Source organism: Phacochoerus africanus, chromosome 1 (genome assembly GCF_016906955.1).
Source record: "Phacochoerus africanus isolate WHEZ1 chromosome 1, ROS_Pafr_v1, whole genome shotgun sequence".
Taxonomy (NCBI): domain Eukaryota; kingdom Metazoa; phylum Chordata; class Mammalia; order Artiodactyla; family Suidae; genus Phacochoerus; species Phacochoerus africanus.
In genome coordinates, this window is record NC_062544.1 from 215,021,283 (window position 1) to 215,157,296 (window position 136,014).

General features: G+C 41.2%; 1 protein-coding gene across 1 annotated transcript; it reads left to right on the plus strand.

Annotated features, from left to right (window-relative positions):
* The first annotated feature begins 28,262 nt into the window (after positions 1–28,262).
* OSBPL11 (oxysterol binding protein like 11) lies at positions 28,263–121,107 on the plus strand. Its single transcript, XM_047790372.1, has 13 exons — positions 28,263–29,202; positions 47,322–47,390; positions 54,476–54,651; positions 55,527–55,606; positions 58,157–58,333; positions 66,685–66,886; positions 72,273–72,418; positions 79,323–79,463; positions 86,972–87,467; positions 89,212–89,398; positions 102,479–102,661; positions 116,317–116,470; positions 119,407–121,107. The coding sequence occupies exons 1-13, from the start codon at positions 29,006–29,008 to the stop codon at positions 119,470–119,472; spliced, it is 2,274 nt and encodes a 757-aa protein (XP_047646328.1). The 5' UTR covers positions 28,263–29,005; the 3' UTR covers positions 119,473–121,107.
* The last annotated feature ends 14,907 nt before the right edge of the window (positions 121,108–136,014 follow it).

Consider the following 136,014-nt stretch of genomic DNA (forward strand, 5'->3'; position numbering starts at 1 on the left):
GACACCCACTCATGCTCCTTGGCATACCATGATGCCCCATGCAAGACCTGAAACATAGCGAGAAAGTTCATTCCTCTGGGGGGACCCACAAAATGGAGGCTGCTCAGTGGCCGAGGCCATTAGTCTCAACCAAGTCAGCAGTGCTTATGGGAAAAGCCTCACTGTCAAGGGAGTCTTACACTGATCTCAATCTTCCAGCTCAGCTTTAGCTGGTTTAGTAAAAAAAAAAACGGAGCCTCCTCACCAGTCATGCCATGTTTCACCTTGCCACGGCTATGTTCTATAAAACTCACTCTTGGGAGTTCCTGCTGTGGCACAGTGGTTTACAAATTCCACTGTAGCAGTTTGGGTCACTGCTGAGGCCCGGGTTCGATCCCCAGCACAGCACATTGGGTTAAAGGATCTGGCATTGCTGCAGCTGTGACACAGGTTTCAGCTGTGGCTCAGATTCAACCCCCACCCTAGGAATTTCCATGTGCCACAAGTGTAGCAAAAATCAAAACAAAACAAAACAAAAAAACTCACTCTTGCCCAAAATCCCTGGGAGGAGACCTGCAGTGCCTTTCAGGCCCTGTACTTCCATAGTCCGTGGCTTGCTTTCCCTTGAATAGAGGACACCAAACTAAATCGTTTTAGTTTTGTCATTTAACTATAGGAATGAATGTTCTGTAATGTTTCAGGTCAGGGGACAGGAAAGGAGGAAGGATCTTGGAGTGGTGGAAACTTACAAAAGAAGAAAATCCTGGCTACAGATTATTCTGGGTAATGGTGCTGACTTTGCTGAGGTGATGTTCAGAGGGAGTCACCCCTCTGCTTAGGTGTAATGTTGAGCCTTAAATGGTGGCCTTTTGGGGGCTGCCCTTCAGGGCAGAAAGTGTGAGCTTCTGTTCTGGACATGGTATCATGCTCACAGGGCCTCCATCAGCAGGAAATATCCATGGGCTGACCCCTGTCTGCATGGCTGGCCTCCGTGATTCCAAAATCTGACTTGAACCAGATGTACGTTCCTTTCCACAGATGCACTTTATTTACTTATTTATTTATTTCATCTTTTTAGGGCCACACCTGTGGCATATGGAAGTTCCTAGGCTAGGGATTGAATTGGAGCTGCAGCTCCTGGCCTACACCACAGCCATAGCAATGCCAGACCCTTAACCCACTGAACAAGGCCAGGGATCGAACCTGCATCCTTATGGATACTAGTTGGGTCCATTACCCCTGAGCCACAGTGGGAACTCCTTATTTATTCATTTTTTTATTTTGATAGGCAAAAATAGATTTATCAAGATAGGACACTTGTGAGAGATGCAAGTGGGCAGGCACAGAGGCTCTGCCTGTAGATGCACTTTAAAGTGAACCGGAGAGTTGCTGTTGTGGCTCAGTGGAAACAAACCTGACTAGTATCTTTGAGGATGCAGATGGGATCCCTGGCCTTGCTCAGTGGGTTAAGGATCCAGCATTGCCATGAGCTGTAGTATAGGTCGGATACACGGCTTGGATCTGGCATTGCTGTGGCTGTGGCTGTGGCTGGCAGCTACAGCTCTGATTCGACCCCTAGCCTGGGAACCTCCATATGCCATGGGTGTGGCCCTAAAAAGCAAAAAAAAAAAAAAAAAAAAAGACCATCTGGTCTCCTGGCAGGTACTTGGGCTTTTTAGGTTACTTGTCAATGATTGCTATTGAATCTCTCCTACCCACCAGCTCTTCCCGAACCCAGAGTTTCACTTTACTGCCAAGTTTTTTGTTTTTTGAATAGTCAGGGCAATGATTTCTGCAAAGAGGGACTCCTTGCAAAGACAGAAAGGAAACGGGGATGACTGATTCTTACAATGTTAAAGACGGTTCCGGAACAAATAAAAATGAAAGGATTGTTGCACAGTTGGTACAACCAGATAATTGCCATCGGATCTAGACTTCCACAGGAAACAGCTGCACTAAGGGAACATCCTAGGTCCTGCCCAGCTGTTCCCGGGGTGGGCCAGAGCAGAGCTGAGGCCTCATAGCTAAGTACCAATTGCATAAGCCTTTTAGCCCAGCAAACTCTCAAAACCAGAGTTGTTCATCCCTTCTGAGCAGGATAGAAAAGGGGGATTAGAAGGTCTGCTGGAAATAATATAATCCACCCATGTCATTTTAGATTTTTTTTTTTTCAATCTGTTCAATTTACAAATGAGGAATTTGAGGCTCCAAAAGGGGAAGTGTCTGGTTCCAGATCACACATTTGCATTAGTGGCAGAGGGGAAATGAGAACTCTAGTCTTCTGACTTCTAATTCAGTGTTCTTTGGAAGTGCTGGGTGAAGCAAAATCAAACCTTGTTGTTTATCACCAGGCTTTGGAGCCTTTAATATGCTAATAATATTTTCAGACTTTCCCAAACTCTTTGGACCGGATTACTGTTTGAATACAGTGTCCATTTACATTCTCCAAAAGAGGAGATGCTAACACCTTAGGAAATGCTACCCCATGCCTTGCCATTGTTGTTAAGTGCTGCACCAAATAATCATTTATACTTAATCCCTACAATGCACATGACGGCAGCACTGATGCTGAAACCCAGGATAATCAGCCAACGGCAAACATCATCTGTGATTCTAAAGATCAGCCCTGAGCAGAAGTGTGCGTAGTGGGGGAGGGGGAACGTGGGCAGGACCAGGGCTAATGGTCAGTGCTTCTGTGCTGCGCAGTCTTTCCAGCATATTGGATTGAGGGCTGGTCAGCTTCCATTCAACGTGCCTTGGTTGGGCTTCTGAGTCCTAGTGCCCTCAAGGAGATCACGATCTAGGAGGGGAGCCAGCACATAAAGGAGTAAGAGCTGTGGTATTGTGATGACAGGGACATGTGCAAGGCAAAGCTAAAGGTACTGAGGAGGGAGACGAGAAAAGTTAGTCCTGGAGAAGGGGGCAGGCGGTGGCTAGAACAACTTCCCAGAGGAGTCTGTTCCACTGGGTATTAAAGGCCAAGTGGGAACTCACCGTATGGCTGAATGGGGAGAGGAAGAGAAAACAGCATGTACACAGGCAGAAAGGGGAAAAGCAACCTGGGTTTGGGCAGTGCAGATAGTTGAGTATTGCTGGTGAAAGGAGGAGCATCCCAGGGTATCTGGCAGGGAGCTGAGTATGAAGAGCCTTCTGCTCTATGCTGAGGTGTGCGGACTTCCTCTATGAATAACTAGGCGTTACCCAGTCTCTCCATAAACACTGACCATTCTGTGACTACGCAGAGTCATCAATGATTGGGTCAGACTTAGATTCCAGACTGCCATGTCAACAGTTGGTTTGTGAGAGTGTAGGGCTTCAAAGACAGAACTTCTACCACATGCAAATTTTTTTTTTTTTTTTGGTCTTTTTAGGGCCACACCCAGAGCATATGGAAGTTCCCGGGGTCAAATCAGAGCTAGAGCCACAGCCACCGGCCTATGCCACAGCCATAGCAATGCCAGATCTGAGCCACATCTGTGAACTGCTCAGCCACTCCTGGCAACGCCGGATCCTTAACACACTGAGTGAGGTCAGGGTTTGAACCCACATCCTCATGGATACTAGTTGGGTTCTTAACCCAATGAAAACTCCCAATTTCTTTCTTTTCTTTCCCTCTTTCTTTTCTTTTCTTTTTTTTTTTTTTCTGGCCGTACCCACTACATGCAGAAGTTCCCAGGCCAGGGACTGAGCCTGAACCACAGCAGCGACCCAGGCTGCTGCAGTGACAATGCCAGATCCTTAAGCTGCTGCACCACATTTGAACCTTTCAATTTACAGATGGAAGCTACCAGAAACAAACTCACAGGCATAGGGAACAGACTTGTGGTTGCCCAGGGGAAGGAGGAGGGAGTGGGATGGACTGGGTGTTTGGGATTAATACATGCAAACTACTAACATTTAGAATGGATAAGCAATGAGGTCCTACTGTATAGCACAGGGAACTATATCCAGTCTCTTGGGGTAGGCCAGGATGGAAGATAATATAAGAAAGAGAATGTATATATATGTATGTATATATGTGACTGAGTCACTTTGGTGTACAGCAGAAATTGGCACAACATTGTAAATCAACTATAATTTTGAAAAATTTATTTATTTATTTTATTTATTTTTTTGTCTTTTTGCCTTTTCTGGGGCCGCTTCTGCGGCATATGGACGTTCCCACGCTAGGGGTCGAATCGGAGCTGTAGCCGCCAGCCTACACCAGAGCCACAGTAACTCGGGATCCGAGCCGCGTCTGCAACCTACACCACAGCTCACGGCAACACCAGACCCTTAACCCACTGAGAAAGGCCAGGGATCAAACCTGCAACCTCATGGTTCCTAGTCAGATTCGTTAACCACTGTGCCACGACGGGAACTCCTAATTTTAAAAAATTTAAAAGTTAAAAAAAGAAAATAACAGGAGTTCCCATCGTGGCTCAGTGGTTAACAAACCCGTCTAGTGACCAAGAAGTTGCGGGTTCAATCTCTGGTCTTGCTCAGCGGGTTAAGGATCCGGCATTGCCGTTGAGATGTAGCAGACGTGGCTGGGATCCTGTGTTGCTGGGACTGTGGTGTAGACCAGCGGCTACAGCTCGGATTGGACCCCTAGCCTGGGAACCTCCATACGCCATGAGTGTGGCCCTAGAAAAGACAAAAAAAAAAGAAAAAGAAAGAAAGAAAATAACAAAATAGGAGTTCCTGTTGAGGCGCAGCAGAAACAAATCTGACTAGGAACCATGAGGTTGCGGGTTAGATCCCTGGCCTTTCTCAGTGGGTTAAGGATCTGATGTTGCCGTGAGCTGTGGTGTAGGTCGCAGATGCAGCTCAGATCCTGCATTGCTGTGGCTGTGGTGTAAGCTGGCAGCTGCAGCTCCGATTCAACCCCTAGCCTGGGAACCTCCATATGCCAGGGGTGCAGCCCTAAAAAAAAGCAAAAATAAATAAATAAATAAATAAAATAAAGTTATATATGTGTGTGTGTATATATATGTGTGTGTGTATATATATATATATATATATGGAAGCTAGCTACAGCTTAGAGAAGCTACACTTTTCAAGATGAAAGAAAAGTCAAATCTATCCTTATAACTCTTTTTATAGGTTTTTTTTGTCTTTTTGACATTTCTTGGGCCGGTCCCGCGGCATATGGCGATTTCCAGGCTAGGGGTCTAATCGGAGCTGTAGCCGCTGGCCTACGCCAGGGCCACAGCAACTAGGGATCCAAGCTGCGTCTGCAACCCACACCACAGCTCACGGCAACGCCGGATCCTCAACCCTCTGAGCAAGGCCAGAGATCAACCCCACAACCTCATGGTTCCTAGACAGATACATTAACCACTGAGCCACGACTCGAACTCCTCCCTGATTTTTTTTAAAGCAGTGTAAGGGCCAAAGAAAATATATCTGCAAATGAATTTAACCTATTGCTACCATTTTGTGATTCCTGTTCTAGGCAGTTTTTCTTCTTTATCATATATATATTTTTATATATGTATAAATAAAAGTATGTCTATTTATTGCTTAGGTATATAGGCTCTTCCCTTGGGCTTGCTTAAAATGCAGAATTCTAATGTTCCCATTGTGTCTCAATGGGTTAAGAATCTGACTAGTATCTTTGAGGATGCTGATTTAATCCCTGGCCCCACTCAGTGGTTTAAGGATCCACCATTGCTCTGAGCTGCAGGGTAAGTCACATATAAGGCTCAGATCCGGTGTTGCTGTGGCTGTGGCGTAGGCCAGCAGCTGTAGCTCCGATTTGACCCCTAGTCCTGGAACTTCCGTATGCCACAGGTGTAGCCATAAGAAGGAAAAAAAAAAAAAAAAAGAATTCTTGAAAGTTCCCTTGTGGTACAAGAGGTTAAGTATCTTGCATTGCCACAGCTGTGGCAAAGGTTGTAGCTGTGGCATGGGTTCAATCCCAGGCGGAAGAACTTCCACATGCCTTGGGTGTAGCAAAAACAAAAGCAAAGCAAAACCGAAAAAAACCCAGTATTTTTGGCTGCATCCCAAGGTACTTGGAATCAATAGGCCTGGGTTGGGACCCTTTAATCTCCACTTAACAGAAATACCTCCATTGCAGGTAGTCCACAGACCACACTTTGGGAAACCCATCCATCCTTAGAAACCCATCAATCCTTTTTCCTTCCAACCTTTAAAATAATATCCATTTGCCTTTGTAATTGGGAATGGAGGAAAAGTAAGTAATCATAGCAGAGAGGAAGAGGGTAGGTGATATAAACTGGCTATTGTTTCATTGTAATGACTGAAGTAAAATAAAATCAACATATCATATAGGTATCTTTTTTTATGCTTAAATTTTCCCTTGAAATAGGGTGGAAGCTATAGAAGGTCTTCACATCTGGACATATGAGCCTTTCCAAGTCTCATTTAGGACTAGAAGTTTGTCTTTTTTTTTTTTTAACGGCCACATATGGAGGGACATTCTTGGGCTAGGGGTCAAATCAGAGCTGCAGCTGAGGCCACAGCCACAGCCACAGTAACACCAGATCTGAGCTGCATCTGTGACCCATACTGTAGCTTGCAGCAATGGTAGTTTGCCATTTTTAGGCAAACCAAAGGAAGCTCCCCAAACCCAGAGCATAGCGGAAGCAAGTCTCTGGACAGCTCGATTCAATCTAATTCAATGCATATTTATTGTCTACTTTGAGCCAAGGGTTAGGGAGACAGATATCAATAAGATACGCGCCTGCCCTGAAGGATCTTCCAGGCAGGGTGCATTCCTAAGTGACGTCCAGGTCCATCAGTGCATGTGCTGAGTTGGGGGTGACATGTATGCCACCTCCCCTCGTGGGCCCAATGGCTGCATTGCCATTCAGCCGTGATGCAATCTCAGAATTGTTCTCCACATAGCACATGATTGACCAGCTGCCCAGGAGGAGAATCTATCCCTGCAGTTGGTAAATATAGGCTTTGGAAACAGACTACTCTAAATCCAAACCCCAGCTCCAGCATATGCTAAATGTGGGGTTTTAGGAAAACCCTTTACCACTCCTCAAGCTTCAGTTTCCTGCTCTGTAGAATGGGACAGGCTTCGAAACAACACTATTGCTGCCCCCATTTTAAAGATGAGAAAATTGAGGCATGGGTAGGGTAAATAATTTATCTAAGATCAAAAATAGAGAGAAGGAGAGCCAGAATGCAAAGCCAGAGGTCTAGTTCAGAGTCCTTCTGGTAACTGCTGGACTACTCTCCTTTTAGGCTGGTCAAATGCTCTCTAGGCTCCAAGAAGCATAAAACTGTCAGATTCAGATGAAATATCTAATAGAGGGTTCATGAGGGGACATATTCCCTTGGCTGAGATGTTAGCTGTGGTTTGAGACAGTTTCTTTTGCTTTCAAGCAAGAAAGGCCGTGGTGGACAGAACTGTTGGATTTGCGAATGTAAAGGCTCACGTCAGTCTTTAAACTATTTGGCAGCGTCTGACTCTTGAAACCAACTCATCCGATAACAGAAATATGAGTCAGGGATCACTTGACATGGTAATTCAAGCCCATCTGACTGAAAAATGTGCCTCAGGGGAACACTGTTAAAGTGTCCATTTCCAAAGAGAATTCCACGGTGATCAAGGCACAGGCTTAAAAGTAAAAAAGGAAATGAGGCAAACCTTAACTCAGGACTCAGCCATGTTAAGTTAAACCTCTTAGGAACAGGGCCTGGCACCAACACACTGTTTTGTAAATAAATGAAATACCAACAAGCGGCACGAAGGAATACTCAGTCAGAAGTACCCACGCTTGGATGTGATTGATCTTTTTGTTCACATCCTTCCCCTGCTGGCCTCAGAAAAAAATCCTTTCATTTCCCAAACTCAGTTTCCTTGCCTTTTAAATGAAATTATAACAATACCTCAAGGGAGGTGTCAGAACCAAATGAGACCAGTGAAAATATAAGGATGATAAATATGTCATTTGTAAATCCTAAAGCACTAGACAAATGGCATTATTATTACTATTATTGAAGGACTCGAAAGAGGTCTTAAGGCAGAGAATCACATTTCTGGTGCTGGCACCTGAGACGATCTGCCTTTCTCCCCAGCCCCCTCCCTGGCACAGCCCTACCCCTAGCTGCTGTCCCAGCCAAGTAGGGAGTAGGGGAGAGCTGTGTCCCTGGCACTCGGGGTTGGAACACTGAGTGCCCACTCTCCCTCTTTTGCAGAATCAAGTCCATACAAGTTGTTGGCAGCAGCTGCAACAAGCGCACCAGGTCAGCAACATTCACGATTAGATAGACTTCTGTGGACTGCCCTGAGAATCTGGTGACCCAGGGAGCCTCATTCCTGTGGGCGCTGACCTTGTGAGTTTTAAATGACTGGCTTTGTCACTACACTTTGGAATGCATAACCTATTCCAGACATGGGGACTACTTGTGCAGAACCAGATCAAAATACGGTGTGTACTTCAGAAAAGAGTACTTAATCCATGGGAGTTCCCTGTCATGGCTCAGTGGTAACAAACCTGACTAGTATCCATGAGGATGCAGGTTTGATCCCTGGCCTCACTGGGTGGGTTAAGGATCCCGAATTACTGTGCGCTATGGTGTAAGTCACAGACACGGCTTGGATCCTGCATTGCTGTGGCTGTGGCGTAGGCTGGCAGCTGTAGCTCTAATTCAACCCCTAGCCTGGGAACTCCTATATGCCAGGGGCGCATGCCTGAAAAGACCAAAAAAAGAGACAAAAATGAAAGGTAAGGAGTGGCTCAGTGGTTAACAAATCCGACTAGGAACCACGAGGTTGCGGGTTCGATCCCTGGCCCTGCTCAGTGGGTTAAGGATCTGGCATTGCCGTGAGCTGTGGTGTGGGTCGCAGGCGCAGCTCGGATCCCGCGTTGCTGTGGCTGTGGTGTAGGCCGGCGGCTATGGCTCTGATTGGACCCCAGCCTGGGAACCTCCATATGCCATGGGAACGGCCCTAGAAAAGGCAAAAAGACCAAAAAAAAAAGTAATAAGGAGGAAGTTTTATATGGCAAGTGAGTTCCAGAGGGAAGCAGAAACTCACAGGGTGATAGGAGGTCTTTTTGTAAATACAACTTTTAAGCAACTTTCCAATATGCCATCAGTAACAGAGTTCAGATGATTTCTGTCTAGAAATATTTGGACAGATTTCTTTCCCTGAAATAATGTGAGAAGGTAACTCACATCAGGTGTTATTTCATTTACACTCCCTAAAATTCCAGCAGGTAGTTATTAATAACCCACTTTTTCTTTCTTAAGTGACTTCCGTATGAGATTTTAAAAATTTATTTAATAATGAATAACCCACTTTTAATAGGTTAGAGAACTGATTCCTAGGGATGGTTGTGATTCCAAGGTCACGCAGCTATAACATGGTAGAACTCTGGCTAATGAATTGTCTGGGAGTTCCCATTATGGCTCAGTGGTTAACGAACCCAACTAGTATCCATGAGGATGTGGGTTCCATTCCTGGCCTTGCTCATGGGGTTAAGGATCTGGCCTTGCCTTGAGCTGTGCTGTAGGTTGCAGACATAATGTGGATCCTACATTGCTGTGACTGTGGCTGTGGCCGGCAGCTATAGCTCCAATTTGACCACTATCCTGGGAACGAACTTCCATATGCCATGGGTGTGGCCCTAAAATGACCAAAAGTAAAAGACAAAAAAAAAAGAAGTGTCTGCGTTAGTCCATGGGGTTTCAACCACACCATGTTGTCTCCACCATGTAGGCCTAGACAGAGCTATACTACTGAACTTCCAAAATCTAGACAGGAAGAGAACAGTCTGGAAAGTAAAACAAAATTTGTTTCTCCATGAGGTTGAGGGCTCAATCCCCGGCCTTGCTCAGTAGGTTAAGGATCTGGCGTTGCTGTGGTGTAGGTTGCAGACTCGGCTCAGATCCAGCGTTGCTGTATCTGTGGCATTGGCCGGCAGCTACAGTTCCAATTCAACCCCTGGCCTGGGAACCTCCATATGCCAAGGGTGCACCCTAAAAAGACAACAACAAAAAAATTGGTTCTCATACATATAGTAGGGAGTTCAGTTCATCTTGGAATGATGCCTTTTAGCTTTCAGACCACTAGTGGGTATTTTACATGGGAGATGCTGGTCTATCTAGTTCACTTGTTCATAGAAGAATCATTCATTTATTCAACATGCATTCATTGTACCATGCATTTTTCTAGGCAATAGGGATAGAAAAACTAGAAATAGTGCTATGCTCCATAACTTAATGTATATTATATATATATCCTTTTCTATATGTCGGTTATTATAGAAAAAAGGGATCTACCTGCTCTGTGGGTCTCACTTCCCTGTGAAGCTGTAACAGGGGCCCAATTGTTAAGTGCACTGCAGGTGCTATATTAGAAGCAGGGAAGCTTCAAGGGATCAGTGCTTTGGTCAGTGTCAGCAGTTATTCCTAAGGCAAATTCACACACATATGCAGATAAGGCATCTTGAGAAATTCATTTTAGTCATGTTTGGAATACTTTCAGATTTCAAAAATTGTTTTGGTAACAAGTTTATATAATAAAGACCCCTCTACCTGTGCCATCCTGGGGCAAAACCAAATGAGAAGAGTGGGATAGATTGAATTTGGGCTCAAATCTTAAGATGATTTTGATCCCCCAAAGACATGAGATATGCCAGCCAAAGACCACAAATGTGTTCCAAGTGTCACAGAAGATTTTGTGGAGCTAAGGACAATAAGTGGGCTTTCTTTCTTTCTTTTCTTTTTTTATTTTCTGATTGCCCCATGGCATATGGAATTCGTGGACTAGGGATCAGTTCTGAGCCACAGTTGTGAGCTATGCTGCAGTGTGGCAATACTGATCCTTTAACCCACTGTGCCAGGCTGAGGATTGAACCTGCATCCTGGCACTGCAGAGGTGCCACCAATCCCATTGCGCCACAGTAGGAACTCCCATAAATGGGCTTTTTTATCCATCCTTAGGAGGATTTGAGGCTGAGACTGAACATTTTACAAAAGACCTCTCTTTCCCAGCCCAATATTTTTATATATGTGAACATAATTTAAATGACTGAAGATGGCCTAAAATACCAGCAACTAATAGATATAAGCATTAAAAGAATCATATACTTGTTCATTCATTAATTTATTTGTTCATTCAATATTTAGCATCCAACAGGGCCTGTGCTTCAATGGGGAATACGAAATGAACACACCTCCCAGCTCCCAAGAACACACACTCCAGAGGTGCAGACAAAGTGTGAACACAGGCACTGCATGCAGAGCTGCTAGGAGCCCATAGTGGCTTTTGGAACAGGTGGGTTTATTTTATTTTATTTATTTATGTATTTATGTATGTACATATGTATGTATGTATGTATGTATTTTACTTTTTAGGGCCCCACTTGCAGCATATGGAAGTTCCAGGCTAGGGGTTGAATCAGAACTCTAGCCGCTGGCCTATACCACAGCCACAGCAATGCCAGATCTGAGCTGTGTCTGCAACCTGCACCACAGCTCACAGCAATGCCGGATCCTTAACCCACTGAGTGAGCCCAGGGATTGAACCTACAACCTCATGGACACTAGTCAGATTCATTTCTGCTGAGCCGCAAGGGGAACTCCAAGCACATGTGGGTTTAACTTTGAGGGTACAGAGGTACAGTATGTTAGAATTTGATTTTGGAGAAGAAGAAGGAAGGTACTAAAAGCAGAGGGCGAGTAAGAGCAAAGCCGTGTAAGCAAAGCTGTGTAGCTATGAAAGTAACTGATGGGTTCAGAGGATAGAGACAAGTCCTGTGTGGTTGGAAAGCAGACCATGGGCACAGGAGCTGAGGCTGCAGAGAGCAGGGACAGATCTTAGGACTCCCACACACACTGAGGAGCTCGATGTGTGATGAGCAGACAATGGGGAACAAACCATAAGAAAGCTTTAAGTCCAGAAGTGCCACAGTCATAGTTGCTTTTCACTAGGTCACTGAGAAAACAGTGAGAATAATAATAAAGGGCAAAAACAGAGATGGGGTTCTACTTAGAAGGCTACACAGCAACGACTTGACAAAGTATGAAAGCATTTCATTCTCAACGATTTAAATAATACCAAAGCTATTCCAGGTACAACACATTACCTTATTAATGGGTATTTAGGTTGCTTTTAATTTCTTACCATAAACTGAGCATGCTTGTACAGTTGTTTAATGAATTGCTTATGAAAAAACGACTTCTTTTTTTATTTTTATTTTGTTATTTTTGGCTGTGCCCAAGGCATGCAAAAGTTCCTGGGCCAGGCATCGAACCCTCGCCACAAAAGTGACCCAAGCTGCTGCAAGTAACAATGCAGATATTTAACCTGCTGTGCCACAAGGGAACTACTTCTTTTTTTTTTTTTTGTCTTTTGTCTTTTAGGGATGCACTCGTGGCATATGGAGGTTCCCAAGCTAGAGGTCTAATCAGTAGCCACCAGCCTATGCCAGAGCCACAGCAACACCAGATCCAAGCCGCGTCTGTGACCTATACCACAGCTCAAAGCAACACCAGGAGTTCCTGTAGTGGCACAGTGGTTAACGAATCTGACTAGGAACCATGAGGTTGCGGGTTCGATCCCTGGCCTTGCTCAGTGGGTTAAGGATCCGGCGTTGCCGTGAGCTGTGGTGTAGGTTGCAGACTCGGCTTAGATGCCACATTGCTGTGGCTCTGCCGTAGGCCAGCGGCTACAGCTCCGATTCGACCCCTAGTCCGGGAACCTCCAAATGCAAAAAAAAAAAAGAAAGAAAAAAGTTTTCAGAGTTCCCGTCATGGCACGGTGGAAATGAATCCGACTAGGAATCATGAGTTGCGTGTTCTATCCCTGGCCTCTTTCAGTGGGTTAAGGATCCAGCGTAGTGGTGAGCTGTGGTGTAGGCCAGTGGCTACAGCTCTGATTCGACCCCTAGCCTGGGAACCTCCATATGCTAGGGGTGTGGACCTGAAAAGACAAAAAAAAAAAAAATGTTTGCGTCCCCCTCAAGTTCATGTGTTTAAATCCTAACCTCCAATGTGATGATATTAGGAGGTGGGGGCCTTTGGGAGGTGATTAGGTTTTGAGGATGGAACCTTCATGAATGAGATTAGTGTCCTTATAAAAGGGATCCCAGAGAGCTCTCTTGCCCTTTCCACCACATGAGGTCACAGCAAGAAAGAAACTGCCATCTATGAACCAGGAAGAGAGCTCTCATCAGACACTGAATCTGCCAGTGCTGCTGCCTTGAACTTCCAGCCTCAAAAACAGAGAGAAATGTTCGTTGTTTCAACCCCTCAGTCTATGGCATTTTTGTTATAGCAGCCCAGACAGAGAAGTCAGTTCCTTTTTTTTTTTTTTAAGGGCCGCACCTGCAATATATGGAAATTCCCAGGCTAGAAGTTGAATCAGAGCTTCAGCTGCTGGCCTACACCACAGCCACAGCAACACCAGATCTGAGCCGCATCTATGACTTATACTGCCCCTCAAGGCAACACTGCATCCTCAACCCACTGAGCAAGGCCAGGGATTGAACCCACATCCTCATGGATACTAGTCCACTAGGTTGTTAACCTGCTGAGCTGTAACAGGAACTCCAGAAGTCAGTTCTCATGGATGTGTTTGGGAAGGGAAGGTGAATGGGATACGGTTTTTTATTTATTTATTTATTTATTTATTTATTTATTTATTTATTTGTCTTTTTGCCTTTTCTAGAGCCGCTACCTCAGCATATGGAGGTTCTCAGGCTAGGGGTCTAATCGGAGCTGTAGCCGCCGTCCTACACCACAGCCACAGCAATGCCAGAACCGAGACGTGTCTGCGACCTACACCACAGCTCACAGCAGCGCCGGATCCTTTAACCCACTGAGCAAGGCCAGGGACCAAACCCGCAACCTCATGGTTCCTAGTCGGATTCATTAACCACTGCGCTACGACGGGAACTCCAGGTTTTTTTAATTAAAAAAAAAAAGATTTATTGTTCCTGTGAGGCTCAGACTTGAAGCTAGTGACAAAAGGGAGAAATTGGTCTGAATGGTAGAAATTTTCAGAGCAATGCCACACATGAAGCTGATGGAGCAGGTGGCATCCAGGAGGTGGTGTTCCACTGGGTCCTAGAGGGTCATTTCAGGCTTAAAACAAGTACCCTCCTCTTTTCCCTCTCTATGACAATTCTTCCTAGTGGCTTGTTAACACTTGAAACAATTGAAACCCTTCCAAGATCTGGGTCAGATTTATTTGAGGTCACACCTACCTCAGGCTCTGTACCAACTCCATCTCTGACAGATCAGTGTTAATTCTTCACTGAAAGCTCTGCAGGAATGATGAATTCCCTGCATCTTCCTTATAGGCACAGGTCGGGGTTGCCCATACTTTCATAGTTAAACCTCAGCTCGTGGTCTTTGTTCATATTTTAGAGACAAGTTTGAAGAGAGGAGGTCTGTGGTGATATTAGAGTCAGGGCACCACAGGAGGATAGAACTCAAGACAGGCATAGAAACTTCTGAGCACTTGTCTAGACTAGAACTCTCTGAAGCTTTGAAGTATGTGCAGATTTAGTAATGGTTAGTACTCTTAACTAGTCACATAGTTATTGTTTGTTTGTTTTGCTTTTTTTTTTTTTTAGAACCACCCCTGAGGCATATGAAGGTTCCTGGGGTAGGGTGGAATCAGAGCCACAGCTACAGGCCTATGCCACAGCTGCAGCCACAGCCACGTGGGATCCAAGTCACGTCTGCGACCTACACCATAGCTCACGGCAACACCAGGTCCTTAACCCACTGAGCAAGGCCAGGGATTGAACCCAAAATCTCTTGGTTCCTAGTTGGATTCATTTCCGCTGCACCACAATGGGATCTCCCATTCTTAGGTTATACACAAGTGATGTGAAAGCATGACACAGGCACAGATTGGAGAGATAAGGCTGGAACCTCCTTGACCTGCAACCAAGAAGCACTTAAGTATGAAATCTTTCTCATCATGGCAGCTTGAAATAAATGCCTTCCTTCTTGGCCATCGTTGCTAAAAGACTTGGCTATAAGGACGATAATAACCATGTGGCCCAGATCTCTTGCCAGATCTTCCTTGAAGCCAGTCCATGTCAACTATAACAGCCTTTCTAGGAAGGAGATTCCACAGGGGCTGAGGAAAAGTGTTTCCAATGACTAACAGCCCATGAAGAAAATATCATTTCCTCCAACTTGCAGAAAAGAAAAATCACAGGAAAGGACATGGCACGCTCAAAGCAGATTTGGCTAAAGAGGTTTTGGTCTACCTGCAGCTCTTTTCTTAAGTTTGGATCACAGACTGGTCCCTCTAAGGCCCTTTCTTCTTGTACCCCCTTTTCTCTCTACTGATGGAAAAGAGAAGAGCCCAGTCCTTGACTGTGTTTAATTGTGTGTTCTTATGTCTCCACAGATTAGGAGATTTGAGATAGCAAAGACCACTCTGTCTCAGCTCAGCCACTAACTCACTGGGTGATTCTTTAAAATTAAGGCTGCTAGGAGTTCCCATCGTGGCTCAGCGGTTAACAAATCCGACTAGGAACCATGAGGTTTCGTGTTTGATCCCTGGCCTTTCTCAGAGGATTAAGGATCCAGCGTTGCTGCGAGCTGTAGTGTAGGTCACAGATGTGGCTTGGATCTGGCGTTGCTGTGGCTATGGCGTAGGCCTGCGGCTACAGATCCAATTGGACCCCTACCCTGGGAACTTCCATATGCCGCGAGAGTGGCCCTAGAAAAAGGCAAAAAGACCAAAATAAATAAATAAATAAATAAAATTAAGGCTGCTAGACATGGATAAGGAAATGCTGTAGCCACAGGATTTCAGCCAAATCTCTTATAACCGCCTTTAAATTAGCTGGAGAAATGCAGGTTGGGTGAGAACACCGCAGTTCTGACTAAATGGATCCATGTGAATCCAGAGGTCAGACTCTACTCAGGTGCTGTCCTGGTCAACTTTTTGCCCATGACTTGAATGAGTACAGGTGACAATCTGATGCATCTGAAGCAGACATGAAGCCAGACAGGTGACCCATGGGTCAAATGTGGTCACAAAGACATTTTGTTTTGGTTCCTATATTAAACAGTTTTTTGAAATAGCAAACATTTAAAACTTGAGGGGCTTCACGTTAAAGCTGTTATCTGCCTTCTCTTAGAAAATCATTAGATTTGTCTTCACTGGGCCTTCCTGGCAACAGTCTGCTGAAATGAAGTAGTGGTCCTCTCCTTGTTATTTATTTATTTTTGCTTTTTAGGGCTGCATCTGCAGCATATGAAAGTTCCCAGGCTAGGGGTTAAATCAGAGCTGTAGCTGCGGGCCTATACCATAGCCACAGCCACAGCCACAGCAGATCTAAGCCTTGTCTGTGACCTACACCACAGCTCATGGCAACACCAGAACCTTAACCCACTGAGTGAGGCCAGGGATTGAACCCACATCCTCATGGTTACTAGTCAGATTCATTACCGCTGAGCCACAGCAGGAACTCCACAAGTGTGATGTTTTCTTTGCCTTTTGTTCAACTAGCAGAGTCCATATCATGTTTGTCTCTTTGGATTTGGTTAAAAGGTGAGCATGAAACTGCATGCTGCTGTGAGGAAGGATCATAGAAGCCTGAAGAGTTCAGGTTTAGGGAGGGCGGAAAGCAGAAGATTAGAGGACTAGTTGTCCTTGGCTTCTGGAAGCCTGACCAGACACTAAATGATTAACAGTTTGGCCTGCCAACAGTACTGCTTTCACAAAGGGGAACTTAAATTACCAAGAACAACAAGAAAATTGTTGCTACAAACTCTCCAGGATTGAAAGCACATTGAATGAGACATCTACATGCCTGAGGACACTGTCTCTCTGCTACGCTTCTCTGAGATGATTGATACTATTGGGCTGTGGTCTGTGTGAAGTGCCTTCATCTGCTCTGTTCTGAGAACAGATGAGAAATTGGTTTGAGATCTGATCAGTTAAATTCTGAAACATATGAAATGGTTCAGAGGAGCTAAAATAGGAGTTCCCTGGTGGCACATTGGGTTAAAGATCCAATGTTGTCACTGCTGTGGTTCAGGTTTGACCCCTGGCCTAGGGACTTTTTCATGCTGTGGGCACAGCCAAAAAAAGAAGAGCTAAAATAGGTTTTGTTGCACGTGAAGGTGGCATGGACAAATATAATTGCCAGAAAAAGTACAACTTTATGATGAAGCCACAATTGCTTTGAAAGACAGAAAAAAGGAGCAGAACGGGAGTTCCCGTCGTGGCACAGTGGTTAACGAATCTGACTAGGAACCACGAGGTTGTGGGTTCGATCCCTGGCCTTGCTCAGTGGATTAAGGATCTGGCATTGCCGTGAGCTCTGGTGTAGCTCGCATGCGGCTCAGATTCCGCGTTGCTGTGGCTGTGGTGTAGGCTGGCGGCAACAGCTCCAATTCCTTAGCCTGGGAACCTCCATATGCCAAGGGAGCGGCCCTAGAAAAGACAAAAAAAAAAAAAAGAAAGAAAAAAAAAAAGGAGCAGAATGTCCCTTCATGCTGTTGAATAACTTTTCACAAGGTTGTATGGTTGCCCAATACCACTTGAAAATCTGTAGTGGTGATGGGGGAGGGGAAAGGAACAACCAGGAGAGAATTCACATGACTCTCTCTGGTCAAAGGAGAGTCAGGAAATTGAGAAATGCAAACAGGTGGTAAATATCCATCACTTTGCTCTCTCACAGTCATTTGGGGAAGAAGACTTCCTTGCTGGAAATTTCTGTTTGTATCTTCCAGCTTGCAAGATCTGGCAGAGGAGTCAGATGTTGTAATCAGCAGTGAATGGGAACAGAAGTCTTTCTAAGAACCTAATTCAGGGCAAGGGTATACTTAAGTCCAGGTAGAAGTTAAGTCTAGAAAAAATAGCATTCTTTTTAACCTAAATCTCATCATGTAATTAATTCCTTTGCTTGGAATCATTCAATGGCTCCTCTTGTGTTTAGGTAAAAGTCCAAATTCCTTGGCCTGGCACCTAATCCTTCACATCCTCCCTAGACGCATCTCCTGTTATATTTTTTTTTGATATCTGGCCATCCTGGCCTTCTTTAAGTTCCTCTTACATCTCTTCTCATCTTTGAATATGTTCTTCCCTCTACTGAGAATATTGTCTCCGCCTTCAACTAATTCTTCCATTTACAAGCTTAAATATCATTGTTCTCAAGAAGGTCTTCTCTGGAGCTCCCGCTGTGGCTCAGTGGAATTGGCGGCATTTTGGGGGAGTGCTGGGACACAGGTTTGGTCCCCTGCCTGGCACAGTGAGTTAAGGATCCTGTATTGCTGCAGCTCTGGGTTAGGTGGCAACTTCAGTTTGGATCTGATTCCTGCCTGGGAGCTCCATGTGCCATGAGGCAGCCAAAAAAAAAAAAAAAGAAAAGAAAAGAAAAAGAAAAAGAAGAACTTCTCTGATTGCTACTCTGGGGGTGGGATGGAACAACCATCCACCTATTCTCCTCAGGCTCCATACTACACGTATCTTGACATTTCTAACACTCATTTTAAATTTCTTGTTTAAGATCTGCCATCCGGGCTCTATACACAGGCTTCAGGGGCAGAAGCTATGCCTTGTTTATGGTTGTTCACCTTTGCAACTAGCAGAGTACATGGTACTAACTTCACATGCAATATGTTTGTTCAATTAATGACTACAGTAAAGGATTTCAGACAAGAAACAAGAAACAATATCTATTGGCTTTAAAAATATGAGACTGGGGAGTTCCCGTCATGGCTCAGTGGTTAACGAATCCAACTAGGAACCATGAGGTCGCGGGTTCGATCCCTGGCCTTACTTGTGGGTTAAGGATCCGGCGTTGCCGTGAGCTGTGGTGTAGGTCGCAGACGCGGCTCGGATCCCGAGTTGCTGTGGCTCTGGCGTAGGCCGGTGGCTGCAGCTCTGATTCGACCCCTAGCCTGGGAACCTCCATATGCCGTGAGAGCGGCCCAAGAAATGGCAAAAAGACAAAAAAAAAAAAAAAAAAGCTGGATCCTTAACCACTGATTGAGGCCAAGGATTGAATCTGCGTCCTCATGGATGCTAGTCAGATTTGTTTCCGCTGAGCTATGACAAGAACTCCAGAAAGTTACTTCCTATATCACTCATCACTTGACCTTGCCTCTGTTCCCTGCCCTAATGGATTTAGCCATCTTGCAGGTTCCTAAGCAGCTTCTTTTAATTGAAACAGTCTACTCTACTAGTTTGATATTTAGAAAAATGAAAGTATTTACCAGCAGAGCATTGGTGGCTGATGTGAGGGAAGATTAGAGGATAGGATCCTCAGGCCCTGTGTGAGTGACAGTATCACAAATGCCATCGTCACAATTAGCACTGGGGCTACTGGCCCTGAAGAGGAAAGGGTGGAGAGAGCAAGCTCCTTGCCGAGCCAGCCTAGAGAGGAACATCCGACTGGAGGCTTGGAGTCCTGCCCTGATGGATCTGGGGAGACAGGGCAGGGCGGACTTTGGTGTTTTGTCCTCCGACAGGACCCGTTGTCATTTTTTTTTTTAATGGCTACACCTATGGCATATGGAAGTTCTGAGCTTCAGCTGTGACCTATGCCACAGCTGTAGCAATCTTGGACTCTTTAACCCACGGCGCGGGCCAGGGATCAAACCTGTACCTCCGCTGTAACCCAAGCGTCTGCAGTCCTAACCCCATGTGCTATAGCAGGAACTCCAACCCATCCCTTCTTCATTCCACTGGCATTTACAGAGACCTGCTCAGCACCAGACTAATTGTTAGGTGCTCAGGATCTAGTCATCTGCCCTCGAGGTGCTCACAGCCTGGGGTGATCATGGGAATTGAGGAATTCTGATATAAAATAGATTATTTGTTCTTGCTTATCAAAGGTTTACATTAAAGACTTCATGCAAATGCAGACATAGCCCCACAGAGACCTTAAGAGTAGAATCTATAACAGTTGTTCAGATGAAAAGACCAAAAAAAAAAAGACTGAAAAGAAAAATAAAGGCAAAAAAGAGGACCCAAGGCAAAACCGTCAAATAGGCAATCCATTATCCACTTAGTCGACCCAGGCCCAGTTCCCTGTTGCCCTGGAACTGTGATCAATGGCTGATAACCTAGCTCCCTTCCTTTTACAAGTTTTCTACTGCTTCACCTTCCAGATTTCTCTGCTCACAGATGGAAGAGATTGAACTAGGTCCATTTGTACCAGGGTTAGACCAGTGAGGGGATCCTTATGTTAGGGGGTAAGTATACAAAATGAAACACAAAGCTGCAGGACTAGAATAGCTGGAGAAACCCTTAGATTGCAACAACATAACTTGTTTCTTCCCTGTTTCTTACTTCCTCATGGACCTGTGCTAAAAATAGAAACTACCCCTTTCCCTGTATAACTAGCTGCTCCCTAAGCTGCTGGGAGCTCTCTGCTCATTGCTGCTGGCCGCTCCCTTTTAGACCCCTAGCCTGGGAACCTCCATATGCCACAGGTCCAGCCCTAAAAAAAAAAAAGCAAAAAACAAACAAAAATTTGTGGATACTATTCCCGGGAGATGTTCTATGTAAAAGGAGTTTATGATCAAATAATTTGGGGGAATATGGCACCTTCTATCTCCCTTGTGAAGATATATGATGCACATTAGCATATTATATCCTCCAAGAAATTCTGCAATAAAGTGACCAGTGTAATTTAAAAAATAATAAATCAGTGTTTTTCAAATGTTTCTAATCACAGCAAGATAAAGTTTCAAATAAAGTAACACCTATTAATATACTGCAATATTGTTTTGTTCTTTTGCTTTTTCTCACTGCAGCATATGGAAGTTCTCGGGTTAGGGGTTGAATTTGAGCTGCAGCTGCTGCCTACACCACAGCAACACAGGACCTGAGCCGCATCTGTGACCTACACTACAGGTCATGGCAACACAGATCCTTAACCCACTAGCGAGCTCAGGGATCGAATCCACATCTTCGTGAATACTAGTCAGGTTCATAACCTGCTGAGTCACAATGGGAACTCCCAATATCTTGCAATATTGTGTGGAACATATGTTGAAAAATACTACCCTACGATTGTTTTTTATGTGTGTGAGTGTGTGATGGTATGCAATATTTTCAAAAGAAACAATGGCATATATCCTGTCAAGTAAATCAGTGTTCTCTGATCAACTGACTCGTTGGATGGCAGCAATAAATTCACACAGCGAGCTCCAGAATTCACAGCCATGTGATCTCATGATAAAGCATTAGTTGGCTGTACTTTCTCACCTTTCTCAGGATATTCACCCCTTGATGATGGAAAGGCCATATGATTCCTGCTGACTGCATTTTTATGCGCTTCTGTGAGGGAAACTCTACCTACACACTAGCCAGATGAGTCTAAAAACAGGCTGAACACATCACATTGAAGGAACATGTGTTCTCATTTCCTAACACTGTGAAGAGCTACTTTTACTGTCTGCTCTGTCTTTAAGCAAAATACTTTCAGGTTCAAAAGGGATTCAGGGGAGAGGTGCTGGGAGATTCAAAGAAGGGGGGGATTCATTTGATCAAACTTGAGCACAGCAGCTACTCCATTCTCTCTTCCCCAACTTTCCTTCCTCCTCTCAAACAAAAGCTCTGAGTGTATCTGTTTCCTTTACTCCCACAACAAGCCTTGAACTTGGCAGGGAGTGTTTCCAGTGAAATGCTCCCTGGTGTAGAGCCCTTCAGCTGAATCACCCACTTGGACTTAGAAATTGCTGAAGGTTTTCAGTCTAAGCTGGAGGAGGGAGGACAGGGGCTCCTGGGTAATTGAAACTCTGTTTCACCACTGTAGAAGTAACACCTATTATGAATGTGAACATTTTGTCTCAGAATTTCTCTTTTTTTCTTTTCTTTCCTTCCTTTCTTCTTCCTTTTTTTCTTTTTCTGGCAGCCCCATGGCGTATTGAGTTCCTGGGCCAGGGATCAGATCTTAGCCACTGTTGCCACCCAAGCCACAGCTGCAGCAACGCCAGATCCTTAACACACTGTGCTGGGCTGGGACTGAACCATTGCCCCATTGCGCCCAAGATGCCACCAAGTTATGCCACAGCGGGAACTCCTTCCTTCCTTCATTTTTTTTTTTTTTTGGTCTTTTTTGCTATTTCTTGGGCCGCTCCCTTGGCATATGGAGGTTTCCAGGCTAGGAGGTCAAATCAGAGCTGCAGCTGATAGCCTAGGCCACAGCCACAGCAATACCAGATCCAAGCCGCATCTGTGACCTACATCACAGCTCACAGCAATGCAGGATCCTTAACCCACTGAGCGAGGGCAAAGGGCAGCGACTGAACCCGCATCCTCATGGATACTAGTCAGGTTCGTTATCCTGAGTCACAGTGGGAACTACAAGATATTAGTTCTTATTTGGGACATAATTTTTTTTTTTGTCTTTTTGCTATTTCTTTGGGCCACTCCCGCGGCATATGGAGGTCCCCAGGCTAGGGGTCAAATCGGAGCTGTAGCCACAGGCCTACGCCAGAGCCACAGCAACGCGGGATCCGAGCCGCGTCTGCAACCTACACCACAGCTCACGGCAATGCCGGATCGTTAACCCACTGAGCAAGGGCAGGGACCGAACCCGCAACCTCATGGTTCCTAGTCGGATTCGTTAACCACTGCGCCACTACGGGAACTCCCTTTTTCTTTTTTTTTAATAGAAATTCCAGGTCCTTGCTTTATTCTCACAGTTGCTCTCATGGGATTAGTACTGCTCTTCACCCCAGTCCCATCCCAGTTTCTCTGAAGCCTGTTTCCTCTTCATTCCAGTGACCACAGCTGCAGGCTCACGGAGAAAGCAGGCCTCCTTGTGTTTCAAGGAAATAAATTACCCTTCCCTCTTCCTCACATCAGGGTTAGAAAGAAAATGTGGCCAGCATTGGTTCAGTCCTTACCAGATGCTGGGCACTGTGCTAAGCACTCTGTATATATATTATTTTGTCCTATTTCCATTTTACAGATGAGGAAACTCAGGCTCACCAAGGTAAATAAGTTGTCTGAGATGATATGCCCTAAGTGACAATGCCAAGATTTGAAGGCTGGTGCCATAGTTCATGTTCTCGATCACCATAGTGCATTCATTCATTCAACAAATGTACCAGGCAACGTTTGAGAACTGGGAAGACACAGGCAGGGAAAAAAAGGAATTGACTCGATCCTCATGCAGCTTACATTGTAGTGAGCAGACAGAAAATGCACAACAAAGTATATGTCAACTCCTATGAAGAAAACTAAAGTCAGGTAAAGGGGTGGAGAATAAGAGCGAGGGGCTGCTACTCTGTACAGAGTAAGTGGTCAGGGAAGGCCTCTTGGAGGAGGTGACCTTGAAGCAGGGATCACCTTGTATATCTGTGTCTTCATTCAAATACCCACAAGCTATTCCAGGTGATGTTCTTAGGACTCTACAATTATGTACCCTACTAGGTGTCTTTTGTTCAGGATACTTCTGGCAAATTCCATCTCATCTGGGAGACAAAGCTGGCAGTCTCCCATAGAAATGTGTTGGATGTATTCAGAAATATGCTGTTTGGTGTGTTCTCAGACCTGTCCAGGGGCAAAGTGCCCTCAACAAACACAATCATCCCTTTTACCTGGCACTTAAACCCTATTCTTCTTATAACAATGGCTAATAGCAGCTAAGCACTTACCATGACATGTGTCAGACTTTACATGTGTCATTTCACTTAATGTTGAGAAGCACAAAAGGGAGATTGTCTTAGCTTCAACTGCCATAACAAAATACATAGACTGGATGGTTTAAAAAACAGACATTCATTTTCTCGCGGTTCTAAAGGCTAGTAGTCCAAGTTCAAACTGACTCTCTTATGGTCAGTTTCTGGTGAGAACTCTATTCCTGACTTGTAGATGGCCTCCTTCTCCCTTTGTCCTCACATGGCAGAGAGAGAAAGAGGATGGGGAAGGAACATGCTGGGGTCTATTCTTACTGGGTACTAATCATGGGGGTTCAAGGCTCATATCCTCATTGAAACCTAATTATCTAAGTCCCTTTTCTAAATATCATCACATTGGGCATTAGATGAATTTTCATGAGACATAATTCAATCCATAGCAGAGATGTTATTACTCTCACTTTCAGTCAAGGGAAGAAGTACAAAGCATTTAGGTAACTTGCCCAAGATCATGCTTGCAATTAGGATTCAGTTACTGTCAGCCTGACACATAAGCCCATGTTCTCCACCCTATGCTGTGCAGCTTCTTTCCATGTGGAAGGATGCACTGGTCCATTATACACCTGGAATGCTGGAAAATACACCTTAAATTCTTCACAGAGATGGATATATCCTTCTTTGAAGGCATTCTGAAAAATTGCATTTCTTTATCTTGTCCCAATCTTATGCCCTCTTTGCTCCTCAGACATTGAATGAAACAGGTCTTACTGTACAAGTTTTTCTTAAAAAAAAAAAAAACTATACATTCTCCTGGCTCTGATTCCATGAGTGTCATGTGATCTTCTGGTAACAATTTAGCATATCCTGTTGAGTGTCTTGCACAGAAAGAGCCAACAGCAAACTTGAGTACTCTGCCCCACATTTTTCATTATTAAATAACACCTTTCCAGTTGCTACCTCTCAGTCTGTTGTGCATTTGCTTAGCAAGCACTTGTTCACAAGTCTCATCACCACTGGGAGCAATGACAAAATAGTTGCCATGTCTCTAAAGATCAAGCCTTTTCCAACTCCATGTTGTCCTCTGTTTTGGGGTTGGCATGTTCCTCCTTCACTTACCATTGCCCCACTGAAGGCATAGACTCACCAGGCTTCTTTTCCTTGAGGTCTGACTGATCATGAATGTGGGTGGCTTTCTTCTACATCTAGCAGCCCTAGTTCAGTCTGTAGAGTATGAGACTTTTACAGCTGGCTGAACTCACGGGTTATTTAGAGATTTTTATCTTTGTCAGTATTGGACTATAAAAGAATAACTCTGGGAGTTCCCGTCATGGCTCAGTTGTTAACGAATCCGACTAGGAACCATGAGGTTGCGGGTTCTATCCCCGGCCTCGCTCAGTGGGTTAAGGACCCGGCGTTGCCGTGAGCTGTGGTGTAGGTCGCAGATGCAGCTTGGATCCTGAGTTGCTGTGGCTGTGGTGTAGGCTGGCAGCTACAGTTCCAATTAGACCCCTAGCCTAGGAACCTCCATATGCTGCCGATGCAGCCCTAGAAAAGACAAAAAATAAATAAATAAATAAAAATAAAAAGGGATAACTCTAAACCCTATAGCTATTACCTTCATATCATTTTTTTTCCCTTGGATAGAAGTGTTTGGAATTTTTTTGACAAATAATGAAAGATCTTTGGGAGGGTTCTGAGTTTCAAAGAGGTGCGTTCAGATTATGATCTGTGATGTGTAGAACTGACTGCAAGTGGAAAGGCCTTTGAGAATATTACTGATTGTTGCAGATCCAATCTATTTGCAGCACTGTAGCCACTCCCACCCCCATACAGTTTATTTAGATCAATTTACTTCTCTCTACCCACACTGTCATCACCCTAGTCTAAGCCATTGTCACTTCTTACTTCATGTTCTATAATAGTCTCCTGACTAGTCTCTCTGCTTCCTCTTTTTTCTCCCACTGAAATCAATTCTTTCTGTGGCAGCTAGAGACTTTTTTTTTTGCTTTTTAGGGCCGCACCCATGGCATACAGAGGCTCCCAGGCTAGGGGTCGAATCAGAGTTACAGCCGCCGGCCTACACCACAGCCACAGCAACGCCAGATCTGAGCCCCATCTGCGACCTACACCACAGCTCACAGCAACACTGGATCCTTAACCCACTGAGCAAGGCTAGGGATCGAACCCTCAACCTCACGGTTCCTATTTGGATTCGTTTCTGCTGTGCCATGATGGGAACTCCTAGAGGCTTTTTTAAAAACTACTTTTATTTTTATAAAATTCACTTACCATGAATTCATCCATTTGAAGCATACAGTTAAGTAGGTCTTAGTATATTTACAAGATTGTACAACTATCACCACCAAAATAATTTTGTTTTATTTAAATTTTTTTTTTTGGCTGTGCCCATGGCATGTTCCTGGGCCAGGGATCAAACCCGTGCCATAGCAGTGCCTTGAGCTGCTACAGTGACAACACGGGGTTCTTAACCTTGATGAGCCATAGAGGAACTCCATCACTAATCTAACTTTAAAACATTTTCATGACCCCTCAAAAAACCTCATAGCCATTAGCAGTCACTTTCCATGCCTCCTTCCTCCCAGCACCTGGCAACCACTAATCTGCTTTCCACCTCTATAGGTTTGCCTATCTTGGACATTTTTTATAAACGGAATCATACAATATGTGGCTTTTGGTGTCTTGATTCTTGTGCTTAGCATAATGCTTTTGAAATCTATCTTTGTTGTAGCATATATTAGCACTTCATTCCTTCTATGGCCAAATAATATTCCATTGTATGGATATACCACCTTTCAGATTTCTACCTGCGGTATATGAAGGTTTCAATTTCTCCACATCCCAATAACCAATGCTGGTTAGTCTCTATCCTTTTTCTTTATTTTTTTTTGGCTCGCCCACAGCATGCTGAAGTTCCTGGGCCAGTGATTGAACCTGCACCGCAGTTGGGACAATGCCAGATCCTTAACCTGCTGCACCACAAGAGAATTTCCTCTTGTCCCCACATAAGTAAAGCTAGCTTTTCCCTTAGCTTCCTCGCCTTTCTTTAATCTCTCACTTTAAATATCATCTCCTCGGAGTTCCCGTCGTGGCTCAGTGGTTAACAAATCCAACTAGGAACCATGAGGTTGCAGGTTCGATCCCTGGCTTTGCTCAGTGGGTTAAGGATATGGCCTTGCCATGAGCTGTGGTGTAGGTCGCAGAGGCAGCTGGGATCTGGCGTTGCTGTGGCTGTGGCAAAGGCCGGCGGCTATAGCTCTGTTTAGACCCTTAGCCCGGGAACCTCCATATGCCGAGGGAGTGGCCCTAGAAAGACAAATAAATAAATAAATATCATCTCCTCATAGATAACTTTCCTCAACTGTTTTTTTTGTTTGTTTGTTTGTTTGCTTTTAAGGGCCACACCCACAGCATACGAAGGTTCCCAGGCTAGGGGTCGAATCAGAGCTTACAGCTGCCAGCCTACACCACAGTCACAGCAATTCAGGATGTGAGCCCATCTTGGACCTACACCACAGCTCAAGGCAAGGAAGGATCCTGAGGCGAGGGATGGAACCCTCAACCTCATGGTTCCTAATTGAATTCATTTCCACTGCGCCATGTCAGGTAACTCCTCTCAACTGTTTTCTCTAAGGTAAGTTCTCTACTCCATCTCGCTTATTTTCTTTTTCTTTTTTTACTCAGTGAATTTTATTACATTTATAGGCATACAACGATCGTCACAACCAAATTTTATAGCATTTCCATGTCTAACTTTTTTTTTTTTTGGTCTTTTTGCCATTTCTTGGGCGCTCCCGCGGCATATGGAGGTTCCCAGGCCAGAGGTCTAATCGGAGCTGTAGCCGCTGGCCTACACCACAGCCGCAGCAACTCGGGAGCCGAGCCGCGTCTGCGACCCACACCACAGCTCACGGCAACACCAGATCCTTAACCCACTGAGAGAGGCCAGGGATGGAACTGCATCCTCACTGAAATTATGTCGTATTCTTAACCCACTGAGCCGCAACAGGAACTCCCAACAGTTGCTTTTTTATTTATAACACTGATTTGCCTTATGCCAATATCACAGGTTGTTTTTTTTTTGTAAAATTATTAAAATTAAGAGATGGTTTTTGTTTTTGTAATTTTATTTATTTATTTAATCTTTTTAGGGCCACACCTGCAGCACATGGCAGTTTCCAGTCTAGGGGTTGAATTGGAGCTGCAGCTGCTGGCCTACACCACAGCCACACTGGATCTGAGCTGCCTCTGCAACCTACACCACAGCTCACAGCAACACCAGGTCCCCAACCAACTGATGGAAGCCAGGGATCAAACCCACGTCCTCGTGGATACCACCTGGGTTTGTTACCGCTGCGCCAGGAGGGGAACTCCCTGTTTTTGCAATTTCTTATAGAAATGACATTTTTCTAAGTTTTCTCCCTAAAATGGCTGGAATGGGCCCTGGAACAGAAGGCCTGCACCGGGTTAGGAAGACCGGAAGCCACCGTCCACTAGGGCGCTAAGTCCTTTACTTCTCCCTCTTCGTCAGTCCCCCTGCCTCCGCCCTCTGCCACCCTCCCCGCCCTTCCTTTGGAGTCCGCCGCCCAGGCCCCGCTATCCCCGAGGCTCCGCCCCCTTCAGGGCTGCGCGCCCTGCTCCAAGATGGCGCCCAGGGCTTCCGCTCTGAGGGAAGTGAGCTCATGGTACTCCGGAAGGGAAGGCGGGGAGAGAGCAGGCGGGTGGGTGACCTACCGTGGGACTGTGGGTGGGGCGGCGGCCGCCGTTGTGGCTCTCACATTTGGGTTGGGGAGAGGGTGAGGGACTAGTCCGCCCCTGAGAACCGAGTCGAGGGCCCGGGGCCGAGCGTGCTGGAGGAAGTCGCCCCGAGCGGCTCGCCTTTGCCGGAGGCGGGGTGGCCCTGGGAGCCGGCGTCCCGCCCCCGGCGGCCTCCCTCCCCAACCCTCCTCCCCGGCTGCGCGCGGGCTGCTCCCGCTCAGTCTTGGGGGCTGCGGCGGGAACCGCCGAGAGGGGTGGACGGGGCCCTTCCCGCTGAGGACCGGCTGGAGAAGAAGAGGGAGCGCGGCGGTTCAAGTCTGTCAGCCCAGAGGTCAGGCCGCGAGTCCCGGTCCGTGGCCCGTCCTCCTCCCAGCCCTCTTGGCTGGAGTCCGCGACCTCCCCACGCTCCTTCTGCTTCTCCTTTGAGCATGCCACCAAGTCCTCGGGCAGGGTGATTTTCTTTTCTTCCTTGTTTTTGCCCGAAAGGAGACATCTATTTAAAGGACATCTATTCTCATCGCTACTCCTCTCCTCTTAAAAGTTTTCCTTCACGAGGAATGCTTGTATTCGTTCCCTGGATTATTTGATGGTTCCTACTCCAGCCACCGTCTCATTTAGCAATTGGGATCACCTTCAGATCAAATCTTAAATCTCACCACTTACAAAACTACCATACAGAGTTGTTCTCTCCGCCCGAGAAGGGCAAATGGACTTTGAAGTTAAGATGCAGGGAGGTGAGCCAGTGTCAACAATGAAAGTCTCAGAGAGCGAAGGAAGGCTGGAGGGCCTGGCCACCGCGGTGACCCCCAACAAGAACAGCAGCAACAGCAGCTGTGGAGGTGGAATCAGCAGCAGCAGCAGCGGCAGCAGCAGAGGTGGCAGTGCCAAAGGCTGGCAGTACAGGTATGGCCCTTTCTCCAAGGTGAGGGTGGGGGTGTGCTGGACCCCGAGTTCCTGCAGTTGTTGAAGGGTAAGGCTTATCCACTGACTTCCGCAGGTAACAGATACATCTCGTTTGGATCTGGGGTCTCATCTTTCATTAGCAAGATTTAATTCATTTGTCCATTCAACAGGTATCTATTGAAGGCCCTTTGGAAAACACAGAAATGTTTCTCTGGACTTTCTCTACAGCTTTAGAGTTAATTTTGACTCTGATTTGATGCTGTACTCCTCTTTTTTCCTATATTGTAATTTGATTTGGTTTGTTGTTGTTGTTTGCTTTTTAGGGCTGCACTCGCGGCAAATGAAGGCTCCCAGGCTAGGGGTCTAATCGGAGCTGTAGCCACTGGCCTATGCTAGAGCCACAGGAACGAGGGAAGTGAGCCGCGTCTGCAACCTACACCAGAGCTCAAGGCAATGCTGGATCCTTAACCCACTGAGCAAGGCCAGGGATCGAACCAGCAACCTCATGGTTCCTAGTCGGATTCGTTAACCACTGAGCCACAACTGGAACTCCTAGAATTTTTTTTTAATTGAGAAATATATGAGGTATTAGGTTCAGGTGTACAACATAATGATTTGATATTTTGTATGTATTGTGAAATGGTCACCTTAATACGTCTAGTTACCATTATCACCACACATAGTTAAAATTTTGGGGGGATGAAAACTTTTAAGATCTAATCTCTTATCAAGGTTCAAATAATAATAATGCTGTATAATAACAGTATTATCAGCTATAGTTGCCATACTGTACGTTTCCAGGACTTGTTTATTTTATACCTGGAAGTTTGTACTTTTTGATCACTTTCACTCATTTCAGTCATCCTTCCCTATGGCTACCCCCATGTAATTCTCTGTATTAATGAGTTTTGTTTTGTTTTTTAGATTCCACATATAAGTGAGATCATACAGTATTTTTTTTCATTTTATGAAGTTTTATTAAAGTATAGTTGATTTACGATGCTGTGATAATTTCTGCTGTACAAAAAAATTATTCAGTTATACATATACACACATCCATTCTTTTTCAAGATCATGCAGTATTTGTCTTTTCTCTGTCTGACTGATGTCACTTAGCATAATGCCCTCAGGGTCTCTCCATGTGTTGCAAATGGCAAAATTTCCTCATTTTTTATGGCTGAATAATATTCCATTTTTTATGTATACCACATACCACATTTTCTTTATCCATTCATCATTGTCCATTTGATGGACACTTAGGTTCCATGTTTTGGCTATTGTAAATAATATTGCAGTGAACATCATAAATAATATTTCAGTGAATGTTTGAGTTATTGTTTTCCTTTTCTTCAGAAAGTAATCAGAAGTAGAATTGCTGGATTATTCAGACTCTTAAGAATGAATGAAATTGAATATGCCATGGTATTGGAAGTACAGGAATAAATTAAATTTTGGTTAACTGACTGCCTGTGTGCTGTTTTGTAGTTGTGAAATTTGAAAGGGATTAAAGTCAAGATTCTGTGAAGGCTGTATACATTTATCATGAATAATATCCATATATGTGAAATATGCTTGACGTATTAACATATAGAAACAAAGTGTAGAAGAATATAACTTTTTATTGGTAAATTATTATAGGTAATTGATTAAAATATATTTAGTTACTATGAAACACCTGCTCACTTTTGCAATACATGATGTGTTTTTGTGGTTTAAGTCTAACTATATAAAATTGTCAGTAATTTGGCAGGGTTATTTTAATGTGACTTAAGGAAACAAGATAAAGTAATATTTCATGTAGTCAGAGATCAGTCTTCTGACATCTTTAGTTCTTTGAATTAAGGAATTAACCCAGTCTCTATTGAATTGAAAAGTGAAACAGTTTTCTTAATACTGGGGAGAGTTGTCATAAAGCCATACCCTTTACTCCTGTACTTTGATTCAGGACCATATTATCCCTTATTAAGAGTATTGCTTAATGGTTATGTAATTTTCAAACTAGAATCTGTTGGGAGCATAAATAAAAAAGGTATCAGGGAAGTGTAACAGGAAATGGCAACTGACAACATAGGACAATCAAATATGTGAAAAATTAACATGCAGACTCAGCCACATTACTTCCTCGAATAGTAATCATAGTTGCAATAACCTTAAGTCATCCAGGAAAGCAGTCTGTTTTGGAGAATAGTGGTGAACAGTTTCAAGGAAAATAGCTCAAATTTAAAAAAAAAGAAAGATGCTTAAGGATCTGGAAAATGCAGTTATATGGAACTCTTCCCCAAAGATGCAGATGTATAATGCATTATTTTTTTAAATTACTCAATGAGTTTTATTACATTTATGGGTGTACAGCAATCATCACAACCAAATTTTACAGCATTTCCATCCCAAACCCTCAGTGCATCCCCCAACCCCCCAACCTGTCTCATTTGGAAACCATAAGTTTTTCAAAGTCTGTGCGTCAGTATGTATAATGCATTATTGCATTTACATACTAACACATATTTTTACTTAAATGAGGCGTCTTCAAGGCTAATCATTCATCCCACCTCTTGGTCAAATTTATTCCTTTGTCCTCTAGGACATTGATCAAATAATTTTTTTCCATTGTCCTGTGTTGCCCCCCCTTTCCTGGCTTCTTCCTCTGAGGCCCATAGTTTCTATAAACTTTAAAATTAACAGGGAGTTCCTGTTGTGGCTCAGTGGTTAATGAATCTGACTGGCATCCATGAGGACACAGGTTCGATCCTTGGCCTTAGTGGATTAAGGATCCTGCATTGCCGTAAGCTGTGGTGTAGGTCGCAGACGCAGCTTGGATCTGGCATTGCTGTAGCATAGGCCGGTAGCTGTAGCTGCGATTCGACCCCTAGCCTGGGAACCTCCATATGCTGTGAATGCAGCCCTGAAAAAGCAAACAAACAAACAAACAAACAAGAGTTCACATTGTGGCTCAGTGGGTTAAGAACCCAACTCGTATCCATGAGGATGCAGTTTCCATCCCTGTGCAGGCTGAGGCGTAGGTCACAGATGCAGCTTGGATCTGGTGTTGCTATGGCTCTGATTTGACCCCTAGCCTGGGAACTTCAGGATGCCACAGATGTGGCCCTAAAAAGAGGGGGAAAAAAAAACAAACAAAACCAACAACAACAACAATAAAAACCAACCTAAATCCATTTTTTTTTTTTTTTTTTTTAAGGGCTTGCACCTGCGGCATATGGCAGTTCCCAGGCTAGGAACTAAATTGGAGCTGCATCTGCTGGCCTTCATGGCAGTCACAGCAACGCCAGAATCTGAACAGAGTCTGCAACATACACCACAGCTCATGGCAATGCCAGACTCTAATCCTACTGAGTGGGGCCAGGGATTGAACCCGCATCCTCGTGGATACTGGTCTGGTTTGTTACTGCTGAGCCACAGCAAGAACTCCCCAAATCTTTTCTTCTTAATAGTAGTTTACACTCAACTGCCTCCTTTTCCTTAACCCTCATTTATTGCCCAACCCGTGAGAGTTGGCTCTGTCCTTACCAAGGTTATGAGTAAAAAGTGGTGAATGTTTTTAGATTATTATTCCAATTGATAATGTGTATGTGTATCTGTTTTTATTCTTTTCTTGGGTTTTCTGATACTACTTTCCCTTGGTTTCTCCTTTTTCCTCTAACAGTTGTCGAATTGCTCCTTTCTCATTTCTTTGGTTGGCCCTTTTCCTTTACAGGCTGGAGGGATACATCATCATCTTCACTTAAGCTCATATTTCTGTTTATTATCTCATTTTCTTCCTTGGCCTCATCAGCTCTCTCTGAAACTTGAGGAAAAAAAATGGAGATTTTAGGTTATGTCTTAGGGAATGGTTGAAATTTAGGAAAGACCTTGTGGTTCAAACCCTGGGCTTACAGGCTTAGAAAATTAATTAGCATAATGCTTTTATGGTTCATAAATATCATTTATGTTGTTACTTTATTGCTTTCTGTAGCTGAATAATACTTCATTTATGAATATACCAGATTTTGATTATTCATCAGTTGATGGACATCTGGCTGGTTTCCATTTGTGGCTGTTAGGAATAGTGCTGCTTTCGACATGTGTATTCAATTTTTGTGTGGACATATGTTTTCATTTCTCTTGGATATACTCCTGGGTCATATAGTAACTCAATTTAACTTTTTGAGAAACTGTTACTCTGTTTTCCAAATAAGCTGCACTGTTTTACCTTCTTATCAGCAGTGTATTAGGGTTTTAATCTCTTCACATCCTCATCAACACTTGTTATTATCTGCCTTTTTGGTTTTAGCCATCCTAGTATGAAATGGTATCTTGTTGTTTTGATGCTAGTCAGATTCGTTTTCACTGAGCCATGACGGGAACTCTTGTTTATCTATTTTATATATAGTACTGTATATCTGTTCATTCCAAATTCCTAATTTATCTTTCCCCTCCCCCTTTCCCCTTTGATAACCATAAGTTTGTGTTCTGTGTCTGTGAGGCTGTTCTGTTTCATAAATAAGTTCATTTGATTTTTTTTTTTTTTGCCTCACCTGTGGCGTGGGGAAATTCCTGGGCCAGGGGTTGAACCCACACCACAGAAGCAACCTAAGCCTCTTCAGTAACAATACCAGATCACGCTGAGCTACACGTGAACTTCTTGTATCATTTTTTTTGGATTCCATGTATATGTGATATCATATGATATTTGTCTTTCTCTTTCTGACTTACTTTACTTAATATGATAAGTAAACAGCATTATTTCATTCTTTTTATGGCTGAGTAATAATATTCCATTGTGTATATATATCACTTCTTCTTTATACATTCCTCAGTCAGTGGACACTTAGGTTGCTTCCATGTCTTGGCTTTTGTAAATAGTGCTGTTGTGAACACTAGTGTGCATGTATCTTTTCAAATTGGATTTTGTCTTATCTGGATATATGCTTGTCCAGGAGTGGTGTTGCTGGATCATATGACAACTCTATTTTTAGTTTTTTAAGGAACCACCAGACTGTTCTCCAGAGTGGCTGCACCAATTTACATTCCCATCAGCAATGTAGAAGGGTTCCTTTTTCTCCATACCCTTTCCAACATTTATTATAGACTTTTCTTTTTTTTTCTTTTTTTTACTGCCACACCTGCGGCATATGGAAGTTCCCAGGCTAGGGGCCAAATCGGAGCTGCAGCTGCCAGCCTACATCACAGCCATGTCAATGCTGGAAGCTTAACCCACTGAGCAGGGCCGTGGATCCAACACAAGCCTTCAGGGATATTAGTCGGGTTTCTTGCTGCCGAGCCATAATGGGAATTCCCTACTCATAGGCTTTTTGATGATATCCTTTGGCCACTTTTATTTTTATAAAAATGTGTATATATACATGCACACATAGACATATGTTTTTTTTAGGGTCACACTCACAGACTATGTAGGTTCCCAGGCTAGGAGTCGAATCAGACTCTGACTGCTGGCCTACATCACAGCCACAGCAACAGCAATGCCAGATCAGAGCTGTGTCTGAGACCTACACCACAGCTCAGGCCAATGCTGGATTCTTAAACCACTGACTGGGGCCAGGGGATAGAACATGCGTCCTCATGGATACTTGTTGGGTTTGTTACCACTGAGCCACAACGGGAACTCCCTCCTTTGGCCATTTTTAAATTGGGTTATTTGTGTTTTTTATTATTGAGTTGTAAGGGTTCTTTATGTATTCTATTTTTTTAAAAATAGCAATTTGTATTTTTTCCATTATAGCTGGTTTACAGTGTTCTATCAATTTTCTACTGTACAGCAACGTGACCCAGTCACACATAAGTGTATACATTCTTTTTTCTCACATTATCATGCTCCATCATAAGTGACTAGACATAGTTCCCAGTGCTATACAGCAGGATCTCATTGCTTATGCATTCCAGAGGCAATAGTTTGCATCTATTAACAGCAAATTCCCAGTCCATCCCACTCCCTTCCCTTCCCCCTGTATTCTAGATAAAATTACCTTATCAGATAGATGATTTTCAAGTATTTTCTCCCATTCTGTAGGTGGTTGTTTGACTTTCTTGATAATATTATTTGTAACACAAAAGCTTTTAATTTTCAGGAAACCCAATCTATTTCTTCTTCTTTTTTTCTTTGGCTGCTCTGTGGCATATCGATGTCCTGGGCCAGGGATCAAATCCAAGCTGCAATTATGACCTATGTCGTAGGTATGGCAACGCCAGATCCTTTAACCTGCTGTGCCCCCCGGGGATCAAACCTTTGTCCTGGCTCAGCAGAGACACTGACAATCCTATTGCACCATAGTGGGAACTCCTATTTTTTTTTCTTCTTTTGCTTGTAGTTGGTGTTACATGTAAGAAATCATTGTTAGGGAGTTCCCGTTGTGGCACAGTGGTTAATGAATCCGACTAGGAACCATGAGGTTGCGGGTTCGGTCCCTGGCCTTGCTCAGTCAATTAGGGTTCCGGCGTTGCCAGTGAGCTGTGGTTGTGTCACAGATGCGGCTCGGATCCTGCGTTGCTGTGACTGTGGCGTAGGCCGGTGGCTACTACTCCGATTCAGCCCCTAGCCTGGGAACCTCCATATGCTGCGGGAGCGGCCCAAGAAAAGGCAAAAAGACAAAAAGACAAAAAAAAAAGAAAAGAAAAGAAACCATTGTTAGGTCCAGGGTCATAAAGATTTCGACATATGGGAGTTCCTGTTGTGGCTCAGTGGGTTAAGAACCTGACTAGTATCCATGAGGATGTGGGTTTAATCCCTGGCCTTGCTCAGTGGGTTAGGGACCTGTCATTGCTGTGAGCTGCGGTGTGGGTTGCAAATACAACTCCGATCTGGCCTTACTGTGTCTGTGGCACAGGCTGCCAGCTGCAGCTCTGATTCAACCCCAGCTGGGAACTTCCGTATGCCGCAGGTGCAGCCCTACAAAGGAAAAAAAAAGATTTGGCCATGTTTTTGTCTAAGAGTTTTATATTTTATTACCTTTACATTTTAGGTCTTGATCCATTTTGAGTTCACTCTTTGATTAATTGTATTTTTCTTATGTGAGATATCTGCTTATATGTTTTTATTTTTGTATTAATATTTTTCTTAATATTTTTGTTAATATACCTGCTTTCTATTTTAAAATACTCCAGGATAATTTTTTTTTAATGGCCCAACCGTGGCAAATGAAAGTTCCGAGGCCAAGGATTTAATCTGAGCAGCTGCTACAGCAGTGCTGGATCCTTTAACCTACTACACCTGATTGGGGATTGCACCTATGCCTCCACAGCAACCGGAGCCACTGTAGTTGGATTCTTAACCCATTGTCCCACAGCAGGAACTCCTTAATATTATTTATTTATTTATTTATTAGTTTAATTTTTTTTTTTTTTTTTTTTTGCTCCTTAACCCATTGAGTGAGGCCAGGGATCAAAGTCACATCCTTAATATTTTTAAAATCAATAATACTTTAAAATATTTTGGTGACTTTTTTTTTAATAGGCAAAAGATAAATATACAGTGACATGTTTACCTAACATACTTGTTCTGGCCACCACCCAGTTTCCCTCCCTGGAGGCATTATCTTTTACTGATTTCTTCTGTATAGTTTCAAAGACTTTACGTTAGTTTTTTTTTTTTTGCGGGTGGGATGGGGATTGCTGTACCCACAGCATTCAGAAGTTCCAGGCCAGGGATCAAACCTCTGCCACAGCAGTGAACAGAGTGGCAGCAGTGACAATGCAAGATCCTTACCCTGCTGAGGCACCAGGGTACTCCCAAATTTGGTAGTTTTATATTTAATTATTTAATCTATCTGGAATTTATTTAGAAATATATCAGATAGTGTGTTTTCTGTTATTGTGTGACAAGTTACTCCCAAATTTAGTGTATTAAAATAGCAATGTTTGTTATCTCAGAGACTGGGTCAGGAATATCTGTGTGGCACAGCTGGGTCCTCTGGGTCTTTCACAAGACCACACTCAGCATTAGGCTTAACTGAGAAGGATCCTCTTCCTGGCTCATTCATGTGGCTCTTGACACAATTCAGTACTTTTGACCTGTTGGACACAGACCTCAGTTCTTCATGAACTGACTCCTGGTGGCCTCCTTTGGTTCCTGGCTGCATTGGCCTCTCCGCAGAATATCATGCTACTTGGCAACTTGTTTCTTCAGAGTGAGGAAGTGAGAAGAGAGTGCTAGGACGAAGGAAGTCACAATATTTCATAATCTAGGTGTGGAAGTGAAGTTGCAGCACTTTTCACTATTCATTAGAAGACAGTGATGATGTTCAGTCCACACAAAGGCGTGAATATCAGCAGGTGGGGATCATTGGGAGCCTTGCAAGAAGTTCTTGTCAAAAATGTTAATATGAATGGACTCAGGATTGTCATCTACTATTGAAAATGATTTGATTAGTAGACAGTTGGAAGTTGTCTCTCAAGATGAGAGTTGAGGGCTGAATTTGATTGTTGGGGAAAAAGGAGGTCAGTTGCAATGACCTAGACATGAGATAATACAGGGAAGATGTTAATAGGCTGTGGAAAAGAAGGAAGTCACTAGAGGAAGATTGACAGACCTTGGTGGTTGGTTGGGTAATTGGGTAAAAAGCAGGTTGTAATGAGGGAAGGAAGTGAAAATTGGCTTCAGTCATCTAGATAAGAAATTTTGAAAAGTCAGGAGTTCCCATTGTGGCACAGCGGAAATAAATCCAACTAGGACCCATGAGGTTGCGGATTCAATCCCTGGCCTCGCTCAGTGGGTTAAGCATCCGGCGTTGCCACGAGCTGTGGTGTAGGTCACAGACGCAGTTCGGATCTGGCATTGCTGTGACTGTGGCGTAGGCTGGCAGCTACAGCTCCAATTGGATGCCTGGCCTGGGAACCTCCCTATGCTGCAGGTGTGGCCCTAAAAAAGCAAAAAAAAAAAAAAAAGTAAATAAAAGAAACTTTAAGAAGTCTACAGGAGAAACTGATTTTGGGAGTCAATGCATTTGTGTTTAGGTATGTTGAACTTAAGTTGCCAAAATGTTTAAATGGCTTTAGATACATGGAGCATTAGAAATGTAGATAATTGCCTTTGTAGTATTCACAATGTTTTCTCATTTAATACTCTTGGAGGAAGGTAAGGCATCATCATCCCCATTTACAGTTGAAGAAAACAGAAATCAGAATGAGTTGGCCAAGGTTCTAGAGCTAGTATGTGGAAGAACTTTTTATTCCTAGGTAGTTACTTGCATAAAGATACTAAAAGTAAGAGTTCCCATTGTGGCCCAGTGGGTTAAGAACCCGACTAGTGTCCATGAGGATGCAGGTTCCATCCTTGGACCTGCTCAGTGGATTAAGGATCCGGCATTGCCATGTGCTGCGGTATAGATTGTAGATGTGGCTGGGATCTAGCATTGCTGTGGCTGTGGCATAGGTCAGCAGCTGCAGCTCCAATTTGACTCCTAGCCGGGGAACTTCCACATGCCACAGGTGCAGCCTCCCCACAAAAGATATTAAAAATAGATGAGCTCTAAAAAAATTAATGATTATTGATAAATAATTAGTTTAGGGCATGGTAGTTTCATCATTTACTAGTGTCCTAACTTGTGCAGCAGATATTTTTGAGCCCTTACTCAAATGTGTGAAGCCCTCTGTTAGTTAATTCCAAGTTAATGTGTGCTCTCAGAACAATGAAAGCAGGGACCCCAAGGCTTATTTTAGGGAGGTCATGAAAAAGAATCAGAAATGGGAAGAGCCTCAATTACATTTGCAAAATGTATCATGACAAACTTTTTTTAATACCAAAGCTGAGAAGTGAATTTACTAAGGTAGTCTTAAGTTTTCTTCTTTCCGGAGTAATTTATACTCATGATTTATACTCAGCATTTAAAATTACATTGATTTTTTTTTTTTTTGGCTCTGCCTGTGGCATGTGGAAGTTCCCAGGCCAGGGATCAAATTTGCGCCACAGTAGTGAGCCAGGCTGCTGCAGTGACAATGCCAGATAGTTAACTTGCTGTGCCAGAAGGGAACTCCGAAAATAGATTTCTTAATTCTAGATCCTTCCTTTCTCATAGTAAATGTTCAAAGTTTATAAAATGTGTGTTCCCATTGCTTTTATTTCCTTCATGTCAGCTTTTAGAAAAACTGACAAATCTGCAAATCTGCCACTTGTTTATTAAAATGGACAGAAGAAAATTACCCAGAGGAGGACTGAAAAGCAAATTGGGGCATATGATGGGCCTGCTTTTTCTTTCTTTGGGCTCTGTGCTAGTTAACTGCTGTTAACAAACAGGCAGATCTCTTTTCCTCGTTAACAATAGTATGCATTTCAGTAAAAGGGTAGAAGTCTGCATATGTATACTATGGAAATAATTTTTGTGGTCAGACCTGTCTTCCATTCTAAATACTCTATTACAAGGAAAAGTATCTATTTGCACATGGAGAAGGGATACCTGCCTAAATATAGTGTTTGCTGTCTTTGAGATTTTACTACTTCTTGTGAGGTTGATTTGAAGAAAAAGTCATAAATGTTTGCCTTTTTTCTCTGTATGGGTTAAAGGAAAGTTGAATGTATAATTCCAGATTTATTTTCTATATCTGAAATCTCTATAGATTCTAGAAAAGACAAGAGAAAGGCAACTTATAGGCGTAAAACTGAACACTGTAATAAAATATTGTTCCATAATTTATTGAGAACTATACCTAGCCTTGAACAAGATTTGGTTTATTATGATACACTGTGATTTCTTATATTTTTACTGTACAAGTTTAAATAAATATAGTCCATTTGAGTTCATATTTAATGAATTTTGTTGCAGTTATACTGTATCAAAACTATACAAACAGGAGTTCCTGTCGTGGCGCAGTGGTTAACGAATCCAACTAGGAACCATGAGGTTGCGGGTTCGGTCCCTGCCCTTGCTCAGTGGGTTAATGATCCGGCGTTGCCGTGAGCTGTGGTGTAGGTTGCAGACGCGGCTCGGATCCCGCGTTGCTGTGGCTCTGGGGTAGGCCGGTGGCTACAGCTCCGATTCAACCCCTAGCCTGGGAACCTCCATATGCTGCAGGAGCGGCCCAAGAAAAAGCAACAACAACAACAACAACAAAAAGACAAAAAGACAAAAAAAAAACTATACAAACAACATAATGTTAGAATATACAAATTAGTCTTTTAGTCCTTTCTGAATGAGTTATATACTTTAGGTCTCAGAGGTAATTGTCCATCAGATAGATTTGTGGGTAATTATGCCTTTTGTTTTTGCTTTTGAAAATAGTGTAGATAATAGGTGTAATGGTTAGTACTCTGGACCCTGAAAATAGTGGAGAGTATTCTTGATGTAAATTATACTACTTTGAGAGAGGGAACATCTTTCCTAGCTAAGAATCTTCCCCTGTACTGATTTTGTTTAATAAAATGATTTGCATCCAGACTTGTCAGGTTTAATTTAAATCTAAGTTGCCTCATTAAATAGTTACATTCATGTTTTGGTATTATCATCTAGGTTTGAGGACAGTTATAGAGCAACGTGGTTTGCTGGTGCAAGAAAGGATTTTCTTTTTGGTTAATTAATAAATATAATAATGTGAGAAAAAAGAATGTATACACGTATGTGTGACTGGGTCATCTCACTGTGTAGTAGAAAATTGACAGAACACTGTAAATCAGCTATAATGGAAAAAATAAAAATCATTATTAAAAAAAAATAGGAGTTCCCGTTATGGCTCAGTGGTTAACGAATCTGACTAGGAACCATGAGATTGTGGGTTCAATCCTGGCCTTGCTCAGTGGGTTAAGGATCTGGCTTTGCCGTGAGCTGTGGTGTAGGTTGCAGACACAGCTCGGATCCTGTGTTGGTGTGGCTCTGGCATAGGCTGGCAGCTGCATCTCCGATTTGACCCCTAGCCGGGGAACTTCCATATGCTGCAGGAGCGGCCCAAGAAATGGCAAAAAGACAAATCAATAAATAAATAAATATAAGTAGCTCTTTTGTCTCTTTAGGCCTGCACACTCAGCATATGGAGGTTCCCAGGGTAAGAGTTGAATTGGAGCTGTAGCTGCCCGGCCTACACCACAGCCACAGCAACTCAGGATCTGAGCTGTGTCTGTGATCTACACCACAGCTCACAGCAACGCTGGATCCTTAATCCACTGAGTAAGCCCTGGAATCAAACCTGTGTCCTCATGGATGCTAGTCAGGTTCGTTAACCACCGAGCCACGATGGGAACTCCATATTTCTTACTCATTTTCTTATGTCATTTGTTTAGCTTGTTTTTTCTTCCTTTCCTCTCCATTCATTTCCTTCTTTCTCCATTTTTATTTTTTGTTGTTGTTGTTATAAATAGCGCTACAGTGGACATGTTTGCATGTTTGCTTTTTTTTTTTTTTTTTTTGCTTTTTAGGGCCGCACCCTGCAGCATATGGAGGTATGGAGGTTCCCAGGCTAGGGGGGCCAATTGGAGCTACAGCTGCTGGTCTACTTCACAGCCACAGCAACACCAGATTCTTAGCCCACTGAGCAAGGCCAGGGATGGAACTACAACCTCATGGTTCCTAGCCGGGTTCCCTTGCACCATGACGGGAACTCCTTTGTCTGTATTTCTAATTGTCTGTCTGGATACCTAGAAATGAAATTCTTGGGCCAGAGAGCATTAACATTTTAAAGACTCTTAGCAGGAAGGAGGGAGTCTCCCCGGACACAGTCGGAAGTAGAATTTTTTTTTTTTTTTTTTTAGGACCACACTTGAGGAAGTTCCCAGGCTAAGGGTTGAATCAGAGCTATAGCTGCCAGCCTACATTACAGCCACAGCAAAGCCAGATCTGAGCCACATCTGCAGCCTACCGCCTCGAGGATCCTTAACCCACTTTTAAAGCATAGGGATCCACCCCATCCTCACGGATACTACATTGAGTTCTTAACCCCCTGAGCCACCATGGGATCTCCAGAGGTAGAATTTTTTTTAACTGGGATTTATTGGATGAGTATACAGGCTATGAATTTATTTATTTATTTATTTTTGCAGGCTCCGCAGTTGTCTTGTGGTTTTATAGAAAAAGTCCGCTCTGTCTTCCCATTGCTTAATTCATTCAACAGAGATGCGCTGAACATCTGTTTATATCCCAGGCCATATACTAGGTGCTCTAAGGACTGCTAGGATGAGTAAGAAGCAGTCACTGCTTTGTAGAATATCTTTTTATAGCAGAAGGAGGTACATGTGTTGCAGAAAATCCCATCTGTTGCCAGTTTCTTTTTCCTCAGCTAAGCAGTTCCCTTCATGCTATTTTTGTTATCAAGGGACTGAACCAAAACTAAGCCTTTTTGGAGGACAGTTCTTGCCTGATAGAAAGTGGGAATATTTTTGGAGTTCCCATCGTGGCACAGCAGAAATGAATCTGACTAGGAGCCATGGGGTTGCAGGTTCAATCCCTGGCCTCACTCAGTGGGTTAAGGATCTGGCCTTGTTGTGAGCTATGGCATAGGCTGGTGGCTATAGCTCTGATTAGACCCCTAGCCTGGGAACCTCCATATGCCGCAGGTGCGGGGCCCTTAAAAGACAAAAGACAAAAAAAAAAAAAGAATTTTTAACTTTAGCTTAACTGGCACCTCTTTTGCTACAGCTTACATGAATTCCTGCCTGTAATTAAATGCCTTAAGGTGACCAACAATAATTCCTCTGCCTGGGCTCTGGAGCCCACCTCTCCCCAGTTTTCCTCTGTCCATCTCCTGAGTCGGGAGCCTTTCTCCATTCACTGTCTCCTTCCTGTTAGGCACTTGGAACTGCCTTGCCTTGAGCCTACACTCCCTTAACCACTTCTCTCTCTCCCAGTCTCTCTTCTTTACTACGCACTGGCTCAGCCTCCATCATTCCATTGAACCATTACCTCTTGGTTGTTAAATCTGATAGAAACTTCTCAATCTTCATCTTCCTTCACCCTTCAATAGTATTAAACATTCTTGACCACAAACTTACTTGAGTACTCCAGATTTTCTTCCTACTACTCAGCTACTTCTTTCCTCTTCTCTGTACTCCTCTTGCCTTTAAAACTTTTCCTTAGTCTTGGTTCTCTCTTAGATTCTGTCCCTTCTCTGGTCATTTTATAATACTTCCTAGGTGATTTTATTTACTCTCATGGCTGAAGATGCCAGGTACGTGCTTATATGCTGATACCACCAGCATCTGTGTGTTCAGTCCAAATCATGCTACCCCATTGGCTGTCTCCCTGTGTATGTCCCACAGATCCCTTAAGTTGAATATGTTAAATTGGAACAAATCCAGAAATTCCTTTATGATCCCCATTTCAGTGAAGGCGTGAGTATCTACACAATTGTGCCAGCTGGAAATCTGAGTGTTCCCCTTGTCCCTTCTCTCTCACTCTTACTCTCATTCTCATTTCACATCTGATAACTCAAGTACCATCATTTCAGCCTAGTTGCTACTGAATCCTGTGTCTTTAGTATACTATCTTAAAAAAAAAAAAAAAAAAAAGATGTTCCCATCGTGGCTCAGTGGTTAACAAATCTGACTAGGAACCATAAGATTTCCGGTTCCATCCCTGGCCTTGCTCAGTGAGTTAAGGATCCGGCATTGCCACGAGCTGTGGTATAGGTCACAGACACGGCTCAAATCCTGCGTTGCTGTGGCTGTGGCTCTGGCGTAGGCTGGCGGCTACAGCTCTGATTCGACCCCCAGCCTGGGAATCTCCTTATGCTGTTGGTACAGCCTTAGAAAAGACAAAAGAGAAAACAAAACAAAACAAAACTATTTTCATTTGAGTGACAGCTAAAAACAGGGTCCCAGTGGGTTCTCCTCTTTTTCTACAAGGAGATACACCTCTCTTATGTTAGATAATAGATTTGGGATGGAGAGGAATTGCCTTTTTATTTCCCCATCCTTTTCAGAGTGATTTGCATTTAGAAGGTACTGAGCACTTGGGTTGAACTGAAATAAAAGGATTTGAAAATGTTCAAAAAAGTAGCTTGATTTTTAAAAATTTCTACTTTTAAGGATCTTCTTTAAATCCAACAAAGAAGAATTGAGAAATATGAAGGATAGTAATGGAGATTTCAGAAGTCAAACAGTCATTATTAAGATGCTTAGGAGGGGAGTTCCCATTGTGGCTTAGTGGGTTAAGGACCTTTTTTGACCCTTAGCCTGGAAACTTCCATATGCTGCAGGTGCAGCCATAAAAGGAAAGGGGAAAAAAAGATACCTAGGAGGAGATGAACCTCAAACATCATAATGCCACTCAGCATATTGTTCAGTTTATCATTTGGGTTTATAGACTATCAGCTTGGGAAAAATGTGAGTGCCATACAAACAAAAGTATCTCTCTGCTTTTTCAAGTACCAATGGAACTGAAAGAAATAGCTTTGCTGTGACTTAGGGCTAGAAGTAGAGGACCTATAGCAAAAATCCAGTGGGTTGGGTTTCTGGAGAAGAATCCTTCCTCCAAATGTGGATTTTATTTTATTTTGTTTTTCAGCCACACTCCTGGCATGTGGAAGTTCCCAGGCCAGGGATCGAACCTGTGCCACAGCAGCGACCAGAGCCACTGCAGTGAAGATGTTGGATCCTTGACCTGCTACACCACAGTGGGAACTCCCAGATGTGGATTTTAGAAGATAGTGAAATGAGAATTCAAATTAGTAGTGTCAGTTTTAACATGACAGAATAGATATATAATTATCATAGCTTTGTGTTGACATTTTAGAAGTTGACAACCTTTGTCTCTTGAGATTAGTGACATCATGAAACCAAAAGGACTTGAGCAGTTTCACTTAGTAAACTGTTGTTTACTAGCCTTAGAATGGAAGAGAAATACAGGGAAAAAAAACAACAACCCAAGACATTTTCTTGGTCATGGGATCAGTTCTTTATTCTCAGATTTGATCTTTATTTTCAAGTACTTTGAAGAAATGAGATTAGAAAGGGACCCAACATTGAGTTTATTTATCCCTGAGGCATCCTCCTACTCGCTCTCCTATAAAAATAGTTGTTAGAATCTTAGAGTCAGTTTGGTCATTTTGTTTGCCTGAGAGAGTATCTTTATCTCTTTTCATTTGTTACTCAAATTAATCTAAATCTTTAAAAAATTTTGTTCTGTTGTTTGTGTTAGCTCTACCTTTGATTTTGCTTTTGGTGTCCACGTTTTAAAGGTTGCCAATTGCCTAATACTTCCCATTTCCTAGATGCTGGTTAGCTGCAATTTTACCAAATAAGCCCTGTGTTTCAGGACTAGTAGGAAAAACAAATGTTTACTATCTGTATGAAGTTAAAACTTTAGTTGAGTTTAAAAGGAATTTTTTTTTTGCTTTTTAGGGCTGCACTTGCAGCATATGGAGGTTCCCAGGCTAGGAGTTGAATCAGTGCTACAGCTGGTAGCCTAGGCACAGCCACAGCAACACTAGATCTGAGCTGAGTCTGTGACCTACACCACAGCAAACGGCAACGCTAGATCCTTAACCTGCTGAGCAAGGCCAGGGATCGAACCTGCAACCTCATGGTTCCTAGTTAGATTCGTTTCTGCTGCGTCATGACAGGAACTCCTAAAAGGAATTCTTAATGTAAATTGTAAAATAAAAAATGAAGCACATATATCAAAAAGATACATCAGGAATTCCCTGGTGGCACAGCAGGTTAAGGATTCAGCATTGTCATTGCTGTGGCTTGGATCACAGCTATGGCTCAGGTTTGATCTTGGCCTAGGAACTTCCACATGTCATGGATGTGGCCAAAAAAAAAAAAATATTCAGTGTAGTTGTAGATTTAGTATCTTTTCATAAGCATAAGGAAACTTAAAGCATTAGAAAAGAAGTATCAATGAGATACTGTGTTTTCTATGAACCACTATAACAGAAAATATCTAATAAATGGGAAAAGGGGACAAGAAGTAAAGAAACTCACTTGTAGTAAGGCTAATAATACAGGTCCCGAATAAATCTTCCCAGTGGCAAGACTTGCAGTGAGCACTTTGCCTCATGCCTGTCTGGGGTCACCACTGTGACCTTCCTCATCAGAATCAGGAGTTCCCTGGTGGCTCAGCAAGTTAAGGATCCAGTGTTGTCACTGCTGTGGCTCAGGTCACTGATTTGATCCCTGGCCTGGGAACTTCTGCATGTTGCCACAGGCACAGCCCAAAAAACCCCCCAAAGCCGGGACCTTCATTTTGGAAGCCCAAAGAATCAAAGACATAGCATGTCCCACCAGAGAAGTGAGGAAGCACTGTTCAACCTAGAGACCTTTTTAGTTTATTCTAGAACAATAAAACTGGATTTTACTTATTTGTTTTTTTCTTTTTAGGGCTGCACCTATGGCATATGGAAGTTATTAGGCTAGGGGTTGAATCAGAGCTGCAGCTGCGGGTCTCCCATAGCCATAGCAACGCCTGATCTCTCATAACCACAGCTTGTGGCAATGCCAGATACTTAACCCATTGAGCAAGGCCGGGGATTGAACCTGTATCCTCATGGATATTAGTTGGGTTCACAACCTCCTGAGCCATGGGAACTCCTGGATTTTATTTAGTATTGAATTAAGTTATAAAATATTGTATTTATAATTATATTTATAGTAAGTTTGTTTCACATTTATGTAATTTTATACTTATGTAACAGTTTTATATTTGAAATATTGTATAATAATTTATGGGGTATTATACTTGTTTTGAAGAACTCGGGTTCTTTTAGAATCCATAAAATGGAGTTCCCGTCGTGGCGCAGTGGTTAACGAATCCGACTAGGAACCACAAGGTTGCGGGTTCTATCCCTGCCCTTGCTTAGTGGGTTAAGGATCCAGCATTGCCATGAGCTGTGGTGTGGGTCACAGACGCGGCTCGGATCCTGCGTTGCTGTGGCTCTGGCGTGGGCCGGTGGCTGCAGCTCCGATTGGACCCCTAGCCTGGGAACCTCCATATGCCGAGGGAGCGGCCCAAGAAAAGGCAAAAAAAGACAAAAAAAAAGAAAAAAGAATCCATAAAGTCCTATGGATTTGAAATAGGGGGAATTAAATAGCTCTGTCAGTTAATCTATAAATTTTATTTCTGAAGTAAATATGAGGCATTTGTAGAAAAAGTATTTGTCTACAGTTATTTTTTAAATTGTACGGTTAACTTCCTGGAATTTCTTCTAATTTTCCCTGACTTTGATGTTTTCTGATCTTTTTGAAACAGTGATCACATGGAAAATGTGTATGGCTACTTAATGAAGTACACCAACCTCGTCACTGGGTGGCAGTACAGGTAAGTGTGACTATTCTGTCACATTTTCTCCCGAGAGAGCAGAAATGGGGCTGATAATTTCTTTTTTCTTTTCTTTTTCCTTTTTTTTTTTTTTTTCTTTTTAGGGCTGCATCTGTGGGATATGGAAGTTCCCAAACTAGGGGTCAATTCAGAGCTACAGCTGCCGACCTACACCACAGTCATAGCAGTGCCAGGTTCTAGCTGCGTCTGTGACCTACACCACAGCTCACAGCAATCCCAGATCCACTGAGCAAGGCCAGGGATCAAACCCGAGTCCTCATGAATATTAGTTGGGTTCGTTTCTGCTGAGCCACAACAGGAACTCCTGATAATTTCATGTTCTGATAATACTTCAGTATAAATATGGCTGGGGAACATGTTAGAGAAAGATTTACCATATATTCTAGAAGTCTGATGACTTTCTTCTTTTTAGGGGTAGGGGAAGTTACTATCTGTTCAAATTGCCACCTCCAAAAGCCTCAAAAGTTACTGTTGTATTAAGATTAGACTCTTCTGTCCACTTGCCTTGGGCTTCTATGTGTGCTTGCAGTGGTTAGGCTTTTAGGGTGGTTTGGAACGGACAGCAAAGAGATTGTGTTAAGTGCCTATTTAGGATTCTCAAAATTTTTCTGGGACCTTGGAAAGTTTAAATATCCAGCCCAAGGTCAAACAAGCAATCCATAAGTAGCAGCACCAGTTATCTTAAATACTTCGTGTAATTGGTAGTTGTGGGGCAGGGGATTAAACTTTTTTTAATTGTGCTAAAGTAAACATAAAATCAGTTTACCATTTTAAACATTTTAAAGCATACTGTTCAGTAGCATTAAATACATTCACATTGTTGTGCAACCATTACCCCCAGTCATCTCTAGAACTTTTTGCATTTTCTCAGACTAAAACTTTGTACCCATTAAACAATAACTCCACCCTCCCCCCAGTCCTTAGCAACCACTATGCTACTTTCTGTCTCTATGAATTTGACTACTCTAGATACCTCATGTATGTGGAGTCATACAATATTTGTTCTTTTGTGATTGGCTTACGCCACTTAGTATAATGTCCTCAAGGTTTACCCGTGTAGCGTGTATCAGAATGTCTTACTTTTTCTTTTGCTCTTTTTTAGGCCTGCACCTGTGGCATATGGAAGTTCCCATGCTAGAGGCTGAACTGGAGCCATAGCCACAGCCACAGCATCCAAGATCCAAACTGCATCCACGACCTGTGCAGCTTGTGGCAACACTGGATCCTTAAATGATTGAGGCCAGGGAGCAAACCTGCATTCTTGTGGATACTAGTCAAGTTCTTAACCTGATGAACCACAACGGGAACTCCCAGAATTTCCTACTTTTTTAAGACTCAATAATAGGAGTTCCCGTCGTGGCGCAGTGGTTAACGAACCCGACTAGGAACCATGAGGTTGCGGGTTCGATCCTTGCCCTTGCTCAGTGGGTTAACGATCTGGCGTTGCCGTGAGCTGTGGTGTAGGTTGCAGACGCGGCTCGAATCCAGCGTTACTGTGGCTCTGGCGTAGGCCAGTGGCTACAGCTCCGATTCAACCCCTAGCCTGGGAACCTCCATATGCCATGAGAGCGGCCCAAGAAAATGGCAAAAAGACAAAAAAAAAAAAGACTCAATAATAGTCCCTTGTATGTAGAGAGCACATTTGGTTTATCTGATTGTCTGTCAGTAGACATTTGGGTTGCTTCCATCTTTTGGCTGTTGGGAATAATGCTGCTGTGAACATTTGTATACAAATATCTGTTTAAGTCCCTGCTTTCATTCTTCTGTAAATGTACCCAGAAGTGGAATTGCCAGATCACGTGGTAATTCTGTGTTTAATTTTTGAGGTATTTCCATGTTGTTTTCTATAGCAGCTGCATCATTTTACTTTCTCACCAGCAGTACACAAAAATTCCAGTTTCTCTACATCTTCACAATGCTTAATACTATTTTTGCAGTTTTGTGTCTGTGTGTGTTTTAATAATAACCATGCTAATGGGTGTCAAGTGATATCTCATTGTGTTTTTAAGCTATTTAAAAGTGATAAAGCTAGAATTTGAACTCATATAGTTCTGACTCCCAAATCTATGTTCCTTGCATTATAACATGCTGCTTCTTAAAACATGTCACTTGGAGGTTTCTGCTTTTGGCTATGATGGAATAACTGGAGCTGAATTTGCCTTTCTACCTTAAGCAACTAGAAAATGGGACATGGTGTATGAAAGAATGGTTTTCCAACATTCAAAAAATAGTTGAAGCGTTAATGATCATGTCATCTTTTTTAAAAGAAGTCAGTTTGGGCCATGTTTAGTTTGAAGTAACAGTAGGGCTTTCAAATAAGAATGATGTGCAAGAAGTTGGAGGTAATATAAGAGGTCAAAGCCGAATATGAAAACATAGAAGGGGGAGTTCTCGTTGTGGCGCGGCAGAAACAAATTCAGCTGGGAACCATGAGGTTGCAGGTTCCATCCCTGGCCTTGCTCACTGGGTGAAGGATCCGGCATTGCCGTGAACTGTGGTGTAGGTCGCAGACATGGCTCGGATCCCGTGTCACTGTGGCTGTGGTTTAGGCCGGCAGCTGTAGCTCCTATTAGACCCCTAGCCTGGGAACATCCGTATGCCTCAAGTGTGCCCTAAAAAGCAAAAAAGCAAAACAAAACCAAACAAAAAAACATAGAAGGGGATCATTCCCATTGAAGTGAAAAGGGTACTTCTCTAAGGTTACCACCTTTCATTAAACTTTTTTTTTTTTTTTTTTGCTTTTTAGGGCTGCCCCCAGGGCATATGGAGGTTCCCAGGCTAGGGGTTGAATCGGAGCTGCAGCTGCCAGCCACAGCCACAGCCACAGCGACACGAGATCCGAGCCACATCTGAGACCTACACCACAGCTCATGGCAACGCCAGATCCTTCACCCAGTGATTGAGGCCAGGGATAGAACCCCCAACCTCATGGTTCCTAGTAGGCTTTGTTTCCACTGTGCCACGACAGGAACTCCTAAAAATTTTTTTTGAAAAAAGGAAGTCAAGGAGTTCCCATCATGGCTCAGTGGTTAACGAATCTGACTAGTATCCATGAGGATGTGGGTTCAGTCCCTGGCCTCGCTCAGTGGGTTAAGGATCCGGTGTTGCTCTGAGCTGTGGTGTAGGTTGCAGATTCGACTTGGATCTGGCATGGCTTTGGTGTAGGCCAGCAGCTGCAGCTGTTATTCGACCTCTAGCCTGGGAACCTCCGTATGCCTCAGGTGCAGACCTAAAAAAAAAAAAAAAACCAAAACACATAGTCTATACCTTTCTGGGCAAAATAGCTTTTTTGCTATTAAGTTTCCTCACTATGTGTATTGTCACTCTATTCCCCAATCCACACATTTTGTAAAAGAATCCCAGAGAAGGGATGAAGGAAGAACATTGGGGTTTAATCCATGTACTGAAAGCCCAAAATGCTGTATATTGCCATTGGGTCTATAGCATTATCTGTGTTAGATTATCAGTTTTGGCTCACTTCTATCACTTTACCAATCCCTCCTTGATGTTACTTTTGGTATATCTAGGTGAGTGCCTCCCATCTTGTAAATTTGTGGTAATACTTTAGAAATAAGAAATATGTGTTCATGGCAAACTTGAGATTTCCAAACATTCTCCAAATTATCTTTGAATTGCCTACTTTTTTTTTTTTTTTTTGCCTTACCTATGGCATATGGAAATTCCTTAATCTGCTATGCCATAGCAGGAACTCCTGAACTGACAACTTTTAATTTTTTTTTATTTTTATGGCTATACCTGCAGCATATGGAAGTTCGTAGGCCAGGGATTGAATCAGAGCTGCAGCTGCAGCCTACACAATAGCCATGGCAGCTCCAGATCTGAGTTGCATCTGTGACCTACACCACAGGTTGCAGCAACCCTTGAGGGAGGCCAGGGATTGAGCCTGAATCCTCAGAGAGACAACATATCTTGAGCCCAAGGAGCCACAATTCGAACTCCTAAATTGATTATGTTTTTGTTTGTTTGTTTGTTTGTTTGTTTTTTGCTTTTTAGGGCCTCACTCCCATGGCATATGGAGGTTCCCAGGCTAGAAGTCCAATTGGAGCTGCAGCCACCAGCCTACACCACAGCCACAGCAATGCCAGATCCGAGCCTCATCTGCAACCTGCACCACAGTTCATGAAACACCAGATCCTTAACCCACTGAGTGAGGCCAGGGATCAAACCTGGGTACTCATGGGTACTAGTCAGATTCGTTTCCGCTAAGTCACGACGGGAACTCCCTGAATATGACTACTTTTAAGAGAAGAGACCAGTCTTTTTCCTTTGATTGTTTGCAATGAATTGGGCTTATTGCTTAGAACAGCATGAAGAGATGTCTCTCTTTCCTTATTTCCTTCATTCGTTCCTTTCCTTTTTTCTTTTTTCTTTTTTTTGTCCTTTTTTCTTGTTTGTTTCGTTTGTTCCTTTTGTTAACACTTTTATTGAGATATAGTGCCCCTTTGAAGCATACAACTCAAATGATTTTTAGTGTAACCAAGAGACTGCTTTCTTGATAGCAGACCCCTTCCGATTACTTAATGAAATTTTTTTTTTTTTTTGGTCTTTTCTTTCGTCTTTTTAGGTCCACACCCATGGCATATGGAGGTTTGAAAGCTAGGGGTCTAATCGGAGCTGTTGCTGCCAGCCTGCGCCAGAGCCACAGCAATACCAGATCCGAGCTGTGTCTGCAACTTACACTGCAGCTCATGGCAACACCAGATCCTTAACCCACGGAGCAAGGCCAGGAATCGAACCTGCAACCTCATGGTTCCTAGTCAGATTGTTTCCGTTGCGCCACGGCCACGACGGGAACTCTAATTACTTGATGAATTTTTTGTAATAGAGTCATGTCTTAGTCTTTTCAGGCTGCTGTAACAAAATGCCACAGACTGGGTAGCTTATAAAGAGCAGAAATTTATGGAGTTCCCGTCATGGCTCAGTGGTTATCAAATCCAACTAGGAACCATGAGGTTACTGGTTCAATCCCTGGCCTTGCTCAGTGGGTTGAGGATCTGGTGTGTCATGAACTGTGGTGCAGGTTGCAGACGAGGCTCGGATCTGGCATTACTGTGGCTGTGGTGTAGGCTGGTGACTGCAGCTCCAATTGGACTTCTAGCCTGGGAACCTCCATATGCTGTGGGAGCGGCCCAAGAAATGGCAAAAACACAAAACAAAACAAAACAAAACAAATTTATTCCTCACAGTCCTGGAGTTTGGAAGGCCACAATCATGATGCCAGCATGGCCAAGTAGAGGTCCTCTTTTGGATTGCAGACTTCTCATTGTATTGTCACATGGCCGAAAAGGGGCAGGGGAGCTCTCTTGGGTCTCCTCTAAGGGCACTAATCCCATTCATGAAGGTGTTCCACCCTTGTGACCTGATTGCTTCCTAAAGAACCCATCTCTTACTATCATTATTTTAGGTGTTAAGATTACCACATGAGAATTTTGGGAGGGGCACATTCAGATCATAGCAGATTACTAAGTACAGGTCACATGATTTAGAAATTTCAGATGATTTCAGTGGCTGTTTTTTGTGTTAATGAATAATCCCTTCAAATCTTAGGGAAAATAATGTTAGTCCTTTTAAAAATAGGCAAAAATGTGAGGGGCAGTTCACTAAGCAGAACTACATATGGTCAATAAGCACATGAATGTTTAACTCCTCTAGTAAAGAATTGGAAGTTTAAAACAAAAATATTAAAATTACTTTTATCAAATGTAATTAGTGTATGTGAACATAATTTTAAAAATCACGAGTATGCTAAAAGATGAATAAGAAAAACAATAGTCTTTTGCTTTTCTATCTCCCTTTTTAGGCAGCCGCTTCCAACTTTTTTTACTTGCTTCTCATCATTTCTTTTTCTTTCTCAGAATAAAAGGCTGATTCCATTCTCTCCCAGTTTGATATGGTTGATATGGTTGCCCTGTTGCTTAAGACAATATCTTCTAGGCACTTGAACTGGATCAAATTGTCTACCTGGTTCTATTACAGAACACACTGACAGGTAGAATGCCAAATTACCCTAAACCCAAACATTACTTTTTTGAAACAGAAACTTTTTAGTATTTTTTCTAAAGAAAAGAACTATTACACTACTTAAATTGGAATCTGAATTAAATATTTCCTAAAGTAGTTATCTAAAACCTAATCAGAACATCAAATTCTTTTCCAAAGTGTATCAGTATTTCATTATTTAGTTTCAGGTTCCTTATTGCTTCTGCATCTCCTGTTGCAGCTTTTTCATTTTTAAACAGGATGAGTAATCTTTAGTTGTGACCTATTTAATGAATGATACATTTACAAAATCTTTGTACTTTGGCATTATTCTTATTATTTATTCCACTGATTAAATCTTAAATCAGATTCATGTCTTACCTAGCATTTGTTAACCTCAGAGCTCAGGTTTTGATTTGTTTCCAATGAATTTTAAATAAAAATTCTCATTACCATTTGTCTTTGGGTCACTTACCCTCCCTCCCTGTTAATGAATTCTGGGAGGAAATCTTCCTTTGAAGGAATACTGTATCTTTGTTTCCTTTTTTGCTTTATCTGGTATGCCACTTCCCTGTCAAATGTCTCTTTCTCAGCTCGCAGTTTCATATATTTTATTAAACACATTGAATTTTCAGTAACACTTACTGCCAGGAAATTCAAACTAGTAAGTTTCTAAGTACTTCTTGAAATACTTTTGAATTTTTTTTTCTTTTTTCTTTTTAGGGCCACACCCACAGCATATGAAGGTTCCCAGGCTAGGGACTGAATGGGAGCTACAGCTGCCTACCTTTGCCATAGCCACAGTAATGTGGGATCCAAGCTGTGTCCTCGACCTACACCACAGCTCACGGCAATGCTGGATCCCTGACCCACTGAGCGAGGCCAGGGATCAAACCTGCATCCTCAAGGATACTAATCAGATTCGTTTCTGCTGCGCCCCGAAGGGAACTCCTGAATTTTTTTTTTAATAGCTAAACATCCAAAGTTTATGATTAAAATTTGGTTTGCTTTAGTTTGACCAGGGGAAATATTTTAAAATTATGACTTTTTTTCAATCATTACAGGTTTTTTGTTTTAAACAATGAAGCTGGGCTGTTGGAGTACTTTGTGAATGAACAGTCTAGAAATCAGAAACCCAGAGGTACTTTGCAGCTTGCAGGAGCTGTAATCTCACCCAGTGATGAGGACTCTCACACCTTCACTGTAAATGCTGCCAGTGGGGAACAGTATAAACTCAGAGGTATGACTGAGATATGACAATATGAGAATTAATAGTATGATTTTCTTCTTCCCTTGAGAAGTTGGTGTACTTCCCTGCTTTCATTTAGGTTTTGGAAATAGAAACTGCTCTCATTGATGATACAGACACCATATTCTAAACCTTGGAATTGCTGTAAGGATTTATGTAATCTGTTTTAATTAATACTTTTTTTTTAAGTGGCACAGTGCTCAAATCTGTTTAAGATTGGGCCCTCTGAGAAATATGTGTAGGATAAATCCTGATTATTGAGAAATCTAAAAAGACAGACTTCTTAAAATTTTTTTAAAATGTCTTCCACAGAGTTATATTTTACCTCCTTTCCTGATTTAGTTGGTATGCTTTCTTTGTCGTTTTTAGTGACTAATGTACATGATTGGGATTTATTAAAATGCTCATATTTATTAAATGAAGTATAACTTCTGTTTAGATAAGTTAAATTTATATAGTTTATGTTTTTATGTAATTAGTACACATAATGTATAATGACAATCCTAACTGAGCATGCTGCTAGAGAGCTTAAAGAATGTTTTGAGTACACATCATATGGTTTATACAGGTTATTTCTTTAAAGAAGAGCATATTTTTATGAGAAAGTAAAGACATGTCAATCTTATATACCCACCTAGCTGTGTGTAATTTGTCCTCCATATGAAATATCCACATCCAGCTATGGTGTTACCTAATATGGTTGATACTTTGGCCTCTTTCCATCCTTCCTCTGTTCAGGGACATTTGCTCTAGGGAGAGAAGGACCAATCATTGATTTTCAAGGCTATATTCTTCATGCTGTAGACAATTCATTGTATTCTAAAAATAAATATAAATGTGAATAACTTTTATATACTTTTTATTAGCCACAGATGCTAAAGAGAGACAACATTGGGTTAGTCGACTTCAGATATGTACACAACACCACACTGAAGCTATTGGCAAGGTATGTGGATTCATATATAATATTTATGTACAAAAATGAGGAAAGTTTTTTGGTTTGGGGTTTTCTTTCTTTCTTTTTTTTTTTTTGTTGTAACGTGCAGCAGCTTGTTGTGTGATCTCAGTTCCCAGGCCGGGGATTGAACCCAGTGGTAAAAGCACTGAATCCTAACCACTAGACCACCAGGGAAATCCTAGGAAAGGTTTTAAACTTTACTGTTTTTGGAGTTCCTGGCATGGCTCAGTGAGTTACAAACCCAGCTAGTATCCATGAGTATGTGAGTTTGATCCCTGGCCACACTCAGTGGGTGAAGGATCAGGCATTGCCATGAGCTGTGGTGTAGGTTGCAGATGTGGCTCACATCCCGAGTTGCTGTGGCTGTGGTGTAGGCCAACAGCTGCAGCTCTGATTCGACCCCAGCCTGGCAACTTTTTTTTTTTTGCTTTTTAGGGCCACACCCATGGCATGTGGAGGTTCCCAGGCTAAGGGTCCAGTCAGAGCTACAGCCTTTTGGCCTACACCATAGCCACAGCAACGCCAGATCTGAGCCACGTCTGCAACCTACACCACAGCTCATGGCAACACCAGATCCTTAACCCACTGAGCGAGGCCAGGGATCGAACCTGCAATCTCTTGGTTACTAGTCGGATTTGTTTCTGCTGTGCCACAACAGGAACTCCCAGCCTGGGAACTTCCATATGCCACAGGTGTGGCCCTAAAAAGCAAAAATAAATAAATAAATAAAAAGATATTTTTTGGCTATACTCATGACGTGTAGAAGTTTTCGGGCTAGGGACTGAACCTGTGCCACAGCATTGACCTGAGCAATAATGTTTTCAGAGTTCCCCTGTGTCATTGCATATAGCATACTTTGTTCCTTTTTAAGGCCGAATAGTACTCCACTGTATGGGTATACCACATTTTGTTTATCTGTTCATTAGTTGATGACCATTTGGATTGTTTACATTTTGTGGTTATTATTATTATTATTATTATTATTATTATTATTGTCTTTTTGTCTTGTCTTTTCAGGGCTGCACCTGAGGCATATAAAGGTTCCCAGGCTAGGAGTCTAATCGGAGCTAGAGCCACTGACCTATGCCACAGCCACAGCAACACAGGATCCAAGCCATGTCTTCAGCTTATACCACAGCTCATGGCAACACTGGATCCTTAACCCACTGAGCAAGGCCAAAGATCGAACCTGTGTCTTCATGGTTGTTAGTTGGGTTCATTGAACACTGAGCCACGACGGGAACTCCCATTTTGTGGTTATTATGAGTAATACTGCTATGAACATTTGTGTTCAGATTTTTGTGTGAATCCATGAATTCATTTCTCTAGGTTATCCCTAAGAGTGGAATTACTGAATTATACTGTTGAACTATTTGAGGAACTGCCAAATTGTTTTCAAAGCAGTCAGACTATTTCACATTCTCACCAGCAGTACTTGAGGGTTCCAATTCTCCACATCTTCACCAGTACTTGTTAATGTCCTTTTTTTTAGAATTATGGCCATCCTAATGGATGTAAAGTATAATTTCATTGTGATTTTGATTTTATTTCTCTAATGGCTAATAATATTGAGTATCTTTTCATGTGCTTATGGATCATTTGTATATCTCCTTTGGAGTCTTTTATTGTTTTAAGATGAAAAGGAAGGTCTCAGTACTTAATCCTGAGGTTAGAAGTGTCTAAAAACAAATACAAGGGCAGCATAGTTAAAGGATTCCATACGTCCTTTTTTTTCTTCCTACTGTTTTCCCCCTATATCTCAATTTTTTAAAGTTGTGATTTAGTCTATACCTTAGTCTTCAGGAAATCCAGCATAAAAGCTTTATTCATATTGTAAGATTCTAATCATTGGTAGTGTACAGAAAGTGCTAGTTTGACCCCAAGATACTTGAATGTTACAGTAGAAAATTTATTATATTGAGTATTGTGATTATATTTTTTCCTTCAATCATGGTGTTTAAAGATCTAAAATGAGACATTTTATTATTCTAATACATGTCTAATGTAGAAAAAAGTTCTTGGAGTTCCTGTCGTGGTTCGGTGGTTAACGAATCCGACTAGGAACCATGAGGTTGTGGGTTTGATCCCTGGCCTCACTCAGGGGGTTGAGGATCCAGCGTTGTTGTGAGCTGTGGTGTAGGTTGCAGACGTGGCTCGGATCCCATGTTGCTGTGGCTCTGGCGTAGGCCTGTGACTACAGCTCTGATTAGACCCCAAGCCTGGGAACCTCCATATGCCTCCGGTGCAGCCCTAGAAAAGGCCGAAAAAAAAAAAAGTTTTTGACAGCACAAACCTGTAATTAATTTTCTAAATAAATTACTAGTTTAATATAGGATGTATGAAATACTTAAAGCTTTGACAGTCTTAAATTTTATCATCTTCAGAAATGTTCTTGTAGTCAATTCTGAAGTTAATTTTATTTTATATATTTATTTAATTTTACATTTGAAACTGTTCATGTGTAAGCCTCCAGTGTAGATAGGTTGAGGGTTATCCTGAATTTTAAAAAGGGAGTAATTATTTTTGTTTGTCTAATAGAATAATCCTCCTCTGAAATCACGGAGCTTCTCACTTGCATCTAGTGGTAATTCTCCTATATCCCAGAGGAGACCAAGTCAAAATGCCATTTCCTTTTTTAATGTTGGACATTCCAAACTACAATCAGTGAGCAAAAGAGCTAACTTACCTCCAGACCATCTTGTGGAAGTCAGAGAAGTAAGTATGAATTGAAATCAAGTTAAAATACATAAGTAATCTTAGCTGCTTGGTTTTGGTTTTTAAATCCTGTTTGTGTCTTTTTGGGCCCTCAATGTTTAAGTCCTTAAGATTCCCTGATTCTTCAGGTGTCCTAAGTTTCCTTGAGTCTGTCAACTAGTTTCTATATACACTGTCATTTTTCAAAAGTCTTTATCTTTTGTACCTTAAGTAAAATCACAGACTCCTTTAATGTACAGTGTATGATCAAAAGGGTTATTAGACCTAATGGGAAGACTAAACAAATGACTATTTTTTTTAAAAAACTGGTACATATAAATAGAGAATTTCAAACACACACAAAAATGGTATGGTGAAATCCTTGATATTGCCATATCTTACAATTTTCCTCATTTTTCATACTGAGTACCAAATAATTCTAGTTAATAAAGGATGCAGTTGTTAGGTTCTAAATAATCCAAGTGTGGTTCACTGAGTTAAATTTGATAGCACTTATAGATCTCTATGTAGTGGATTGTGAAAATAATATTATAAATTCACACCCAGATGTTTTAAGGCAAGAGGCTGGGGAGACTGTTTCCTCTAACAAGTTATTTTGGGTTATATTTATAGATGAAGAAATTGAGACGTAAAGAGATGAAATAGCATACTTGAGATAAACAAGCTTAGCTTTTGACATACTTTTTAGTCCTGCTATAAATAAGTGATCATTATAAACACCTTTTTCTCATCAAACAATACATTTTTAGGAGTTGTCATGGCTCACTGACTAGCATCTATGATGAGGACACAGGTTTGATCCCTGCTCCTCGCTTAGTGGGTTAAGGATCTGGCATTGCCATGAGCTGTGGTATAGGTTGCAGATACAGCTCTGATCCTCTGTTCCTGTGGCATAGGCTGGCAGCTACAGCTCCTACTCCATCCCTAGCCTGGGAGCCTCCATATGCCAAAGGTGCAGCCCTAAAAAGCAAAAAAAAAAAAAAAAAAAAAAACCGAACAAACCATTTTTAGTATTTGTGTTGATGGTATTCAGTCTGTGAATACCATCACAGACTGAAAAGATCAGTGTTTGTGTCTTGGAGAAATTAAGGTACTGATATATTAATCTACAGTAAAGGAAAAGGAAATACTAAAAGTGGTTAAAGAAGTTCCCTCGTGGCACAGTGGGTTAAGGATCCGGCATTGCCACATCTGTGGTAGAGACCACAACTGCAGCATGAGTTCAAACCCTGGCCCAGGAACTTCCACATGCCTCAGGTGTGGCCAGAAATAAATAACTAAAAGTTGTTAAGGTATAACATATATCTGCAACTCTATATAAAGGATCTACTGTAGAGCACAGGGAGCTCTACTCAGTCTTCTCTAATCACCTATATGGGCAAAGAATCTGAAAAAGAATGGCTATATGTGTATGTATAACTGAAAAACTGCTGTATGCCTGAAGCTAATAAAACAGTAAATCAGCTATACTCCATTATAAAATAAAAAAATTTTGAAAAGTGGTTAAGATAACAAGGGATAGAATAAAGGAAAACATCTAGGGACAGGACTTGTATTATAGTGTGTTCCATAACCCTTAAAAGTTAGGCCACTATGAAATTTTTGGAACTCTTCAGTCATGGCTAGTGATGGCAGTCTGAGGGTTCGTCAGAGATGCTGGTAATGTCCTATTTCCTGATCTGGGTGTTAGTTACATGGGTGTGTTTATTTGGTTTATGAAGATTCATCAAGGCTATATACTTGCGACAAATGTACTTTTCTATCTATAATATTATGTGTCAGTATACTTCAGTAAAAAGTTAAATACATTATAAAACAAAACAAAAAGAACATATATATGTATGTGTGACTGGGTCATCTTGCTGTACAGTTACAAAATTGACAGAACACTGTAAACCAGCTATAATGGAAAAAATAAAAATCATCATAAAACGAAACAAAACAACAAGGAGTTCCCATCGTTGCTCAGTGGTTAACGAATCCGACTAGCAACCGGGAGGTTGCAGGTACGATCCCTGCCCTTGCTCAGTGGGTTAAGGATCTGGTGTTGCCGTGAGCTGTGGCGTAGGCCGGCGGCTACAGCTCCAATTAGACCCCTAGCCTGGGAATCTCCATATGCCACAGGAGCGGCCCCAGAAAAGGCAAAAAGACAAAACAAAAAAATACAAAACAACAAGTTAAATACAAGCAAAAAACATATAGTTGAAGTTGTCATGAATTATGATGCACATTTTCAGGGGAGAGCAACCTTTTTGTATTTGAGATTTTTAGCCATCTGTGGGGTCCTCTACTTGGCTAAGGATCTTTTATTACCTGATATATTGCAGCTATTGTCATATCTCCCCTTAGCTTCTCTTCTCCTGTGACCCCTTTAATCACCTATTCTTCTCTTTCCTGCTCTAATGGTTGTTTTGTTATTCTCACACCCAGGGGTCATTTCTTAACAGTACCCATGCTATAATGTTCTGTGACTTTATATATACCTTTCATATCATTGTGATAGCCTGTTAATATTTAGCATGTGACTCTGACACTTTTACGTAGAGAGCATGTGTCCCCAAAGTTTCACACCTACCTCTTTAGGAAGGACAGGTATTTACTTACAGAACTAATTAATTTAATGGCAGCCTTCTTGAATTATGTTTCTAGTAATTTTCCTAGGATTTGAGTGGTGACTGCTGTTTGGCGATCTTTGTGCCAATGCCACATGCAAAAACAAAAATTAAGTTGAATGTCTGTGTCTTCAATGTGTTGATGTTTTTGCTTTTGAGAACTCAACAGGCAAACTATAAGATTATGACTCTATTAGGAATATTCTATATTCCAATGGAATAATTCTGTTTGTGAAAAAATAGTCCATTTGGAGTGTTTGTACCAATTATTTGAAATCATAATCTAGTCTCTAGAGGCATATTGTTCCCTAGCCTTGCTTATGATACCATGGATTTAAGAATCTTGTTTCAGTTTTGTGGCTGGAATGTGTTTTATTGTGGGAGCTATAAATGCTTTATGAAAGCCAGGGTCCTTGAAAAGTTTCTGAGCCTTTTCCTAAGCAGTTTTTATTTAAGACAGTGACTGAAAAGATTTGTGTTAAGGTAAAACCAAAGCTAACAGTTTTCATAAGTTGAGAAAACTTTTTGAAAGCTTCTTATTTTGAATTTACAGAAAAGTTGCACAAGTATACAGGATATCTATGTACCCCTCACCCAACTTTACCCAGTGTTACCATCTTTTATCACATGATATCAAAACTAGGAAATATAGATACCATGGTTATTAGTCTTTGTTCAAATTTAAGTAGTTCTGGAGTTCCCCTTGTGGCTCAGCAGTAACAAACCTGACTAGTATCCATGAGGATGTGGGTTCTATCCCTGGCCCTGATCAGTTGGTTAAGGATCCAGCGTTGCTGTGAGCTGCAGTGTAGGTCGCAGACACGGCTTGGATCCTGCATTGCTGTGGCTGTGATGTAGGCTGGCAGCTGTAGCTCCGACTTGACCCCTAGTCTGGGAACTTCCATATGCTGTGGGTGTGGTCCTAAAAAGACAAAAAAAGAAAGAAAGAGAGAGAAAGAAAAAAAGAGAGAAAAAAGTAAGTTTTAGGATCCTGTCCAGGATCATTTGGTTGCTGTTATTACTTAGTCTCCTTTTATCTATAATTGTTCCTCAGTCTTTCTTTATCTTTCATAATCTTGACGCTTATGAAGATCCAGTTATTTTTGTTCAGTGCTTCCAAATTTGCATTTGTCTGATGTTTTCTTATTATTTGAAAGAGATTTTACATTTTTTGGAAAAAATAACCTAGAAAATATGTATCCTTAGTACCTTATATTAGGGAGTTCATGATGTCAGTACATCTAATGCCTGGTGATGTTGGCCTTGATTGTTTGGTTACTGTAGCTTCTCCTGGATTTCTCCACTGTAAAGTTGCTGTCTTTCCCTCTGTAGTTAATAAATATCTTGGGGAGGTACTTTGAGACTAACATGATCAGCCCAGTAAGGGAGATAGGCAATCAAAATACGAGTCATAAAATCATGATCCTAATCTGGTTTTCACACAAACTAGATGCCACTTAAGCGATATACACTCTCACCATATTTGCTATATTTAGCCACAAAATATAGTTTACGCAAGTTTTCAGCTTTCCTGACTTTCTTTCTTGAGGAGCTGATTTTATAATGTCAAGAACAGGGAGTTCCTGGGGAGTTCCCATTGTGGCTTATCAAGTTAAGAATCCGACTAGTATCCATGAGGATGCAAGTTCAATTCCTGGCCTAACTCAGTGGGCTGAAGGATCCGGCAAGCTGCAGTGTAGATCGTGAATGTGACTTGGATCTGACGTTGCTGTGGCTGTGGCATAGGCTGGCAGCTGTGCTGTGATTTGACCCCTAGGCTGGGAACCTCCATATGCCACAAGTGTGGCCCTAAAAATACAAAAAACAAAACAACAGGGAGTTCCTGTTGCGGCAGTCACTAAAACAGCTTCACAGATAAATTCTATTTCATTCTGAATATATGATCAACTCAGAGTTCCCTGGTGGCTCAGTGGGTTAAGACTCTGATGTTGTTACTGCTATGGTTTGGATCACTGCTGTGGTGCGGGTTCCATCCCCGGCTGAGCATACCATGGGTGTCACCAAAAAAAAAGAAAAATGAATGGTCAATTCATTTGTTCGCTTTAGAAAGAACTATAACCAAATTTTAACATTTGCACTGTAATTACAATTTATTTAAAGTTTATTTTTTTTCTTGGGCCTCTTCACTTCTAATATCAGCATTAGCAAGTGGCTTTTTTGGGCTATTTACACAGAATGTTTGGACCATTTCTCTCAAATGTTATTATTGTGTGATAGCTGATTATTTATGTTGTTAATATCCTGCTTGTGGTTTTTTCCTTTGTTGAACTTTTTTTTTTGGCCACACCTGTGGCATATGAAAGTTCTGAGTCTAGGGATCGAACCTATGCCGCACTTGCAGCAACTCTGGATCTTTAACCCACTGCACGAGACTGGAGCTTCCTCCTTTATTGAACTTTTATTGGCTTATGCCATAGTATTAGAAAATTATACAAATTATAAGTGTACATCTTTCTTTTTATTCCTTTGTGCTTTCTGAATAGTGTAGTCTAGTGAACAGGTGTTTTTAATTAGAATGTCCAATTTTTTTTTTGTCTTTTTGTCTTTTGTCTTTTTTTTGTTGTTGTTGTTGCTATTTCTTGGGCCGCTCCCACGGCATATGGAGGTTCCCAGGCCAGGGGTTGAATCGGAGCTGTAGCCACCGGCCTACGCCAGAGCCACAGCAACACGGGATCCGAGCCGCGTCTGCAACCTACACCACAGCTCACCGCAACGCCGGATCATTAACCCACTGAGCAAGGGCAGGGACCGAACCCGCAACCTCATGGTTCCTAGTCGGATTCGTTAACCACTGCGCCACGACGGGAACTCCAGAATGTCCAATTTTTATTATTAAATCTTATGGCTGCGCCCATGGCTTATGGAAGTTCCCAGACCAGGGATTGAAACCAAGCCACAGCTGCGGCAATGTTGGCTCCTTTAACCCACTGTGCTAGGCCAGGGATTGAACCCACACCTCTGCAGGGATCCGAGCTGCTGCAGTTACATTCTTAACCCATGGCACTATGGTAGGAGCTCCATAAATGTCCAGTTTTTCAAATGTTTTTCTTGTGGTGAGAATAAGACATTGCATTCTCTAAGTTGAAGAAAGCAAAAAAACTTGTTTGTCTCTGGTTTGAAGCCCTTAGCAGGTAACACAGAGCCTGTTTAACCAGCTTGATTCAGTCATTTACAGCCCTGTTTTAGCATGGTTAATTCTGAATGTTAGACAGTCCTGAAAGGCCATACTTCCTCTGCTCCATTACTTTTGTACTTCCCCCCCCCCAAAGTGCGTTAAATTAACTCTCATTTGTTCAGAAAGGACAGTTCTCTCTTGCCTGGAAATTAATAAATTCAGCATTGTTTCAGAATAATAATCTTGAATAGTAATTTTTTCCCTCAGCAGTACTAGCACTTATTATGACTTGTTTAAGAAATCTGACAAGTATTGGAGTTCCCACCGTGGTGCAGTGGTTAACGAATCTGACTAGGAACCATGAGGTTGCTGATTTGATCCCTGGCCTTACTTAGTGGGTTAAGGATCCAGCATTGCCATGAGCTGTGGTGTAGGTTGCCGACGCGGCTCGGATCCCACGTTGCTGTGGCTGTGGCATAGGCTGGTGGCTGCAGCTCTGATTCAACCCTTAGCCTGGGAACCTCCATATGCCGTGGGAGTGGCCCTAGAAAAGGCAAAAAGACAAAAAAAGAAAGAAATCCGACAAGTATAAAAGTTTGTATCTTAACATTACTAGAAGCAGAGGGAAAGAAGCAATTATATTTAGGACCTCTAGACCAGTGAGAGATACAAGGGAGGCGTAATATAAGCTTCCCATTTCTAATTACATACCAAGAAATTCTTGTAAAGTGAAAAGATAGGGTAAGTATGTAATTCGTTCTTCAAACTGGAACATGGTTAGACATAATTATAGCAGGACTGAAGCATGAACTAGAACTGTCTGTAGAAATCTGGGGCTTATGCCTCAACTAGTTACAGAATTTTGTCTATAATTTTTTTATCTAGCTTCCTTCTCTCTTTATTTAATCATGGAGGTTTTTTTTTCATTAGACCAGAGGTAAACCTAGTAGATCTGTTTGGCCCCCTTCCTTTGGTGTCCATCCTGTTGTTAATTAACCTTCTAAGCATGTATCCATGTATAAGAGAACTGACATATAAGTGTGCATCTTGATGTAATTTCTATGTACGGCCTCCTAGATTAAAAAATTAAATATTACCAGCACTCTAGAAGACCCTATCATCCCTGTCCATCATTATATCCTCCTCGCTACCCTGACTTCTAATACTATAGATTTATTTGCCTATTTTCAATTATTGAGAGTTGGTCCTGACATTTATATACAAAAGTATTTATACACACACAGTCCCAACTTAGAATATTTGATTTATGATTTTTTGACTTTATGATGTGCAAGTGATACGAATTTAGTAGAAACTTTTCGCTAAATTTTGATTTTGATCTTTGCTTGGGCTAGTGATGCAAGGTACAGTATTCTCACCTGATACTAGACAGTGAGCCACAGCTCTCAGTCAGCCACGTGATCGTGAGGGCATACAACTGAAAGACTTTAACCATCCTGTGCCCATAGAACCATTCTCTTTTCACTTTCAGCACAGTAGTCAATAAATTACATGGGAGACTGAACACTTTATTATAAAAGAGGCTTTATGTTGGATGATTTTGCCCAACTGTAGGCTAATGTAAAACTTCCAGCACCATTTAAGGCAGGCTGTGCTAAGCTTTAATGTTCAGTGGGTTATGTGTATGTATTTTTGACTTAGGATATTTTCAGTTTACAATGAGTTTATGGGGTGTAACTCCATTGTAAATTGAGGAAGATGTATAAAGATGCCTTTATAGATCTTCCTTTATGTTGAACAACTCTGCTTTCTGGTAAGGGTGGATGATCCAGTACTATGACATGTTTTCAGGGGCTATTTCATGTATGACACTTGATTTGCTTAGCAGAATCATTTTGCATTTCATTTCCCTCTGATAAACTGTATTAATAATTGTCTGAAACAGAACCCCTGAAAGCTGAATGAGTCTCTCCACTATAGAGTTTCTGTGTAAATTAAAATAATGTCCAAAGGATTGGCAGTCTGAGAACCTTCTGCTCACAATTGAAAGTAATTAAGCATAATAAATTGTTGTCATTTTAAATAATTAGGTTGCTCATTATCATTGTTATTCTTTTGACTCTTAGGAAATATAGATAGGCCTCCTAACCAAAAAGTGTGTTGAATTCTTTTAACCTGTAAATCTTACATCCAGTATTTGCTCCAAAATCAACATAATGGGACCAGAAAGTTAGATTAGGAAAGTCTTTTCACTGTAGGTTCAAATTGAGCCTGTCCAGAGGTGCTCTCAAGGAAGTAGCTGAGAGCCCAGACTGGCAATTAATCTTACTTTGGAGTGAAACATCTAATGCTGCTATTAAAGATGATCTGGAATGCTCTTTCTGGTGATTATATAAATTTATACTGTTAATGAAAGAAGACAAGTCTTTTGATCTTTGTTGCCACTAAAAAAACAGTGCAGCTATCAAAGGTAACCATCTTTTGCTCAGTTGAGAAGTACTATTAAATGCTTATTAATTGAGAATAGCTAAACAAATTTAAAATAGATTTCTAAGCCTAATAATATACTAAAAAATGGCAAGTGTGTGTATACATGTTATACAGAAATTATGAGTGGCACACAGAACTGTTGTTTTCTTTAGATGATGTCTCATGCTGAAGGACAACAAAGAGACTTAATTAGAAGAATTGAATGCCTTCCTGCTTCTGGCCATCTTAGTTCCTTGGACCAGGATCTCTTAATGCTCAAGGCTACTTCCATGGCAACTATGAACTGCTTAAATGACTGCTTCCATATTCTCCAGTTGCAGCATGCATCACACCAGAAGGGCTCATTGCCTTCAGGTAAGTTATTGCTTAAAGGTAGGGCTTAACATTGCAGGCCAAAATGTGGAAAGGACTAACTGCATTCTTTGTAATTCTACTCCAGAAACTCTTAATTAAGACAAAACAGAATGAGTAGAAAACCAACAAGCCTCTTGGTTTTTAATTGTCACACTAATGTTATACAAAGTCTTTTTTTACTGTGTTCTTTTTCAAATCTAAAACCAATTTAGTCCTCATATGTATTTTTGTTTTTTAGGGCTGCATCCATGGCATATGGAGGTTCCCAGGCTAGGGATTGAATCGGAGCTGCAGCTGCCAATTCGAGAACACACAGCAACTCGGGATCCATGCTTTGTCTGCAACCAACACCACAGCTAACGGCAACAGATCCTTAACCAACTGAGCGAGGCCAGGGATCAAACCTGCATCCTCATGGATCCTGGTCAGGTTCATTAACTGCTGAGCCACGAAGGGAACTCAATATAATTAAATATCTAAACCTCAAATTCAACATGTCAGAAACTGCACTCAAAACTTACATCCTACGTATTTTTCTTAAAGTTGAAGACATCATTATCTCTCCAGTTGATCAAATTAGAAACATTGGAATTGTTCCTTGAATTTTGGTTTAATCCACTATTCATTATTTCCATATTGAGATCTATATATTAAAGTCTAATAGTTCCTACTGCAGCACAGTGCATTAAGGATCTGATATTGTCTCTGTGGCAGCTCAGGTCGCTGCTGAGGTATAGGTTTGATCCTTAGCTTGGTGCAGTGGGTTAAGAATCCCGTGTAGGTTGCAGCTGCAGCTCAGATTTGATCCCTGGCCCGGAAACTTCCATGTAACCCGCGTGCAACCAAAAAAAATAAATAAGTGAAGTCTCTTAGTCACCTTTCAGTTAGAAAAATAATGTGTACATCTAGTTTTTGAGAGCACCTATTTGGTGAAATCAATTTACTGGGGAAAAGAATGTTATAGCATGGGATAACAATGAATTTTTATATTAAATGAGATGAATAAACTCATAATTTTTTAAATTGAGACACACTTGACATATATTATTATATGAGTTTAAGATGAACAACTTGTGGAGTTCCCTTCATGACTCAGCAGTTAACAAACCTGACTAGGATCCATGAGGATGTGGGTTCGATCCCTGGCCTCACTTAGTGGGTTAAGGATCTGGTGATGATGTGAGCTGTGGTGGAGATGGCAGATGGCTTGGATCTGGCGTTGCCGTGGCTGTGGCATAGGCCGGCAGCTGTAGCTCCAACTCGACCCGTAGCCTGGGCACCTCCATATGCCGTGAGTGCCGCCCTTTAAAGCAAAAAAAAAAACCAAGATGTACAGCTTGTTCATTTGATACATTTATATATTGTGATACAGTTACCACCAAAGTGTTAGCTAATACCTTAATCACATCACATAATTGTCTTTTATTTTTTTGTAGTGAGAACATTTAAGATCTAGTCTCCTAGCAGTTTTGAAATATTTAATACATTATTGTTGACTATATTCACCATGCTGTACATCTCCAGGATTTATTCATCTCCTAGTTTCAAGTTGTACTCCTTAACAACATCTCAACAATTCCCCCGATTCCCATCTCATTGTATTAATAGTAGTAACTTAGTTATTTTCCAGCACTCATTGTTTTCTTATCCAACTAACTCCCCTTGCTTCTGAAAGAAAGATATTTAAAAAATATATTGAGACTTTGCTCAGGAAAAAGTTTACCATAGATCTTTATGGATGTGGTATAAATCCCATCCTCACATGTGCCTAAATTCAATATTTCAAGCTAACAATAACAGGCTAATAGTGACAGTTGTAGACATAGGTCAGAGCAGTATTACAGCGGCTAATAAGTTATATATGTTCCCCTTAAGGAACTCATACCAATAGTTACATGTAAATAGTTAATTATAATATGTAAAGTACCACTTATGATGGGAAAAAAGTCCTGTGGGAGAATATGTGAATGGACTGACTAATACTTTTGCTAGAGAAAGTTCTGAGAGTTCCCGTCGTGGCGCAGTGGTTAACGAATCCGACTAGGAACCATGAGGTTGCGGGTTCGGTCCCTGCCCTTGCTAAGTGGGTTAAGGATCTGGTGTTGCCGTGAGCTGTGGTGTGGGTTGCAGACGCGGCTCGGATCCCGCGTTGCTGTGGCTCTGGGGTAGGCCGGTGGCTACAGCTCCGATTCAACCCCTAGCCTGGGAACTTCCATATGCCAAGGGAGTGGCCCAAGAAATGGCGGGAAAAAAAGTTCTGGGAAAGGCACAGAAAAACTAAGAAAACCAAGTAGCTTAGGGGTGGGAGGTAGGGAGAGGGCATTTCAAGAGATAGAAAAGCCTAAATTGTGAGTTATGAACGTGGACTGGTACCTCAGTGGAATTCTAAGTAGTCCAGTATAAGTTTCCTCCTATTATACAGAAGCACACACTCATTATAACAAAATTTAGAAACTGCCATATAATTGAAGAAATATGTTATTCTCCCAAGCAGAAACAGCCCCTGTTAGTATATTAGTGTACTCCCCACCACATTTTTCTTTTTTTCTTCTTAGGTTTTGTTGTATCTCATTGTTGTTTGAAGGTACATGTTTGTAAATTGGTAAGCAACAAGGATCTGTTGTATAGCACTGAGAATTATAGCCATTATAATAATTTTCAATGTGGTATAATCTATAAAAATACAGTCACTATGCTCTATACCTGAAACTAATATATTGTAAATCAGTATAGCATTAAAAAATAAATACTTGATTAATGAAATACTATGTCATTTTAAAAATTCTTAGAATTTCATTTGTGTAGTTTAATAGACTTTGGGGGGGGGCGTGGCCACCCCTGCAGCATGCAGAAGTTCTGAGGCCAGGGATTGAATCTGTGCCACAGCAGTGACAATACCATATCCTCAACCTGCTGAGTCACCAGGGAACTATAGTAGTATTTATTTATTTATTTGTTTATTTATTTATTTTTAAGGCCTCACCTATGACATATGGAAATTCCCAGGCTAGGGGTTGAAAATTGGAACTGCAGTTGCTGGCCTACACCACAGCCACAGTGACTCCAGATCCAAGCCACATCTGCTGCCTGTGCCACAGCTTGTAGCAATGCTGGATCCTTAACCCACTGAGTCAGACCAAGGATTGAACCCTTATCCTCATGGATACTAGTTGGGTTCTTAACCCAGTGAGCCACAACAGGAAATTCCTTGCAGATGCTGATATTAAAGAATTTACATTCATTAACATCTTAGCTGCATCTGCAACCTGTGCCACAGCTTTGGGCAATGCTGGATCCTTAACCCACTGAGTGAAGCTGGGTCTTGAACCTACATCCTCATGGACACTGTGTTAGGTCCTTAAACCACGATGGGAACTTCCCATAGTCTTATTTGTTTATTTATTTGTTAAGCAGCACCTGCAGCATGTGGAAGTTCCCGGGCCAGGAATTGAATCTCCACCACAACAGTGACCTGAGCCACTGCAGTGACAATACCAGATCCTTAACCCACTGCACCACAAAGGAACTCCAATCTTATTTTTAAATGATTGCTTCATGATTAATGAAGTATGCACAATATAGCTTATGGGTTTTTTGGTTGTTTTTTTTTTTTTTTTGTCTTTTTAGGGCTGTACTCAAAGCATATGGAAGTTTCCAGGCTAGGGGTGAAATTGAGCTATAGCTGCTAGCCTACACCACAGCCACTGCAACTCGGGATCTGAGCTGTGTCTGCTACCTACACCACAGCTCACGACAACGCTGGATCCTTAAGCCACTGAGTGAGGCCAAGGTTCAAACCCGCATCCTCATGGATCCTAGTTGGGTTTGTTACTGCTGAGCCACAACAGAAACCCCTACCCTTTATTTTTTAATTAAAAAAGTGAGGCACATTGGGAATTGCCTAGTAGCCTAGTGGGTTAAGCATCTGGCATTGTCGCTGCTGTTGTTCGGGTCACTGTTGTGGCTTGGGTTTGATCCCTGTCCCAGGAACTTTTGTATGCTGCAGGTGTGGCCAAAAAAAAAAAAAAGTTTAGTTCCATGAGGTAAGTTATACAAAGGCACAGTGGTAATCATTGATTTAGAAGGATCGTAAGACCAAATGATTGGTTTGATAAAGAGTTTTCCTGTGGTTTCCAGCCGGTTGAATGATCTCTTAAAACAACTCTCTTAAAATTTGTGTGTGTGTGTGCATTTTATTTTGGCAAGTAAAGAAATCTAGGTATTGATATTTCATTTCAAGGTAAGAACAAAGTGATTTCATTTCTTTGGAATTTTGAAGCAGGTCTCATAAACTTATCCTGGGCATTCTGCCATTTATGTACCCCTCCAGTGCCAGGTGAGACTGTACTGAGTGGCACTTTGTAATTTACTCCTCTACTGAAGTCTGGGACTTTGTTATAGACTGAGTAAATTCCATACTCCTTTTAGTTTATGCTCTAGTAGCCTGAACATCCCTTAATGTGGCTCTCTATAACCAAGCTTCTCTGAAACCTAGATCAGCCTCTGAAATCAAATGGAACATTTTCCATTATTGATTAGGCACAGAATCCACTTTGGTAAACTAGTTGAGGGTAATAAGAGACATTTGAGTCATTAATTGAGAAGATGACAGGTCTCTAAATGTGACCATTGTCTTTCACTAGGTCAGCTATTATTTATTCAGTATAAGAGCCTTTCAGTTTAGAAGCTATGGAGCTTTTCTGTTTGACTGGGGGGAAGAAATGGACATGTAGTTGGCAGTTCTTAAATTAGATCAAGGGGGTTATCTTAATTGCTTAGAAAATTGCTACCAAGAATAAAGTTCAATCACAAATTGAAACAAATTACTATTTCACAGTCCCAGGCTCCTCCTCTAATTGTGATTCCCGCCCCCCACTTCTGTTTTTGGCTGCAACTGCAGTGTGGAAGTTCTCAGGCCAGGGATCAAACCTGCCCTGCAGAGGCGACCTGCACCATAGCTGCAGCAATGTCAAATCCTTAACCCACTGTGCCACAAGGGAATTTCCAGTTGTGACTCCCTTAAGACTATCTGCGTACTTCTTAGCACCTGAGGGACAAGGCTTGTGCAGAAAGGGCGGCAAACCAGGCCATAAGATGAAAATACACTTTATGATTCTGGATTTGCCTACAAGTGAGTTCAGTCCTATTCAGGGTTGATTCATTTAAATGGTATCTGATTTCAAGTTGCCAGTTGCTCTGTTGTAAAATACCCAATCATGATGCTCATGCTAATGAGATACAAGTGGCTGTCTTGCAGAGTGTCTTAACAAGTTGAATTGCTTTTATTCTGGTAGGCTCAAAAGAAAATTGTTTAATAAAATCCACATCTGCTGAACTTTCCAGATTATGAGCAAATTTCAGCAAAAGTTTTCTCTTACTTCATCAGGAACGACAATCGAGTGGTTAGAACCAAAGATACCTTTATCAAACCACTATAAAAATGAAGCTGACCAGCCCTTTGCAGCTGAGCAGAGTAAGCCAGTGGCAGTCCCAGAAGAGCAGTGTGTTGCAGAATCTGGACTGTTAACAAGGGTAAGGTAATGTGAAATTATGGTATTGGTACAAAAATTAGGAATTACTGAAAAGCATCAGTTTTCTTTTCACTGTCAGGATATGCAAGTCATCTTAAGAGAGCGTATTGTAGACTGTTGTTCTACTTTAAACTGCATTGGCTATGGAAGGGGTCTGTTGTATAAAACTTGTGCATATTGTTTTCCAGATTAAATTTTATGCCCTTTTTAGTTTTGGTTTACTTTTCCTTTCTGTAAATGTGTTTAAAAATTGAAATTTGCATGTTTTTCTTTTTCTGAAAAATACTTTTTTAACAGAAGATTATTTACATATTTCCTTCTTATATTTCTTAATTTAACATTGTTTACTTGTTGTTTACTATGAAGTTTACTATTCAGTTTTTTTTAATAGTAAGCACTTTACCAAACCAGTTTTAAAAATGTATTTCTACTTAAAATAACACACAATCTTAGAGTTTAGTATTTTTATAAAGTATTCATTCCACTTTTCTCAGAAGCTAAAGAATATTTTCTTCTATTCATAGCTCTACCATTGTAACAAATCATACTGGTTTTTGCCTTCTGAGTTCATATCTCTTATTTTTATGGTTGTCATAATTAGATAGATAATTTTGTTTTAAGCTCTTTTTACTTGCTATTCTCATAAGTATTTTTCTGTGTTATTCTGGCCTATATAATTAAAGTTTTTAAAGGTTGAAGTGAGCTATTGAATGTCTAGGTTATTTTTTATTCCTTTAAATAACGCTATATCATTTTGGCTACTAGTTTTTTTCATCCCCATTATTTGTATTATTTTAGGTTATATTCCCCAGTAGAATTACTGAGTGATGCACAGGAGTTCACAATGTGGCTCAGTGGGTTAAGAACCTGACTTAGTGTCCATGAGGATGCAGGTTTGATCCCTAACCTTGCTCACTGGGTTGAGGATCAGGTGTTGCTGCAAGCTGTGCTGTAATGTGGCTCCCATCCAGTATTGCTGTGGCTGTGGTCTAGACTGCAGCTGTAGCTCTGATTTTACCCTTAACCTTGGAATTTCCATATGCTGCAGGTGTGGCCATAAAATGGAAAAGAAGAGAGAATGAGTGAAAGAGTAATGTACAATTTGTTCATTTTTTTTAATAGCAAATTACTTCTTAAGCGTATTGACACAAGGACCTCCATAGCTAGCAAAAGTTATTGACTCAATGAGACAGGCAATGGCAGTAGGGTGGGTGATGGAAAAGATAGAAAAAGTATGAAATCCTTTTTTTTTTATTATAGCCTTTGATTAGTTCATTTGTGGAGTTAAGCAGTTAGTAAATATTTATTAATGTATCTAGTATATGACAAGTGCAGTGCTAAGAATTAGAGGAGGGGTTTCCTCTGTGGTGTGGCAGGTTAAGGATCCAGCATTGCTGCAGCTGTGGTGTAGATCACAGTTGTGGCTCAGGTTTTGATTGCTGGCTTGAGAACTTTCATGTGCTGCAGATGCAACCAAAAAAGGAAAGGGAAAAAAAAAAGAATTAGAGGAGACACAAAAATAGAAGACAGCTTTCACCAAAGAGACTTGTAATTGATTTAGAGTTACAACACATACTGAAACGGTGAGATGATAATTTGAAGCAGTATTTTTTTCCATCTTAACTGATATTGCTTAGGCTCTTGGGATGTGGACCTTCAGGGAAAGATACTAAGTAGAATGGATGAGGAGTGGATGGAGAGAAAGTGGAACTGAATTTGAGCTTTGAAAGAAGACAAGATTTGAAGAGAATAGTAGTAAAGGAGGAAGTTCCCATCATGTCTCAGTGGTTAATGAACACCACTAGCATCCGCAAGGATGGGGGTTCCATCCCTAGCCTTGCTCAGTGGGTTAAGGATCTGGCATTGCCATGAGCTATGGTGTAGGTCGAAGACGTGGCTCAGATCCCACGTTGCTGTGGCTGTGGTGTATACAGGCCAGTGGCTTCAGCTCCGATTGGACCCTTAGCCTGGGAACCTCCATATGCCGTGGGTGCGGCCCTAATAAGACAAAAGACCAGAAACAAAAATTTTTTTTTCAATAGTAGTAAAGGAATCTCAAGATAGAGGAGTTACACAAGCAGGGATACTTAAGGCACATATACTGATTGTGGAGAAGGCTTACCTGATGGTTTTGGAACCAGGTCTCATCCTTTACTAACATGTGGACCAATTGATTAACCATGCTTAGCTTTTTCGTCTGTATAGCAGGGGTAATATCTTATGAAGATAAAATAAATTTAACAGAGCACCTACCTAGTTTGTGGAAAATGATCCCAGGGTTGTTGGATTTTACAAATCCAGATGACCATTCATGTCAAATTCTATGTGGAATGATAATCCCTGGAGCACTGCTCCATAGAATACAGTATAAACCGTGCCCCCAAGGAACATAAAACTCATGCAGATGAATTTAGGTGGTCTTTTTGTTTGTTTGTTTCTCCTTTGGCCACCCCAAAGCATATGGAGTTCCCAGGCCAGAGATCAGATCTGAGCTATAATTTCCACCCATGGCACAACTGCAGCAATAGCAGATCCTTTAACCCACTGTGCCGGGCCAAGGGGCCAAACCTGCATCCCAGAGCTCCAGATACACCACTGATCCTGTTGCACCACTGTGGGAACTCTAAAAGAATTTAGCTTTAGTGTGATAGATAATGAGATTAATAGATAATGTGAGCATGGGGAGGGATGTGATATATTTAAAATGATTGATATATGACATGACTTGGAATTAAAATGTGGATAGAAGGAAGTAGAAATGAAGACAAATGAGTAGGTAGTGTGCATTTCAAATGAAAAATAAGTTGAAGTTGTTATTGATTGGCTGTAAGGTTGGATCAAAGATGACTCAGGTTTTTGAACCTAATGATTGAAAGTGCCATGCCATTCAGAGAGCTATCAAAATTAGGAAGAAAGAACTTTTTGAGAGAAAAGATTTAGTATGGTTTATGAACATGTTGAATTTTATGTGAGAAGAGGATATATACGGTTGTTAATGCATATGAAGAGCAATCGGAAGTGATGAATCCAGAGCTTTGGAGAGAGATCAGGACTAGAGATATAACTTACAAGTGAAGAATTTTAAACTATAGGTCAGGAGTTCCCATCGTGGCGCAGTGGTTAACGAATCCGACTAGGAACCATGAGGTTGCAGGTTCGGTCCCTGCCCTTGCTCAGTGGGTTAAGGATCCAGCGTTGCCGTGAGTTGTGGTGTAGGTCGCAGACGCGGCTCGGATCCTGCGTTGCTGTGGCTCTGGCGTAGGCCGGTGGCTACAGCTACGATTCGACCCCTAGCCTGGGAACCTCCATATGACGCGGGAGCGGCCCAAAGAAGTAGCAAAAAGACAACAACAACAAAAAAACTATAGGTCATATACTCTAACATTTTCATTCTTCTGAGATTACAAAACATGTTGGAGGTCAAGATAGAGGCATATATTAGAGATGGGGCACAAAGGTTGGGAGGAGAGTATTGTTGAATTTTCAGATCTTTCAAAATGGTGAGTAGACCAAGTATCTGACCTAGTGCAAGTAAAAAAAAAGGAATGCAAACTTTTTTTTTAATTACAAAAGATATTAGACTCCACTCAAACATATTGCAATACATCTGAGTTTTTTGAAAATTTCACATCCTCCTTCTTTGGAATATGAGTGTTAATGTAAGCTGGAAACATTTATTACAGTAGTGGAGCTTTTGCTATCAGGTGATAGAGGAGATAACCCCATTGAAGCTAGAATGAAACCTATAGTTCTTTAGTGCCCAAATCAGAAATCAGGAGGAAAAAAATAGGGTTATTATGAGTTTTGTAGAATATTAGGGTTTCTCTTTGCCATGCAATCTCTAAGTAGTAGGAATTCCCACAAACTCAACAGCTCTTGCCACTGTATTTGCTGGGTTTGTAAGAATTTTACTTGTTTATCACCATTTTGAATTTTGATCATGTTTTAACCATAAGCTTTCCTTTAAGAAAGGCCTGATGGTCTCAAAGAAGAGGCATTTCAGAAAGAAAAGATTCTTCCATTTACATAATGCTTTAGAATCAGTATTTAATTGTGAATAGAATTCCTCTTTTTTTCCTATTCTATTAAGCAATTTGACTATTTTTATAAAAATAATAAAACTATATTTTTTTAAATAGTTTTTCTACCAGACTATGGTTTATCTCTTTAGTTTGTTATTTTCATTAGAGGAAACTACAGAGTAAACTTTGCGTTATGTAATAATGTTAAAAGCTTTATTTGCATTATTAATCTATGTCCTAGGTTCTGACCTCAAATGAAATAGTACCTTTTAGAAGGTTTGAGAACATTATTTAATCGACCTGCTAGATTTTTTCCTCAACATTTATCAAATGAAAAATTATTATATTTGGGGAGGATGATCAGTTTTTCCCCGTTATAATGAGTAAACATTCACCAGTATATTTAAACTATATTGTACAACTGATTTAGGGTAGATAACAGGAAATACTGATAGACAGACCTATTAGCCATTGACAAGGGGAATTGAGAAACTTGCCTTTGGGATCTCTCCTTAAGGTCATAAATGCAGAAATAATTCTGATATACACAGTTGTGTTTAGTCTCTGAAGAAATGAAGTAGACCCTTAACTGACTTATCAAAATTTGAGCTGATAAAGATTTCCTTGGTAAAAGAAAGAGGAAAGAGGAAACAAAGGCAAAGGAATGACCAGAAACTCATTGTTTTTTACTATGATTTATTGTTTAAATAGAAATAAATAAGAAGTCTCTCTTAGTCAATTATTTGGAGCCAAGACCCTATGGAAATGAGAGTAAACATTTTTGGGGAGTTCCTGTCATGACGCAGTAGTTAACGAATCCGACTAGGAACCATGAGGTTGTAGGTTCGATCCCTGCCCTTGCTGAGTGGGTTAACGATCTGGTGTTGCCGTGAGCTGTGGTGTATGTTGCAGACATGGCTCGGATCCTGCGTTGCTATGGCTCTGGCGTAGGCCGGCAGCTACAGCTCCAATTCAACCCCTAGCCTGGAACGTCCATATGCCGTGGGAGCGGCCCAAGAAATGGCAAAAAGACCGAAAAAAAAAAAAAAGTTAAAAGCTTGCTGGGAGATTAAGTGAATTAAAAAAAAAAAAGCATTTTGGGTTTTCAGATTTTTTTTTTTCCTTTTTAGGGTTACACCCACAGCATATGGAAGTTCGTGGGCTGGGGATTGAATCAGAGCTTCAGCTGCAGCTGCCAGCCTACACCACAGCCACAGCAACACTGGATCCAAGCCACATATGCAGCCTATGCTGACCTATGCCACAGCTTTTGGCAACATCAGATCCTTAACCCATTGAACAAGGGCCGGGATCAAACCCGCATCCTCATTTATACTAGTCAGGTTCTTAACCTGCTTGAGGAACAGGAACTCCCTCAAGTTGTTTTATTGATTTATCGAAGAACTGTGCAAAGAACTTTTTCTGGCATTAAGAATGCACGAGCAGAGTTCCCGTCGTGGTGCAGTGGTTAATGAATCCGACTAGGAACTACAAGGTTGCAGGTTCAATCCCTGGCCTTGCTCAGTGGGTTAACGATCCAGCGTTGCCATGAGCCATGGTGTAGGTCGCAGACGTGGCTCGGATCCCGCGTTGCTATCGCTCTGGCATAGGCCAGTGGCTACAGCTCTGATTCGACCTTAGCCTGGGAACCTCCATATGCCACGGGAGTGTCTCTAGAAAAGGCAAAAAGACAAAAAAAAAAAAAAAGAATGCACGAGCAGCTACAGGGTTTCCATACCTGCACCTATAATTCTCTTCAACCCAAAGTTTCTTCCTAACAACTCCCAAGGATGAATGAATATCTAACTATGCATTATAGAAGTTAGACTTGACACATAAAGTCACTTTAAAATTTTACTTTTATGGTTTCAGCTTAAAAATGGGGCAAATAACAAGTTAAGGATCTAGCATTGTGCCTCAGGTCCCTGCTGTGATGCAGGTTTAATCCCTGCCCTGGAACTTCTGCATGTCCCAGGTGTGCCCCCCCCCCAAAATAGGACAAATACTTAATTCTCAAGATATCTTGAACTTAAATTATAGGTAGTGGTAGGGTTCCCAGGCAGGTGGTCAGAGTTTGCAAAGGCTAATTTTCAGGTGAGAAAATCCTGTTTTAGGGCTGCACCTGCAGCATTTGAAAGTTCCCAGGTTAGGGGTCCAGTTGGAGCTGCAGCTGTGGGCTCCAAGCCTCATCTGTGACCTACATCACAGCTCACAGCAATGCCAGATCCTTAACCCACTGAGCAAAGCCAGGGATTGAACCTGCGTCCTCATGGATACTAGTCGGGAATCATTTCCATTGAGCCATGACAGGAACTCCAAAGTATATATATATATTTTTATTTATTTATTTATTTATTTGTCTTTATTTATTTATTTACTTTTGTCTTTATTGCCATTTCTTGGGCCGCTCCTGAGGCTTATGGAGGTTCCCAGGCTGGGGATCAAATCAGAGCTGTAGCCACCAGCCTACGCCAGAGCCACAGCAACTTGGGATCTGAGCCGCGTCTGCGACCTACACCACAGCTCATGGCAATGCCAGATCCTTAACCCACTGAGCAAGGGCAGGGATCAAACCCACAACCTCAGGTTCCTAGTTGGATTTGTTAACCACTGAGCCACAATGGGAACTCCGAAAGTATATTTATTTTATATGTGATATATATGGCAGAACCACAATATGCTCAATGTCAGTGATAATGAGTTGATAGAAATCTATTCCATGGCTAATTGATAGAACTTATGTTTTCAGAAAGATTTTTTTCTTGTTCTTAGATTCATTTAGGCCCAATGTACATGTTTTTTTTGCTAATACTTATACTTTTATTCTTAATGGATATTAACAAGCACTTGTAACAATAGGCTTTTGCTTTGTTTTGCATCAAGGAACCTGAAGAAATAAATGCAGATGATGAGGTGGAGGATACTTGTGACAACAAGGAGGACGACCTGGGAGCTGTGGAGGAGCAACGCAGTGTTATCCTACATCTCTTGTCACAGCTCAAGCTGGGCATGGATTTAACAAGAGTAAGTAATGGGATAAACGGTCTGGAGATTAGGTCAGGACTATATAATTGTTAATGCTTGCACAGCTTTTTTAATCTTTATGAGTTGGTTTCTTAGTCTCTCTTTTTTTTTCTTTTTGTGTATGGACATTCCCAGGCTAGGGGGTCAGATCGGAGCTGCTGTTACGACCTGCATCACAGCTCATGGCAACACCAGATCCTTAACCCACTAAGTGGGGCCAGGGATCAAACCTGAGTCCTCATGGATACTTGTCAGGGTTCCTTACTGCTGAGCCACGATGGGAACTCCCAGCATTTCTTATTTTCATAAAAAATGTAAGGTTTTTTTGGAGCAGAATTAATTCACATGGCAAACAAAGACATACAGTCTTTTTGTTTCTGTACAAAATAAAAAGGAGGTCCATTGGGATACAGAAATGGAAAATCTAAAGAAAAGGATATAATCCCACAAAACCATGAAAGTCATTGATACTTCTACTTTACTCTTACTTCCCATGCTGGATAATGCATTTTAGGTGTTATCTGTAACAGAGGTCAGCAAGCATTTTCTGTAAAGAACCAAGTAGTAGATATTTTTAGCTATGGGGGCATAAACCTCTGTTGGAACTGTGGTTGATTCTTGAACACTGCAGGGTTAGGAATGCCAAACTTCATACAGTTGAAAATCCACATATAACTTTTGACTTCCCTCATACTTAACTACTTAATCTGTTGTTGATTGGAATGCTTATTGATAACATAGACAACACAAACTGTATGTTATGTGTATTATATACTGTATTCTTAAAATAAGTCAGAGCAAAGAAAATGTTATTAAGAAGATCACAAAAGAGAAAATAACATTTATAGTACTGTACTATATTTATGGATACCATGAAATTACATTGTCTGTTTACAAGATGAGTCATCTGTCAGTACCTCCATCGGTATTGTCTGATATGTTACAAAAAATGTAGATATTATATGTATTATAACATTGAACATCAAATATGAAAAGATAATGTGAAAAAAATTCCTATTTATTTACAGGTTACAATTTATACATTTATAACAAAAAAGCAGCAATATGATCGCTTTATGGTAGCCTAGTATAATCAGCTTCATGGTAGCCGAACCTATACACTAATGAATGAATGATTATTAAATTTGTATGGCATACAGTATTACAACCATATTCATGATGCAATATTGGAAACATTGTTACATTAAAAAAACTCACATACCTGTCATGATACACAGTTTCTTGCATTATGAGAGGGTCATAGTGTATATGGTAATGTAATTCTTTGAAAGCAAAGTTATAAAACAGGAAGAAAACCTAACATATTATTAATTTTATATTAAATATCACTCACCTTAAGCCTATGTAAAGATAGATTACTCACTGCAATACAAGTCTTGTAATGGTGTTCTATATGTATATTTTCGTATGTTTATTGGGAAAAAAATCCATGTATAAACAGACCTGCAATTTAAACCCATATTGTTTAAGGATTAGCAGTACTCAGCTCAGCCTTTATATTGTGAACGCAGCAGCCATAGATAATATGTTGGATGGGCATGGATGTGTTTCAGCAAAACTTTATTTATACAAACTAGAAGGCAGATTTGGCCTCAAGGCCTTCAAACCCCTAGTCTACAGACTTGCTACTTTAAAAACGTGGTCTGTATCAAGCTGATGTTGGGAGTCCTTTTACTCTCTATATGTATATATCATATCATTGCAATGTACCCTTTATTTTATTTTATTTTGGCTGCACCCATAGCATGTGGAAGTTCCTGGGCCAGGGATCAAACCCACACCACAGCAGTAACCCAAGCCATTGCCTTGGCAATGCCAGATCCTTAACCCACTGTGCCACAGGAGAACTAGAAATATTTTTATATTAGTGGTTCAGAAAAGACTATTAGTTGTAAAATTGGTTAAAATGTGTAGTCAAAAGGAGTTTATTTTGTTATTATGGTGTTTGCTGTCCCTTAGTAGATTTAGGTTTGCAAGGCATAAGAACAATGTTGGAGTCTGAGGCTTAAGAACATTTGAAAAGAATGTGCAGGAGTTCCCACTGAGGCACAATGGGAAGGGAAGCATCTCTGGAGCACCAGGATGTGTGTTAGATCTCTGGCCAGGCTGGGTCTTTATCCCACCGCGGGTCAAGGATCCAGTGTTGCTACAGCTGTGGCATTGGTTGCAATGGTGGCTAGGATCTGATCCCTGGGCCAGGAATTCTATATACCGAAGGGTAGCCAAAAAAGAAAAAGAAAGAAAAGAATGTGCTGTGATAGTAATTCACATATTCTTGACATGAATAACAAATTTAATATAGTTTCCCACATTTGTGCATTATTAATTGAAATATATGTATATATTTTATATACAAAATCATTAACATTAACCAATCAGAAATTATTAACATTGATGTAACATTTAAAAGAACTGTACTTTTGGGGCAGCGTTAAAGAACCTGATGAATAAACTATAGTCATAGTCACCTCCTGTCTATCAATGACACTGATCCAACAAGTATTTATCAAACGCCTCATATATCCCAGATGCTGTGGTAGATGCTGGGACTAGAGCAGCAAAGAAGGTAACCGTGGTCCTGGCCTGCCTGTTGTGAATAATTAATGTGCACTTTCCCCATTGTTTATTTTGTTCTTTTTAAAATAATATTATTGGCTCAGTGGAAACGAACCTGACTGGTATCCATGAGGATGCAGATTTGATCCTTGGCCTCGCTCAGTAGGTTAAGAATCCAACTAGAACAAACAATCCAAACATTTATATGGAACAACAAAAGACCGAGAATCGCCAAAGCAATCCTGAGAAACAAAAACCAAGCAGGAGGCATAACTCTCCCAGACTTCAAGAAATACTACAAAGCCACAGTCATCAAAACAGTGTGGTACTGGTATCAAAACAGACAGACAGACCAATGGGACAGAATAGAGAATCCGGAAATAAACCCTGACACCTAGGGTCAATTAATCTTTGACAAGGGAGGCAAGAACATCAAGTGGGAAAAAGAAAGTCTATTCAGCAAGCATTGCTGGGAAACCTGGACAGCTGCATGCAAAGCAATGAAACTAGAACACACCCTCACACCATGCACAAAAATAAACTCCAAATGGCTGAAAGACTTCAATATACGACAGGACACCATCAAACTCCTAGAAGAAAACATAGGCAAAACACTCTCTGACATCAACATCATGAATATTTTCTCAGGTCAGTCTCCCAAAGCAATAGAAATTAGAGCAAAAATAAACCCATGGGACCTCATCAAACTGAAAAGCTTTTGCACAGCAAAGGAAACCCAAAAGAAACCAAAAAGACAACTTACAGAATGGGAGAAAACAGTTTCAAATGATGCAACTGACAAGGGCTTAATCTCTAGAATATATAAACAACTGATACAACCCAACAGCAAAAAAAAAACAATCAATCAATGGAAAAATGGGCAAAAGACCTGAATAGACATTTCTCCAAAGAAGATATACAGATGGCCAACAAACACATGAAAAAATGCTCAACATCGCTGGTTATAAGAGAAATGCAAATCAAAACTACCACGAGATATCACCTCACACCAGTCAGAATGGCCATCATTAATAAATCCACAAATAACAAGTGCTGGAGGGGCTGTGGAGAAAAGGGAACCCTCCTACACTGTTGGTGGGAATGTAAACTGGTACAGCCACTATGGAGAACAGTTTGGAGATACCTTAGAAATCTATACATAGAACTTCCATATGACCCCGCAATCCCACTCTTGGGCAGCTATCCGGACAAAACTCTACTTAAAAGAGACACGTGCACCCGCATGTTCGTTGCAGCACTATTCACAATAGCCAGGACATGGAAACAACCCAAATGTCCATCGACAGAGGATTGGATTCGGAAGATGTGGTCTATATACACAATGGAATACTACTCAGCCATAAAAAAGAATGACATAATGCCATTTGCAGCAACATGGATGGAGCTAGAGACTCTGATCCTGAGTGAAATGAGCCAGAAAGACAAAGACAAATACCATATGATATCTCTTATAACTGGAATCTAATATCCAGCACAAATGAACATCTCCTCAGAAAAGAAAATCATGGACTTGGAGAAGAGACTTGTGGCTGCCTAATGGGAGGGGGATGGAGTGGGAGGGATCGGGAGCTTGGGCTTAGCAGACACAACTTAGAATAGATATACAAGGAGATCCTGCTGAATAGCATTGAGAACTATGTCTAGATACTCATGTTGCAACAAAAGAAAGGGTGGGGGGAAAATGTAATTGTAATGCATACATGTAAGGATAACCTGACCCCCTTGCTGTACAGTGGGAAAATAAAAAAAATTATTAAAAAAAAAAAAAAGAATCCAGCATTGTCGTGATATGTGATGTAGGTCAGCAGCTGTATCTCTGATTTAACCCCTAGCCTGGAACTTCCATATGCCACGAATGCGGCCCTAAAAAGCAAAAAAAAAAAAAAAAAAAAAAAAAAAGAAAGAAAGAAAGAAAGAAAGTTTTGAAAGATAAAAGGAAAAGAAATCTGTAATTCCACCATCCTAACAACACAACTACCACTTTTTTGAGATTTCCTTCTGATTTTTCTGTATGTAATTATACTTTGTATTCAATGTTGTTATATTTCTTTTTTTCAGTTAATATCTTTTCTTTGCGAAATGTCATATACATAGAAGACTGAGTAGAATGCATGTAAACAATTCAGAGAACAGTGGTAAAACAAATTATTGTATACCCACCTCTCAGATTATTATAGAACATTAGCTGATCTTGGAAGCTCTCTGAGTGCCCCTTCCGGTTGTAGTCCCCTACTTTTTCCTAGATATAAGCACTTACAGTTTTGCCACCTATTTATGTACCTCATAACAATGTTCCTTATTTTAGAAGAAAGTGAGTAGCCAGCACAAGCTTAGCTGTGTATTTTCTTCATATTCCTAATTATAGGTGTTCTTAGAGATCTGGCATTTCTTGGATTTCTGCTCATGATTAAGTGTAAGGGAACTAAAAACTTGATTTTAAGTTTTGAACATGTGGATGGGTCTTATGCCTTTAAATGTTGAGTAATCTGAATTTCTTGGGGAATTTGTTTGTTAATATCATTAGGTTTTTCTCTATAGCTAGTCACATTCCTCCCAGAAGAAAATTCTTCTAATTCTTTGCAACTAGGTAAAGCAACTAGAGTTAGGGAGAAGAAGGTTGGGCCTTAGTATCTCACATTTAATTTATATAGAGTTACTTCGTATCCTTTTTTCATATGATATCTGCTCTCTGACAGTCCTCAATCTAGAAAATAAGCCACCTTGTTTCACTCTCCAGAGATGAAACCTCTAGATTTATCTGACGTGCAATAGGAGCAGTTGAGAACAGTGTGGAGTTGGGAATGGGATTTAGGGGTCTAACTGCTTTGCGCACAGGTTTCACTCAGTCAATTTTTATTTTAGCATTCCTGTAAACCCCAGGTCCAGAGGTACCTTGTGCTGTCCATTCCTGAACCCTCTGAAGAATGCATAGTGTAAACTACTGCTTAAGAATTAGCTTTCTAGTTAACAACTCCCAAATTGTGTTGCTTATGGTGTACTTTCCTGGTATTTCTAGGTTAGTCTTTGTATTTTTATTTAAGAAAATTTTAGTGGGATTTCAATCAAAAATGAAATTAAGATGCATGTATTCAGTATACATCTGAAACTGAGGCATCAGTATTTTTTGCATTACTTGTATCATCTTTATAATCATCTTTTATAATAACTTAATAGTCCATTAAGAGACATTTCCATATTTAAGCTAACTAAAACTCTAGTTAAAAACAGGGTGTTTTGGAGTTCTCGTGGTGCAGCAGGTTAAGGATCTGTCATTGTCATTGCAGTGGCTTGACACCCCCAGCCCCAGGGGTTTGATCCTTGGCCCAGGAGCTTCCATATGCCATGAATATAGCCAAAAAATAGACTGTTGCAATTTTATTTTCATTTCTTTTCCTTCATTCATATTATTTCCTAAGGCTAGATTCCTGGAAGAATAATTACTTGGCTAAATGGTTATGAATATCTTCAGGTTCTTGAAAAATATTGCCAGATTGTGTTCTCAAAAAGTTGAACCAGGAGGTCTTTTGCAGCTCAGAAGGTTAAGGATCTGGTGTTTTCACTGCAGTGGCTCAGGTCACTGCTGTGGTGCAGGTTTGATCCCTGGCCCAGGAATTTCCAAATGTAGTGTGTGTGGCAAAGAAGAAAAATATTATAAAAGAGTTGAACCTGGAATTCCCTTTGTGGCTTGGTGGAAATGAATCTGACTAGCATCCATGAGGATGCAGGTTCAATCCCTGGCCTTGCTCAGTTAAGGACCCGGCATTGCCGTGAGCTGTGGTGTAGGTCAGAAAGACAAAAAAAAAAAAAAAAAGAGTTGAACCCATTTGCAGCACCTCTCCAATTCTGTTTAATCTTCCTTATGCTTACACAGCTTTAAGTATCAAAAGCTTTTCCTCTTGGCAATAGTTCTTTTGTGCCTAAAATTAAATAAAAATTTCAGTTTTTGCTTTGGTCAGTACTCTCTTTATCCCCAAGGAATGGCATTTATTGCCTCTTCTTATATTCCTATCTTGATCAGTCATCCACAGGTTTTTTATGAGGGGGAAGGGCAGCTCCTGCAGCATGTGGAAGTTCCTGGGCCAGGGATCGAAACTTCCTCACAGCAGTGAACCAAGTTGCTGCAGTGACAACACCAGATCCATAACTTGCTGCACCACAACGAAACTTTCACAATTTATTTTTAAAGTAGGAAAAGAAAAAAAAAAAAGAAAAAGAAGAAGCTTAATTAACATTTGCTTATGATACTTTTATCCAATGTAGAAATTTGAGGATTTTTTTTTTCCTTTTCCTTGACCGTCTTTCCCCCCCCGCCCCCCCATACCTGCAGCATGCAGAAGTTCCCAGGCCAGGGATGGAGCCCATGCCACAGCAGTGACCTGAGCCGCAGCAGTGGCAACACAGGATCCTTAACCCACTAAGCCACTGAGGAATTCCTCCCTGACCCTCTTGAAGTCCTAAATTGATGTTTAATCTTAAGCATCTCCAAAGACTTTCATTTCCTTTTAAGCATGCTCATTTTTAAATGAGATGAAGTATGTTTCTTTTGGCACTTTGTTTTTAATACCCATCAAGAATGAAATATTTTCAGAGATAAGATTATCTACAGATATACTGTATCTTCTAACACTTCTCTTGAGTTTTGATTTTTTTTTTTTTTCTGGCCATGCCCACAGTGTGCAGAAGTTCCCGGACCAGGGATCAAACCTTCACCACAGCAGTGACAACACCAGATCCTTAACCACTAGGCCACCAAGGAACTCCCTTGCTATCATGTTTTAAATTTTTCTGAATTTTCTTTTCTAAAAATTGTTCTCGTTGTGTGTATATAATGTCTTCTCAGTTCTCTGAAGGTATTCATTACTTTTTTGTATTTCCCTCTTTGGTTGATTTTGTTGTTGTTGTTGTTTTAGGTGGTGCTTCCTACATTTATCCTAGAGAAGCGTTCCTTGCTGGAAATGTATGCAGACTTTATGTCTCATCCAGACCTATTTATAGGCATCACTAATGGAGCTACGGCTGAGGACAGAATGATTCGTTTTGTTGAGTACTACCTTACCTCGTTTCATGAAGGCCGTAAGGGAGCAATTGCTAAGAAACCATACAATCCTATTATTGGAGAAACATTTCACTGTTCCTGGAGGATGCCAAAAAGCGAGGTAGCATCCAGTGTCATTAGCTCTTCCACCCAGGCTGGCACAAATCATGCTCCTCCATCAGAGGAGGCTTTGAGCCAGGTGGGATCAGACTGCTATACAGTCAGATTTGTTGCTGAGCAGGTTTCCCATCATCCTCCCGTCTCAGGATTTTATGCAGAATGTGCAGAGAGGAAGATGTGTGTAAATGCGCATGTCTGGACTAAGAGCAAATTCTTAGGCATGTCGATAGGCGTGACAATGGTTGGGGAAGGTAAGTAAAAAACTTATTCTCCAGTTTTTAATATCAAACTATAACTTAAGTTTTGGGAAGTTCAGTAACTATTAATTATGAATTTGAACTGTTATGTGTACTACCTTTTTCCCCAATTCCTAGTATATTTCAGAATGCTGGTGGGGAGGGGCATATGTCTCAACAAATATAAATCCTTTTTTTACATTATTTTTTCTGATTTAATTGTGTATTATTTTTATTGTACAAAATTTGGAAAACTTAGAGAAGTATCAAGGAGAAAATAATAGTATCTCTAATCCCCCTAGTGGATATTTAACCCACTGTGTCACAGGGGGAACTCCAAAAAAACTGCCATTTTAATGTTAAAGGAATGCTCTTGTGCATAGAATACTTTGTTTTGAATGTAAACTTACAGTGTGAGAATGGTGTAATTAAGCCTATGACCCTAACATTTTGAGATTGTATTATTCTAGCTGTGATGAAAATATTTTAGCTTCCTTTTCAGCTTTCTTCATTTTTAACATCTGCTGTGGTAGTCTTATCAATTTCCAAATACTGTTTCAAACTAATCAAAACTTTAATAACATTGAAGAATATTTTATTAATTAAAAAAATTTGCTATCTCCAGTTTCAATGCCATTAGCCCTAGGCTCTTCACAAATCAGTTTACTTGTTTTAGAGATGAAAAATCTGAAGTATAGGAGTTCCCACTGTGGCACAGTGGGTTAAGAATCCAACTAGTGACTCAGATCACTGCAGAGGTAAGGGTTTGAACCCCAGCCTGGCACATTGGTTTAAGGATCTGGATGTAGCTACAGCTGTGGAGTAGCAGCATATGCTGCAGTTATGGCTGTAAAAAGAAAAAAAAATTTTTTTTTTAATCTTAATTTTTGCCCTTATTTGTGAACATTAAGGACACAGTACTTAGGAGTTCCCCTCGTGACTCAGCGGAAATGAATCTGACTAAAATCCTTGAGGACACAGTTTCGATCCCTGGCCTCACTCAGTGGGTTAAGGATCCAGTGTTGCTGTGACCTGTGGTGTAGGTTGCAGATGCGGCTGGGATCTGCTGTTGCTGTGGCTGTAGGTGTAGACCAGTGGCTACAGCTTTGATTCAGCCCCTAGCCTGGGAATCTCCATATGCTGCGGGTACAGCCCTAAATAGACCCCAAAAAAAAGAATAATTTTTTTTTTGAAAACTACCACTTCTAACCCTTGTAGCTTCACCTTAAATATTTCAGAATTTGGCAAACAAAATTATTGTGATGAACTTAGTTTATATCATAAATTACTTCTTTTCTTTCCTAATATGTGTAGAATAGAATGACACTTTTTCCTACACATCATACCATCTGAAATTAAGACTATAGCACTCTAATATTAGATACTTAGTTTAAGCTTTTAAAAGTTATTATTAATTAATGATCAGATACTGCTAATGATACAGTATAGCATGGACTTAAATTCTGACTTAAGATTTTATTTTATTTTTTAGGAGCATTAGAGGGAACCCCTTATATTATGAACCCAAAAGAGATAATAAAGTCATAATGAAAGCAACCTTGATTCATTATTACCAGGAATTTTTGTCAAATACAGTGCTTAGTGAATCCAGTTTCTTCCAGAGCTAAAGGAAAATTAAGCAAAATTATGATGTTTACTTGCCAGACAAGAGAAATCCTATTATGCATTTTTCAGAACTGCTTTTTTGTTTGTTTGTTTGTTTTAACAATATCAACCATCTTCATGTTTTCACATTCAGGTGTCCTCAGTCTCCTGGAGCATGGAGAAGAGTATACATTTTCTCTACCTTGTGCATATGCCAGGTCAATTTTAACTGTTCCTTGGGTGGAGCTGGGTGGCAAAATCAGTGTCAACTGTGCAAAAACTGGATATTCAGCCAGCATCACTTTTCATACAAAGCCATTTTATGGTGGCAAACTGCACCGGTGAGAATATTTTAATTGTAACTGCCTCTTATTCTGTCGTTTGATATTGTGTTATAACTCCCTATTCTATTTCTGCTTTGTTTTATGTGAAATGGGGCTGGGAGTTCCCTGGTGGCTCCATGGGTTAAGGACCTGGTGTTGTCATTGTTGTGGCACAGGTTCGATCCCTGGCTCCAGAACTTTCATATGCCATGGGCATGGCCCTCCCCCCCAGAGAAAGAAAGAAATGAGTTTGGATTTTTATTCATTTTTATTTTTTGTTTAATATATCTCATCTTTTGGAGTTCCATTGTGGTACAGAGGAAACGAATCTGACTTGTAACTATGAGGTTTCAGGTTTGATCCCTGGTCTCACTCAACTCAATGGGTTACCTTGATCTGGTGTTGCCTTGAGCTGTGGTGTAGGTCGCAGACTTGGCTCGGATCCTATTTTGCTGTGGCTGTGGTGTAGGCCGGCAGCTATAACTCCGATTAGACCCATAGCCTGGGAATTTCCATATGCCATGAGTGCAGCCCTAAAAACCAAAAAATATGTATATATATATTTCATCTTTCAAGGAATTCTGGAAGTCATGATATGGTCTTAAAAATAGTGACTTATTGGGAGTTCCCATTGTGGCTCAGTGGTAACAAACCTGACTAGTATCCATGAGGATGAGGGTTCGATCCTTGGCTTTGCTCAGTGGGTTAAGGGTCTGGAGTTGCTGTGAGCTGTGGTGTAGGTTGCAGGTGTGGCTCAGATCCTGAGTTGCTGTGGCTGCGGTGTAGACCAGCAGCTGCAGCTGCAGTTTGACCCCTAGCCTGAGAACTTCCATATGCTGTGAGTGTGGCCCTAAAAAAAAAGACACTCCCCCAAAAACTGTGACATATCTTATCTACTCTTATAAACTAGAAGTCATAATAAGTGAATGTGTAGTTTCTGGCCCAATTTCTGCCTTTAAAAGGATTCAGAGTTGGATCCAAACCTCAGTAGAGGCATTATTGCTATAAGTTAGCATGAAAATACAGTTCATCATAAGAAATAGTTCCAAGAATCACAATGATGGAAGCCAGTATCTTTAGGCACCAGTATTGAATGATGGCTTTTTTCTAATTCTGTCTAGGAATTGGCCAGTTATTATTCCCCATTTAGTGGCTTGTAGGTCTCTTTAGCACGTGTCCACATCACCCAACTGCATGAAGACAGGTTTTCTAATAGGACCCTCAAGAGAATACTGATTCTTTCCTTGAGCCTTTGATGCCTATCCTGACTGTTCCAAGGGATAGTTTTCTTTTTCTTCTAAGTTTTAATTGAAGAATAACATTGATATAAAAGCATATAAGTTGATTATGGGACATTTCAAATAGTGCTGCTAGAACATTAGTGAATACATGTGTGAATTTCTCTTGGGTAGATACCTAGAAGCAGAATTGGTAGGTTGTAGGAAATAAAAATTTAATGTTATTGCTGCCAGTTTTTTTACATGGTTAGAACAAAATGCACTCCCTTCAGTCACTTATGACACTTTAAATGCATGTAGTTGTTTTACTTCTTCACAGGACAACTAGAACAATCTTGGAAGTGGAAAGAAAGATTTATTGGCTCCCAGGCATTGAATGGACCTTTAAAAATATGAATTTTGGGAGTTCCCTTTTTGCACAGCAGGTTAAGGATTCAGCATTGTCACTGCAGTGGCTTGGGTTGCTGCTGTGATGCGGATTTGATCCCTGACCCAGGAATTTTCATATGCTGCGGACACAGCCAAAAAATATATGTATAGATTTTGCAAAGTAGAGAATAAAAAAAGAAAATACAGATCACCCACACAGAACCACTAGAGATTGTCAAAATGGTCATCTTTTATCCTTAGAGAAGGTAATATGGTTCACACCTTGTCCTATCTGCTTCTACTTAATTCTCTCAAATAGTGATCCCAGGATTCAAACTTTACAACTAGAAGAGACTTTAGAAGTCATTACACCAACATTTGCTAGGTGCATAAATACCTTTGTAACATGCCTGATAACTGATTTTGTTCAGTGTGTTGGTACATTATTATTATTATTATTATTACAGAACTCATAATATGTGAGGCAGCCCATTCCATTTTAAGACTCCCTTTAATTAAATAAAGTTAGAGTTGAAATCTACATACCTGTAACATTCCTGCATTGGTGAAACAATTCTTCACAGTATATAATTGAGTAAAATGCTAGACAAAAACAACTACAAGAGTTCCCGTCTTGGCGCAGTGGTTGGCGAATCCGACTAGGAACCATGAGGTTGCGGGTTCGATCCCTGCCCTTGCTCAGTGGGTTGGGGATCCAGCGTTGCCGTGAGCTGTGGTGTAGGTTGCAGACGCGGCTCGGATCCCACGTTGCTGTGGCTCTGGCATAGGCCGGTGGCTACAGCTCCAATCAGACCCCTAGCCTGGGAACCCCCATATGCCGCGGGAGCGGCCCAAGAAATAGCAAAAAGACAAAAAAACAAAAAACAAAAAACTACAGTGATAAATTTTCCAAATCCAGCACTTTTTGTTGTCAGTGTTATTGATGAATTTCTTTTTTTTTTAATTGAAGTATAGTTGATTTACAATATTGTGGGGTTTTGTGGGTGTTTTTGTTTTGTTTTGTTATTTTTTGGCTGTACCCGTGGCGTGTGGAAGTTCCTGAGCCAGGGATTGAACCTGCGCCAAAGTTGCAGCAGCACTGGATGCTTAAGCCACTGAGCAATGCAGGAACTTTTAATATTGTGTTTCCAGTATACAGCATAGTGATTCAATATTTTTGCAGATTATACAAAATAATGGGTGTAATTCCCTCTGCCTATATAGTGTGTTCTTTTGCTTATCTATTTTAGCTTGTATTTATTAATCCTATGCCCCTAACTTCTCCCCCTCCCTTCCCTTTCTCCTTCGGTAACTATAAGTTTGTTTTCTATATCTGTGAGTCTCTTTCTGTTTTGCATATTCATTCATTTGTATTATTTCTTAGATTCCACATATAAGTGATATAGTAATTGTGTTTCTCTGACTTATTTCACTAAGATTAATACTCTCTAGGTCCATCAATGTTGTTCCAAATGGCAGTATTTAAACCCCCCCCCCCCTTTTTTTTTGTCTGCCCTGTGTCGTATGGAGCTCCCAGGCCAGGGATTGGAGCCACAGCCACAAGCTAAGCCACAACTGTGGCAACACCGGATCCCTAACCCACTGTGCTGGGCCAGGGATTGAACCCACATCCCACTGGCTTCTGAGATGCCACTGATCTCGTTGCACCACAGCAGGAGCTCTGAGTATTTCATTCTTTTTTATGGCTAGGTAATATTCCATTCCAATATTTTATATATATATATATGTGATATATATATCACATCTTCTTAATCTAATCATCTGTTGACAGTTACTTGGGTTGCTTCTATGGCTTGGATATTGTAAATAGTGCTTCTCTGAACATTGGGGTGCACGTATCTTTTCAAATTAGTGTTTCTTTTTTTCCTAGATATATACTCAGGAGTGGAATTGCTGGATCATTTGTTAGTTATATTTTTAGTTTTTTGAGGAACCTCTATACTATTTTCCTTAGTGCTACACCAATTTACATTCCTTCCAACAGTATAGAAATGTCCATATCCTCTCCACCATTTGCTATTTGTAGATTTTTTGTTAATAGCCATTCTGATAGGTGTGAGGTATCTCATTGTGGTTTTTGACTTTGGTTTCTCTAATGGTTTGCAGTGTCGAGCATCTTTTTATGTACCTGTTTATCGATCTATAGGTCTTTGGTAAACTGTATACTCAGGTCTTTTGCCTTTGGTTGTTGTTGTTGTCGTCCATGCTTACAGCATGTGGAAATTTCCTGGGCCAGGAATCGAACCCACACTACAGCAGGGACAATGCTAGATCCTTAACCCATTGTGCCACAAGGGAGCTCCTTGCCCATTTTTTTGAGTGAATCATTTGGTTTTTTGATATTAAATTATATGAGCTGTTTATATAGTTCAAAATATTAAGCCTTTTTTGTTTTTTTTGTTTTTTGGTTTTTGGTTGTTGGTTTTTTTTTTGTCTTTTTGCCTTTTGTAGGGCCGCTCCCGAGTCACATGGAGGTTCCCAGCCTAGGGGTCTAATCAGAGCTGTAGCCGCTGGCCTACGCCAGAGCCACAGCAACTCGGGATCTGAGCCACGTCTGCAACCTACACCACAGCTCACAGCAACGCCAGGTCCTTAACCCACTGAGCAAGGCCAGGGATCAACCCTGCAACCTCATGGTTCCTAGTCAGATTCGGTAACCACTGCGCCATGACGGGAACTCCTGTTAAGCCTTTATTGATCAAATCATTTGCAAATATTTTCTTGTATTCTGTAGGTTGTCTTTTCATTTTGTCAGTAGATTCCTTTGCTGTGCAAAAGCTTTTAAATTTATTTGTTTATGGTTTTATTTCTTTTGCTTTAGGGGACTGATCCAAGAAAATATTGCTACAGTTTATGTCTAAGAATGTTCCTCCTATGTTCTCTTCTAGGAGTTGTATGGTTTTAGGTCTTGTTACATTTAGGTCTTTAAGCCATTTTGAGTTTTTTTTGTTTTTTGTTTTGTATGTGGTGTAAGGAAGCATTCTAATCTCATTGTTTTACGTGTGGCTGTCCACTTTTGCCAGTACCACTTGTCCAAGAACTGTCTTTCTCCATTGCATATTCTTGCCTTCATTGAAGTAGATTGTAGGTTTCCTTTTTGCGAACTCTTTCTAGTCCCTGAAACTTCGCTCTTACAGTATATGTGGATGTTTATGTGCATATGTATATGTGTGTATGTTAGTGCATGTAAATATGTGGGTGTGTGTATGTGTTATTTGAAATCCTCTAAGATTTATCTATAAAAACTTTTTTTTGTCTTTTTGTCTTTTCTAGGGGCCACTTCCGAGGTATATGGAGGTTCCCAGGCTAGGGGTCAAATCAGAGCTGTAGCCACAGGCATACACCACAGCCACAGCAATGCGGGATCCAAGCCACATCTGCAGCCTACACCACAGCTCACGGCAACGCCGGATCCTTAACCCACTGAGCAAGGCTAGGGATTGAACCCACAACTTCATGGTTCCTAGTCAGATTCGTTAACCACTGAGCCACAACGGGAACTCCAGCACTACCTTACTATGGAGAATCAGAGTTCATCCCCAAACCTTAACCATTGCCGTGATATTTAGATAGTTCCTTGCTTTAAATATCTTGCATAGAAATTTTCTCTTGGTTTTTAATTTCCGTTTCAATATTTTAACTTGTGTCTTAGGAACATCCTCTTTCTTCCCTTCAGAGAACTTCTTCTTGGTTTTTGGTTTTTTTTTTGTCTTTTTGCCTTTTCTAGGGCCGCTCCCGAGTCACATGGAGGTTCCCAGCCTAGGGGTCTAATCAGAGCTGTAGCCGCTGGCCTACGCCAGAGCCACAGCAACTCGGGATCTGAGCCACGTCTGCAACCTACACCACAGCTCACAGCAACGCCAGATCCTGTGCATTTTTCAATAGAAAAATGGTATGTTTTTCAGAGCTTATACCTCACAGCGACTAGATTACCACATACAAGTGTCACAGTTCTGTTAAAATTTCTCTATTGCTTAGCAGTACCACCTTCTACTGATGAAGTCCATAATCACATCCTTGGACTTCATTTGTCTCCATTGTTAAGAATTCAGTTGTCATTTGTCTGACTCTGTATTCTCTGCTAGGGGAAGACAGAGCGGTGAGCAAGCAAAGGAAAGATGTACTAAGGAGCCTGAGGCCCATCAGTGGCTGGTTCTTCAAGGGCAGCTCGAGAGGGCAAATCTGCAGGATTGAGGTGCAGGTTGGCCAATGAGGGAGAAGGCGGCCTTTACTATAGCCCTTCTATACCAAAATAGTTGCATTTATTTAACTATTTCATATCCACAGTTTTCTTTTCCTGGCCATCGCATGCAGCAGCCTGATGTGGGAATCTTGGTTCCCAGACCAGGGATTGGACCCAGGCTGCAGCAGTGAAAGCACTGAATCCTAACCACTAGCCCACCAGGGAACTCACTTTTCTTTCCTTGCCTTTTTAAAAAATTTTTTTAATAGTTATTTCCCCCAATACATTTTTTTTCTACTGTACAGCATGTTGACCCAGTTACACATACATGTACACATTCCATTTTCACACATTGTCATGCTCCATCATAAGTGACTAGACAGAGTTCCCAGTGCTACACAGCAGGATCTCATTGCTAATCCACTCCAAAGGCAATAGTTTGTATCTATTAACCCCAAGCTCCCCAACCACCCTACTCCCTCCCCCTCCCCCTTGGCAACCACAAGTCTATTCTCCAAGTCCATGATTTTCTTTGCTGTGGAAAGGTTCATTTGTGCCTCATATTAGTTTCCCGATATAAGTGATATCATATGGTATTTGTCTTTCTCTTTCTGACCTCACTTAGTATGAGAGTCTCTAGTCCATCCATGTTGCTGCAAATGGCATTATTTCATTCTTTTTTATGGCTGGGTAGTATTCCATTGTGTATATACACCACATCTTCCTAATCCAATCATCTGCTGATGGACATTTGGGTTGTTTCCATGTTTTGGCTGTTGTGAATAGTGCTGCAGTGAATATGTGGGTGCATGTGACTTTTTTCAAGGAAATTTTTGTCCGGATATATGCCCGAGAGTGGGATTGCTGGGTCATATGCTAGTTCTGTGTATAGATTTCCAAGGTATCTCCATACTGATCTCCATAGTGGTTGTACCAGCTTACATTGCCACCAACAGTGCAGGAGGGTTCCCTTTTCTTCACACTCCCTCCAGCATTTGTTATTTGTGGACTTATTAATGATGGCCATTCTGGCTGGTGTGAGGTAGTACCTCATAGTAGCTTTGATTTGCATTTCTCTAATAATCAGGGATGTTGAGAATTTCTTCATGTGCTTGTTGGCCATCGGTACATCTTGGAAAAATGTCTATTCAGGTCTTTTGCCCATTTTTCGTTTATTTTCGTGCATGGCGTGAGGGTGTGTGTTCTAGTTTCATTGATTTGCATGCAGCTGTCCAGGTTTCCCAGCAATTCTTGCTGACTGGACTGTCTTTTTCCCATTTTATGTTCTTGCCTCCTTTGTCCAAGATTAATTGACCATAGGTGTCTGGGTTTATTTCTGGGTTCTCTATTCTGTTCCATTGGTCCATCTGTCTGTTTTGGCTTTTTTGCTGTTGAGTTGCACAAGTTGCTTGTATGTTCTAGAGATTAAGCCCTTGTTCATTGCATCATTTGAAACTATTTTCTCCCATTGTGTCAGTTGTCTTTTTGTTTTCTTTTTGGTTTCCTGTGCTGTGCAAAAGCTTGTCAGTTTGATTAGGTCCCATTGGTTTATTTTTACTCTTATTTCTGTTGCTTTGGGAGACTGACCTGAGAAAATATTCATAAGATTGATGTCAGAGAATGTTTTGCCTATATTCTCTTCCAGGAGTTTAACGGTATCTTGTCTTATATTTAAGTCTTTAAGCCATTTTGAGTTTATTTTCGTGCATGGCGTGAGGGTGTGTGTTCTAGTTTCATTGATTTGCATGCAGCTGTCCAGGTTTCCCAGCAATTCTTGCTGACTGGACTGTCTTTTTCCCATTTTATGTTCTTGCCTCCTTTGTCCAAGATTAATTGACCATAGGTGTCTGGGTTTATTTCTGGGTTCTCTATTCCGTTCCATTGGTCCATCTGTCAGTTTTGGTACCAGTACCACACTGTCTTGATGACTGTGGCTTTGGAATATTGCCTGAGGTCTGGGAGAGTTATGCCTCCTGCTTGGCTTTTCTTCCTCAGGATTGCTTTGGCAATTCTAGGTCTTTTGTGGTTCCATATAAATTTTTGGATTGTTTGTTCTAGTGAAAAATGTCAGGGGTCATTTGATAGGGACTGCTTTGAATCTGTAGATTGCTTTGGGTAGTATGGCCATTTTTACAGTATTAATTTTTCCAACCCAGGGGCATGGAATATCTTTTGATTTCTTTACATCTTCTTTAATTTCCTTGATTAATGTTTTATAGTTCTTGGCTTGTAAGTCCTTTCCCTCCTTGGTCAGGTGTATTCCCAGGTATTTGATTTTTGGGGGTGAAGTTTTAAAAGGTATTGCATTTTTGTATTCCTTTTCTAATATTTCATTGTTAGTATACAGAAATGCGACTGATTTCTGAATGTTAATCTTATATCCTGCTACTTTACTGAATTTGTTGGTCAGTTCAGTTAGTTTTTGGGTTGAGTCCTTAAGGTTTTCTATGTATAGTATCATGTCATCTGCATAGAGTGACAGTTTTACCTCTTCTCTTCCTATTTTGATGCCTTTTATTTCTTTTGTTTGTCTGATTGCTGTGGCTAGGACTTCCAGTACTATGTTGAATAAAGTGGACATCCTATGTTGGTGAAAGTGGACATCCTTGTCTTGTTCCAGATTTTAGTGGAAGGGCTTTCAGCATTTCTCCATTGAGTATTATATTTGCTGTGGGTTTGTCATAAATGTCTTTGATTATGTTAAGGTATGTTCCCTCTATACCCACTTTGGTAAGAGTTTTTATCATGAATGGATGTTGGACTTTGTCAAGTGCTTTTTCTGCACCTATTGAGATGATCATGTGGTTTTTGACTTTTGTTAATGTGGTGTATGACATTGTTTGATTTGCGTATGTTGAACCATCCTTGTGCACCTGGGATGAATCCCACATGGTCATGGTATACGATCTTTTCGATATGTTGTTGAATTCGGATGGCTAAACTTTTTTTGAGAATTTTTGCATCTATATTCATCAAAGATATTGGCCTATAGTTTTCTTTTTTGGTAGTATCTTTGTCTGATTTTGGAATTAGGGCGATGGTGGCATCATAGAATGTCTTTGGGAGTGTTCCTTCCTCTTGAACCTTTTGAAAAAGTTTGAGGAGGATGTGTATCAGTTCCTCTTTGTATGTTTGGTAAAATTCACCTGTGAAGCCATCTGGTCCTGGACTTTCATTTGTAGGGAGTGTTTTTATGACATATTCAATTTTATTTCTAGTGATCGGTCTGTTCAGTTGATCTCTTTCTTCTTGATTCAGTTTTGGCAGTCTGTAAGTCTCAAGAGTTGTCCATTTCTTCTAGGTTGTCAAATTTGTTAGCATACAATTGTTCATAGTATTCTCTTTTGGTTTTTTGTATTTCCGTGACTTCTCCTTTCTCATTTCTGATTTTGTTTATTTGGGTTTTTTCTCTCCTTGGTGAGTCTAGCCAGAGATTTGTTAATTTTGTTTACCTTTTTAAAGAACCAGCTCTTGGTTTTATTGATTTCTTCTATTGTTTTTTTAATCTCTATTTTATTGATATCCTCTTTGATCTTTATGATTTCCTTCCTTCTACTGACTTTAGTTTTTGTTTGTTCTTCTTTTTCTAATTCACTTAGGTGGTGGGTTAAGTTGAGGATTTGAGATTTTTCTTCTTTTTTGAGGAAGGTCTATATATATATATATATTTTTTTTCTTTATAAGGCCACACTTGAAGCATATGGAAGTTTCCAGGCTAGGGGTCGAATTGGAGCTACAGCCTCCGGCCTATACCACAGCCATAGCAAAACAGGATCCGAGCCACATCTGTGACCTATGCCACAGCTCACAGCAATGCTGGATCCTTAACCCACTTAGTGAGGCCAGGGAGCGAACCTGAATCCTCATGGATCCTAGTTGGGTTTTTTAACTGCTGAGCCATGAAAGGAACTCCTCTTTTCTTTTTTTTTCCACAATTTTTTTTTGCTTTTTAAGGCTGCACTTGTGGCATATAGAATCCGAGCTATGCCACAGCCACAGCAACACCAGATCTGAACCACACAACCTCATGGTTCCTAGTTGGATTTGTTTCTGCTGTACCACAATGGAAACTCTCATGCCTTTATTATTAGCCATACTTCCCTCAGATGTAACCTAGTTTTTTACTGCTCTCTGCAATTAAGCAGACATATTATCCACTGTCTGCCTTAGTTACAAATATTTTATCTTACACTTGTCTTTCCTTACTCCCTTATTTTTCACATCTATCTCTGATGGAGCCAAGCAGGCCTCCTTAACTGTTCCTCATGCCCTTGTCCATCTTCTGATTCCATTTTCTGCACTCACTTTAGGATGGTGATTCTTTAAAAATATATGTAGTGGTATAATGGAGTTCCCGTGGTGGCTCAGTGGTTAACGAATCCGATTAGGAACCATCTTCCAGGTTCGATCCCTCGCCTTGCTTAGTGGGTTAAGGATCTGGCGTTGCCATGAGCTGTGGTGTAGGTTGCAGATGTGTCTTGGATCCTGCGTTGCTGTGGCTCTGGTGTAGGCTGGTGGCTACAGCTCCGATTCAACCCCTGGCTTGGGAACCTCCATATGCCGCGGGAGCGGCCCTAGAAATGGCAAAAAGACAAAAAAGAAAAAAAATACATATATATGTAGTGGTATAATGTCATTAAGATTGTATTAACTGCTAAGTGACATACTTTTCTGCATACCAAAGATAGAGGAAAGAAAAAAAAAAGACTATCTCTGCCTTCAAGAAGCTTTTAGTCTGGTATTAGAATCTAGGACCCTGCCTTTGGAAAGAAAAGCTTTTATAAAGCTTTTAAGGAAAACTCATGTATAATAGTAAAAAATAAAGCTTGTTGGAGTGGCACAGTGGATTAAGGATCTTGCCACAACTGTGGTCACAACTGTGGCTTGGATCTGATTCCTGGCCTGAGAACTCCAAATGCCTCAAGGTAGCCAAAAAGAACAACAAGTCAACTTGATGTCAAGTTTTTTAAAAAGCGAGAGGGAAAATTCCTTGGCGGCCTAACAGTTAAGGATTCAGCATTGTCACTGCTGTGGCTCCGGTCACTGCTGTGGCCCGAGGTTAGTCCCTGGCCTGGGAACTTCCACGTGTCACCAGCATGGCAAGGAAGGAAGGAAGGAAGGAAGGAAGGAAGAGTAAATGCCTCATTGGTTATCAGTTATCCTCACTTTAAAGATGAATAGGATGGCAACTTAAAATTTAACTCTTTGATAATTATTTTAAAGGCAGCATATTTTTTGTCATTGTTTGATACAAGATCTAGACTTACATGCTTTAGACATTGAGTTATTCATTTGCTTATTGTCTATGATTGCTTTCATGCTACAGTGAGAGAGTTTAGTTGTGACAGATAGCTTCACCCATGAGCCCCAAGATATTTACTTTCTAGTCCTTTATAGAAGTTTACCAGCCCTCCATTAGGCACTGTGTTCTGAAGAATGATGATAAGCAAAGTGAGCGAGGGCCTTCTTCCTCTTTATGCTCCTTTTGCAAGTTCCTTATGGCCCACCTCTAGCATGTGCACTTCTTGTTGCCTGCCCAGTTCTCATCATGCTGTGCTTGCTGTGTAGCTGCACTAAGCAGCAAGAACCCAGCATGCGTGAACATGGATCTCAGGCTTGTTATTTTTTAAGTGGAAAGGCTTGTGAAGGAGATAATGATAACCTGAGAGATTGTGGCAATAAGAGAGATCAAGTGAGAAACAGATTATTGTTCTTCAGTTCAAAGACTATAGTGCTGGGTATATGCAGTTGGAAGATGGAAGAGATAAGTGTTCACCATCATCTAATCATATCCTGTTTGATTAGAGATAAATTTTCAAGAAAGGAGGCATTGTTGGCAAAGTGGGGTCAGAGAGGAAACATGAATATCATAAAAAACATTCAATCAGGCTAAAACTCTACTGTAGTTATTTAAGTTTGGATACTTCGAGGTATGACCCAGAGTTCCCATCCCTGCTGTAATCAAGCAGAATTGTAGTCGTGGTATTCTTTATGTCCAGTGAGCTGCAATTATGCCTAACTTTTGATTTTGGATGTTTGGTCTGTTCTTGGATCCCAAACCCTTGTGTACACTTCGATCTGTAAGATCTGGTTCATTTGCTTATTGGCTCCTACACCTCTGCCTTCAGCTCTAAATTTGTACACCATTTACTTCTCCTGATTAAAAACTATGGACTCCGTAGATTCAACTATGTTCTTCTGGTTCCTGAGGCTTTAGTTTACATCTAACAAATGCTACTTAGGGTATCCGAGCCATCTGAACCTGGGCTTTGGTCCTTTGGATTCCCTTTTGAATCCAAATAAACCATAATCCCTGGGGCAGTGACTGGACCCCAGTATTTTCCCATTATTCTCTGACCCTGTTGTTATTTGTGTCCTACAGTGAACATAAAGTACTTCATTCAAAATAATCAGACCTGTTTCTATTCCAGCCTTCATTTGAGCTGCATCCTCTCTGTGATAAACCAGCCAGATAACTCGATTGAACTTACAACAACAGTAGTGGTTGATTCTCTCACAGTTTTGTATTATAGCAATAATTTTTGTATGCCATTGCTCTTTTAATGTTTCTGTTTTGTCGAGAATTAAAAAATTTCTAACGTATCTTTTATTTTTTTCTACCTCTTAGTGATTTGTCTGGTTTCTATATTTAATTTAAAATTAAACTTATGTGGCTTTATGCAGGATTTATATATCCAGAATTTCAAATTAGGGACTCTAAACTTTTAAATAAGTAGGAATTGTTTTTTTAAAAGTTGAATAGACTATAATTAACATTTTTAGATTGTAATGAAAAAGAAATCTTAATGTTTTTCATATTCCTACTGAATTTTAATATTATAATAGTTGTTTGCAGCAAGCATTTTAAATATCGCACTTTATGGTCATTTATGGTAACTGAGTTTCTAGTTTGATTCCTAGTATTGTTCCTAAAATTAAATTGTTATTTGAAAAAATTTTTCTTGGAGTTCCCTGGTAGCACAGTGGGTTAAGGATCTAACGTTGTCACTGCTGTGGCTGGGATTACAGCTCTGGCTCAGGTTTAATCCCTGGCCCCAGAATTTCCACATGCTGTTGGCATAGCTGTCTCCTGCCCCCCAAAGAGAAAGTTATCTAGGGAACTATCATGTATTTACAAAGAGTCTGACTTTCACACTGACAAACTGAAGTGAGCTGTGTAACTAGTTCAAACAGAATTCACGAGGTATATTCTTGGGATTCAGAATCCCTAAGAACAAGCACGGTATCACTCATTAGAGCATATCTTTTTCTTCCACTTGCTTCTAGGGTTACCGGTGAAGTGAAGCACAACATCACCAACACTGTCGTATGCAAAGTACAAGGGGAATGGAATAGTGTTCTCGAATTCACTTACAGTAACGGAGAGACAAAGCACGTGGACTTGACTAAATTGGCAGTGACAAAGAAAAGAGTAAGACCTCTGGAGAAGCAGGATCCATTTGAATCCAGGTATGTCATCCTTGGGTCCATCTAGGAAAGAGGCAGAAACTCTAGATCTTAATCTAAGCCTTTTCATTAACTCCTGACACTGAACAAGTCACTTCAGCACTTTGTATCAGCTTCTTCATCTATAAGTTGAAACTGTTGGTCTGATATGATGCTCTTAAGACCCATACCAGCTATGACATATGATATATAGTCACATTTTAGTAAAAATCAAATGTTTGTAAACTAGACAAAAATACTAACATTGAACCGTCCGAGAAAGAAAGAAAGATCCTACTACATAGCACAGGGAGCTGTGTCTAATCTCTTGGTGACAGAGCATGATGGTAGATGATATAAAAAGAAGAATATATTTATCTATATATATGTATGACTGTGTCACTTTGCTATACAGCAGGAATTGGCACAACACTGTAAATCAGCTATATGTTCATTTTTAAAAATACGAAAAAAAAAGAAAAAAGGGAAAAAACGGAAGGTAAAGTAATAAAATGTCCCTAGAGAATATTTTTTTTGGCTTCGCCCATGGCATGTGGAAGTTCCTGAGCAAGGATCATTCATGCTCCCCAGTAGTGACTCGAGCTGCAGCACCAGGTCCTTAACTCACTGTACCACAAGGGAACTCCTAGAGGATATTTTGACAATGTAGATCATAGGCCCTTAAAATAGTAAATGAAGTGGATCTCTATGTGTTAATAAGGTAGTCTCCAAAATGTGTTGGCAGTGATTGCCTCCAGAGAGGAATACTGGAGTCTGGGCTAGGAAAGAGACTTACTCTTCACAGAAGGCCCTTTTGGACTGTTTAAATTTTATATCACATGGAAGTATTACTATATCAAATACAAGGAAGCATTAAACATCTTAAGATCACATAAATAGAACCAAACAATTTATAAGTAGATGTGTAAAGGGATTTAATACCCATTAACCAAAAAACCAGGTTGGATCAAAAAATAAAACAGAAGGTCTCACTGTAGCTCAGTGATAACAAACCCAACTGGTATCCATGAGGAGGCGGGTTCAATCCTTGGCCCTCCTCAATGGGTTAAGGATCTGGCGTTGCTGTGAACTGTGGTGTAGATTGCAGACACAGCTCGGATCTGGCATTGCTATGGCCATGGTATAGGCCGGCAGCTGTAGCTCCGAATTGACCCTTGGCCTGGGAACTTCCAAATGCTGTGGATTTGGCCCTAAAAAAGACAGTAAATAAAGAAAACAGTAATAGTTAACATAAAAAATTCTTCTATGGATATATCTAGGATTTACTTAGGAGACTTTGTTAAAATTTGGTATGTGGACCCCTGAGGTCCTTTACAGGGGTTCTGCAAGTTCAAAAAAACTTTTATAACAATGCTAAGACTATTTTTTGCCTAACTTACTCTGTTGACACTTGCATTAGTGCTACAAAAGCAATGATGGGTAGGTAGCACTGCTGGGTCTTAGCACCATTCAAGGCAGTGGGGCACCAAACTGTAATTCTTCGCTGCTCTGTAGTTTTTTTTCTTTTCTGTCTTGCAGTTTGTGTGTGTGTGTGTGTCTTTTTAGGGCCACACCAAGACATAGGAAGTTCCCAGGCTAGGGGTCGAATCAAAACTAAAGCTGCTGGCCTATATACCACAGCCACAGCAACGCAGGATCCGAGCTGCATGGTCTGTGACCTATACCACAGCTCTTGGCAATGCTGGATCCTTAACTCACTGAGCAAGGCCAGGGATCGAACCCGCATCCTCATGGGTTCTAGTCAGGTTCATTGCCACTGAACCACGACGGGAACTCCTGACTTGCAATTTTTAAAATCTTTTTTACCGTTATCTTTATTTATTTATTTATTTTGTCTTTTTATGGCCACACTCGTGGCATATGGAGGTTCCTGGGCTAGGAGTCCAATCTGAGCTGTAGCTGCTGGCCTACACCACAGCAATGCCAGATCCAAGCCACGTCTGTAACCTACGCCGAAGCTCACAGCAATGTCAGATCCTTAACCCACTTAGCAAGGCCAGGGTTTGAACGTGTGTCCCCATGGATACTACTAGTCAGATTCATTTTCACTGAGCCATGATAGGAACTCCATTTTTTATTTTATTTTTTGCTTTTTAGGGCCTCTCCTGCATCATATGAAGGTTCCCGGGCTAGGAGGCAAATCGGAGCTACACCTGCTATCTTATGTCACAGCCACAGCAATGCGGGATCCGAGCACATCTACAGCCTACACCACAACTCACAGCAAACTGGATCCCCGACCCACTGAACAAGGCCAGGGATCAAACCCTCATCTTCATGGATACCCGTCGGATTCATTTCTGCTGCGCCACAATGGGAACTCCAAAATGCCAGTATCTGTTTCAAATGTTCTTGAAAAAGCAGTACAGATGATTAGTTTTATTAAATCTGGACCCTATTGATTACCTGTCTTTTTATTTTTATTTTTTATTTTTTTTGTCTTTTTGCTATTTCTTTGGGCCGCTCCCGCGGCATATGGAGGTTCCCAGGCTAGGGGTCGAATCAGAGCTGTAGCCACTGGCCTACGCCAGAGCCACAGCAACGTGGGATCCGAGCCGCATCTGCAGCCTACACCACAGCTCATGGCAACGCCGGATCGTTAACCCACTGAGCAAGGGCAGAGACCGAACCCGCAACCTCATGGTTCCTAGTCGGATTTGTTAACCACTGTGCCATGACGGGAACTGCTACCTGTCTTTTTAATACTCTTCACGAAAGATTCAGAGTATTATCTAGCAGTTGTGCTAGATAATAAAGAAGAACAGTGGTTATCTGGAGAACGAGCACTTGTGCAGTTGTTTGAGTTAAAAGCAAATTACCCTTTCTTGAAACACCATTGTTACTTAAAAGAATGATTGACTGACAAATTAAGGCTGTTCTAATTTCAGTATTGGGCAGATATTTTTCTTATAAATGAATGGTGTGAACATGGCACTTGAACAATTAGCAATATTTGTTGCTAATAATAAAATTTAAATGGAAACAACTTGTGTCCATTGACAGATAAATGGATAAAGAAGTTGTGGTATACACACACACAATGGAATATTATTCAGCCCTAAAAAGAAGGAAATCCTGCCATTGTGACAACATGCATGGACCTTAAGGGTGTTATGTGAAGTGAAATGTCAGACAGAGAACAAATTTTTTTTTTTGTATTTTTGCTATTTTCTTGGGCCACTCCTGTGGCATATGGAGGTTCCCAGGCTAGGGGTCGAATCAGAGCTATAGCTGCCGGCCTATACCACAGCCACAGCAACGTGGGATCCGAGCCTCGTCTGCAACCTACACCACAGCTCACGGCAACACCAGATCCTTAACCCACTGAGGAAGGCCAGGGATCGAACCCGCAACCCCATGGTTCCTAGTCGGATTCATTAACGACTGAGCCATGGACGGGAACTCTGAAAGAACAGATATTATGTGATCTCATTTATATTTGGAATCCAAGGGAAAAGTAAAAAACATTGTACTGTTTTGGGGAATATAAATTGGTGCAGCCACTATGGAAAATAGTATGAAGATTCCTCAAAAAAAACCTAAAAATAGAACTACCATTTGATGCAACAATTCTACTTTTGGGTATTTGTCCAAAGAGAACAAATACACTAATTCACAGAGATATCTGCACCCCGGTGTTTGTTGCAGCATTATTTATTGTGTGTGTGTATGTGTATATGCATGCAATGGAATATTATTCAGCCATTACAAAGGATGAAATCCTGCCATTTGAGACAACATGGTTGGACCTTGAAAGCATTATGCCAAGTGAAATAAATCACAAAGGCAAACACTGTATTATCTCACTCACATGTGGAATCTTTAAAAACTTAGAATTAGGCAGTTCCCGTTGTGGCACAGTGGAAACAAACCCAGCTAGTACCAATGAGAAAGCTTGTTCAGTCCCTGCCCTTGCTCAGTGGGTCGGGGATCTGGCGTTGCCATAAGCTGCAGTTGCAGACGTGGCTTTGATCCTGATTTGCTGTGGCTGTGGCATAGGCCGGCAGCTACAGCTCCAATTTGACCTCTAGCCTGGGAACTTCCATATGCTGTGGGTACAGCCCTAAAAAAATAAAAATAAAAAATCAGAATTAAAATTTTAAAAAATTTCACAGGTACAGAGAACAGAGATTAGTGTGTTACATCAAATAATGAATGTAGTTTTAAGAATATAATAATTCAGCATCTGGAGGATAATTTTTTAGATCATCAGTGCCTGATATTACAAAATTATGCATAGCTGGCTAGTCCCTACCCAGGGTGGCCCACTCCCGGAGGGTGCAAATAAAACTTGCTGTACACTGCTTTAAAAGAAAATTATGCATAGCTAAAAATTACATTCAAGGTGCAGATAGACCGATGGGTTTTCATGTATCAGAGTATAAAAAATTCCTTGGCATCTTTCAATTTCCTCATTGCAGTTAATCTTTTAAAAATTACCACTTGGAGTTCCCATCGTGGCTCAGCAGTAATAAACCTGGCCACTATCCATAAGGATGCAGATTTGATCCCTGGCCTCTCTCAGTGGGTTAAGGATCTGGCGTTGCTGCGAGCTGTGGTGTAGGTCGCAGATGCATCTCGGATCTCACATTGCTGTGGCTGTGGTGTAAGTCAGCAGCTATAGCCCCAATTCAACCCCTAGACTGGGAACATTCATACGCTGCAGGTGCAGCCCTAAAAGGCAAAAAACCAACAAACAAGAAACACTTGCTAAGTTTTAATACAATATTAAAGAAATGATTTATTTAGGAGTTCTTGTTGTGGCTCAGTGGTAACAAACCCTCCTGGTATCCATGAGGATGTGGGTTCTATCCCTGGCTTCTCTCAATGGGTTATGGATATGTTGCTGTGAGCTGTGGTGTAGTCTGGCAGCTACAGCTCTGATTCAGCACCTAGCCTGGGAGCTTCATATGCTGAGGGTGTGGCTTTAAACAGACAAAAAAAAAAAAAGATTTATTTGAAAAATGTATTAAAATATTCTTCCCTTTTCCAACTATATGTCTGTGTAAGGTCATATTTATGCCTTAATCAAAGCAATATACATCAGGGGTTCCTATTGTGGCCCAGTGGGTGAAGAACCCAACGTAGTCTCCATGAGGATGTGGGATTGATCCCTGTGGGTTAAAGACCCAGTGTTGCCACAAGCCAAGGAATAGGTGGCAAATTTGGTTTGGATCTGATATTGCTGTGGCTGTGGCATCAGCCTGCAGCTGCAGCTCCAATTCCGCCTCTAGCCTGGGAACTTACGTGTGCTTCCGGTGCAGCTGTAAAAAGAAAAGGAAAGAAAAGAAAAAAATATGTATGTATATATATATCTCACAATGCATTGAATCTAGAGGCAGGTATAAGAATCTGGCTGTTATTAAACCAGATATTTAAGAGATACTGCTGATTCTCTTTGCTAAATACTAAGGATTTTTTTTTTTTTTGGTCTACAATCATGGGGGTCATAGGTGTTTTTTGGGGGGGGAACTTTTTAAATTTTTTATTAATGATTTTTACTTTTTCCATTATAGTTGATTTACAGTGTTCTGTCAATTTCTACTGTATAGCAAAGTAACTCCGTCATATACATATATATATATTCTTTTTCTCACATTATCCTCCATCATGTTCCATCATAAGTGACTAAATATAGTTCCCTGTGCTATATGACAAGATCTGGGGGAAAATATTTAACCTTAAATTTATTGTCTTTAGTACATAGGCCTATTCAGGTTATCTTTTTTTTTCTTAAGCAAGCTTTGGTAGTTTGTGTCTTTCCAGGAATTGGTTCATTTAATTTTTCAATTTAATTGGCATGTAGTTCATAATATTTCCTTATTCTTTTAATGTGTGTACTATCTGTGTGGCCCCACACCCATTCCTTGTATTGGAAATAACTTCTTTTCCTGATCAATGTGAATAAAGGTTAATTAATTTTACTCAAAGAACTAGTTTTTGGTTTCATTGATTTTTTTTTTCTATAATTGCTTTCTTTTTCATTGACTTCTGCTCTTGTTTAGTTTTCTCTGCTTATTTAGTGTGTCATTTACTATTCCCCTTTTTTCTTTCTTTTTTTTTTTTTGTCTTTGCCATTTCTTGGGCCGCTCCCGTGCCATATGGAGGTTCCCAGGCTAGGGGTCGACTTGGAGCTATAGCCGCCGGCCTACGCCAGAGCCACAGCAGGATCCGAGCCGCATCTGCAACCTACACCACAGCTCACGGCAACGTCAGATCGTTAACCCACTGAGGAAGGGCAGGGACCGAACCCGAAACCTCATGGTTCCTAGTCGGATTCATTAACCACTGCGCCACGACGGGAACTCCCCTCTTTCCTGTATATTCTTGCTTCCTTTGTATTTAGAGAAAACCTTTTAATATTTCTTTTAGGATAGGGTTAGTATTGCTGTATTCTTTTAGTTTTTGCTTATCTGAGATATTCTTTATCTCTCTTTCTATTCTAAATGATAATCTTAGTGTGTAGAGTATCCTAGGTTGTAGGTTTTTCCCTTTCAAGACTTGGAATATATTTTGCCTCACTCTCTTCTGACCTGCAACATTTCTGTGGAAAAATCAGCTGATAGCCTTATAGGGGATCCTTTGTATTTAACTGTTTTCCTCTTGCTACCTTTAGAGTCCTCTCTTTAATTTTTGCCGTTTTAATCATTATATGTCTTGAGTTCCTTTCGTGGCTCAGTGGTTAATAAATCCGACTAGGAACCATGAGGTTGTGGGTTCGATCCCTGGCCTCACTCAGTGGGTTAAGGATCCAGTGTTGCTGTGAGCTGTGGTGTAGGTCGCAGACACTGCTCAGATCCCGAGTTGCTGTGGCTCTGGCATAGGCTGGAGGCTACAGCTCTGATTAGACCCTTAGGCTGGGAGTCTCCATATGCCTGCCACAGGTGCGGCACTAGAAAAGACAAAAAGACCAAAAAAAATAATAGTAATTATTATTATTATATGTCTTGATGTAGGGGTTCATCTTGTTTGGGACCCTTTTTCCTTCCTATACCTGGATATCTGTTTCCTTCTTTAGGTTTGGAAATTTTTCAGCCGTGATTTCTTCAAATATGTTTTATTTTTCTTCTTTTTTTATTTTTTTGCTTTTTCAGGCCACACCCACAGCATATTGAAGTGCCCAGGCTAGAGGTCGAATAGGAGCTGCAGCTTCAGGCCTATGCCACAACCACAGCAGCCGAGGATCTGAGCCACATCTTTGACCTACATTGCAGCTCATGGCAACTCTGGATCCTTAACCTACTGAGCAAGGCCAGGTATCAAACCTGCATTCTCAAGGATACTAGTTGTGTTTATTATCTGCTGAGCCACAATGGGAACTCCTCTTCAAATATATTTTCAATCCCTTTTTCTCTTTCTTCTCCTTCTGAGATCCCAATTATGTTTAGATTGGGACACTTTATGTTACCCCATAGTTCTCATATACTGCTTTCTGATTTTAAAACTTATCCGGGAGTTCCCATTGTGGCGCAGTGGTTAACAAATCCGACTAGGAACTATGAGGATGTGGGTTTGATCTCTGGCCTTGCTCAGTGGGTTAAGGATCCAGCGTTGCGGTGAGCTGTGGTGTAGTTGCAGACACAGCTTGGATCCCGCATTGCTGTGGCTCTGGCATAGGCCAGCGGCTATAGCTCCGATTGGACCCCTAGCCCGGGAACCTCCATATGCCACGGGAACAGCCCTAGAAAAGGCAAAAAGACAAAAAAATTTAAAAAAACAAAGAAAAAATAAAACTTGTCTGTCTGCTGTTCTGATTAGGTGATTGTCATCATTCTGTCTATAAGATCACATATTAATTCTTATCTACTTTGCTGTTGATTTTCTTTTTCTTTTTCTTTTTTTTTTTGTCTTTTTTGCCATTTCTTGGGCCGCTCCCGCGGCATATGGAGGTTCCCAGGCTAGGGGTCCAATCGGAGCTGTAGCCACCGGCCTACGCCAGAGCCACAGCAACATGGGATCCGAGCCGTGTCTGCAACCTACACCACAGCTCACGGCAATGCCGGATCCTTTAACCCACTCAGCAAGGGCAGGGATCGAACCCGCAACCTCATGGTTCCTAGTCGGATTCATTAACCACTGCCCCATGACGGGAACTCCGCTGTTGATTTTCTTTAGCACACCTTTTGTCTTGGCAGATGAGGTTTCTAATTTTGGGGGTTTTTGTTTTGGGGGTTTTTGTTTGTTTGTTTGTTTTTAAGGGCCACATCCATGGCATGTGGAAGTTCTTGGCTAGGAGTCAAATCAGAGCTACAGCTGCCAGCCTGTGCCACAGCCACAGCAACATAGGATCTGAGCCTCATCTGCGACCTACACACAGCTCACGGCAATGAGTGAGGCCAGGGATCAAACCCATATCCTCATAGATACTAGTCGGGTTCTTTAACCCTGAGCCATGATGGGAACTCCAGAGGTTTCTACTTTCAATTGGCTTCTATTTATACTTTGTAGGGTTTTGGGGTGGGGGTTGCATTAATTTGCATTTCTATCAATAGCCTTTTCCTAATTTCTTCGGTATTTTTTTTTGGCCATGCCCACAGTGTGTGGAAGTTCCCAGGCCAGGTATTGAACCTGCACCACAGCAGTGACTCAGGCCACAGCAGTAACAGATCCTTAACCCATTGGGCTGCTCCCTTAATTCTTTCAGTATTTTCAGTGTTTCCTTTTGAACTTGGGATTCAGTAGACGAAAGAGGTCTGTCTCATTGTTATTTCATTATATTTCTGTAACTCTGAGTTTAGGAGAAACAGTTGTGTACTATAAGTCTTGAAGGGCTATTTTTATGTGAGTGTCCCTGTGTAGCTTCCATGAGTCTAATATTTTTGGTTGGAGAGCTGTTTTTAGCATAGATACCTGTCATCTTTGCACAGTGTGTTGACCATTAACCCCTTATAGGCCACATAATTGTTGTGGTGACCAGAGCCTGCACTGGATGTTAAGCAGGGCCTTCTCTTCTCTCTGTGGTTGTCACAGCCCTGTTGGGACACACAGATATCAGTCCTGCTTCCAAGGCCCCTGGTAATTGGCTTGAATTTCAGCCCCACCTCCACATTTGGGCAACCCACTGGTGCTTGTGCTCTCCCAGAACTTGTAGAGTAGAGCTGTGCCCACTGTGAGCATACTAAGAATGAGGCTGCTCTTGTGGGGCCCCACCCCTCGCTTTGTGTACACAAGTTAACCAAGGGACTTCAGTGGCAGGCCCAGGCCCGTTCCTGAGCACACACCTTGTTGTGCCTTGGGCCAACTCCATCCCCTTCAGGCTGTCTGTGCACAGCTAACCCCAATCCTCTCCCTGCATCTGCCCTCTTTAGCCCAAGTTTCAGCACTCAGTCCCCACCCATGGACCAGCAGATGTGCATCTTGAGCTGGGTAGTACAGGGAGATGGCCAGGACCTTCTGTGCTAGTTTCCCTATTCTTCCTGCCACAGACCAGCTGCTGCACTCTCCTCAAAGTTGCTAAAGCTCCCTTTCTGTCTCAGCTGTTCTCCTTGCCAGGAAAGAGCTTCCCAGGGTGAAGGACCCTTTCCTCTTTCACAGCTCCCTCCCAGGAGCACAGGTTCTCTCCAGATTCCTTTTGTTTATTTATTTATTTATGGTTCTACCTGTTTGTGTAGTGATCTTTCTTATAATTTTGGTTTTCTGAGATCTGCCAGCTTTCAGCAGGTATTCTGTGAGAGTTGTTTCACATGTAGATGTATTTGTGATGTATGTGTGAGAAGAAGTGAGCTCCACATCCTTCTGTTCCATCATCTTGATCCAGCCTCCATCTTTTGATTTTTTTTTTTTTTTTTAAGAGCTACACCTGCAGCATATGGAAGCTTCTGGGCTAGGGGTTGAATCAAAGCTGCAGCTGCCAGCCTGTATACCACAGCCACAGCAACTCAGGATTCAAGCCATGTCTGTGACCTATACCACAGCTCACATCATCGCCGGATCCTTAACCCACTAAGTGAGGCCAGGGATCGAACCCACGTCCTCATGGATGTTAGTCGGTTCCTTAACCACTGAGCCATGATAGCAACTCCAGATTCACCTGTTTTAAGTGTGCAATTCAATGATTTTTAATAACCTTCCTTAGTTGTGCAATTACTACCGTTATTTGGTTTTAGAATCTTTTCATCTTCTTAGAAGATCCTTTATGCCCATTTAGAGTTAACCCCCATTCCTACCCCCAGTCCTAGGGAACCTAATTTCTATGTCTGTAAGTTTCCTTAGTCCAGGAATTCTCCTCTTGCACAGTGGGTTTAAGGATCCAGTGTTGTCACTGCAGTGACTTGGGTTGCTGCTGCGGCACGGGTTCAATCCCTGGCCCAGGAACTTTGACTTGCTGTGGGTGCAGCTAAAAAAATTGTACCTTGTCTGGACATTTGAACTAAATAGACTCATAGAATGTCTGATCTCTTATGCCTAGCCTTTTTCACTTAGCATGTGTTTGAGGTTCATGCTATAACCTATATCAGTAGTTCATTCCTTTTTATTATTGAATAGTATTCCATGGCCTGATAACACATTTTGTCTATCCCTTCACCAACTAATGAACATTTCCAGTTTGGGACTATGATGATTAGTATATATGAGCATTCATTTGTCTACATCTTCATCAACATTTGCTGTTGACTATTTAATATACCCAGTCTACCTGTGTGAAATAGTATCTTGTTATGATTTTAATTGGCATTTCCCAAGTGACTAATGATGTTGAGCATGTTTTTATGTGCTAAATAGCCATTTGTATATCTTCTTTGTTAAAATATGTGCTTATAACTCTTGCCCATTTTTTTAAATTGAATTGTTTGTCATTTTATTGTGTTATAGAAGTTCTTTGTCAGAGTTCCTTCCCATTGTGGCTCAGTGGTAATGAACCCGACTAGGATCCATGAGGATGTGAGTTTGATCCCTGGCCTCATTCAGTGGGTTAAGGATCTGGCGTTGCCATGCGCTGGGGTGTAGGTTGCAGACATGGCTGGGATTCTGCATTGCCTTGGCTGTGGTGTAGGCTGGCAGCTGCAGTGCCAATTCGACCCCTAGCCTGGAAACTTCTACATGCCACAGGTGCAGCCCTAAAAACCAAAAAAAAAAAAAAAAAGAACTTCTTTGTAAATTCTGGATATATCCTTTATTTGGTACGTGTTTGTAAATATCTTCTAGTCTGTTTCTCATCTTTTAATTTTCTTAGTGGTGGGTTTTTTTTTCAGTAAAATAATTTTATTTTGAGGTGATTAGCAATGTTTTCTTTTAGGGATTGTGGTTTTAGTGTTTTAGTTAAGAAAAGATTTGCTGTTACATCTTTTTCTAGGATTTATTGTGAAGTGAGTCTAAGGTCACCTTTTTGCACCTGGATATCCAGTTGTCCCAGCACCACTTGTTTTTTTGTTGTTGTTGTTTGTTTTGTTTAATTTTTTTCTGGGGGCGGGGGGGCATACCCACAGCATATGGAAATTCCCAGGCCAGGGATTGAACCCACACCACCACAGTGACCCAAATCACTGCATCACTGCAGTGATGATAACGCCAGATCCTTATCCCACGGTGCCACAAGAGAACTCCTAGTGCTACTTGTTAAATGGACTATACTTTCCCCAAACAATTATCTTGGCAGTTTCTTTTACCCGAAATTTGTTGAGCTTCCTCCTCCCTTTGCTGTTCCTGCAACCTCAGCAGTGAGTTGGGGCAGTCATAGAACTTTCCTCATTTGTTTGCCTGCTCTCAGGGATCACTGTCCTGTGCTGCTTTTTGTTCAGTACCTAAAAAACATTGTTTCATTATAATTTCTCTGGTTTCCTAGTTGATTAAAAGGCAGGAGGGTAAATCTGGTGCTTGTTATTTCATCATGTCCAAAAGTAGAATTGGTTTCTTCTGTTCCAGCTTTTTAAAAGTTTTTATTTCTTTTTGTTTATTATTTCGTAAATTTCTTAAAAATAAAAATCTTAATTATGTAACTTAGGAAAAATAAATATTTTTAATTTAAAAAGACGCAGAAGCGGAGTTCCCGTTGTGGCGCAGTGGTTAACAGATCCGACTAGGAACCATGAGGTTGCGGGTTCGGTCCCTGGCCTTGCTCAGTGGGTTAAAGGATCCGGCGTTGCCATGAGCTGTGGTGTAGGTTGCAGACACGGCTTGGATCCCACGTTGCTGTGGCTCTGGTGTAGGATGGTGGCTGCAGCTCCAATTGGACCCCTAGCCTGGGAACCTCCATATGCCGCGGGAGCGGCCGAAGAAATGGCAAAAAGACCAAAAAAAAAGTTAAAAAAAAAAAAGACGCAGAAGCAGTAGTATCTTGGATGTTAACATCAACAGAGTATCAGTTTTCCTTTATATATATATATATATATAAAGGAATATATATATATATATAGTGGCTTTTGTTTTTTCCCATTATAGCTGGTTTACAGTGTTCTGTTAATTTTTTGCTGTGCAGTATGGTGACTTAGTTACACTTACATGTATAGATTCTTTTTTCTCACATTATCATGCTCCATCATAAGTGACTAGACATAGTTCCCAGTGCTACACAGCAGGATCTCATTGCTTATCTATTCCAAAAGCAATGGTCTACATCTATTAACCCCAAGTTCCCAATCCATCCCGTTCCCTCCCCCTTGGATGGAACTAGAGACTCTCATATTAAGTGAAGTAAGTCAGAAAGAGAAAGACAAATATATGATATCACTTATATCTGGAATCTGAAATGGCACAAATGAACCTTTCCACAGAAAAGAAAATCATGGACTTTTTTTTTCTTTTTAGGGCCACACCCACCACATATGGAAGTTCCCAGGCTAGGGGTCAAATCAGAGAGCTGCAGCTGCCGGCCTATACCACAGCCACAGCAGTGCCAAATCTAAGCCATGTCTGTGACCTACATCACACCTCATGGCAATGCCAGATCCTTAACCCACTGAGCAGGGCCAGGAATTGAACCTGTGTCCTCATGGATACTAGTCAGGTTTGTTTTCACTGTCCACTACAGGAACTCTGAGTATCGGTGTTCTTGTAACTCATAGGCATGAAGTTATAGGTCTGATTTAGAAAGTATGACTTATTGGAGTTCCCATCGTGGCACAGCGAAAACGAATTTGACTAGGGACCCTGAGGTTTTGGGTTCGATCCCTGGCCTCGATCAGTGGGTTAACGATCTGGTGTTGCCGTGAGCTATGGTGTAGGTCACATATGCAGCTCGGATCCTGTGTTGCTGTGGCTGTGGTGTAGGCCAGCAGCTGTGTCTCCAATTTGACCCCTTGCCTGGGAACCTCCATATGCCGTGGGTACGGCCCTAAAAAAAAAAGCAAAAAAAAAACAAAGAAAATATGACCTATTAAAAGTACTGTTAATTTTGATGGTATCAGTTCTGTTTAATTACCTTTGTTTTATTTTTATTTTTTCTAGGGCCGCAGGTACAGCATGTGGAATTTCCCAGTCTAGGGGTGGAATCAGAGCTGCAGCTACCGGCTTACACCATAGCCACAGCAACATGGGAACTGAGCTGCATCTGCAACCTCCACCACAGCTCATGGTAGTGCTGGATCCTTAACTCACTGAGTGAGGCCAGGGATCAAACTCGTATCCTCTTGGAGTCTATGTCGGATTCTTAACCTTCCGAGCCAAAACAGGAGCTCCTTAATCATCTTTTTTATGTAAAATGTGTGGTTTTCTGATTTCAGGCGATTGTGGAAAAATGTGACAGACTCTCTAAGGGAATCCGAAATTGATAAGGCCACAGAGCATAAACGTACCCTGGAGGAACGCCAGAGGACTGAAGAAAGGCATCGTACTGAAACAGGCACACCTTGGAAAACCAAATATTTTATTAAAGAGGTATGTGTCCTACATGTCTGCAAACTAAAACTCATTATCTACTTAGTGAGAACTTAAGCTTAGTAGTCTTTCTTTAATTGTTATCGCTTATATATCTTCATTTCTAAAATTTGTCCACCTTAACCATGATTTTTTTTATGAACTTTTCACAAATTGTCAGGGTAGAACAGTTCACCAGCTGCTCAGATGAAATAGATTTGGGTTTTTTGTTTATTTGTTTGTTTTTTGACTGCACTGGGACATATGCAGTTGCCAGGCTAGGGATCAAATCCAAGCTGGAGCTGCAACCTATGTCACGGCTGCAGCAATGCCAGATCCTTAACCCAGGGTTAGAAACAGCGCCTCCACAGAGAAGCTGGATCATTAATCCACTTTGCCAGGCTGGGAACCTCCACATAAAGTTTTTTATCATCTCAGCAGGCTTGAGCTAGGCCTAGACTATCAGGGAGAAAATTTTGAGCTGAACATAAGAAGAAATTGTATAACAATAAAAAATATCCCAGGAGTTCTCGTCATGGCTCAGTGGTTAACGAATCTGACGAAGAACCATGAGGTTTCGGGTTCAATCCCTGGCCTTGCTCAGTGGGTTAAGGATCCATTGTTGCTGTGAGCTGTGGTGTAGGTCACAGAGGCGGCTCAGATCCCGCATTGCTGTGTCTGTGGCGTAGGCCAGTGGCTACAGCTCCTATTAGACCCCCTAGCCTGGGAATCTCCACTTCGAGTGTAGCCCCAGAAAAGGCAAAAAGACAAAAAAAAAAAATCCCAGAACAAGTGTGTATTTAATAGTCAAGTTTAATTAACTGGTTTTGCAGTTAGGTCATTCCTAAATTTAAAGGTTTTGTTTTGTTTATTATATGAAACAAACCTTTGTAATTACCATGCAAAATTATAGTCTAGTAACCTTGGATTTTTTTCATTCCAAACTTACTAAGAAAACATATACCAGGATCAGACTCTAAAAAGGAAAATTTCATAGTTCCTATCGTGGCTGAGCAGTTGATGAACCTGACTAGTATCCATGAGGAATGTAGGTTTGATCCCTGGCCTTGCTCAGTGGATTAAGGATCTGGCATTGCTGTGAGCTGTGGTGTAGGTTGCAGACTCGGCTCGGATCCTGCGTTGCTGTGACTGTGGCATAGGCTGGCCGCTGTAGCTCCAATTGGACCCCTAGCCTGAGAACCCCCATGTGCTGTGGGTGCGGCCCTAAAAAGAAGAAAAAAAAAAAAGGAAAATGTCTAAGGGAGGACTTCTGTAAATCATTAAAAATCAACTCTAGGGGGTGAGAGCAAGGAGCTGTTGCATAAAAGATGCAACCAGTCTTAAAAGATTTTAGAAGATAGATGCCTTGATTCTTGCAACTAACATGACATGTAAACTTTGTACTTTCTTACCTATTCTTTATTTGACATACGTTAAGAGGCTACCAGTTAATTCCTTTTTCACTCTGTGATATTGGACAGACAGATGTAGAAAGTGGTAGCAAGATTTGACGATTGTCCAAAAAAATAGTGAATTTCTTTCCGCCTAAATAGTTTTAACTAACTGCCTGAAGGAACAGTAGAGAGAAGGTGCTGACTCAGATTTGGGCCCCTTAGGTTGTAAGATATAAGATGGCTTCCTCAATGATGTGCTATGCACAGTGGTACAACAGATGGCTTAGCTTTATGTTATGTATTAATTGCCTAAGCCCATGAGACAGCCAAGTCATATCCTGTGAGTGATAGGACCATGGTATAAGCTGTAAGAAGCACAGTGGAGTACAAATAAGGCTGATGAGGATGACTGCTAGCTGAAGCTGGTACCATGGGAGCTATTGCCATCATGTGTGGCTCTTGGCTAAGAAGAATCATACGTTATTGGAAAGTCGTTTTTGTTGCCTGTGTGGTCCTAAACAGAGTGCTAGGCACATGGTAGTTGTTTCATAAATATTGTTATGAGTATTAAGAGCTTTTCCACTTAATTTAGTACTTTCATTACTACTGTCAAACCAGTTACAGACCAGCTAGGAATGAATTGGCTTTAATTAGATGGAGGAGTATTGAATAGAGTTACTTGGTATGAAAAGAGGAGGGAGAGTAACCTGAGGAAGTATAGATGAATTTAAAGTGTTTCTAGTTATCATTTGATAATATCCACCTTCTTTTTCTGACCATTTCTTATTGACATTTAATTTATTAGATCTTCCATTTCCTGCCTTTTTTGATTATACACATCCATCAGGATGTTGGGTGTATCCTCTTAAGTCAATATTTAAAATTTCTTAAGAAGTATACAAATGCAAGCAGGAAGGCTTTTGTAGTGTAGTGGACCATACTGGAGTCAGATGTGCTAAGTTTGAATCTCAGCTCATACTTTGGAGAGTTTATTTACCACTTCTAACTTCACTTTCCTCATCTCTGAAATGTAGGCAAACATACAGAAGGTGCACTGAAAAGAGCCCTGCCCCTTCCTGGGTGAAGTTGGGCAGCTCATTTGACTTCTCAGACCCTCAGTTTCTTCATCTGTGAAATGAGATGATCAGATAGCATATCTTAACTTCTTCTTTTTTTTTTTTTTTTTGGTCTTTTTGCTATTTCTTGGGCCACTCCTGCAGCATATGGAGGTTCCCAGGCTAGGGGTCCAATCAGAGCTGTAGCCACCGGCCTACACCAGAGCCACAGCAACGCGGGATCCGAGCCGCATCTGCAACCTACACCACAGCTCACAGCAACGCCAGATCGTTAACCCACTGAGCAAGGGCAGGGACCGAACCCGCAACCTCATGGTTCCTAGTCGGATTCGTTAACCACTGCGCCACGACGGGAACTCCCAAAACTCTTGTTTTTAAATGTGAGAATAGAATTCCATTTCAGTGAAGGCACTGCATCTAGTTTTGGCTACTGATTGTGAAAATACTAGAGGGATAGTTCTTTGATTTATTTTTCTACTTGTTTCAGGGAGATGGCTGGGTTTATCACAAACCTCTTTGGAAAATAATTCCAACAACACAACCAGCAGAGTGACGACACACACTGTCTAATACTCGACCAAATGAACTTCTCTGTTTACCCTAAATCCTCCCAGAATGGAGTCATTGCACTGAGTGACCTGCTTCCTTATTGCACAGACTGAAACTAACTAAACACGAATGTACCAATTAGGGCACCATAGAACTGCTGCAAGACCAAAGTGTTGAAGAAGAACTATGGACATCTCACCAGGCTGTTCATATGATGTGAGCAATATCATCTGAAATCTTTCACCTGAATTATTAGATGATGAATCTTTTATCCAATTCCTGCTCGGAAAGCTAAGTTTGAAACCCCTGTTTTTGCATGGGGACAGCAGATAAACACAATGAGAACTCAGTAATTTTGATTTCTTTATAGTGAAAAGTGAAGTGTCTTTCAGAGTTTGTGCTTTGCTTTCTGTCAGCAGCTGAAGTATTCACTACTCTTACAACAAACCAAGAGGAGGAAGAAGATGATCCAGAAGTGGCTTCAGCCATTGTGCCTGAAATCAGTGTTAAAAAAAAATCAACCAGGTTGTTGTAACAAGGCATTCTATTCCTTCAAAGAGACTCTGTGCCTGTGTTTGAGGAACTTATTCATTATCCATCTCTGTTGCAACTCTCTTTTAAAAAGTATATTTATAAATTGATTAGAAATATAACCATGGAGAATTTTTTCTTCTGAGCATTTTAATATACTTGAAAACAACCATTGACTTGAATTCAGAACATTTTTCAGTACCTAGTTTTATTAAATACTACACTTGAGAGACAATTTTTTAAAATGTGTTCATGTCAATATGGTGAGATTTTGGCCTTTCTCAAGAACTGAGGCATTAAAGAACATAGCAAATATTAAAAAATAAAACTGTTACTGTTTTCCTTACCTTTTTTTCACTTGTAAGTTAATATGCAGTATTATGTGCTATCCCTCTGGATAAGTATGGTTTATCTTACCTCTGTTCACTCAAAATTTAAAACAACTATTCATATTTGTCAGTAATTCAGAAGTTCTATATGTGACTGAGTGCATGTATGGTATGGTTTTCTTTTCTTTTCAAGGAAATTCAAATGCTGAAGAAAAGAGTATGAAATAAAAAGCTACCAGAAAAAAAAAAAAAAGATGTCAGGAAGTTGTATTCAGGTACAAATCTTTTTTTTTAAATAACTATTTTATTGAGATTGACGAATTGCTGGCAATTAAAAGAATAGTGCTAATTATGGCTTTCATCATTTATTCAAGTATTTATTAAGCACCTGCTTACATGGTGCTCAACATTTGTTACTGCAAGCTACCTTAATTTTCTAAGAGTGGTGCCTTACTCTGTTTCTTCTGAAGTGGTCTTCCAATCAGTGTGTGTAACATATACCTGTTATTCATCAGCCATTGTAGGTGGCTGTATCTGTTGCATCATCATAAGAAGTTTAAGCTTTGAGGTCTGTGTTTTATTGAAGGGAGTTGTTAATAGGATGAAAACAATTTTTTTCAACCAGTTGTAAATTATAAGAAAATAATTGGCTTATGTACAGCCATTTTAATGATTCCCTTGTTCATTTTTGCTGTGAAATGCACTGAAAAAAAAATCTCAAAATGAGTTATAGTTCATGTGTTGGGAAGATTAAAAAAATAATAAAACTAGACAACAAAGAGGCCTTTGTCTGTTTTATGAATGGAGAGAAATAGAAAGTTTATATTTCGTGGAGTTATTGCCCTGTTTGTTTGAAAGGGACATTGATTTTATTTTATTTTTTGGCTACACTCATGGGAATAGCAGTGACAACGCTGGATCTGGATCCTTAACTGAGCCACCAAGGAACTCCTTGCTTCCTTCCTTCTTCTTCTTCTTTTTTTTTAACATTGATTTGAAATCCTTAAGCTTCAGGAGTTACCATCGTGGCGCAGTGGTTAACGAATCTGACTAGGAACCATGAGGTTGCAGGTTCAATCCCTGGCCTTGCTCAGTGGGTTAATGATCTGGCGTTGCCATGAGCTGTGGTGTAGGTTGCAGACGCAGCTTGGATCCCATGTTGCTGTGGCTCTGTTGTAGGCTGGCAGCTACAGCTCCGATTAGACCCCTAGCCTGGGAACCTCCATATGCCGTGGGAGCAGCCCGAGAAATGGCAAAAAGACCAAAAAATAATAATAATAATAATAGGGGTTTTTTTTTAATTGAATTTAAATTTGTTCATTTGAATGCCCATTTATTTCTTTGAATTTTGGGGCCATTTTAAGAATTACTGAAGAATGGTTATTTTAAAAATCTTATAAAATACATTAATAGTAATTGAAATCTCTCTACATTATTGGACTAAACTCTTTCACACAAGTATACTCATTTTTTTCTTTCTTTTTTTTTTTGTCTTTTGTCTTTTTATTTATTTATTTATTTTTATTTATTTTTTTGTCTTTTTAGGGCCCCATCCGAGGCACATGGATGTTCCTAGGCTAAGGGTCTAATCGGAGCTGTAGCTGCCAGCCTATACCACAGCCACAGCAACACAGGATCTGAGCAACCTACACCACAGCTCATGGCAACGCTGGATCCTTAACCCACTGAGCGAGGCCATGGATCAAACACGCAACCGAGTGTTTCCTGTTCAGATTTGTTTCCGCTGTGTCTTCACAGGAACTCCCAAGTAATACTACTTTAGAGTAACTATTGTACCTTGTCTTTCTCTTTGATATCCACTGCAGCTTATCCACCTAATAAGTTAAAAGCCTTTTCTGGATTTTATTTTTGTTTTTGTTTTGTTTTTTAATCTCCACCTTATTAGTATTTGGACAGGGAAACAATCCTTTGTTGCAACTGTATCTTCATTTTTTGTGTCAAAGTTTTAAGTGTACACTTTCCTTCTGGCTACTAGGAATTGGGTGTTAGAAGTCCAAGACTAGAAGTGACAAGGAGTTCCTGTCTTGGCGCAGTGGTTAATGAATCTGACTAGGAACCATGAGGTTGTGGGTTCGATTTCTGGCCTCACTCAGTGGGTTAAGGATCTGGCACTGCTGTGACCTGTGGTGTAGGTCGCAGAGGTAGCTCAGACCCTGTGTTGCTGTGTCTGTGGCGTAGGCTGGCAGCTATAGCTCTGATTCAACCCCTAGCCTGGGAACTTCCATATGCCTCATGTGTGGCCCTAAAAAGACAAAAAGAAAAAAAGAAATGACAAAAAGAGGTTATTTTGGCCTTCAGATTGTGTATTGGGTGAGGTATGGCAGCTACATATTGATTCACTGAACTCTGCAAGCTGGAACCAACATCACCTTTCAGACCTACTTGTCAACAAAAAGAAGAAAAATGGAATTCTCTTGTAGTGCAGCAGGTTAAGGATCTGGCGTTTACACTGCAGCAGCCTATGTCACTGCTGTGGCGTGGGTTTGATCCCTGGCCCAGGAACTTTTATATGGCACAGGCACAGCCAAAAAGAAGAAGAAAACAAAGAGTATTTAATCTCACTCCATAATCCTAGTACTTATACATTTCTCTGGCTGTAAATAGCTGGAACTTAATGAACCAACTACTACAGATGGATTCTTAAAGTGTTTGTTAATTAATTTAGTAAGCCCTGAAATTTTGTTAAAAATATTGCCTTAAGATTAAAGCTAACTTCTAGTCAACGTGTTCCCCCAGAAAGGCAAATCGGGAATTCCCTGGTGGCTCAGCAGATTAAGGATCCACTGCTGTTGCAGCTGTGGCGTGGGTTCCATCCTAAGCCTGGGAACTTCTGTATGCTGCAGGTACAGCCAAAAAAAAAAAAAAAAAGAAAGGCAAATTGGTATGATTACTCCTCCATCTACATTTTGTAGGAATTTCTTTATAGCTGCTATAGTGACTGAAAGCTGACTGGTGGTTCACCACAGATAGAAGAAAAAGGAAGAGAAGATGATTCTGTCATCTGGGGATAAAAAAAGACAAGCTCATACACATGAAAATGAAAATTTTTTTTTCTTTTTTCAGCCGCACCTGTGGCACATGGAAGTTCCTGCGCTAGGGGTCAAATCAGAGCTGCAACTGCCGGCCTATGCCACAGCCACAGCACCAGATTCCTTAACCTACTGAGCGAGGCCAGGGAACAAACTGGCGTCCCAACTATGTTGGGTTCTTAAGCTGCTGAGCTGCAATGGAAACTCCAAGAACGATTCTTCTTATAAAATACATATTCTAGTGGCATAAAATCCCAACTTGGTCCAAAAACCAAACTGCACAACAAATTCTTACAAAGCATTTTCACTTGATGTTCACAACAACCCTGTGAAATTGGAAAGTCAGGGATGGCTACTCATACGCTACAGATGAAGAAATTATTGCTCAGAAAATTTAATACTGGTGTTAAGTCACTAAGCAAGAACTTCAGTTCATTCAACAAACAGATGTTGAATATTCCTTTGGAGCTGAGTGTTGCCTTGGACTCTGATATGGCAAATATTCTCCCTATCCTCACAGACTCAGAAGAGGGAGGGAACTAAAACCTAAATTCCTGAGGATGGGATGGATGTTGACACAGGCAAGTCTATTGATCTTTCCAAATCCCAGGAAAGCATCAAAGGTACCTAGGTACTGTGGAAGGCAAAAGTGAGTATGAGCTGAAAACACGATTAATTCAGAGTCTGCGTAAGAAGCCCTAAAAAATACATCCAAGTCACTAACCTTTGTTCCACCCTACCAGAGAATCTAGAGAGATTGAACTAGAGACCTTTTTTTCTTTTTCTTTTTTTTTTTTTTGTCTTTTTGCTATTTCTTGGGCCGCTCCCGCGGCATATGGAGGTTCCCAGGCTAGGGGTCTAATCGGAGCTGTAGCCCCCGGCCTACGCCAGAGCCACAGCAACGCAGGATCCAAGCCGTGTCTGCAGCCTACACCACAGCTCATGGCAATGTGGGATCCTTAACCCGCTGAGCAAGGGCAGGGACCGAACCCGCAACCTCATGGTTCCTAGTCGGATTTGTTAACCACTGTGCCACGACAGGACCTCCATAGAGAGCTTTCTAATTCAGGAAAATCAAATAAGTTGGTAAACTGAAAGGAGAGAATCTGTTAAAGTCTACATACTTAAAAGTGAAATCTTCTAGCCCCTTCCCCTATTCCAGTCCCAAAATATTGGCTTATACCATTAGGCGAGAGATTGATAGATCCAGAGTTCCCTTGTGGCACAACAGTTTAAGACTCCAGCATTGTTGCAGTTGCTCTGGTTGCAGCCGTGGCATGGGTTCAATCCCTGGCCCAGGAACTTCTGCATGCCAGGTTGCAGCAAAAAAAAAAAAAAAAAAAAATCCCTTTTGGGAAAACCACTCCAGAAAAAGTCCTGTGAAATGTCTGAAGCATGCACCAACAAAAATCTCAGCTGAAAACCCTGTTAAGTACTTTACAGTAAAGCCAAGTCAGCAACCCCTCCAACATAACCCTCTACTCTCACCAAAACACTACACACGTCCATTCTCCAACACACTATGTATAAACAACATATTATACCTCATTTTAATAGCTAAGGATAAGCAGACATTTGAGGAAATCTTTGAGCATGAATAAAAGAGCAAAGCAAATGAAAAAATAAAGAGGAAGCAGGTAATTCTGGAAGTAGAGGGAAGTAACTTCAGAAAAAATTAAGTCTTCAGACAAATGAGATGATCTTGCCTCCATGAAACATGAAAAAAATGCTTTTTTTAAAATGAACTGTTCTCGGAGTTCCTGTCATGGCTTAGCAGTTAGCAAACCCAACTAGCATCCATGAGGACGCGGGTTCAATCTCTGGCCTTGCTCACTGTGTTAAGGATCCCAAATTGCCGTGAACGGTGGTGAACTGTGGTGTAGGTTGCAGACGTGGCTTGGATCTAGCATTGCTGTGGTACAGGCAGGCGGCTTCAGCTCTGATTGGACCCCTGGCCTGGGAATCTCCATATGCCTCGGGTATGGCCCTAAAAAGACAAAAAGACCAAAAAAAAAAAAAATTAAATAAATATAAATAAAAATGAACTGCTCAGGGAGTTCCCGTTGTGGCATAGGGGAAAAGAACCCAAATGGGAACAATGAGGTTGCAGGTTCAATCCCTGGTCTCGCTCAGTGGGTTAAGGATCTGGCATTGCCGTGAGCTGTGGTGTAGTAGCAGCTGTGGCTCGGATCTGATGTGGCTGTGGCTGTGGCGTAGGCTGGCAGCTATAGCTCCAAGTCGACCCCTAGTCTGGGAACCTCCACAGGCTGTGGGTGCGGCCCTAAAAAGAAAAAAACCAAAAAACAAAAAAACCCTGAGCTGTTCAGGAGTTCCTGTTGTGGCTCATTGGGTTAAGAATCTGACTAGCATCCATAAGGATGCAGGTTCACTCCCTGGCCTTGCTCAGTGGGTTAAGGATCCAGTGTTGCCACAAGCTGTGTAGATCACAGATGTGGCTTGGATCTTGTGTTGCTGTGGCTGTGGTGTAGGCCAGCAGCTGCAACTCCAATTCAACCCCTAGCTTGGGAACCTCCATATGCCATGGGTGCAGTTCTCATTGTGGCACAGTGGAAACAAATCTGACTAGGAACTATGAAGTGGTAGGTTCGATCCTTAGCCTTGCTCTCCCAACATTTCCCTTTCTGGAAACTATTGAAGTACATGCTCCAGCAAAACATAAGAGGGAGAAAAAAACAGGAATTGGAGAAAATAAGAGATCATGAAAAACAGAAGATCCAGGAGACTCAAAGAAGGCATCCACTGTACAATATCTAGGCAAGCAGTCTCCCACAAACCAGCTCCTCCAACAGCTACTTTGTCTGGGAACAAGCACTGATTTTAGAAATTCTTTGAACCAAAATCTGTCTCACTGTAACTGATGTTGTTAGTTTCAGTTCTAAAGAGGTTCATGAGATGAGAATGTTTTAACTTGTACATTGCAATACTTAATATATCTGATAATTATAATATATATTTATATACATAAGTTATCTCAATTAAAAAAAAATTGGGCTATGGGAGTTCCTGTGGTGGCTCAACGGAAACTAATCCGACTAATATCCGTGAGGATGCAGGTTCTATCCCTGGCCTCACTTGGTGGGTTAAGGATCCGGCATTGCATGAGCTGTGGTGTAGGCCGGCAGCTGTAGCTCCAATTCGACCCCTACCCTGGGAACTTCCATACGCCGCAAGTGAGGCCCTAAAAGGAAAAAAAAAATTATTTTGGCTCTACCCACAGATTGTGGAAGTTCCCAGGCCAGGAATCAAACCCAAGCCACTGCTCTGACCTAAATTGCTACAGTGATGCCAGATCCTTAACAGGCTGAGCCATCAGTGAACTATTGTCAGTTTTCACAATTTTAGTATTCTGGGGTTATTCAGCTCTTCTTTATGTGATGGTGTTTTGTCTCATAATTAGTTTCCTACGAATGCACCATATATCAATGTTATATGGACTACTTTGAAAAAGTCAGACTGTTGCAAATGGAATCTTATTTTAGACCCATGGCTCTTTCATCTTTTTAACAGCTTTGTTAATGTATGATAGACTTAAAGTATACAGTTTGATAAGTTTTAATATGTCTCCATGAAAGATTATCACAGGCATGACAATGGAAATATTTATTATTCTGAAAAGTTTATTCTCACCCCTTTGTAATCTCTCCCTCCTACCTCTCCCCTCTCTCCACCCCTTTCCGATTTCCAGGGAACCTGTATTGGTGTCCTCTTATAAGGACATGTGACATTGGATTTAAGGCCCACCAGGATAATCCAGGATGATGATCTCATCTCAAAATCCTTAATTGCATCTGTAAAGCCCCTTTTTCTAAGTAACATTCATAGGTTCCCAGAATTGGGAATTGGACGTATCTTTTTAGAGATCACTGTTCAACCCACAACATCAATTATCTGCTTTGTGCCACATAGATTAGTTCAAGTTTTCTAGAATTTTATTTTGATTTTGATTTTCTCTTTTTCTTTTTTTCTTTTTTCTTTTTTTTGTCTTCTTGCCTTTTCCGGGGCCACTCCCACAGCATATGGAGGTTCCCAGGCTAGGGGTAGAATTGGAGCTGTAGCCACCGGCCTACACCAGAGCCACAGCAATGCAGGATCTGAGCCGCATCTGCAACCCACACCACAGCTCACGGCAGCACCAGATCCTTAACCCACTGAGCAAGGGCAGGGATCGAACCCGCAACCTCATGGTTCCTAGTTGGATTCGTTAACCACTGCACCATGACGCGAACTCCTGATTTTGATTTTTTCTATAATTTTTTATAAGCAGAATCAAACAGTATGGTCTTTTTGGAGGAGTTCTGGCTCATTCCATTCAGCATAATTATTCTATTTGTCCATGTTGATTGAATCATATATCAATAGTTGTTCCTTTTTATTGCTGAATAATAGTTCATTGTTTGGAATATACCACAATTTGTTTATTGGTTAACTGATTGTTAACTATCTGTGGCTGTGTCCCCAGCTCCTCATTCCTCCCAAGTGAAAAAGAAAAAACTCCCTCCACCTCTCCAGGCAAGTGACCTTACCTGGCTTCAGATAGAGCTGGTCCCAACAACCTTCTGCTGCTAACTTGTTGTTGGTAGTGACTGTGGGAAAGTTTAATTGCTTCTATGGGCTTCCTCATCCTGTCAGAAAAATGAGGGGGTTGGTTTAGAGGATCTCTGGGAAAAATACCTTACCTGTGATCTCAGGTTGGGTTATTTACAAAGGAAAACAAAAACCCTCCTATCCCATTCCCCTCAGGGCTGAAGTTGGTGGCTTCTGGGATTAGTCAGCTGACTCATATCTCTGCAGTGTCAGCCCTTTTCTTACCTAGCAAAGGGGAGGATGGTAAGAGCCGCCCCCTGGTGGAATCAGAGCTCTGACTGATGAGGGCCTGGCTGCAGGAAGGGATTCTTGAGGCTTGCCTCTCTAAAGTGGCCTCTTAGTCAGTCTCAAGGAAATGATTCTCAGAGATCAAGCTGGACTCCTCACGGGACCAAGTCCATGGGGAAGCGGCTAAGGAAAGAAAGTCCAACTTGGGATTGGGGAAGGGGTACAAGCAGCACGAGCCCCCATTCCACTGTCACCCCGTTTCTTTTAGTTTTAGGGAGAATTCAGGTATGAGGAGATGCTTTTGGCCTGATTGGTACAATGAGAGCTAGGATGGGCAGGAGGTCTGCTGGCTTTCATAAGTCACAGTGTTGTTTCTTCTTTTTTTTTTTTTTAATTTATTTATCTATTTATTTTTTAATTTGATTTTTTTTTTTTTGTCTTTGTCCTTTTTTAGGGCGGCATCCACGGCATATGGAGGTTCTCAAGCTAGGGGTCGAATTGGAGCTACAGCCGCCGACCTACACCACAGCCATAGCAACACCAGATCTGAGCCGTGTCTTCGACCTACACCACAGCTCATGGCAACACCAGATCCTTAACCCACTGAGTGAGGCCAGGGATCGAAACTGCAACCTCTCGGTTCCTAGTTGGATTCGTTTCCTCTGTGCCACAATGGGAACTCCCAAAGTACGGTTTCTTCTTGTTTGCTTGTTTTGCCTTGTATGTTCTGCCCTCACCCTCCTCATTCACTGATTCAGCAGACCTGTATGCTGAGTGCTGGGGGACACAGAGGTGCAAGTCATAGCCCCAGCTCTTACTGGGTTCATCAGCCTGGAAGAGGAGACAGACATAGAGTTAGTAAACAAGATGAGAAGTGACAGAACAGAAGAAAGTCAGCCTTCAGTGAAGGGAGTTAAGGAGTTCCCATTATGGCTCAGTAGGTTAAGAACCCGACTAGTGTCCATGAGGATGTGGGTTCAATCCCTGGCCTTGATCAGTGGGTTAAGGATCTAGTATTGCCTTTGGCTGTGGCATAGGCTGGCAGCTGTGGCTCAGTTAAACCCCTAGCCTGAGAGCTTCCATATGCCATGGGTGTGGCCAAAAAAAAGAAGGGGGTTAATGAGTGTGTGGGAAGGAAGTCATGGAAAACCCCAAGTTGGGAAAACTACTAATCTAAATACAGGGCAAAGTACATGCAGTATAAATTTCCTTAATGATTTCTGGTATTTGGAAATTCCTTTATTGTTCTATAGATGTCAATAAAGAGGGTGAAACAGTTGAAGAAAAAGAACAATTTAAATGATCTCCAAGGGTTAGTAGTCGCAATAGCTCACATCTCTTGCCTGTTTTTTGCTTTCTTTTCTGAAAGTGTGTTGGACCAGATGATTCTTGGGCAAAGGTAAGATCCCATATGCTGCTCCCTCTCTGCTGGGTCCTGCCCTCACTTCATTCCTGCTCCTGAATGTCAGCATTCACAGCCATGCCCCTCCCTGTGCCTTGCTGCCCTGGGAACCACGTTTCTCTGAGGGGTTGTTGGATAGAATCGCTCTGAGGAGGCCTGTGCCTCTGATACAGGACAGCAAACTGTCCCTCTGTGACAGTCATCACAGCATGAGACTGATGGTAGTAGAAGTTCCAAGTAGAAGATTCCATCTAACATTAAACTGATTGATGGTAATTTAAATTTTCTCACCAATGCAGCCAGCCTTCCTCTCCCCCCTCCACTTATACTGTCGATGAGAGTATTTATTTATTTTTTCTTTTTTAGCCACCCCAAAGCATATGGAGTTCCCAGGCCAGGGATCAGATCCAAGCCACATATGCAACCTACACCACAGCTGTGGTAATGTGGGATCTTTAACCCACTGTGACAGGCCAGGGATCGAACCTGAGTCCTGACACTGCACAGACACTGCCGATCCCGTTGCACCACAGCGGGAATTCCTCCTGAATTTTCAAAATGATGATACATATTGTTTCTGGAGGAAGAAGAAATTAAAGGTCATTAAAAGAAATAGTGTGATACTTATCCATCATATTATTTATAATCACAAGTCATATCTGCATAACCTTGTGGCAGATAGATTGGCAGGAAGTTTAAGCATGAGGTGGAAAGTTGGACTTGATTTTTTTTCTTTTTTTCTTTTTTAAAATCTCTAGTACTTATTTATTTTGTAACTGAAAGTTTATACATTTCGACCGTCTTCATTCAGTTCCCCCTCCCTGCACCTGGTAACCACAAATTTGCTCTTTTTCTGTAAGTTGGTCTATTTTTGAAGTAAAATTGACCTACAACACAGCGTTAGTTTCTCATATACAACAGAGTGATTCAATATTTTTCTACATTACAAAATGATCAATCATCACACTTAGTCACCAAAGATGTTATATTATTGTCACTTTATTATTTTTTTTTTGTCTTTTGTCCTTTTTTTTTTTTAACTCTGCTGCTTTTTATTTATTTATTTTTTTTTATTTTCCCACTGTACAGCAAGGGGGTCAGGTTATCCTTACATGTATGCATTACAATTACATTTTCCCCCCACCCTTTCTTCTGTTGCAACATGAATATCTAGAGAAAGTTCTCAATGCTATTCAGCAGGATCTCCTTGTAAATCTATTCTAAGTTGTGTCTGATAAGCCCAAGCTCCCAATCCCTCCCACTCCCTCCCCCTCCCATTAGGCAGCCACAAGTCTCTTCTCCAAGTCCATGATTTTCTTTTCTGAGGAGATGTTCATTTGTGCTGGATATTAGATTCCAGTTATAAGAGATATCATATGGTATTTGTCTTTGTCTTTCTGGCTCATTTCACTCAGGATCAGAGTCTCTAGCTCCATCCATGTTGCTGCAAATGGCATTATGTCATTCTTTTTTATGGCTGAGTAGTATTCCATTGTGTATATAGACCACATCTTCCGAATCCAATCCTCTGTCGATGGACATTTGGGTTGTTTCCATGTCCTGGCTGTTGTGAATAGTGCTGCAATGAACATGCGGGTGCACGTGTCTCTTTTAAGTAGAGTTTTGTCCGGATAGCTGCCCAAGAGTGGGATTGCGGGGTCATATGGAAGTTCTATGTATAGATTTCTAAGGTATCTCCAAACTGTTCTCCATAGTGGCTGTACCAGTTTACATTCCCACCAAGAGTGCAGGAGGGTTCCCTTTTCTCCACAGCCCCTCCAGCACTTGTTATTTGTGGATTTATTAATGATGGCCATTCTGACTGGTGTGAGGTGATATCTCGTGGTAGTTTTGATTTGCATTTCTCTTATAACCAGCGATGTTGAGCATTTTTTCATGTGTTTGTTGGCCATCTGTATATCTTCTTTGGAGAAATGTCTATTCAGGTCTTTTGCCCATTTTTCCATTGATTGATTGTTTTTTTTTTTTTTTGCTGTTGGGTTGTATCAGTTGTTTATATATTCTAGAGATTAGGCCCTTGTCAGTTGCATCATTTGAAACTGTTTTCTCCCATTCTGTAAGTTGTCTTTTTGGTTTCTTTTGGGTTTCCTTTGCTGTGCAAAAGCTTTTCAGTTTGATGAGGTCCCATGGGTTTATTTTTGCTCTAATTTCTATTGCTTTGGGAGACTGACCTGAGGAAATATTCATGATGTTGATGTCAGAGAGTGTTTTGCCTATGTTTTCTTCTAGGAGTTTGATGGTGTCCTGTCGTATATTGAAGTCTTTCAGCCATTTGGAGTTTATTTTTGTGCATGGTGTGAGGGTGTGTTCTAGTTTCATTGCTTTGCATGCAGCTGTCCAGGTTTCCCAGCAATGCTTGCTGAATAGACTTTCTTTTTCCCACTTGATGTTCTTGCCTCCCTTGTCAAAGATTAATTGACTATAGGTGTTAGGGTTTATTTCCGGGTTGTCTTTTCTGTCCCATTGGTCTGTCTGTCTGTTTTGATACCAGTACCACACTGTTTTGATGACTGTGGCTTTGTAGTATTTCTTGAAGTCTGGGAGAGTGATGCCTCCTGCTTGGTTTTTGTTTCTCAGGATTGCTTTGGCGATTCTGGGTCTTTCATTGTTCCATATAAATGTTTGGATTGTTTGTTCTAGTTCTGTGAAAAATGTCCTGGGTCATTTGATAGGGATTGCATTGAATCTGTAGCTTACTTTGGGTAGTATGGCCATTTTTACAATATTGATTTTCCCAATCCAGGAACATGGAATATCTTTCCATTTCTTTACATCTTCTTTGATTTCTTTGATTAAAATTTTATAGTTCTTGGCATATAGGTCCTTTACCTCCTTGGTCAGGTGTATTCCGAGGTATTTGATTTTGTGAGGTGCAATTTTAAAAGGTATTATATTTTTGTATTCCTTTTCTAATAGTTCATTGCTGGTATACAGAAATGCAACTGACTTCTGCATGTTAATCTTATATCCTGCTACTTTGCTGAATTTATTAATCAGTTCAAGGAGTTTTGGGGTTGAGTCCTTAGGGTTTTCTATGTATAGTATCATGTCATCTGCATATAGTGACAGTTTTATCTCTTCTCTTCCTATATGGATGCCTTTTGCTTCTTTTGTTTGTCTAATTGCTGTGGCTAGGACTTCCAAAACTATGTTGAAGAGCAGTGGTGAGAGTGGGCATCCCTGTCTTGTTCCAGATTTGAGTGAGAAGGCTTTCAGTTTTTCCCCATTGAGTATTATATTTGCTGTGGGTTTCTCATAAATGGCTTTGATTATATTCAGGAATGTTCCCTCTAGACCCACTTTGGCGAGGGTCTTGATCATGAATGGATGTTGGACTATGTCAAATGCTTTTTCTGCGTCTATTGAGATGATCATATGATTTTTGACTTTTTTTTTGTTAATGTGGTGTATGATGCTGATTGATTTGCATATGTTGAACCATCCTTGTGAACCTGGGATGAACCCAACCTGGTCATGGTGTATAATTTTTTTGGTATGTTGTTGGATTCGGTTGGCTAAGATTTTGTTGAGAATTTTTGCATCTATATTCATCAATGATATTGGGCGATAGTTTTCTTTTTTGGTGGTATCTCTGTCTGGTTTTGGATCTTTTGTCCTTTTAAGGCCACACCCGTGGCATATGGAGGTCCCCAGGCTAGGGGTCCAATCGGAGCTACAGCTGCTGGCCTACACCACAGCCACAGCAACGTCAGATCCCAGCTGCGTCTGTGACCTACACCACAGCTCATGGCAACGCTGGATCCTTAACCCACTGAGTGAGGCCAGGGATTAAACCCACAACCTCATGGTTCCTAGTCGGATTCGTTTCTGCTTCACCACAATGGGAACTCAAGATGTTATATTAGGAGTTCCCGTTGTGGCGCAGTGGTTAGCGAATCCGACTAGGAACCATGAGGTTGCGGGTTCGGTCCCTGCCCTTGCTCAGTGGGTTAACGATCCAGCGTTGCCGTGAGCTGTGGTGTAGGTTGCAGACGCGGCTCGGATCCCGCGTTGCTGTGGCCCTGGTGTAGGCTGGTGGCTACAGCTCGGATTCAACCCCTAGCCTGGGAACCTCCATATGCCGTGGGAGCAGCCCAAAGAAATAGCAAAAAGACAAAAAAAAAAGAGATGTTATATTATTGACTATATTCTCTATTCCATGTTCATTTCATCCCTGTGACTCATTTATTTTGAAACTAGAATTTGTACCACTTAATTTCCTGTCACCTATTTTACTCCTCCCTCTGCCTGCACCCCTTCCCTCTGAGTAAGCATCTGTTCTCTGTATCTATGACTCTGTTTCTGTTTTGACATGTCTGTTCATTTGTTTTGTTTTTAAAGTCCATGTACAAGTGAAATCATTCAGTAATTGTCTTTCTCTTATTTCACTCTATAATAACCCTCTAGGTCCCTCCATGTTGTCACAAGTGACAAGATTTCATTTTTTATGGCAGAGTGATATCCCACTGTATGTATGTACTACATCTTCTTTATCCACTTGTGTTCTGATGGACACTTGGGCTGCTTCCACATCTTGGCTATTGTGAATAATGCTTCAATGAATATAGGCGTGCATCTCTCCTTTTGAATTTTCTTTTTGTTTTCTTTGGAAAAATACCCAGATGTGGAATTGCTAGATCATATGATAGGTTCTATTTTTTTTTTTTTTTGGTGGTAGTTTGTATTTTAATTTTTTTTGAGGGCCCTCCATACCCTCTTCTATAGTGGTTGCACCTATTTATATTCCCACCAAGAGCACTCCAAGATTTCGAAAGTTCTTTCTAATCTATTGTGATTTTATGTTTTTGTGCATATACATGTCACTATATATATGCCTCTGTGTATGTTAGTACAATCTGTGTCTGTGAATTTCTTTTTTCCTCTTTTTTTTTCTTTTTATGGCCGCACCTGCGGCATATGGAGGTTCCCAGGCTAGGGGTCCAATGGGAGCTTCAGCTGCCCGCCTACACCACAACCACAGCAACTCGAGATCCGAGCTGTGTCTGCAACCTACAGCACAGCTCACAGCAACGCCAGATCCTTAACCCACTGAGCAAGGCCAGGGATTGAACCCGAAACCTCATGGTTCCTAGTCAGATTTGTTTCTGTTGTGCCACGATGGGAACTCCTGTATCTGAATTTCTTTTCTTTTTTCCTTTCTTTTTTTTTTTTTGTCTTTTTGCCATTTTCTTGGGCCACTGCCATGGCATATGGAGGTTCCCAGGCCAGGGGTAGAATCAGAGCTGTAGCCCCAGCCCCAGCAACGCAGGATCTGAGCCATGTCTGCAACCTACATCACAGCTCACAGCAACACCGGATCCTTAGCCCACTGAGCAAGGGCAGGGACCGAACCTGCAATCCCATGGTTCCTAGTCGGATTCGTTAACCACTGAGCCATGACGGGAACACCCTTATTCTGTATTTTTGATGCTTTGACATCTTGGGGGCTTGCTGGCCCTTGAGAGACTACCCTTCCCAGATCTAGTTAATTCCTAGCACACCTTTCATACGCAAATCAACCAATCCAGAGCCCCTAGTCCCAACCACCCTTTTTATGGGCTCTTACACTCAGGGCCACATTTGCCTTCTCCTGACTGCCCCAGGGACAGCTACCAGACAACTAGGGTCAGTGACTACACCCCAAAGCCCACCAAAATTATTCCAACTAGCTCATTTTAAATCTATTTACCCTGCCTCAACCATCTCTTCCTATAGAAGCCATGATAAACTCTCCTACCCATAGTCCTCTCTCTCACTCTTCTTCCCTGTGTGGGCCCTGTACATGGCAAGCCATGCCCCCTGTTTCTAGGGATCTGTGAGTATAAAACATTTCTTCTTCAGAGTTCCCGTTGGGACGCAATGGAAACAAAGCTTACTAGTATCCACGAGGATACAGGTTTGATCCCTGGCCTTGCTAAGTGGGTGGGGGATCCTGCATTGCCGTGAGCTCTGGTGTAGGTTGCAGATGAGGATTGGACCCTGCATTGCTGTGGCTGTAGCACAGGCCAGTAGCTGTAGCTCCAATGTGACCCCCAGCCTGGGAACTTCCATATATTACAGGTGCGGCCCTAAAAAGCAAAAAAAAAAAAAAAAAAATTTCTTCCTTGATGACAATCATTTCTGGGTGTCTTATACCCGATTGAAACAAGTCCTGAGTAGCATTAAAACATTGAGTATGTATATGTACCTAGATCTTTCCTACTCCTAATTTTTTTCATTATATAAAAAAAAATAATTGGATGAACTATTGTTATGGCAGGAACACCATAATCTGGCTGGTTTTTCCCCAGTGGTTTTCATTCTATCCTTTTCAGGGCAAAATCTCTACAGATTTGTTTGAGGAGTGGGGTAGCGGAATAATTATGATCTCTGTAAATCTC

What these genes read in the sequence shown, in the direction of transcription:
- OSBPL11 (XM_047790372.1), top strand. Translation starts at nt 29,006, where the DNA reads ATGGACTTTGAAGTTAAGATGCAGGGAGGTGAGCCAGTGTCAACAATG. An exon ending in ACACTGAAGCTATTGGCAAG is followed by an intron (nt 55,607 to 58,156) that starts GTATGTGGATTC and finishes TTTGTCTAATAG; the next exon opens with AATAATCCTCCTCTGAAATC. An exon ending in TGGGCATGGATTTAACAAGA is followed by an intron (nt 79,464 to 86,971) that starts GTAAGTAATGGG and finishes TTGTTGTTTTAG; the next exon opens with GTGGTGCTTCCTACATTTAT.